This window comes from Opisthocomus hoazin, chromosome Z (genome assembly GCF_030867145.1).
Source record: "Opisthocomus hoazin isolate bOpiHoa1 chromosome Z, bOpiHoa1.hap1, whole genome shotgun sequence".
NCBI lineage: Eukaryota > Metazoa > Chordata > Aves > Opisthocomiformes > Opisthocomidae > Opisthocomus > Opisthocomus hoazin.
The window spans coordinates 2973716-3117894 of NC_134454.1; positions in this window are offsets into that span (position 1 = coordinate 2973716).

Genomic DNA, 144179 nt, shown 5'->3' on the forward strand with positions numbered 1-144179 from the left:
TACTATGATATATTTTTTTTTGATAACAGTGAAAGAAATAAGTGCTTGTCTTCCAATAAATGGCATAAATTGGGGTATTTCAGTGGAATTTCACACGGTGACAAGACACCAATTTATTTCATATTTTGCCATCACAGATAATCTTTGCATCTGAATTGTTTATGCTCAAATAATTTAAAAAGTGAAATCAGTTTACAGACTTCTTCCTTGCTAGTAACAAAAATACTCCTGTGGGCTCGCATTTTCTAATACACATATGATGTTATGATACATGCATTTTAATGCAGTATTAAGTTAATGAAAACAAGAAGAGGAAGAATCCACTTCATGTGTAGCTTGTAAGCATCAGAGAAAGCAGGTTTGCCCGGTAAAAAAGTTGATTCTTCCATATTTCAAAGTGGATGTTTCTACAGACTTCAAGAAATACAGTCCTACAGTGCTGCAACCTAAAGAAGAGTAATGATAAACTGGCACAATTTCATACATAAAAGAAAACCAATCTCACGATGACAAAATAGAAAGTAGAAATTACAAAATCTTGTGCAAGAAATGCTGATGACAGTGTAGGATCGCGTTAAGCATAGGATTATTAAATCAGGTAATGACCAGTGCAGGTGTACCACTCAAACTCTGAGGACGTCTTGCTGTGAATCCAGGGTCATGAGGCCAAGTGGTTCTTCAGACACACATGAAAACACTGGATATCCCTGGTAAACCTTGCTGAAAAGGGATTTCTTAAGCCCGAGGATGGACAAATCAGAGGCAGGTAGACCTTATGTTAAGTACTTCTGGATTTCTTTGCATACAGTGTCAGAGAAAGGTATTAGTATGCCTTCACCACACCCGTCCCACTACGTCAGAGAGATCTGGGAAGCAAAGACAGAGGGAAAGGATAAATAATAATAATAATTTAAAAAATCATGTGGAACAAAGCATCAGAATTTCTGCTTTCTTCATACTATTATGTCATGGAGATAACTTTCACTCACAGCAAATCAGTTCTCTGGATGCACCTGGCAAAAAATTGGTGTAACTACCCTTTTCTGGGTCTGACCAAACCTCTACCTAGCCCAGCATTCCTGTTTCTGTCAAAGCAACAGTAGATGCTTACAGAAAAATACACAAATACACACAGAAAATAGAAAAATGCATAATAATCATCTAACAAGCCTTAGCCTGAACTTGCAACCTTTATTTATGTGAATAAAGTCTCCTTGAAATCAGGGGATTAGTGTCCTGGCAGTATTGTTCTGTTCCACTTTTTAACAGAAATAGCGTCATGAGCTTTCCAAATGGATATTGATCCTCTAAACCCTCTTATGAAAAGCCCCAGTAGAGTTTCCTAAGAGAAGCAAGGGTTTACAGAACAGTCAGGGTATAATTTCAGCTAAACCTGAAATGTGCAAGTGTCTATATAATTTGTTTCATAATTGCTGCATACTGCACCTAACCTCCCATTGACTCCTCTTGTGTGTTTAAAAGCCTATAAGTATGATTTTAGTATTGAAGCTTTTAAGTATGGTTTCAGTGTTGTTCCTGAAATCCTCTTCTCTGGAAAATTATTAAAAAGAAAACATGTTTCTTATGTTTTCATGACTCTGGCAGAGGTGAAATGTTTTGTCATGAGTTACTTAGTGTCTCACTTTGAATATACTTTTTAGAAAAAGTTACTCTCATGTGCCATAGTTAGAGTTCAAAAAACCAACCACATAAAACAAAACCATAACATCCTATCACTTAGCTATCAGAGGAAAAATGTTAGGTAAAAATCGTGTTACAGCGATTTTACAGTGATCTCTCTTGGATTCTGATGAAATGCACTTTCTACCTTGTCAACAGAAAACTTGGGAAGCTTGGATATCATAAAATGATTGTGACATTTATCGGCATCAGAAAGCGGTAAGGGTTCTATAGTGTTCCTGGTGTTTAGAGGTAGCCATCAACCATGCATTTACATGCATCACACTGCATCATACAGCTAAGCCGGTATTTTACACATAACTAATCTCTAAGTACTTAAAGTGCTGCATGTAATATTACCGAAACAACAATCTAGCTTTTAAAAAAATGCTTTCTGGTAACTATTTAGTTAGAAAAAGAATCAATATTCCTTCAGTATTCACAACCCACTCAATAGCTTAACTGATATGTTGTTCAGGAAAGGTTAAAAAGAGAGACCGAGAGAAAGAATGAAGGCACAGAAAGAAGCAGGAAAGGAAAGGAAAAAAAATTATGCCGCCTAGCTACAAGCTGCAGAGGGAAATTAATATTCAAAAGGTTAAGGTGTCTGTGAAATGTATGTAATGAGTAACACTCATAGTTTGTTACTATAGGTTCATTGCCTCTAATGTTGAGGACGGCACATGGATAATTTACGATTCCCATTGTCCCCTCTGCAGGGATTAATTCTGAATTATTTATGTACCTATATACGCACAGAACTGAAACATTTTAGTTAAAGTCAGCCACTCACTCATAGTCTTGAAATTATGCAGCCCTTGTTGCTAAAAATGATGTTAGCCTCTTGTGATTTAAGTCATAACATTTTATTTTCAGTCCCACTGAGAGAGAAAGCATACAGGAGGAAAAAAAAGATATATTTTCCTGAAGAAATCTCTGAATACATTTTTTAAAGATTTAAATAGATAATAGTAATTTGTTGAGTCGAATTATTGTTGTAGCGTGCATGTAAATAAACCTTTATTTTATTCATGATTAGAGATAATTTTTCTATTGCTCTGTGAGATTATTTTTTTTTGAGATGGCTATCTTTAAATACAAAAGCTTTGTATTTCAATAAAGGGAATCCCATCTACTTATTAATTAAATAAAGAATGGAATTTCATTTTGGGAAATTGGTCTCAACTGTTACAAATTCCCACTGAATCGCTGCTTTTGGTACAAATGAAATCTTCACTGCTGTTTCCATTTGAACTCCAATGGTTCCTTGCTGCTCTAAATGGCTCTTCTGGATACATCAAAATTCTTTAATCGTGGAAAAAATGCAGACATTAAACATTTCTTAATAAAATATTAGATTAGGGAGTGTCTTGAGATCTAGACTGAGGATAGTGTTTGATAAGATCTAACCCAGTCAGCATGAACAGGTCACAAGCATTTTGTCTAAGCTAGGTATCAATTTAGCATGTTGCGTCTGCTTTTAACCATTTTTACTTCAGCTGCAGGAGGAGCTTTTCCTTTCCCTTGATTTGTACTTCAAACAAATTTCAACATGACATAGTTGCACTGTGAAATTTCAAGTTTATTGGTATACAGATGCCAATATGCAAAGGGCAATTAATAAAAAAGATAAGAGAAAACAAACCATACTTGAGCAACCCCAAACCTTTGGGGTTTCAGATGAACCGGTCAGCTTTGCCTTCAGGAATTGTACTCATAATGATGACTGTTCATCGCAAGCAGACAGCATAGTCTGTGAGCAGAGTATTTAACACCGAGTGGATAAAGATGTAAAAGTATCTGACACGGAGAAGGAAAAAAAAAATTAAAAAAGATCAATCCTTCTTTTTCCCCCTTCAGTACAATTCAACAATTGCTAATGAATTAGGAGGAGGGGCATATTGATGTACTGCTTGACTGTAACACAAAGAAGTGTAGTTAGCAAAAAGCTGCAGTGGGTAATGAACAGTATTTTAACTCAGCAGTTTAACCTCCGTGTCTGTCAGCAATGACCTTTTACCAACCCCAATGAGAGCCTGATTTCTCACTTTTGCTACTCACTGCTGGATGAGTGAATGTAGAATTTGACAGCGAGAGGTTTTACATGAAAAGGGAAGGTACTTAAAAAGCATGTTTTGTGATGATAGGCTACATTTATTCACTGTTCATTACGCTGGGTGCAGCGGCAGCGTTGGTGGATTGATTGGGTGTGAGCAGCTTGTCTTCTGGGGCAGCGAGGAGGCGTTATTGACCTGCATGGGAGCCGAGGTGGCCTCCAGATGACCCCCCTTTCACCTGGAATTGACCTTGAAAACAACCTAGGGTTCACCCCGCTTTGAATAAATAGAAAAGTGTCTTAACAGCATGTGGATTATTAGAATTGACATATTGCACATTTCTCCTTTTTCAACTTTTATAGAGGTGCGTGTGTAGGGGGTGGAGGGAGAGTGTTGCCTTTTAAATTTCCAGATCCAGCAGCTGCACGGCTTGGTATTTGTACAGATTTATGGCGGGAGGCAACTAGACTTTCTCCTGCTTGATGCTAAATTTTACCATTCATCATTATTGATTAGAGCCTACTCTTTATGACAGAGCCCAAACCTTACTATGACAATTGCTATTTCAGTTGTTATGGGCCATAATGGGCCATAGGGATGATTTAAAAGAGCACAATAGCTATCTGTAATTACACATGAATAATCCATGAATTCTCTAGCACAGTGCTTATAATCAGACCCTAACAGCCAAGGCCGAGACATTTGTACTTGTTTCCCCTTCAGCAACTAGACCAGAAGGCACCTCTACATGTAAACTCAGCCACAACAGGCCAAAAGCAATTGTCTCCTTCTGTGTCCTATCTTGACTTTTCTTCCTGTGCTTAAAATAAATGAGCTAAAGCAGAGGGTAATGGAGTATTGCATCACTGCTGAGGGTGCAGCCCCCTAATGAACTTGACTTGGCATGGAGAGCTGCCGGGAAATAGCCTTCTCAGAGGTTGTTTCCTTCAGTTTTGTTTTGTTTTATCAAACACAAAGAGTTATTTTTCAGAATCTCTAAACCTTAACGATAGTTTGCTTCTATGACAACCCTTTTTTGTGCGGAAAGACAAAGAAGAGAAACAGATACAGCAGCTAGCTTAAAAGTCGGTGTTTAATTTTATGTTGGCTTACTCCACGCTGAACACTTTCTGAAATGGTGCCCGACTTTAACCGCCTCAGCTTTTGAAATATTAAGAGCATTGATCACAAAAGTATCTTTACTGTTGGTTAGATGCAGCTCTTTCAGAGGGCTGTATTGGTGACAATAGCTTGGGTTGGTGACATCACGTAAGTGGCAATGCATAAGAAAGAAAGCCAGGCTAACCAGATTTTTCCTCAAACAAGACTTCTTCTCTCACAGAGACATCATTCTGAGCTAAGTGGACAAAATCCGGGTGGCCAACAGGCTACAAAATCTACACAGTCGCCATTTTCTGCAAAGTTTGTGACCTCTGTCCGGTGGCTGTCCTAGACTTCCCTTTTGGCCCTAGCTGCAGAGAGCACATTATCTGTGTTGGCCAGCGAGCTTCGTGTATTTTTCATTTTCAGGGACACCTGTCTGGGTACCCGTCACGTTTAGGGGTCTGCAAACAGTATTTGCTATCTAATGCAGAGCTGCAGAAGGGTTTTCATTCTTTAGGAATCACTATTTTTCTTCCCTCCAAGTTCTAACACTGAAGCATGGTTTGAACATGCTGTTAAACGGGCCTTGTTGCAAAATTAAAGCATAACGTACCCTAAAAAAACAGCTGTTGCCAAATGAAATAAGAGCCTGCACAATTTTATTCTGGGTCATGCAAATGATTTTTTCAAATATTACTTCCTCCTAACTGCTGACATTTATCTGTACATCAAGCACACACAAATCAGGGATGTGTTTTCTTTAACAGCTGAGTCTGTACAGAACACACACACAAAAAAGAGTGACTTATAATTGGTATGACATTACAGATCCATGTAGTAGCACAGTCAGCTTCCATCTCATCTTTGTTCCTACCTCTCTAAAAAGGATAAGGCAGTTTTGCCCAGAGGAAGAAATAAAAGGGAATCCTCGTTAAAAGGTACATTAACGAAAAAAAGAACAGCTTTATTGGGTACATGTGCAGAAAGGGATGTTTGAGTAGCAAATGATAATTTACTTTTGAGGTATATTAAAAAGGTTTAATCTTACTGATCATGAGTTAAATTGGATGTTTTAATCAGTTAGTGAGTGCCAAAAATAATTATGCCGGAGTGCTTAGTCTGCAGAATGTGTACACAAAGCATATAAATCCTTTCCTTCCCCAGGGATTCCTCAGAATAACACACAACTAAAAGACAAAAGCGATATCAAACTCATATAAATTAACATTGCAAATGATCTGAAAAATACAATAAATAACATGATTCTATCACTCCAAATATGCTATACAGGGAAGAGGGTCCAACACAAATACAGCCATTAATCTCATATCCTCACTAAACTTTTTCAGAAAACTTTCCTGCCATTTACTTTCCACAGTTCAATCGAAGGTCATCCTATGCACAGCGAAAGTGGGCTGATGTCCACATACAGAAATCTGTCATCTTTTCTGAAATAAATGTTCAAAACTGAATTAATTTCACTGATTTCTTCTTAGGAGGAAGAAAAGTATTTGTCAGTATTTAGTACCCACTCTGAAAGCCGAAACAATGCACCCCGACAGATTCTTTTATTCAGTTTTCCAGCTTCCCATAGAAGCGTGTAAAGATTTCACTTACAAGGGATCTTTTCTCAATCTAGTATGGTAGATAGTTACAGCGTATGTGTGTGTGCATGTGTGTGTTCATAATTACTGTAGATTGGATGCAAATTTAATTGAGATGGCAGCTGCATAGGTGAAATGATCTTTAATCTTTGCAGCTTTTGCAAAATATTTTTAGAGCTAAATTATTTGTATAATCCTTTTACTTGGAAAATATAAGAACATGCCCATCACATGTTATACGTATGTGAAGGCTTTTTTGGAAGCACACAAGCTATTATTTGTGAAATATGAAAAATACTTTGAGGCTGTGAGGTTTTAATGTTTTAATTTCTGAAGTTCTTATTTTCACCCTTTCAATGCATTCTCCCTTTCTTAAATAAGGAAATCTCACAGGATAATCCCACCACCTGGGACTAGCCAGAAGATTTTAAAATTAGCCCATGCAGTTTCACTCCCTCCAGACACGAAACTGGAAAGGAAAACTGATAGAAAAAAGCCATGGACATTATGCTGAAATGGTGAGTTGGTCACTATGACACAATCTTACCCCTCTTCTGGCATGGCTGTGTTTGGCATAGAGTTTTTATTTACTGTAGAAGGCCATATACAGGATGGATTTTCCACTACTCCCATTTGTTCCTCAGGGGTTAAGTCTACTGACGGCAACAGAGCTAGGATTGCAAGGTAAATCAGATTATGCTTCCCTGACTCTGCTACTATTTACATACCTCACTATACATTCATAAGTATCCTACACGTCTTGAATGAATGTCTTCTTAATAGCTTTTTTGCAAGACAGGTGCTTAAGGTACTTAAAGTACTGAAAAATAAAAATTGAACCCATGCATATTGCAAACTGTGGGCCGTTGGCCTTGCATGAAGTTAATGCTGGCTCACAGAAGACCATTTTCAACTTGATTTATTTATTTCAGTTGTAAAATAATTACAAAATAACATTTTAAATTTGGATTACTGTTGTTTTCCTAATGTCTTACACAAAATTATATGCTATCTTTGACTGCATCCCAGCTTTTGGCCACTTTTTAACTGTGTGCAGCAAAATTAAAAAAATAAAAATGTAGAAAAACCTGTGCTATAATTCTCATCCAGAGACCACCTTAAAGTTTTAGTTGCCAATTAAAAGCTGACTTGTTGTACCGAAATAATAAAATCTATTATTTTGTACACCTCATTTATTGAAATGCCTGCATATAATTAGGTGAGTTAGAATGTTAGTCCTAAGTATGAATGTTCTGTTTTTTGTTGTTTAAAGTAACACTTTAATTGACAAAACTCTGCTCATGAAATTTTGTTCATAAGCTCAGTAATTACAACAAAGAAGCATCACAGAAAACACTTCATTTATCCGTTTGAGAAAAACGTGCTGCTGTGGATTTGCCGCTAGTTTTACTAGTAGGACTCTATGGGATATTTCAAGTAGTGGTGTCAGAGGCTTTCAAATTCCTGTTTCTCTGAACTTTCAGATTCTAGACTGATCTGATGAGGTAGTTATTATATTTTATGTAAAATAAATTTCCTGCAATCTCCTACAGTCAAAGATCTTTGTCTCTTAGAGAAAAATTTAATACTTGTGATTTTGTCCATTTACACATTTGTTGTTCATCCATTAAAAATTGTTCAATATTGTCTTTAATGTTTGGTAAACCAGAAAAACTAGAAGATTAATTTAGTTTAGATATGCATAAAATCTCAATTGTTATCTGAGATTATCCGTTGTTTCCTCGGGGCAACCAATTTTTTCTTTTCTGCCATTCTTAATTTCCCTAAGGATAAAGCAGAAAAAAACCCCACATTTAAAATACACTTATGAAAAAAGTTAATATTTAGTTCCTGATCATTTTATCCATGCTGTTGTTGACTGTAAGCTCTGCTTTGCTCCACAAGAGCTCACCCACTCCATAACAATTTAAGTTTGCCTTTTTTTTTAAAGACACTTTATCTTTCTTCCATTTTAAGTTGGGGTTTTGCAAACAGAGGGCTGAGATTTCTTCCCTGGTGTGTTTGGAGTCCATGAAAATGGCTAAGAGACAAGACTTCCTCTGAAAAAAAGAAGAAAAAGATATTTAAAATCGAGAGACAAATGAAAAGGGCAGAAACTCACAAAAAAGAAAAAAGGTTTCAAAGCAGGACGAAAAAGAATGAAACCTTAAAATCTCTCTGTATCACCCACATACTGAGCTACTTTAATTTTGTCTCTGGCCCTCCTTTCGTATTTGCATGTAGTCTTACACTATCTTTGCCTCTCGAAGGATGTTCTCTGCTGTAAGGCATTAAAAATGCATATTTCTTATACAGCATCCTGCAGGAGGGGAGGAGAAAACTTGGAGAGTTAAGTATTCAGAGGGTAAAATAAAAATTAGAAGAAGCAAGAGCGTAGAGCTGTTGTCTTGGGAAATGGTGTGAGATATAAGAAAAGAAACTAATAGAAAAAAATGGAAGGGAACTGGGTGATGGAAAGTGTTAAAGAGGTGGAAAAGCAACAGAAAATAAGAAGGAAGGCAGAAGTGTAGAAATACAGAAAATGTTTGAAATTAATATAGGCATAAGAAGGAAAGAAGAGATAAGGAAGGAAAGAAAAGTTAAATTGTTTCTAAATGTTTTGTTCATTTTTAACACTTGCTTGAAAGTAGGAAGGGAGCCCAAATACAGAACTCTCGTTTGAGGTATATCTTGACAGAGCGGGGAAAAATAACAGTATCTGCCTCTGTATCCATGTCTGGCTGCAAGTTCTTAAGGCCAGTTGTAGTTTAAAGGTGTTGGAGAGAGGGAATAATGCTCTTCCTGATTCGGTCATGGGAGCGTTTGGTTCTGAACTGATTGCAAGGGGTCTGAGCCAAATCCCACTGAAAAAAGCAAGGGACCAATTCGTAAAAGCTTGAACTTGCACAGTGCGGTTACGCCAAGATATTTAAAACAAACAGGGCTGTGCATCTCATGGATATACAAGTGAGAGAAGGAGGAAGAGGCAATTATAGTATATAAACATTCACATCACTCTTTATACAGCTGAGCATCAAAGAAACATATTTTAATAAAAAACTTAATTATTTCAGTCTCTTTTTTTTTGCCAGTCCCACATCCCATGTCAGTTACTTGCACCCAAAGCAATATCTTGTTTCCAAGGACACAGAATTGTCTTTGTTCTTTGCTGGGAATTTCTGCATTGGAGGGATTTCTGATAGAAGGTATGAGTTTCCTTCTTATTAAAATGTGGAGGCTTGCAGACACGGTGGGCATGACTTCAGCATCAAAAGGAAACTCCTGGTATTCCAGAGCATGTTAAAAAAAATTAATTTACTTGCTAGTGCTTTTCTGTCAACTCTGCTGTTATCAAAGTGGTTTTCTTGGGATAAAATCTCTCTCTTCTTTTTTCAGAACTCATCCTGCAGTGGAATCACAAGCCCAAGTGCCTGACATTGGACTGCTGCTGTGGAAGTGGGTGAGATCACAAATAAAAATTGTTGACCTCACTGCAGGATGACATGGGACAGGCTAATGGAACTGTTTGCGTTGTGTAGTCAGATGTAATACAACATGCTTGTATGGTATGATTAATTATGTATATTGTACTGCAGATTAAGGCATTAGATGTGTAGAGAAAGGCTGTCAAAGATTTTCCATGATGTGATTGTCTTCTCCTGAGCAGGGGCAATACTGCTTTAAAAAGAGTTTGATATCAAAAAGACAAAATCCTTGTTTCGACACAATATCTTATTTTTTATTCCCTCCCATTTTATTCAGTGCCTTTTTCTTACATCAGAATTTTCTTGCTTCTAGTGTCATAGCTGTTTTATTTATGTGAGGAACTGATATAGACTCATCTGGCCTTAACTACTATGTGTAATTGAGCACATACATCTGCATACATTAAATATTCCCATTTTAATTTTTTCTACTCTTTTTTACATGTTTCTTTTCTCCTACAGCTTATAAAGACAAATCAAATCGTACTTCGGCTTCAAACTGTTCTCGTTATCAGAGTTTTGTTTTTAACTATGGTATTCATAAAATTCCTAGTGCCCAAGGTCTTTTTTATTAATTTGTCTCAGCTTTGAATGTGACTAAAAATCACATGTCCTGTTTCCATGCTAGCTCCCAGGTGAAATCAGGAGTCCTGCTTTGCTTTGACATTGGCTCCACACGGGTCCAGTTCATGTGGAAGACATGGTCAATTCTCAAAGTCAATGTGTGACTCCTGACACTGGGTGCCGATGTTACCGGTAGGTCTCTTCTACCTTCATAAAACCATTAAATGGATGCCCCATTCAATTCAGACTCCTTGCATGGAGAATATTGCTCTCATGATGCATTTATGCTGAACTGAGCTGTTAAGTAGATGGTGCGCAGCAGCTTATACCTTTTGAACTTTTATAGTAACTAATTTTATTTCTGCATATAACGGGTTGCAATAAGTAGTAGAATATAAGTATAGGTATCTTCAGGATCAGGCAGGTGCCAAGTAAAGTGAAGCATGATCTTTTTAGTTAATGGCAGATAGAAGTAGACTTTCTGTCCACAGTATTTTGAGTATCTATTACTTTTAGGAGTTCAGAGTACATGTGGCGTTCTTTTCAAAATTCACTTCCCACCCGGTTTTCTTTGGTCCTTCAAGTAATTCTGCGTTTCCTGATTTTGGCTCACCCATGGGAAATATCAATTCAACTTGACAAGAGTATTGAGTTGATGGTCACGTAAGTTCTCACTACATTTCAGCCCCCTCATTCTCTTTTTTAGGAGATAAATAGCATGAAGAAAAAGTGTGGGTAAGAGGTGAAGGATCTCCGTGCAACGTAAGAGATCCTTCACGACGTCATATCTGATGGATCATAAACTCAGCCTCCCAGAGGACAGTGATCACACATTCCTGTGGAGTCCGGTAGTGTTGGGGATCAAAGGACAGCAGCAGCTGACAGCTGGCATTGCAGAGCATTTCTTTCAGCTTCTTTGCTGAACAAGGAGGAAGTATGCCAGATAGACAGGAATTTGTGTGGTAATTAACTATGTAAAATTACAGTTTTTAGACTTGAAGTGACTATGGGATTTCCAAGGTGACTTCATAATGAAACCTTACTTACTCCTTTCTTACATGGTAATTTGCAGAAAAGTACAGTACAGTGAGAGTACAAAATATAACTTTTATTAAAAGGACAAACATTTTTGCCATTTTATAATTCCGTGAAGAAAGCAAGAGCAAAGTGTGTATCTGGGAGGTTTATTTTGGAAGAAATGGTCTTCTAGACAATGCCGTTACATCACCCAATAACAGAAAATTAAAAAGATGAGTTATGGAGAGTTGCTTGCTTAGCTGTAAATTAAGCTACAATATTGCAATAACAGTTGCAAGTTTTATTAATGCTTTGGTATTGACCACCAACCTTATCTCCTTATTGATTGGGATAGGAGAGGTCTCCGGCATAGCTAGGATAAAAAGTCTGTTTCTGAGAGTATTTCTGTGAAAAAACTTGTTTTCCAGTTTTTCAATGAGGGAGAATTAGAACAAACAGAAAATAAACAGCCTCCCTGAAGGCCCCCCTTCTAAAGCCTGAGCTCACTGATAAACTGTTGACAGTTCCCTATATAAAAGCGCCACAAATGCCAGACTTCTGAAGTGCTGGGAAATTGCAAGATTAGGTATTATGCCTAAGGAAACAGGAGTAGGAAAAACAAAGTAATCACTGGTAATTTCTTTAAAGTAATAAATACTTTTTTTTTGTTAGTGGATCTTCACCACAATGCAGAAAATATATTATTTTTCCAGTTGATTTCTTCCTTTCCAGTCATTCTTTGATTGTTTGACAGCTTTTAAGAGATGATATAAATGCTGCTGTAGAAATATCAGGCAGTGATGTGAATTGCATTGGACAGTGGGTGTATGTTTTGGGAAGGATTATTTAAGACTTAAATTTGTATTTTAAAAGAATCTGATGGATATCTCCTGCTGTTTTACAAGTACGCACTACACGTGATGCGGTGCTGAGAGTAAAAACGGGATTTTGGCAGCACTAGTAATTGGTACTTTACAAGTGACAATAGATGCTAACTGTGGATTTCTAAGGCTGATATCAAAGCAGTTTTGAGTAAACCCTCTACATTGTTTCTGGAGTATATTAGACGTATGTTAGCAACCAATGTCATATATTAAAAAGGCAGTTTCATTCAGGTGGATATTACAGTTGATTTGACTTTTTTTTCTGATTCCTCCTCAGATGTCTTACCCTAGATACTCTTGTCAACACCTCAGCCCCAGTCTTCAATGCATCCTTTATTTTCAATACAAGCATGACTGAATGCTGTTTGCCGAAGGTGAGACACCAGGTGTTGAACTGACTGGTAAATGACACTGAAGTAGTGGGATAATGGGCAAGTTCTAACTCCCCATTGAAGATGTGCCTCTTAAAGGTGGAACCCCCTCCCAAAATTATACCAAATTAATGTGATAGAGAGTCTTAATGGAGAATTTCAATGACTTCTAACAACTTTTTAGGTGACTGCATATGGTCCTGAGAGAAGCAAAGACCGTGCTTCCTTCCAGCTGCAGGAGGTGGTACTCAGCACGGGAAGAAACCAAAGCTCACTTTAACTCGAGTGCGGAGCAAATGCTATTTCCAAGTAATTCCCCAAAATTAAGCCACCAATGCCCAGTGCCTCTGTATAACGCAGAGGGATTTTGTGGGTATGAACAAGTAGGGGAAGGCTGCAGAACAGACGGTAAAGCTCTGCTAAATTTTACTCACTGGTGCATTCAAAATCAATGTCATAACTCAACAAAAAAAAAATTAAAGGATAAGGAGAGGCATGCTAAATATGCACTAAATAGAGACATATTTCAGTCTCTTTACATTAATATCTTGTGTGTTGCATTGTTTTCCTGTACAGAAACAGGAAACTACAGTAAAACAGTTTGAACAGCAATCTTTCTTCCTTAACCAATGCCATTAATCACTGAAGGTCTCATCACAACTCTGAGCCGTTCTTCAGAGGTGCAGAGGGGCTGCCGCTGACCTAAAGTCCCAGACGCAGCACTGACTCCTGCAAGGAGACCACCCAGCCCTCCCCTCACCTCATTCCACCCATGAAAGTTTTGGGAAGGGCAGGTCAACCCCCTGCGCAGGTTATGGCTTGGCCCTGGGTAGATTTACAAGTAGACGGAGGGCTGGGGTTGGAAATAGGCTGTATCCTCTTTTTCCCTCCACTGAGTCATTCTTCAGACAGGAGGGTTTCTGTTTCTCTGCAGAGTAGTTGGTCTGTTTTAGCGCCTTTCCCAGCAGCTCTCACTTCTTCTTAGAGCGTTCTTTTTCAATTCCCTCATAAACAGGGATATTTCAGTCCTGCTAATTTGGCTGGGCTCACTAATTTTAAAATAGGTCTCAGGATGTGCTTCCGAAACCTCCTGAATGTACAGCTATCCTTGTTTTGAAACAATTTCTTTGACCAGGACCCGAGCAAATTTCTAATTACCTTCTTGTTGTGCTTCTACCTGCTCACCAGGGTTGGAGAGGGGAAAGCGACTCCAACCGCTGAACATGAGGAAGAACATGTTCCGTCTGAACATGAGGAAGAACTTCTTCCCTCTGAGGGTGATGGAGCACTGGAACAGGCTGCCCAGGGACGTTGTGGAGTCTCCTTCTCTGGAGATATTCAAGACCCGCCTGGACAAGGTCCTGTGCAGCCTGCTGTAGGTGACCCTGCTTTGGCAGGGGGGTTGGACTAGATGACCCACAGAGGTCCCTTCCAACCCCTACTATTCTGTGACTTTGCTGTCCTGCCGTAATACATTTCCCACAGCTGTTTATGACCTGTCATCTTCTTAATGAAGCCATTATTGCTGGAGTTACACATACTAGTTTTCACTGCAGTCCTGTTTTCATGTTTTACCCACAAGAAATTGGTTGGGTGACTCTTTCTGCAACAACTTTCTGTATTCAACTGTAGTGAAACATAGTCATACCTCTGCTTTATTTTCTTGAGTAGCTGTGCGTTCATTCTTCATTGTGGTCCTCTGTTTGAAAGAGTGCTCTGAAATGCTCTCATATAACCAAAATTCCAGTGCTTTGAATCTTATTTTACATCTGATCAGAAATTCCATGTCTTCGAGAGGATAATTTTAAGAGGGTTGCTATGTTCTGCCGAAGAGTTACCAGTTCATACTTGTGCCGTGCTGCAGGGGTCAAAACTTGCAGCACGACCACCATTTCAGCATCACATTGGCAATATGTCTCTCTACATGAAGCATAGGAAGGATATTTTTGGTTCTTCATTTTGAATGATTTGATAGCGAGGTGTCTTTCACGAATGTGACACTTTTGCACAGAAGCACATCCCCCACAACGGTTAAACTATCAAAACAGGCCAATAATGGAGAACTCAAAATTATGACTTTTCTCTTTGCCTCTGGCTAGCCCTCAAGTATGATACTTTTGAATACTTGTTCTGCGTCTTTACAAGTTTTTTATATCAGTTTCCAAATTTGTCAGAAAGATGGGAAAAAATTCAGTAACATGTGCACTTATGGTCTGTATCGTGATCCACATTATTTTCTACTGTGGTAAATGTGACTTAAGTAGTTTAACTACCATCTTTCAGCATATGGCTTAAATTAAAATAGTGTTTCCATTATCTTAATACCCATATTTGTTTTTTAATGGTTGCTGTAATCACATATTTCAAGGAATGTTTTCTAAAATTCTGTACTCAGCAAAGAAAGCATTTTAAATTATTTACTTCTCTTACACAGACAAAATCTTTCATGCTGAAAGTTACACATATTTTCTAACCCAGGCTTCTTTGTTTCACCACATGAAGATCACTAAATAAATGCAAACTTCTTGTTCCATCCCAACTAATGAATAATTCCTACAGGATAAAGAACATCCAAAGAGGCATCCATGGAATATTATGGGGTATGGAGGGAAATGTGTGTTTTACAATGACCCAGATAAAGGAAAGATCTCTTCGGGTGTTTTGCTTTAAACTCTACCTTAGCTGTGGTCAGTATAAATTCCACCTGAAATATCCGATAGTCTTTCGTATAATTATATGTCAAACATTACTGACTCTGCTTTAACACAATTGGATACTACTCTGGATTACGGTAACATAATAAAAAGTTTTTATGAAGGTTGTACTGGAAGAAAACATCCCCATAGAAATACTTTCCCAGGCTTCTTCTTTTGGCATAGTTCTCAAGTTGGGTGTGGATGGGGAGAAGGTTTCAGAGTGAGTCATTACTCTGAAATAATCTGGGTAAATGTCCTGCACTAAACCCATACCCAATTTGTCCTTTGAGTCAGACTGATTATTATTTGAATTCAGAGCGTAATTACCTGATCCTTTTTGTGGTTTTAGTATGTCATATACCTCTTTTCTCCACTGAAATTACTGTGGACATTAACCAAAATAATTCAGGAGGCTTTTTTTCGTGCATGACTGTGAAATTTCCTGCAGAATTTTTCTCAATTCTGGGCACTACACCTTTCACCTTTCATAGCATGTTTGCCACAGCATGGAGTTTCCCTGTTTTTTCCACAGATGCTAAGCGAACAGAAAAACGTGACTGGAACTAGGGCCACTTCAGTATTTTTTCAAAATCAGTACCCTTGAGCCTCACAAAGACTTGTTCTCAGGACTTCTTCTTTCTTTCCTTTTTTTTTTTTTTCATCCTCCAGTTTGCCCTTTTTATAAAATTTGAGTCTGCTTTAAATTTATTCTAAAGTCTCTGGATTAGGTTTAATGTTGTTGTAAGATTTCCTTTAAGCTTAAGAGTATTTCTTTTGGGTTTATTTTCTGTTTGTTTGGATTCCCCGTTTGATTTTATTGTACAGCTTAATGTTTTTTAAAGTTTTGCTATTTATTTAGCAAGAGCTCTGCTAGTCAGAAAGCTAATTTAAAGGAAATATTGCACATAGAAAGGAAGTGAAAAAATTATGAAAGGAAAGGCCTTCACTTTAAAAAAAAATTTATACTGAAATGATTCCAGCTCATCCTACTTCATTCAAACAATTTTCCCATTACAAGAGTTGTTTAGCCCCCTCCTTGATATTCAGTTCTTAATCTTCCCATCTTCACAACTGCTTGTAGAAAGTAACTGCCTAAAAAATGAAATTAAAAGGTGTGAACCAACCCTCCATCCACTTAGGGCACTGTCTGACAACAAACCGAAAAGCAGTAATAAACTTTGCAGCTTTCTTCCATTGTTCAAGTGCTAAAAAGAAGTGCCATTACAAAACAATTGTGTATTTATTTTATTTGTAGTTAATTACTGCTGATTTTTTTTAAAGACTTAACATAATGACATGCTCCCCTCCTTGTTCCTACAAGTTTACTAAAACCTTAAAAAACAAATTAGCAAATAGTACACACAATTTCCAGTCAACTGATGTTCCTTCAGGGCTCTGCAGCACAGGTTTCCTACAGAACTTGTGGTCCTACAGTTATTTCAATCCTGTAAATAAGGGGGTTTGGCCAAAAGTTGTTATTAGATCTGTTTCTGCAGAGAGAAACATTTAATAGAAGAATAAGCCTCACCTGGCTTATACAGAAACCAAACAGCAGCAATAAATAAGAAAAAAATAAATTTAAATTATATGTATGATAGAAAAAGCAGAGTTAAGAAGCGAGAAGCTCACTGAAATCAGTCAAACGCCTTGGTACGTTTTGGTTCAGTCCCTTGACACTGTAGAGAAAGCTCAGCTTGTGCTCCAAAACCACAGTTGCTGATGTTTTCTAAAGACAGAGGATAATTATCTCCCCTGCTCTGAGTCTGTGATCCCATTTTCCCATTTTTCTGCACTTGAAGGCATTTCCCTCCGTGTTGCCATGATGCCCATTTTTGAATATGTGCTGCTTATAGGAGAAATAGGAACTGCCGGCCGGAGCTCAGACCAGATGTTGTTCCTCCCCAAAACCACCTTAACAACATTTCTCCAACCACTGAGCACCTTTCTGCACTGTTGCTATCTCCTATGCCGATAGACATACAAGCTTCTTCTTGAAGAGTGAGCGCACCCTGCTTTCATCAGCCATTCACAGCTTTATCTGGGTTTTACGGCTTCTATAAGGTAGATTTAGAACCAGTCCTGCAAGGGAGATATCAGGGCATTAGTGTGCATGGATTGCCTTGCTAACTAACCAGACACAGCCTCATCTAAGTGGAAGACCCAGTTTGGAGCACTGACAATATCGCACAGCTCTGGCGACCTCACAGCCTCATTCTGCAGGACAAGACTGGCTCTAGAAGAAGATTCCCATATGCTTTCCTTCTTTCTCCGGTACACCCAGGCAGAATCTATTGAGTATTAAGAGCAAGTGTCATAGACAAGGTGGAAAAATGTCGAGATGGAAGTTCTTGAAGCGCAGAAAAGTTCTTACTGTAACTGTTTTTTTGTATTCTGGAAAGAACAGCGAACAAACCAGGACAAACCTTTGATATAACCTGCTTGAGCCAGCTCCTAGCTACTCCAAGGGCCACTCTGTCCCATTATGCAGTTCCCTGATGTCCTTTTCAACAGAGAACAATATTACAGGTGAGTGAACTCTGAAGAGCTCCAAAGGTATGAAATATTGTGTTTGATTATCCCTTGCTCTGTTTTCTTTTTAATCTGCTTTTTTTCCTCAGGGTTTATTTTCCCCCAGAACTCTTCCAACAAAATTATTATCCAGATTTCTTTGGAGATATTTTTCTTTCTGTCAAACAAACTCTGTTTCAAAGATTCATTTTACAAAAATGTACAAACAGATACAGGCATTGTGCAATTTTTGTAGAGATGTGTTTTCTTTAATCAGTGCTTTTACATTCATTGGAAATAAAAAATCTGTTTACTACGCTGGGGGAATTAAGCTCCAAAGAGATTGTTTTAGTTCTCTTTGTTTATGATGATTTGTTAGCTCTTGACTGCAGAAATAATTTTGTTGTTTACATTAATCTATGGTGGCAGTATTAACTTCACATCATACATAAATATAATTATTGATCATTACCAGCTGTAATTCAGTGTTAGAATTACAGATTTACATAATTGTGCTATTAAGTGTAAACTTGAACTTCATATCTGGGGTCACAAATAACTGGAGGCAGTAGAAACAGAAAATTCTGATTATATGTCATTCATATTTTAATATATGCTGTTGCAATTTTGATCAGTGTTAATGTAAATATTTTTATGTACTATGCAGCAATGAGATGCTAATGGCTAGAAATTACAGCAATATTGATCTAGCTAATAAAATGGAATGCATTAGTAAGAAAGGATATTTATTATCTGCTTACTATACATCATCTGCCCAAGGAAAATTTCCTCCATCAAAGTTTGAGATGGCATTCTTGCTGGAAATGGTGTGAAGCTCTTCTCAAGTGAAAATCAAACACAGTCACAGGCTATCTTGTTTTTGCTGCCTGCAGCTTTTCTACTGATAAATCTTCAAGAGGGGAACAAGCTGTATAAAGGGACTCACTTCTGTAATACGTTCTCTTCTCCTCCTCGTGTAATCTGCACATAAAAAGATACTCCAGAAAGATCAGTAAGTACAACAGGCCTCCTCGATAAACAGTTCTACAGGTATTAGGGGGATGTGCATGCATATCTGCACAGGTCTGTGTCTTACTAATTGCCTCAAGGAAAGCCTGCAAACGCAGTTTTGCTCTTGGGCACCAAGGGACCAGAGGTCTTGCAGGACACAGGGCTGCACCAGCTCTTCTGCTGGACATGACAGATACACAGCAATATAGAACCACACACCCAAACCAGCCGGACTGCTACATATTACAAGAATTATCTGATTAAGGAGAAAGAATGTCATAAAATAAGTATTTGTGCATGGCTGGACCAGGTTGTCCAAACTCAAAGACCTTCACAGCTTCCTAGATTTTATGTTTTGGGAAACAAGACACATGCAAGAAATTTAGTGTTCTAAGCAACTGGAACAAGTTCTGGTCTTCCACAGGGAGTGGTTAACTTGCCATCATTTGCAGTGCTTCTGCTAAAGAGAATATAAATAGAAGTTATTCTGAAGTGAACACTCCTTGCTGGCAAAGATGGATGAAATCCACTGAAATGAGCATGTTTTTCCATCTGGTAGTGCTACAAATTTGGGGTCAAACAAGCAGATTTTAATCCAAACTGCATCATTAATATACAATATAGAAAATGGAAGACGCTTTAGTGAAGCCAACGCACTGAACAATCAGCTGACTTCTCTCGGAAAGAGAATATGTCAAACATATCAAACCAGTCCTCCCTCAGTACTGTATATAAGGCTTTGTTTAAAATACGTAAATAAAATACTACAAACTGGAATAGCTTATCCATTTTTCTCTGCAATTATCAGCTCTAACCCATCTGTTTATTAGTTTGAATTTATCCTGGTCAGTGCATTGAGAGTTATGACAGCACTAGCAATAATCAGACTCTATGTTATTTGTTTGTTTAAACTGAACAGTATCACCAGGATATGCATGAGTTTAGAAAACATCGTTGTGGTAGAGCTCTGAGAAAATCCTGGGTTTGATTTCGAAAGAGACAGATGATCTTTATGGGTGAAGTCCTCGCCGTTACAGCCCTTCAGGAAATAACACCACAGTTTTAATAATCATGAGTGCTTCTAACAGTGATTGATACTAAAAGTACCCTAAACACTTTGAGTGTATGAACTTGTTACTAATTTCAGTATCAAGGTGAGTATGAAATATTTTCCCCATTAAACATTAAGAAAATAGTATTTTACTACTTTTCAGATAAAGCTCTCAGATTACGTAATCCCTTTTTTCTGCTCCATTCAATAGAAGGATCATTAGTCTTGTGTATATCCTTGTTTTCTGATCCATAGGAATCTATAAGGGCTATTATACTTTTTCTCCTATGTTCGTATATAATACCAATAATAGCTTACTTTAGCCTTTAATTACTCTGAATCTTCTCGAGGCATAATAGAAACTACCCCATGCAATTTTACATTGTCTGAAACAAGTGGCTTAAAACATGAAGTCATTCAATTCTCTGAAAACATCTTTTAACTCCACAAAAGCACTTAAAGGATACTAAGACAAGCAGAAAAGTTATGCTTACCTGATACTATCATTCTTCAGCTAATTTTTGAGCTTAGGTGTAAGATAGAAGGATGACATATACTATAGAAATAGATTATTTCTGCATAAAATTTCTTCTTGTGTTACTTCAAGCAATGCCAGAAGCAAATTGTGAATGCCCACAGTAGTTCTGAATAGACACCTAATTGTTCTGGAACCTGAAAAACACGATTATAAGGAGAACAGGGATAGTACAAGCATTGCAAAACCTGTCTGTCTCCTCGTGAAAGTTGTTTTTCGAAGATGTATGGTAGAGATCATTTCAGAATCAAATCCAGCTGCAAGAATTGGCAGGAAAAGTAGAAGAATAGCAACCCAAAGCCTATGAAATAGATGGAAGGGGTGATTATTTCAATGGAAATACTATCGTTTATAGCGGAATATCTATGAATGCTAAAAGATTTGTACAAAGAAGCATGCTGGAAGATGGAGTAGGGAAGATAGAGTCCTCAGACACTGAGTTGTCTTGTTCGTCACTAGAGATTTTAAACTGTATATAAAATTAAGGAATGGGTGTATATTTCACTTAAAAATTGTTTTAGAATTTATGCATGCTTTTAGATAAAATACAATTTCGAAAGATCTGATGTTGTGAGGAAGACTGAGAGCACATCTGCTTGCCTTACATGTCCCTCTGTAGAATATTATTTTGTAAAATCTGTCTCTTTGTCACCAAAAAGTCAATCTCAATTAATTTTCTGTAAAAAAAAAATATTTTACAGAATTTCCGGCAGCACAAGCAGAAGAGTGGTTTATGCGAGGCTTCCTATGGTGTCTTAGGAGGCAAAAAGAGTGCATTCAAACATATAAATAATACATATTTTAAGATTTTACTAAAAGCATGTCCTAGCATTGCCAGGTTTGTGGTCTGCACAGGCTGAAAAAGATCTGTCAGATGTGCCATGCCCGAAAGACATCAAAGAAATTAAAAACACAAAAACGTGAGTCTTAAATGCTTGATGATGACCCATGCTTTTAATTGGGATCTGCTTCCTTCAATTTTAAAGATATTTTGTGATTAAGTAATTTAATTTGGTCAAGGCAGATTCAGGTTAGTGAATGACCAACTCCAAAAGACAAAATTTTCTCTCTCTTACTTACAAATCACTGTATATATTTATGATGCTTCATAAATTTAACCAAATACCTGGCTAGAAAAACAGCATTTTGTTGCAGAAGGTTAAGAAAGCTTTTCTGCTTACACATTCCTAGGTTTTTTTCATTGTCTCACATAAGATAATCTCCTTCTACTGCTGGTTAGGTGTTTTTTTCTATCTAGAAACTGGACTGTGAAGAGAATGCTCTTTCAAAGAAACCTGTGAGAAGTGGTGTTCCACAAAGCACAGTCAAGACTCTAACTGCCATCCTAAAAGGAGCAGCTCCATGTGTCATTGCAAAGTTCAGTGCATCCCCGTGTGAGTGCAACATCTGAATTTACACTTTTAGAAAAAGGAGCATCCTTGAAATAAGGTAAGTACCATCAAATACCAGGAAAAATAAGAAGCCCGTTCTAAGTCTTGGCAGGACTGATCTTCATATGATCTATTTAAAATATGGACAACTTTGGTTACAAAAAAAAGTCTGGAAATTTAGTTTAATGCACCTTCCCCTTCTGAGCTGAAATACTCTAAGCTGAGCAGCTCTTTCTTGGCAGAATCTGTGGCTCATGCAAAATTGCATAGAACAGTAACTTAATCAAAAAGTACAAATATTTTTAGGGGAGTCAGTGGAAATTGAACAAGACTGGGGTTTCCTCTTTGAAATGCTATTAAATATATACAAATCCTTGAATATATGATTAGTGTTCTATATACATGTATATATGCACTTAATTAAAATCGTCTTCAAAGGTCAGAGACCATTTAACAAAACGTGGTTTAAAACCATGACTTCACCAGCCAGTTAAATATTATACATGAAGCATAATTTGTGCATAAGTTACTATTAAGTGTAAAAAGTTTTAATTAACATGTGTTACACAGTGTAGCTTTCCTTCTACATGGGTATCTTAGCCTGTGTCTTCCATTCTGATCGCAGTATCCGGGCTTCTTTGTATAAAAACTTTATCCTTTACCAGTTTCCTGTTTGCAGTCTTGTATACTTCGAAATCATATCTAGTTTTATTTTATTGAACATGTAACTCTGCAGAAAATATAAAAGGAATGCTGTATTTAAATTATTGTTTCCTGTAGCAATCTTTTCAAGATGTTTCCACTGAAGTCATGAGAACGGTGTAGCCTGACGCATTTCCCTTCTTCATGGGTTCGCCGTGGATTCACACATATGTCAAACAGCTATCTGCATTTGTGTCTTGTGGCTCCTATTCCCTCCATACCACAAAGGTGCCTGAGCTCCAACAACCACCTCGTTTCCCCTCCATTACTTGCCCACAAAAAACAACGTCGCTGCATTCTCTGCACTACATTTGCTTCCTGCTTACCCACATGTTTTGGTAATGCTTCATGCAGAGAATTCCTTTGGTTCTCCCTTGTCAATTTATTTTGGAAAGAGAGTATTTTAAGATTAACATGGAAGGAGTATCCAAATAAGAACTAGCCAGAGGCACAAATACCACCACAGGAATACCAGTTCAACTTTAAATGTGAAAGATCAGATATGTGACAATATCTTTTATCCTGAAAAAAAGGAGAGAGAGAAAAAATCTTTGCTAAAAATTCTCCGCAGTGTCCTTTTGTCCATTTGAGATTAACATGCTCTTTGTGTTTTTCTCGTACTAAGACATCGCAGAGACTGGTGGAAGTTCAGGTATATTGATTCCACAAACAGCAATATGCTTCCACAGTACTAACTTAAACTGTGACTTTTCTCTAGAAAGACAGCCTCAGGAACTCTGTTGCCTTGTATTGATAGTTTCCACCTGGCACCTGTTGATTAATGGACTAATCTAAGCAAGACAATTATTAAAAAAATGCAAATATGTTGTACACTCGTGATAGAATAGTAATTCGTATAAGATGCTAAATGTTTTCCAGATTTTTGTTCAAAATGATGTCTGAATACTAATGTTTGATATTTTCCTGTTACACGAAGATAGAAGGTTCACCTAACTTCTTGTTTCCCCTCTGGTATTTTTGCTTGTCAAACTTTGGATAGTTCAGCTTAAAAACTTTAAAAACCAGGAGGCCTGAACATTTGTTCTTGACATTAATTCTGATGTTAGGTCAGTATTTTACACAGCTGTTCACACTTTATAAAAGCAAAAGTTCTGTTCTGGTAGGAACACTGCATTTTAAGCATACATTTTGCTGGAGATTTAGATGTGTGAATCAGTGCTTGGAAGATTTAAAGACATGAAATGTAACACAATAGCTCAAGTGAAAGGTGAAAGGTCACACAAAGCTTAAACTGTAGAAAAACAGAATTAAAATTTAGAAATAGTCTCCTAGAAATGAGATAAATAGAAATTAGTATGAAGAGAAAAACAATGGAAAATAGTTAATATGGAAATGTAATTTATACAGTGCAGATTTTGGATCCAGGAAGTGATTAGACTATGACTAATTTCTTCTTATGTATTAGTCCTATCCCTCTGCATCTAATGGCGTGCTTATCCTCATGACACTAGAGCACAGAAAGTCTGTCTGTTAGTTTTTCCTTTTATTTTTTTTTTCTATAAAACAGATAGATCCACTAAATGTGATAGCAGTATTTTTAGACTTTGAAATTAGTCTTTTCTACTTGAGTAGCTGAGGATTTTTTTATACACAACAGCACAGTAAAAAAAGAATGTTTGAACTAAAAGAGAAGAGTCCAATAGACAAAACTGAAATTTTGCAATATAGAGAACATTTTTCTCTTTTTTTTTTTGCTATAATTGCATTTTTTCTTTCTAAAATTTGAAAGGGCATTTAAATATCTTTTAAAATACCACTGCATATTTTCCAGCCTCAAAAGTGGTAGTATTCATTGGAAAAATTACAAGAAAACCCTGAAGGGGATGAAACAAATTTTTAATATTTCTTCACCCATTTAATTTCCAGGATTTCTGAATTAAAATTTTATAGAATTGTGCTTATATTTCTTTCTCCTATTCTGTAACTTTCTTTTCTGATTATTCATCAGATTATTCTTCTGATTTCAAGTTAGTAATGCCACCTGATAGCAGGAATAGTGTGAACATTCACACGTTAATATTTAAAATATTCTTTATTTCTTTGAGGAAATTGTAAATGTGAATAAAAAGGCTGTTTAGTTTTCTGGTTTTGGCTAGATGATCACGGTAGCCATCCCAACGTAGCTGGGTCAGAGTGGATGACACTGCGGTTACATCACAAAGATAACAAAAATGCAGCCTGCAGAAATGCACTCTACGTGCAGCTACAACTGCATTTAACCATAGAACAGGGAAAAATTGATGCCAAGAGTGGCAACAGGTCTTGCATGGGAATCTGAGTGAGGTAATTTTACAGACTACTGTGGCTTGAGAAATAACAAAACTAAGGAAAGTGAACCACAATAAAATTGTAGTCGTACCTGGGTGCTAATGCGAAATAAAGAAATTCTTAAGGTGTGCTACATTTGACACAACAGCAGGGTTTTCTTGCAAAACTGCAGTGCTCTGAACTGTCAGATACCCTGTTGACTTCAGCAGACAACACGGCATATAATTTGGACCTTACACAAGTAAATTAAAACCACATTTCTTTTGTTTTCCACAGTCACTTTTGTTTTCTCCTCATTAGTTTTGCCTCTATTTTCAATCTGATGGAAATGGCTTTAATCACAGGAGGCCAGATCCTCACCCGTATCAGATTTGTGCTTAGCACAGCTGAAGATAACGAGTTCGGAAAAGTGGCTTTAATTTCTTTCAGCTCCCCACCCCCCTACCCTGAATGAGCCCAGGGTATGAGCAGTTAGATCAGTGCCGGGGCTTGGGATCGTCTTCTGGCTGGCCAAAAATCTGGGTCCTGTGTCCTTGGCATGCTCCTGGGCAAGGATGCTCTGTTAAGGGTCGTCTTTTGGGGCATGACCCAGCACTCACTGTAGGACGATCTTAATCCAACAGTGTGTGCAGTAAATCTGAGCAGTTATTCAACTGAGGAGCCTTCAATAGGTTTGTACATGTTTGTGGGTCCCATCTGCTGGGATTTTGGCCATCTCTTGTATGCTTTTGTGAGCCGAAGATCTTTTGCCAATGACAGTGGCAAAGAACAAGTTTCTAGCTAGAACAAATCATGAAGATACAGGCAAGGAATTTATGCGGTATGTCAATGCATAGAGCTGTGTTATGCACAATAGTGATACGCACTAAAAATACTAACTACTGTACCAAATTAAACCATCTACTTGGTCAGAAGCAAGCTCCTTGATAAAGCAGTTACTTTAAAAAGAACAACCAAAGCTCTTCGAAAGCAGTTTTTCTCCAGATATTTTTGTTGCTGTAGCAAAGCAAAATTTTAATAATACTGTTGGGGTTTAATGGAAGATAATTTGAAACTAGAAGGCAATTTTGAATGGAAAACTGTTTTGTGTTTTTTTCTCTTTACCTTTTTATGTGCAATAAAGAATGGTCAATCTGACAGGGAGAAGGAAACAGTACACAATTTCTTCTTTCCAGAGAGGAGGGATTGAAGCCTCTCAAGTGTTTTTGTGGGGTATATTAAACCACATTTTTGGTGTGGCTACATGGCTGGTTTTTCCCTGAGAATATACAAAAATGTGTACTGCGTAGGAAAGCACACACCCAAATACTGCATTTGGGATGCCTTTCAAACTCAGCCTTCCCTTTTGAATAGAGGAACGACCAGGCATTCATGAGAGGTTCCAACGTTGTGCTTTGTTGGGCAGCACAGCGGGGCTCCCCGTCTCTCCCTCGTCAAAGACTGGCCTCTTGTTCCCTGGAGACTTCTTTCTCCCTTCTCCTGCTCCATCCCTTCCTCTCCCTCACTGCATCTTTCCACACGCATTTTTTGCATGTCCTCCCTCTTTATAGGTAAAAGGTAAGCACAATTTACCTGTGATCTATTTTTAGTTTCAGAGGTGTTACGCACTACAGCATGGTTCTGTTTTTCCAAGGCAAGGAGTAAGATTTAGGGGATGACTTTGTAAACTCTTGAGATTCTGCCTTTGGGTCTTTCCCTGGGTCATTTTCTGCAAATACATAATATGATTCAGGAACACCAGTTTGAAAGCCAGCATAGTGAAAAGAAGTTTCACAAAAACAAAAATAATTAGACATAAAAATGCAATGAGAGTAGAGAAAAGAAACAAAAAGAAAATAGCAAGATGGAGGAACTGTATAATAACTCATTACAGGAAAAAAAAAAGAATGTCACTGTTCAGAGCGGATATTTTTCTTCCACTCTCTCTCTCTGAAAACCAGCTCTGCGGGATTTCCCAGACACTGCACCCCTTTGTGGAGCAACAACTTCTGATTCCAGATATCCTTAAACCAAGATACCGGTTCACTTCACTCGTAGCAAATGGTGACCAATCCAGTTGGTTCCAACTAGATGCAAATAACTTGCAAAACCTAAAAATTATTGTACCTATATGTGAATGCAGTCTCTGAAGATAGGTTTTCCAAAGCAAAATAGCGTGTACATTTAAGAGCAAGACAAGTGCACAGCAAGAAAGAATTTTCTAGATGACAGATAGTCCCTGTGCTGCATAAAGATCGGCGAGCTCTGGCTTGCTCCTGTGGCTTCACCCATCCCTGTAATCTTCGAGTCTGTCAGACAACTGTCCAGCAACTGATGTTTTTTCATCCACTTCAAAATTCCTTGCTTCAGCATCCCTGTCTGTAAGCCTCTCGAGGATACAAGTCACAGCTATATCCCTGTGAAGACAGCCACACAATAACCCTCCACCGGATGAGCAACAAACTGGAAAGGAATGATAGCGGAATTGGTATGTTAGATCTCAGTGAGTGAAGATGTACCTAAGCTGTTGTTCAATTTCCAGTCCACCAGTGGGCTAGTCTGCTCCTCTTGGAATTAACCACAAGTCAACATTAAGCAGACAACGCAAAAGAAAATGGACGGAATGTGTAGTGGGTGTAAATACTGCAAATATTTTATGTCTCTTGCAAGATGCAAACTTGCAGTGAACTGGGATATCCACTTGCTAGTTGCCTGTACCGCCTCAGATCTATGACTGTTACTCTAAGATAACTTACCTATGTTTTTCTTCTAGTCTAACTTTAAAAAACACAGTGCAATAGTTAATTTCCAGTCACCTGGTTAACTGAACATTAGAAGATTTGCATAGTCTCATCTGATAGATAGTTAAACTTGTACTTGAAATATTCTGAAATAAACTGTCATCTAGCAAGGATAATTAAGATATTTATGAGCGCTTCATACTCTAACAGTTTCTCTGCAGTTTGGTGTGAGTTTCTTGTATGATGTAGCTTAAGCCCTCTCTCAAGAAAGTAAAATAAAACCCTCAAAAGCACATGGTCTACCAAAATCAAAGTATGAACATAGGTTTATATCATTATAACTCTATCTTCATAAATTCTTAAGTAAAAGAACTTTCCTGTACAGACAAATCTATTGTGCAAAAATTCAAACTTAAACTTTCTGTCTTACGTCATAAAACACAACTTTTTTCTTTAAGACTTGTCTTGTTTCTCAAAGAAATTGTAAGTTAGGCAAGTAATTCTTCCAGGTTTTCTGTTTTACATACAGCTTTGGGGTTATTATTACAACATGTGTTGATAGGTCATCCCTTTGGTCAGTTGAGTAATACAGTGAAGCAGCCAGCACTAAAGACACTCAGTGATTTTCTAAAAGCAAAGGATGAAAACCTAAAATTCACTAATAAAAACAGTCAGCAAAGTGCCTACCTTAAGGTCTCAGGTCTTAGACTGAAATGGCATAGCAGAAAACAGACTTGGTATGGTGGCTACACAACACTTTTGTGGAGTAAGATTGTTAAACGTGTAAAATACATCTGCCCAGCTTCTTCTTATGTGACATCTGGGCCTGAAATGAGGATCAATCTCTAGGATGAGCGCAAAATCTCTTAAACAGTATATGTAGAGCCTTGGTGTTGCAAACACGTTCCATATGTGTTCAAGTGTCTTCTTTAGGAATCATTCACACCATCATTCACAATGCCATCGACTCCAGAATTGGCTGTTCACATTCATCATGTAAATTGAGAGCGGTTCTAAATGGGGATGAATGGGAGCTACCCATAGCCAGTAAATATCATACCACCTCGAGATTCTTCTCTGCATTAATGGAAAATGCACAAATTTCTATTCTTATGTGGGAACACTTCACTTTTCAGCAGATGGCACTATATGGTACATCCTACTGTGCTTTGCACTTTGCTTAAAATACCCTTTTGCCAACTTGACTTGGAAAACATGTTAAGTGACACAGAAAATCTCTGGATGATCTGCAAAAACAGGAAACATTCTGACCGTGCTGAGGAAGAATAGCATGAGGTTCCCATCTCACCAGAGGCAGGAAATTCCAATCCACAAGAAGTATTTATTCCTCCATAAAAATACACTTTATGAATTTTTAGTGCACTGACTCTTTACAGAAGCTCTTGCTGTTGGCTAGAGTTGGACATAAGTAGGCAAGAATCACTTATTTGAATCCTCACTTGAAAAAAAAGGGGTTTCTTGAAAAAAGTTTACTCTTTCAGCCTTCGAATGAGATATTGCCACTTAAAACCAGCCATGGGTATTGGAGACTGGGATTTTGGAGACTAGCAAACCACTACCTGGAAGATAACTGTACACTGCCAAAGGGCATTTCTCAGCCAGTGTCAAGATCCTGGTTTGTGCTCTAGTTGAGTTCCGGATCTCACACACTGATATTTAAATAGTCAGTGGAAAACTTTCCCAACATGTACATAATTGCTTAGAATAGCAGCTGTGTAATAAAGGAGGTTAATTCCAGTAAAGGGACTTTGGATGCTACTCAGTGTGAGGAACTTGGCACAAGTTGTTAGAAAATCTCTAATTTATTCAAACACTCTTCGGGGCCATGAAGCAGCCTCCAATCTGAAGGAAGCAATGCCAGTAGAGGAACAATACTTCTGAGTCACCCCATGCTTTCTTCTCAGTTGTGCTTCTAGAAGGTGCATGGATGACAGGGACGTCCTCAGATGTGGTCCTCAAATGTTTTTCAAGTCACCACACCAAGCCTTGCCCTTGGTAGCTAAAACTGACTGTGAACCTAGATATGAAAAGACTAAACCTTAGTAATGTATTTGGGGGGTGGAAGAATGTTTCAGGTTTTTATCGTTCAGAGGGAACAGGAATGGTAAAAGGTGTTCAGAATTCTGGTTGTAAGTAAAAGATTGTCAAAACAGTTTTTGTTTAACTCCCATCCACTAAAATAACACCAAGCTTATATCTATTTGTTGTTCTTTCTCCGTTTGCCCCTCACTCTTTTACTATTAAAGAACTGGTGTTAATAAAACACATTTGTCACAGCTTTTGCCATTTCTTAAGTCCCTCGACCTCTTGGCTGAATAGTTGCAAACAGATTTGAGAAGAAAAGTAATAGCACCGTAATTTTGCCAGAAGTTATAGCTCCTATCGTGACTCTGAACCTGTGAAATTTTTGAAAGGGAAAGAATGTGTGCTGGCAATAACACTTCGTCTGTGTTTCAAGAGCAGAGTTGAAACCAGCCCCCTCCAAGGGCTGCAGGCAGAGATCATGAAAAGGATGGTCTCCATAAGCAAAACTCTGCAGTCCTTCTTGTCGCCTCCTTCCTATCTGAACGTACAGAAGTGGATTTCAAAATTAGATTCTGCATAAGTAACTTACAGAGCTCTCATCTAATCTGCTGGCTTGTACACTTCACAACAGCTTAGGGTCTGGCCTCTACTTTTGTGCAGTCTTTTTTTTTTTTTTTTTGAAGTGACTTCTGCCTTCCTGAAAGCGTGAAAAAGTATTTATACATGTACATTTTACTTTTATATATATACACACATAGCATACGTATATAAAGAATCCTTCTCCCTGCTTATACCCACAGTACACACAATTGTACACCAGAGCAGGTGTTGCAGTATTATTTTGATAGTAAATGTAACACATACAAATGTCATTATTCCATTTGGTATTTCTGGAGGAACAGGATGCGCATTTTCCCAGGGACAGGCAAAAAGTGCTGGATGAACATGGTAAAACTTTCAGCTGTTCTTCAGTAACTGCGCTTTCATTTCTCAGAAAGTACATCTCAGCTGACAGGGATCTAGCAGTATCCCTTGTTGTTCTGTATATAAAGGCCTTAAGCTTACCATAATTTTTTTTATTCCTTCTGGAGGAAAAATACAGGTTAGATTCATTCTGCTCCTGTAACACCAGTGAGATCCGTAGGTGCACTCTCACCATCACAGCACTGGCATGCCTGGGGCCAGGGCTCTTCAGAGCGCAGGCTCTCCAGCTTGGACAACAAAGCATAACCCACACAAGTTTCCCAGTACGTGTTGATCAGCAAGGGACTCACAGAATTGGACAGCAGTCAAATCTCAGACTATGCAAATACAGAAAAGGAAACCCAAGTGCTCACTGCAGTAACCTGGACTGAAATTGTCAGAATACCACAAACTAGGACTTTAATTCAATTTTTATCAGTCCCAATCCAATCCCAGAAAGATGAGATAAATTACTATTTTTGCAGCTCTATGGTCATTAAACCCAAATGATGTAGAATGAAGGGTTATAAATACTGTACATGAGCTAATTCATTGGTAATCTGCTCTCTTTTAGCCCAGTTCTGTATCGTTGAAGCATCATTCTCCACGGTGTTACTACTGTTACAGATAATGTAAACAAAAAAGACTGTTCTTCAAAGGCGTTGCTGTTATACAGTGAATGACATGTACTTCTGCACTGTGTACACTGCCTGTCAGTGCTCTGCAGAGCAGCAGGTACGGTGTGCACTATGGCATTTTGAAACGAGTGCCTTCTTTTGGCCAATATTGTCAATTATATATGAATGGCACAGATCTATGAGTAATTAAACATCTGTTTGTATAAACATAGTGAAAGTAAATTTAATGCAGCACAAAGGTCTATCTGCAAAATACATAAGCCTTTGCGTGAAGGTACATATGCTGGGATTGTCTGTGACCTATTTACAGATGTAGTTGCTTGCTTTTGCAATGGCACTAATTTCCCCTTTATATAATACAGTGAGTGAGCACAATTCTAAGGCACGTCTTTGTACTCGTATTTGAAAACATAGTCTAAAATACCAGTGTGTGAGCTTTACATTAAAATGCACATTTACAAGCATTAAAGTAAATGAAACAGTGTTCACAAAATACTGATTTATTTTAATCGTTAATAGTTAAAATTCCCTTCCTCTTTCTCATGATCCTCTGTTCACTTGTAAGTAATATAAGATACTTATTTTAAAGAAACCAAATCTATGCTTGTTGACTAATATAATTTGATTCTTCCTGATCCTGTAAAATTTTTTTCTAATAATCACTTTTTGCATATTTTCTAAAACTAACTTTACATTTTAACTAGACATGGGTTTAATCCTCGGGAAGGCTCCATGTGGTGTATGCTACCAAGCTGTGCTCTATTGAATTTCTGTGAGCATGGCAACTTCCATGGAGAGATTTATCTGACAACCCTGTAAAAATATGCTGAGCTCTTGTTGACTGGACTTTTTTCAAATAGCCATAGGGACATTCTCTACTGTTTCTTGAGCAGCTACTGTTCAATGCAGGATAAGAAATTAAATTAGTTTCATATTAGATAAGCCATGTATAGACAAATAAGACAAGTTTTATTAAAAGTTACAAAGCAGCCGATAAAAAACTAATGGTATGACAATTTTTTATGCCACTGAAACCACTACAGGAATCTTTCATTTCATTTTTAATCACTATTTGATAGGCCTATGTAACTTGTAGAACCCATAGAGAGACCGCACCTACCTGCTAGTCTGTAAAGCAGGGCCAATCTGTAGCAATATTGCATTTAACTGGGACATTTAATCCCAGCACTCTGGATTTTAATGATGGACCTCCCTGTAGAAAACAGCTTTGCTTTGTTCATCAACCCTTCAAGCAGGCACTCAGTCTGGTTACTGTGGTGTGGGTGCCCTCTCAACCAAGTCCTGAGATGTGGGAGCAGTGAGGAGTAATCCAGCAATACCCTGGAGCACTCACAGGGTGAAATAAATTAATTTTCACTATGCCACCAAATCTCATTTTTTATCAAGTCAAAGAGGAAACACGTCTGGTTATTTAACTCAATGCTCAACGTTGCTGGACAAGCAGGAAGACAAAGATTACTCTGAGCAAGTGTGCACTACAGCCACAATTAACCCATACAGGAACAGTATTACTGCAATTAGACTTCTAATATTACCTCAAGCCAGTTTGCCAATTTGAGTATCTCTAGATTATGCTGCAAACACTTCTAACTACAATGTGGACATGTCCCTAGAGCTACCGTGTATTAATGTATCCCTCTGCACAGCAACGGACTTCACAGCCTCTCTCCAAGTCATTTAGACTATAACTAGAGGTTATTTATTCAGATTAGTTACCAATGACCTTAATTTAACCCTTATTTTAAACATATTTACCATTAAACATCAACAATTCAATTAACTAAGAATTCCAAAGCAACTGTAAGATGAACAAATCCAGGAGAGCTCTGAAGCTCTTTCACTACCACTATCCATTGCCTCAAAGAAAAAAATATGCAAATAAAGGCCACAATTGGTCTGCTACAAAGATAAGCAAGCAACAAAGGTATTGTTTCTAACCACCGAGGAAAACGACCTGTTTGCTTTCTTAGTTTCATTTTCCCTGTGTAACTTTCCTAGTAGTTGTGTTGCCTCATGACTTAATTTCTACAGGCACAGACACTTTTACTGAAGGATTACAAATTAACCTTGTGCAGAAAGCACTATTTTCCTGTATTTAAATCACTTACTAACCAACAACGACACAGAATTAAAATTTCTGTTTTAAACATCTGTGTTTTCAGGCTTTGTGGGGATAAGGACAACCTTCCAACCCAAACAGAAAGTGAAGAAAAAAATGGCCTTCACTACCAACAGTTACATAGAGAGAACCTGAAATCCTGTCTATGAAAAGGCTGCTAACTCTGAAGCTTAAAGATGAATATTTAAATACCAAGATTAACCATTTTAGCTGAAATACTCAACTACGTTCTTCTCCACTGATGCTGAATTTAATAGGAGCCGGAAATTTAATTAGTGCCTGCTGTAGCTACATCAATTGATGAAAGCGATTATATGGTTTGTTTACTTGTGACAAGATGGAACTGGGACTGGTGATTGAGGAGGTCCCGTCTACTTCTGTGTTCCTTAATATCAACAAATGTGTATGTTTATATGGTGGCTGTAATGTACTGAGACACCAGTAATAGGATGGTGTTTCTAACATGCATATGATACATGCGAGACACGAGAGAAGGTGGTTGCTGACAAAGTGAGAAAATAATGTCCCCAAATGTTATGTTTGTTCTACATACTCCTATGCAGCCACCGAAAGATGATAGTGTAGCTCTACGCTGGAGCTGAAGGCATCAGTCATCTCAGTTTTAAATCCCAAACTCTCTTGTCTCTTTTCAGTCAGCAGAAGTCTCAACTTTCTCCCACACTGCTGTGACATTTCTGAATCTTCACCCCTAGCAACTCCTATTTTGTAGCCTCACAAGTCTCTGTTGCATAATTCTTTCACTCATTGTCACTTTTCCGTTAATGAAAATTTTAGAAACCTTAATTCATTTGAATTTGCTACAGAATTTAAAGCTAGCGTGACTCAGAAAGCTGTGGGCATTGCTGCACTATTTAAATCCTACATACAGTGAAGTACACGGTGTTTTGGTTACAAGAAAGCAGCCCGATATTGACTCCTGTATAGCTTAATTTCATGTTTAGCTCTCTTGCTGACGATACACAGAAAGTCCCTAGCCTGTCATCACATTGCTGGCTTTGAGTCCACGTAACAGGAGCTCCGAAATGATGGTCAACATGTAGTTTATGAGATGCCAGCCACTTCAACTCACTAGATGGCCTGACAGGACATCATTCTGTCATTGGTGACATTCATGCTGGCAGCCTGAGTATCACCATTTCCCTGGTAGGAAAAAAATGAAAGAGAAAAAAAGTAGAGGAAAAAACATAGAGGAAAAAAAAAGGAATCTCTTTCATTTACTTTCTGCTTCCAGTGTATTGCAAAATAGGCTGAAGACACTGTTGAAGCTCTGGTGGAGGAGCAGACTTTAACATAACTCTGAACCACACAGTTTCCACGCAGAGTATGGATTTTATTAGCTCTGTTCTCGTTGCTCTTTAGAGTTCGAGGCTGACCGATGCTAAACAAGCAAAAGCAAGCTAAAGGACGATTTTTTTTCTGAAGCCAGCAGATGATGTTGCATGTGTTTCAAGATGATATATTACTAGATGCTTTTAAAAATGCAGCTGTCTCCATTCACACAACTATGGCTCTATTATATCCGGAAGTTCTAAAGAAATATGAGGTATGATAATAAAAATAAAATAATTGTGCTAAAAAAATTTATATATAAGTGATTTCCTTACAACCTCTCTTCTACAGTTTTTAAATTTCCTCCTGGTTTTCTTTCTCCCCCAGGTCTTTTTTTTTGGCATGTTTTCATATCAAGAATATTTAAATAATTCAAGGAAAAAATCTAAATGTCTCAATGAAATTAGCTCTGCTGAATTCAGATCAATACTAAAAAAACTCACCACCAACTGGGAAGACATCAGGTCTAGGGAATTTGAACTGATACATTTCAGTGAAACCCATGACTAAAAAGATGTCTGTTCTTAGCAGTATCCCCCTTTTTAGATTCAATCATTCAAAACAAATTTTACATACTTTTCATGTGTATTTCAGTGGCTTCCATAGACAGAAATAGATAATGGATGAAACCACCGTCTGATGAATATTGTCCATAGATTATCACAAGAAACTGACTTGAATTAAAATGATGTTTGTACATGAAGACTTTTTCATTTCAGAGCATATTCTGTGTGATAAAAAGAATCTGTGTATTTAGTGCTGAGGCTCAGAGACAAGAAAGCCCAGCATGAACAGAGTGTTGAAAGTTCGTGGGCCTTGAGTTTCTTGCCCTGTATAAAAGCCTAAAGCACATTGATTCTGCCCAAAATTGCCACGTCCTCTGACTGCTTTCTCCATTTGGAACCACTCCAACCAGTACGTCTATGAGGATCTATTCCTCCCTCAAATAATCGAACTTCATTTTTGCACAGCCCAAGAAGTAAGGTGCGACACCCAGAGCCAGCTCAAGGGATCAGGCAAATTGGTCATGTCAGGCGTATCACGTTTGGGTAGAAGCAAGCTGGAAAGGTCAGTCTTCAGGTTCGTGGGCGAGCAAGGGTGGAGGAAAGGGGGTCAGGGGAGCTCTTGGTCAAGGCCCATAGGGTGCAGTGTCTGCTTGCACAGACTTCAGCAAACTTTCTTTGAAAAGGTGAGGTAGGTTTGGGGAAGGTAAGTAGGAGAACCCCCCAGGGTGGGAACCAAAGGACAGCCGAAGAGCCGTAGAGGCTCTCCTTCCGAAGTCACTGACAAACAGAGATGCCTCCTAGTCTACAGCCCTTGAGGCAGGGTTTTTCTCCAGCTATGTGGTATTTGCTCCCTGGAGACCAGAGTTTGTGGTTCTTATCTCTACTGTCAACTGAAAAGTGGCTGCCCTCACTCTCAGCATAACCCAAGCAAGTTTGTTTGGAATCAGCTCTTTCTGGATGAAGCATCTAGGCACGGCACAGAAAAATATAGAAATATGATAGGAAAATTATGTTGAATTAAGTCATCCTCTACTGTCCCTGAAGCTGGCATTTAGTCACCTCATTTGCTCTCCTGGGAGAATGTAAAGATACAATTTTCATAATTAAAAAGTCAATATTTGACTAGAGCTAGCCGATACCTGGATTCTATGTGCTTTCCCTCTGAGTAAGTTATTTGCTGCCAGAATCATAAAAAGATTAAGTAAGATTAAGTAAGACACATATAAAATTCTTAATTTCATGTGCTCTTTGTGAAATAAATGCACATGGCAAGTATGAGACTAAATTTGGTTTTCAGACAGAGCACCAGTTTCTGAAGCCCAACAAAAATTCATATCCACTGTTCTTTTGTGGCAAACACTGAGGATGAGAATTTCAGTTTTTATCCTTTCAATTTTTTTTAATTGGTCAGTATAAAACTTTTTATTCATTAAGATATTTGTTTCAGGCTGGCTTTGTTTTTCAGAGTTTAAGTGGTTTGGCTGTTGCCAAGAATACAGATTGAAAAAGTGTCTGGGTTTCATCACGTCATATCAAAAAATGTACATAGCCATTTTTGTTTGAAGGGTGACTTGAAGTTTGGCAATTATCAGGGATGTGGTTTTAGGAATGCTCATGAAAGCCCATGCATATTTGCCTAAATTAAGATAACTTTAAAATTGTATTAAAACATAATGAAAAGAACAAAAATTAGTTGTGGTGTATGTTCAGTACAGATCTAGCAAGTTGGCACATAAATTCCCTGAATATTTTATCCAGAACAGGTATGTTCTATAACAAAGAGATATTTTATTTTGATGAGAATGTACATCCTACTACTTTACAAAGAGTCTGAGTACAGCCACCCGAAAATTATAGAGGATAGTTCATTTTTGTATGGCTTATAAAACCTGTATCTGTATAATTTTATTGTATATTGTGAAAATACATACATTAATATCTGAGATTCACTCAGAAGCTACACTAAGAAATGTTCCAGAGGACATTAACAAATTAATAACTTTATAATCAGCACAGGTTTTCTGTCCTTTGCAATAAATAAGGACTGAGGCAAATAATGGAATGAGAAAAATAAATTGAATATTGAGTAGTTACCCATCCTTTGAACACCGTTCATTTGATTGACTCAGTGAGGAGAAAGGCTTGGGGAAGATGCAACACATAAACTTGACAGATCTGGAGCTGTGTTTAGGAAGTTTCTGAAAAATGCCTCTTCACAAAGCTTTTGTTGCTTGTGCATACAGAGAAGGGTTAATTTGCTAGGTGATTCTAGGAGGCAAGCACTCAGGATGCAGTACAGAGACTCTCCTCTTCTTCTCCTAGCCAGCCAAGGCTCTTAGCATGCTGGGCTCTGCAAGCACCTTGACGAAGAGATGTTTAGCCCAGAGAAGAAGGGAGGATGAAAGAATTGGGACATGCACACTGTCTCAGGAAAATAGTGGGTGGGGAAGGAGAAAGAAGTGACTCACTCAGATGCCCACAGTTTAACATATTCTAACAAGACCCTGCCTGTCTCTCCATTCAGAAGAGAAAGGATGAATGTAACTTTCAGTATACTTCATTCCACACAAAAAAAATACATAAAACAGTACAATAAAACACCAGAAAAAAAATCCAAACAAAACAAGACTGAAATGGAGGGATGGAGCCCAGATGAGGACTACACTGGCCTTCTGTGATGGGATGTCCCAGAGAAGAACTGGTACACAGGGCAGCCTATCCCAGACTCTCATCCTCGCCTGAAAAAACTCTCACCATGTAGAAGGCAGAGGATTTTTGCACCTCTGGGACCAATGTCTGAGAAACCACAGGAGAGGTCAGATGTAGAGATAACACGGTGATTAAATCTATCATCACATGTTGTCAGAAGCAAGGTTGCCTGGGCAGTCTGAATTCTGGCATTTACCACATTTTGAATGTTTGACTTTGCAAGCTTAGCATTCTTTCACTCTTTTTAATGTCATTTTAGTCTCTTTGGCAAGATGCTGAATAGATGTGTGCATATTTGTAGTTAGGATGCAGTTTTAGAGGACACAGTTTCCATGGAGTGTGTAAATAAATCCTATTTTCGGAACAGTATAAACCAAAAGGCTTTCCCATTCATTTCCTTGACAAATAAGCTTGCGGTTTTACTGAGGCTTGGGGTTTTAATATGTTTGTTAGAATCGTACAGAGTAGTACTATAAGAAATACCCACATTTTTTCTCATTCTTAAACAATCATATGCCCACAGAATTACTTTTTGAATACTGCAGAAATGTACGTAAATTAGACTCTAAGCTCATATAGTTTTCCCATGTGCAAATGACATCCAAGAGAGCTAAATTCTGCACAATTTCTTTTTAAGTTACAGTTATATTCTTGTCCAATTTCTCCAACTACACATTGCAAAAGGGAAAATAATTTGCGAAAGTGGAGAAATGGAAAAACATTCAAGTTTTTTTTCTTATTCTCCTATGATTTAAACAGGGAGATATCTATTGCTTAAATTAAGCATACAAGTTCTCTAAAAGCACAAACATATTCAAGGGAAGTAATATCCCACAAGAGGTAAGTGGCATGGGGGAATCTGTCTAGACCCTGCTAAACAGGGTTGAAGTGTAAGTACAAATGGAGATATCTAAAGGGGTCAAGAAGCTTCAAATGCCTAATTCTTATCTTCTTATTAATATTTAATAGAGTATTTGAACTCCCGAAGCCCACTCTTAATTCGTATGCGTGAGATGTTGTTTTGGCATAGAGGTCTTTATGTCTAGTGGTGAAGTCATCATAGGAAATCAGTGGCAAGAAACAGACAAGGCAGATTTTTTCAGTTTCTTCTTTTTAAGAGCAGAATTCACTTGGAAATCATAAATACATCCGGCACAACTAGAACCTGCATAACTATTGTAATTTTCCTCTTGACCTCAGTCATTACTTAAACTGTATTTCCACCTACAGTATTTATTAAACAATAACTGCTAACGTGTATTACAGAGGCTTGTTGTCTGTAGTCTGTTATTCTCCACACTTAAAATGCTAAGAATTAATCTCTGATCCAGTCAAACTACATGTCTGACTCCCTGTTTGGTCCAAACAAGAAAGCCAAGATATAAGTGCAAACAAGAAAACTGAGAATACAACAGTGACTGTGTCAGCCCCTGGAAGAGGGGAAAGGTGAAAGGATGGTGAAAGGGATTGTTTTTAGGTGCTGTAAGAATCAGCCCGTGCCCAGGAGGAAGACCTAATCCAATGCACAAGGCTGGGTAACCAGTATGAGGGTAGGTTATACCATTATTAAGTTGTATAGCAGCCATGATACAAGATGAGCACAGTTTAAAAAAGGGGGGAGGGCAGAGTAGGATGGCAAAACCCTTGCACAGGCCCTACTCTTAGCCTTATGTCCGAACCCAGGACACCTTATCAATGTAAACGTTGATAATTCAGTGCTCTAGAACTGGTCCATGAACTTGGCCACAACATAGCTGAAAAAATTCATCAGGCTGCGAAACTCTGACTCAGAAAATCACTGACTTTTCAGTGGCTTTAGCAAAGAGGATGTTTCACTTGGACAATGTAAGATGTGCATGAAAATAGCTTTTCTGTAACATGTATTCTAACTTCTTGGCCCACTATATAACATCATTTTAGTCAACATAACTTCACCCGATAAAACTTGGTTGCCGTCTTCAAAAAGTATTGTAGCAGGTAAACATAAAAACTCCTCCCAGATATCACTCATCACAATGGTCCTCCTCTTTTAAGAATCCATCAGTTAACAATAATTATCAAAACTTCAACTTTCTTGTGAAGTACAGCACCCTTTTTTATATTTGGCATAACTGAACTGAGAGGAATTGTCATGTCTGTACCACCTATAGATGTGAAAACTTGTGTGTGTGCATATGAACCTATGTGTGCATCTGTGCAGCATGCTGAGCAGCAGAGAATACGGCCAAATGCTACAGCTGATATTGGTGCATTTATTCTTTTGTTGTCTTATATTTATCAGCTACTGCGTGCATTTATTTCAAAGTATAAAATGTTGATTCAGGCTGTATACGCAGAGGAGCTTTTTATAGGTCATTTCGACCAAGAAAATACCGCCTTTTTCTCATGTCTCATAGCACTATATCTTGCATGTCGTTCAGTTCTGGAAATCTACGTTTTGATCTGTTTGAGGATACTGGTAGTAATATACTTTTGGAAATAGTTCTCAAGATTACGTGACTATCACTATCCATTTTGTCACCTGTCACATCTAAAGATCCACAATACCACAGTAAAATATGCTACAAGTCTGAATTGATGTACTTTGTTTAAGCCTGTTGACATACAATACTTTCTTCTAGCTACTGCTGAATGTGTTAGCTATTTATAGGCATTGAAATTCACCATGAATCTGTGTTTAGGGCAAACCATGTAGAAAGAAAAAGAATGTACGATTATTTTATGTTTTAGGTAAATATATGTGATACCAACCTTAGGTGTACATTCAAGGGAAAAATGAAAATTCAGATCAACTCTACGGCAGCCCTGTCTACTCCACTACCATTTTGAGCTCCCTGCCAGCTACCTTCACTGCTCTGAAATGCCTCTGAGTCTTTCAGAACAGTGCAGAGATTACCATGTTGTCTACACAACAGAGATGAAGATGGAAACTATTGCTGTTGCAAATATAACCCTAAAAATCAACCTGAAAACAAGTTCCCATTTCCAACTGATTTTCAAAGGGCAGAGTGGACGATAGCAGTGGCAATGCAGATGTACAGAACTTGTAATTATCTAGCCACTGGGTGATGAACAGCCACAGGGGGAACAGTAGCCACAACAATACAGATAAGGAGAATATACAAAACAAAACAGCAAATTGCAGAGAGTGACTCTTACTGCACGGTGCCCCGTGCACTCCCGAGACGCGACTCCTTTCCCCCAGCCCAGCTCCCCCCCACCGGACCCCAGCATGGCGGCACACGGTATTGAATACCCTGCTCTGTTTGGCCAGGTTGGCTCAGCCCACCCAGCTGTGTCCCCTCCCGACTCCTGGTGAAAACTAACCCTGTCCTGGCCAAACCCAGGACATTAGCAAAACTAAATCTTACTGTCAGTCGTAGTCATAACTAGTAGCATTTAAGTGCTGGATTTATGAGATGCAGCAATCCATCTCCATTACATGCCAGATGCTTTACTTCAGGTGGGTTAGAGGGGATCCCAGTTTTTCTCCCAGGCGAATTTGCCTTGTCTGAACCCTATGCACAGCAGCTCTTCCTCTTGGTGTGCCTCTTTTCAGTACCTTCTCCATTCCCACACAGCAATCATATGAAATTGAGTCAAGCTCTACACAAGCTATAGCTGTAGTGTTTTAAATATTTGAATAGTACCTTTTATATCTGTGTACAATTTGGTGACGTTAATTAGAAATGTTTTAAGATATTACCACTAAAGGACTCTTTCCTCTTAGGCAATTTGTGAGGCTAACACCTAGCCTTAGGAAGGAGGTACTTTACACTTACCAGCTCTTCAAACCATGGGCATTTCAATCCCAACATCTTGCTTCTACTAAATTAATGCATATTCCAAATGCCAGAGTTAGCCAGTTCTGTAACATCGCAATAAGTTTGGAGAAAGATCAGTAAACCTGTACCTTGCAAAGTAGATGCAGTTGTAACCATCCCCATTTAAAACGGCGAACATATCTACGGGTTTTTATTCCTCTGCACAAAGTTCCTGAGTTCATTTAATGACATTATCAGTTTCCTGTTTGCATTCATGAAAAGATACTGTCTTTGTACTGAAAAAAACAAAAAGATGTATGGATTTTAATACTTCTGACTGCTGAAACATCTCAGGCTGGAAATTCAGGAGACTTCCTGAGTTCCCTCGTATGGGCTTTGTCAGCACATGGATGGGAAACATGCATGAAATATCCTCAAATGCTGCAGAAAATTATGTCCCAGGATAATTTATTAGTTTCCAGTGTTTCTTTGAGCACAATACAGAATAAATGTCCCACAATGTTGCAGAAAGTTTTAATGACTATTGCCCTCTATAACAAAGTGAGATGGCTGCAAAAGAAAAGAAACATTCCTAGTGCAAACACCAGGTGAGAAGTGGCAAATTTCAGCAGTAAGTGCAGTGACTATCCTATATTCACGAGATTAGTGAAGCACTGCAGAATGAGAACTTCTGCACAAACTTCTCAAATGTAATCCATTGTGCTATTTACAAATGTATAAATGGAATCCTTAATTCAAAACCTGAAAGAGCTGAGTACTACATATTTGCTTGCATGTTTCTATAGAACAGTTACTAAATTTTTGCTACACAATGTTTTCCTAAGCAAATATTCCTTGATCTATCAGAAGCATTAGAACTAATCACTGCAGTTTTCCTTCAACAGGGCATTTTTACATGACACCCACTCCCAGGATTACAATTTAGTTTTGACACACACAATAATATTTAGCTACTGGATGGAATGAGATTATCACCGCAAATGCTTCAGCATGAATGTATATCAGAAACTTTAATATTTTCCCATCCTTTATGGACAAGCCCAAGAAGATCTCTGAAGTCCTGTCACTGATGGTGGTAGATAATTTAGTAAAGCTGTGATTTCAGATATGGACCTTTATCCTGAAAAATACTTGGGCTTATGGTTAATTTTAAGTGTACTGACTCCCACAGGGCCATTCATGTACCTCAGTTCTTTGCTGGTCTGGGTCTAATTGGCAAAACATGCTGTAATCAAGTTAAAGGCTAGGTTGCCACCTCAGGCACAGCCTTCAGCAAGAGGTGATGTTTAAGCAGCCCCACCTCACAATCTCTCCTGGAAATATTTCTATTCACAGAGGTATACAGACCTTTTAAATTACAACCACTGGCACTGGCACAGTTATTCAACTGAAAAAAAATAACCCTTACACAAGAGATCTCACAGCTCTAATTCCTCTATAGCTTCTGTTTTATGAGGGAAAGGTTGACATTTGTGTTGGATAAAAGTGTTGTTGGATGTTTCTTTCCCTGTTACTCACACCTTTGCTCCCACGTAGGGGAGGGAGGGAACGCTTTACTGCAAGAAGTTCAAGCAGTATTCATTCCCTTCCTCACACACTTGCTATGACCCCAAGATGAGGATACCTCTGTAATGCTGGCCTAGGAATGGTGGAGCCTCTCTTTACAAGGGCATACATATGCAGATGGCCACGGTGGACTAGCCACAATAGCTTAAGAAGAACACAGCCATATATTTTTACCTCCCTACAGTATTGTGCTCTCCTGTGACTATCAAAGTCTGAATCCTACTACAGCCCAGGTCCCACTATTCATCCCTGCTGGAGCAATTTGAATACAAATATTATTCAATGGTGCCTTTTACCAGTTATTTTCAGCCACTTCTTGTCTCTGTCCAAGAGTGGAGAGCTCAGTTACTACAATCAGGAAGAAGTGGATATACAGGTACTTTCAGAGGAATTCAGCTGTAGCTTTAATGCCCTGAAATACCAGGTTTTCAAGATATTCTTGCTGAAAGTCATGGGATGTGACCAGTATAAAAGCAGATATTAAAAAAAAAAAATTCAAAAGCTACAATAGAAAATTCAGTGACTTTTCCCTCGATACCTGCTTCTGTACCTATCTACAACTCCATAGTTGTAGGACAGCATGTTTCCCTATTATCCAAAAGTGATGTAAAATTCTTTTGAAGAGATGTTTTTGTTGGCTCTTTTATACCGTTGCTGTCTCCCTTCTGACATGTCTCTGTAGCTTGTGTGAGTTAGCTTGTGAACTAATTTAAACCGAGAAAGACAAATGTATTTTAAAAAATTGTCCCACACTGACAAGCAGACTGATCATTTTGCATTCTAGCTTTTGTGGGGGGGATAAAATTGGTATATAACATTTTAGATTAAAAAAAGAAATATTCAGCATTAAATATTTAACATTAAAGTTCCTTGAATTTAAAAATAAATCTACAGCCTTTCTTCTAAAAATGCTGCTGTCAAGTACTGCTGATTCTCATTCAGGAAACATGCTATGTAAGAATACTGTATTTATCAAGCTAAAGCAGAAAATGCTTTGAAAAATTAGTGACCTTTATTATAGCTTATAAGAGCTTTTTTTATTGAGCAAAGGGAATGGCGTCCATTTGTGGACAGTCCCACATTTCTCCATTTCAAGGAACTGTGATGCTGCCGTCTGTCAGTGACATCCCCAAAAATGTTTGACTTCAGAGACATAGTGCTGTTAAAACTCTCTCTCAGGAACTTTTTCCTCGTGGCCAACGAGCCTGTAAAAGTATGCAAGATTAGCTGCATACATGACTTACATGGTCAAGTCATCGTACCACTAGAAGGAGGATAATCAGTTGACTTTCCATCATAGAAACACAGCTGGTAAGGTCTTTTGCCATCTCTTGTTAGTCCTTAATCGGTTTCTCATGCTGAAGACTTCCCTTAACCTTAGTTAGTTCATTTCTGGAAATTTTAACGTGGTGAAGAACAAATGATGAGAACAAAGGGTTGCACATATGATAATTAATATTGTCTACGTGCCTGAGGGGAAGGTGGGAAATGGAAATCATCTTCACCGCTCTGTCTTCTTACAGCAGATCAGTGTGGACCACAGGGTGCTGGCCTTACTCCAACGCTTATTGATTACCCTGCCTTCAGGGAGAGCAAAGGTTCTGCCAGTGCAACTGTGGTGATGTGCTGGGACACAACTAGGACACAACCAGGGTTGAATCTCACAGTGGGCTACACATAGCATGAAAACACGAAGTTTTGGGTAGTAGCTTTATATAATATTCATCCCCAATGTGTTCAGATAATAAATGTAATAGTACTCACAAGGTGTGACACTTAATGATTATTAATATTTAAGTAATGATGACAAGAGGAAGAATATTTTCTCTGGAGATTAAAGAGCTAAAATTTGTTTGTTCTGCAGCTGGATAAACTGAAGTTTATTCCTTCTAGCAAGCTTGCCAGTAGCCTTCAGCCACTGTATAATCCTGGCGGTTTTCAAAAGATCCTAAACGACCTTCTCATTTCTGTGGTTCTGAGTGCTGAGCCCTCCTGATTCAGACTTCAGTTCCAACATCTGATCTGAGAGATGACATATCACAGCACCTCGTGAGAGCTAACATCACACCCCCGATCTTCTCCTGGCTAGCAAGAAGAAATACTTATGGTTACAGGTGACTGCGGAGTCTGATATCAGCAGCCTCTGGAAAGAAGGTGAAATATAAATCATCCTGCAGAGGAACAAAATCAGCAAGTTTTTTCACAAAGAAATAATCAAACCCATGTATTATTGAATCAAAGCAACTGATAACTGCACAGTTATTAAAAACACGATGAGCTACATTTTATCAATATATTCAACTGCTATGAAACCAGTTAAAGGACATTTCGTCTCAAGACCAGTGGTCACAATTCCATGCAAGTCAGTAGCAATCAGAAGTTATTAAATAACATGTGCTCAGTTGCTTACACAAAATTAGATCATTGCTTCATGTCCTTCTTACTAAAACAATTAGTAACTGGCAGTAGATGCAGACATTTTAATCAAATGACTCTGAGTTAAACAGATGCAGAGATCGAACAATTCAGTAGCGACTTTTCAGGGCAATGCATAGAAAGAGAGGGGCGATTTTCTCTGGGGCTGTTCATGTTGTATTTTGTGGGAAATGCCGAACTTAGCAAGGAGTGAAGTGCAGCGTGTCGTTGGAGACATTCACATCACACAACTGCAGCTTTCTACACGTGAGGCACAGAGTCTACCCAGTCTTTTCCAGTAGTTAAGGAGGAGAGTGAGGTACTGTTATGAAAACGTCCATCCCCATTGAAATCGTAGGTTTAAAACCAGGTTTTGTGGCCAGCAGGTCAACGGAGGTTCTCCTTCCCCTCTACTCTGCCCTGGTGAGGCCCCATCTGCAGTACTGGGTCCAGTGTTGGGCTCCTCAGTTTTAGAAAGATGAGGAGCTACTGGAGAGAGTCCAGCGGAGGGCTATGAGGATGATGAGGGGACTGGAACATCTCTCCCATGAGGAAAGGCTGAGGGAGCTGGGCTTGTTCAGCTGGAGAAGGCTGAGAGAGGACCTTAGAAATGCCTCTAAATATCTTAAGGGTGGGTGTCAGGAGGACGGGGCCAGACTCTTTCCAGTGGTGCTCAGTGACAGAACAAGGGGCAACGGGCACAAACTGAAGCAGAGAAGTTCCAGCTGAACATGAGGAAGAACTTCTTCCCTCTGAGGGTGACGGAGCCCTGGCCCAGGCTGCCCAGGGAGGTTGTGGAGTCTCCTTCTCTGGAGATATTCAAGCCCCGCCTGGACAAGGTCCTGTGCAGCCTGCTCTGGGTGACCCTGCTTTGGCAGGGGGTTGGACTAGATGACCCACAGAGGTCCCTTCCAACCCCTACCATTCTGTGATTCTGTGATTCTGTAAAACAGTATTTAGGAGGAATCTCCTAAATGTGCTGAGTGGGCATTGACTCCTGTAGGGTAAAGCCAAGTGAGAAAAACAGAAATGCATTTTTTTACTTAACTTTTCAAAGCTGTTTTCTTCCTCCTAGCCCTTCAGGAACATGATTTACTGTGTCCATGCACGCTCAAAACATTCATCCACCTGCAAGTAGCTCACACATTCCTGCATCTGTGCTTGTGTGGGCAAGTGAAAAATGAACGTGCTCTTTGATGGACATATGCATAACCTTTCATTGTTATGAAGATTGCTTTGAAAGTCTTCTGCAGGAAAGACCCTTCATCGCCAGCTACAGTGAATCTTTCACATTTGCTGCAGCTTGAAAAAGCCTTTTTTGGGTGTGGAAGATGAAATGAGACCAGAAGTGAGATAAAAGTTTGGTTTTCCTGGGTATAATATGGAGGCAAGAATGTCATTTTCATAGAAATCCTATTTACTTTTCTCTTGAGCAAATGACATGATTAAATATTTATCTTCATAATTGTAGTCAGATGTTGAATATAGAAAGAAGTACACATAAAAAGGTGATTTGGTAAGCCTGCCTCAAAAAATGCTGATGCTGTGGATTTAAGCAATAAATGCATTAAAGCCTCTGCAGATCCTACAACATATTCAGTGCATGAAGTTACTCAGCAAATTTATTTGATGAGTTAAGTGAGAGTATACCTTCTAATTTGTTTTCATCCTTAATTATCCATTTATTCTTTTGATTCATACACGGTAATTTCATACCGTTGATTCCCTCTTGACCTTGTGCTTGTAACTGAATCCTGAGATCTGGCTTGTGGCCCAGGAATATGTAGAAAATTGTTTATATTAGCAGCAAGCTGCCTTGAGCTGCAGTGCTTTGATTTAACGTTATAACTGTACTAAAAGTAGCATAGCTTTCCCATGTACTCTCTATTCTGCTCAAATCCCTTGTCATTATAACAGATGTTTGGATTATTGTTCTGTAAACTATGTCAGAATTTCAATCTCTAGTATCTGTTTATTATTCTCCAAGGGTGATATTACAAATGTTCTCATGCACAGTTAATACTTATAATACTGCCTGTCTTTTTTCCCATAAAAGCTCTAAGCAGAAAGTTTTTGTTAATCAGAGTAAATATGACTAATTTTAGACACAAAAATTTTTGTTTCAAGTGTGTTTTGAGAAAGTGTTTTCAAATGGAGGTGGTAGATACCGCTCCTTTTCCTGGTACACAGCAAAGGAGTGGGGGATATTATTTGGGTTACGTATTCTAATAAGATGATACGAAGAAACCAAATTAAAAGTTTTAGGTACTTGTATAAACAATTAAAATTGAAATACAGTCATTTAATTATTTTGTCCTGAAGCCATAATAGCCCTTCTGTAATTTTACATTAATAATCTAATTGCACGCCAAGTTATGAAAGGCATGTTTGCTGGAAGGACACATTTAACCTTGCTGCTACAGACTGCGAAATAATAATACTATAAGCTGATTATTAGAATGAGAGAGCAGAAGAGAGTGAGATTTTTGTAAAGATTTTAAAGATTTAGAGGGAAGCAGCTACTCCTGTTCTAAGCAATATGAACTTTTGTACAAATCCTCATTAGCTCCAAAAATAATATCCATTATTATGGAAAAAGGGGTTTTAATAATGTTTTTTAAATATTGAAATATTACTTTCCATCTGCTTTTTGAATACTTATGGTAGATCTCTCACAGGCCTGGATTATGACTGCTGCAGTGGCTTGATCCAGTGTGAGGTTGCTTGGCAAAGAATTCCGTTATGCTTTCTGTTCTCTCTCTGTTAATACACACACATGTACACGGAATGCACGTGTACACACACGTCACACCTACATATACATTTATGGTCTTAAAAAAAAGAAAAATCAGCGTGAAAAAGACAACTAAATATTTTCTGTGTTTGTTAAGAGAGCAGTCTACTGTTCACACTTCTAGTTCTGTAAAAGCAAGCTAAAGACCTCGAGAGCAATTCTTCATTCATACAGATAGGGGTTCTCTATGAACATAATTTATCCAACTTGGCATGCTTTCTTCTCTTTTTTTTTCTTTTTTTAATTATTTTTTTTTTCTATTCTGCCTATCAAGCCGTGTTCTCATTGTTTGTTATGAGGTACTTTCCTAAGGATGGTGTGCATCTGTAGATACCGATCTCCTCTGAAAATACTGTAGGGATCTCTTTTCCTGGGATGAAAACTGCCTCAGACCTAGAGGACAGTCTTCACTCTTACAGGAAAAAACACAGAGATGCAAATTTGAGGGTGCTGGGGCAATTACAGAAAAAACTGACCCCACAGAAACAAGGTGCTGGTGCTGCTCTTCATTATTTTTGCCTAAAAAAGGGAATTTAGCTACAGTCTACTTCAAAGATTTTGTTGGAATCCCTACACATATTATGTTTGCATTTGGGATGAAAAAAACAAGGTCAGCTTCGGAAATGATGAATGCCTTTTTGCTGAAAGCTGTACTGAACGTCCTTGAGTTTAATCAAAACTATTTGTTTTTAGTCAGCTTTGCTGTTGTCTCTTTTACTCTTGTCCACTGATAGCTTGACATTAATGACATCATAAATCATGTGAAGTGGCGGCTAGGGTTTGGTAGCATTTCAAGTGTTTGTTGAGATGTCCTGGGCTATCTGAGGAGCTGGTGTGAGGAGGGATATCAGGCTGGTCTAAACCTTCAGTCTGCCACATTGTTCTACTGTTAAAAACAAGCAATATGCGCATTAAAAGCTTGAGTTTTTACCAAAGGGCAACCTGTGTATTCTTTCTTAAATGCTCAGTTGGTAGAAAATTACTCTGTGATTATTTCAGATGCTTTCTGTCACCATGTCAGTGCCTCAGAAACCTCGTGAAATAAATGCATATATTACACAAAGATATCTATCACTTAGGTTTGTAAATTCCTTAGTCACTCCCTTTACAGTAAGGCGTGAGAGTAAGCCTGTGCTCTTCCCATTTCCACCTGATGCAGTCGAATAGGCACAGAGGAATAAACCTGGTTTGCACAAATATGTCATTTAGAGGGTCTGCTGTTTTGTGGTAAGTTTTTTCTTTTCTTTAAATAGCAAAACAGAAAACACGAGCACTTTGAAAATGCTTTCTTTGAAAAATGTATAGGTGTTATCAGTTATGTGTTTCAGAAAGATTTCGCCAGATCATTGTATGTTTTATAGCTTGTTATCTGCATGGCTATATTCTTAGAACATGCTTTCCATTATCTTTGTGCTGCACTGCGAGGAGAATGGAGAGCTCGTCCTTTGAATGTTATTTATTCAGCTGGACTCTCTTACATTACAACATGTAATTTGCAGACTGCTGTGAAGAGCATTTGTTCTGTTATCGTCCCTAACCCTCACAAAGTTTATTCATTGCAAATATGTCCCTTCTTTGTGCAAAGGGGCCTCCAAAAAGTTGGGAGGTGTCTTTTGTTCAGTCACTTAGAAGAATATGTGATTGGAAATAACACCTAGTGTGTGCTACAGGGAGGAGAGAAGCCACAGACAAGCCACGGCATACAACATATCATTTGGGTTTCAATTCAAAGGTTCATCCTTCTTTAACAAGTCTGTTAAAGAACATGTGTGGCTCCCACTAACTTAAACATAAGCTTAAGGTTAAGCACTTACTTCAGCTGCTTTGTTTAAAGCCATCTGGGTGAAAAAAAAATGGTGGTGGTAAGGTGGCTGGGATAACGACACGAAGCTTCTGAGATGAAAAGATGGACATCGATTCTGCCTCTCATGGTAAGTTCATTAAAAATCAAACTGGAGAAAATGTACATCGCACGTAATTTTGGAGAAAGCAGTCACTGTGTCTGCATCACTGAGTATGTGCCTTTCTTGGTGACTGGGGAGCATCGCTGACACATTGATGAGACTTCTCACCCCAGGAAAGGAGAAGGACCTCTTTTTACACAATCGTACTTCCGTGTCATTTTAAGAGACCTGGAAGTGGAAAAAAAGCCTTTCATGTAATTACCCACATTATTTGAGCCAGTGTGGAGGTCACCTGTGGGTCTCAGCTGAAGGGACATCTTCCCATCACCCGCCAAATTTCCTCTCCTGTCCCATGACTGTCACCAGGAGCTGCGGGAGGAACATTAAGTGCTTCTAGCCCTACGCCAGTACGAGCCGCACTGCAGATCCTGTATGTACAGTGAATGATGGTAATTACAGTGAAGGGTCTAGGGTATTATTTGTTTCTCACTTGCAGACAGCACCTGACAGTCTTTGTATATCAAGTTGTTATTAAAATCCTATGTCTGGATGTTAAGCTGACTTATTTTATAACTAATCTTCTTTTACAACTAATCATGAACTATGTATAAAGTTTGGTAAGTAAATTCATCTAATTTGACAGGAGAGATATTAAAATGAAATAATTTATGTCATAAAATAAACCATAGTATCTTGTTTTTTTGATTGCCAAATGCAGTTTCATTACTACATTGGTGTAAACATCTTTTCAGTAATTTCAATCTTGTATTAAGACTGGATTTGCATGATAACACATCATTTTACTGCTTATAGAATGCATTTTCTGAGGGTTTTATGTATAAATCTCTTATGAATTATCATGCCATATTGAGGTTAGGGACATACAGAAATCTCTACTGATGACTCCCATCCAGGGAGCATGTCACGCACCCTTTTGCTCTGTGCTGTGATCCTGAAAACGGGTAGAGCTCAAGCTGAGCTAGAAGAGAGATCTGCTCCAGTTTCCTTCCCTGAACTGTGCTTGTTTTCCGACTTGTGTTTTGGGAAAACTGTGATTTCCTGCAGTACAGCTGTTGATACAGGACACCTGGTGACACAGCCTATAGTGAAAACAATGTGAGCAGAACTTCACGAACACAAAGACCACTCTAGTCTCATTTGATTTTAGGGTTGGGTTTTATCTAATTGGATAAACACAAAGCAAGAGAGAAAACCTAGGAGGGAGGCCCACGTTGAAAAACAGACTACCTAGAAACTGTTAGACACGGTGCTCAAATCTCAACATAACAGCGGCAACCAAAGTTCTCCAGAATGTTTTGGCACACTTCAGCATTTGTAGGGACCCAATATATCAAGGAAACAAGAAAACTTTGGGGTGGCAACTTTCTCCTTTAGATGTCTTCTGATCTTAATTTAAATGCTTGTACAGGACATAACAGTACTCCTTCTCTTTCCCCTCCCCATTCTCCTATCAGTCAAAAAGAAACCCCACTCTGCAGGCCACAGAAAATTTTTGATCACAGAATATGGATTTTGGCAGGAACTCTTGTCTAAGCAGTTTTCACAAGCGTGTATGTCACTTCCAAAGAAGCAGTGCAAGCTGCTCATTGAATCTTTCTGTAACATCACTGGTCTGTCTGTAATTTTTTTTAATGGTTTGTCACTCTCTAACTTCCCAGCCCCGCTCTTTACACAGCAGGTTCACTGGGAAGAAACTGGAAACTTACACAAGGTGTGAAATTAGGTCATAAATCACCAAACTGGCTAAGTAGTAATTTGTTTAGGGTATTTAGCATATTTACAGCATCACAGAAAAGCTTCTTATGAATTCTTTTTTATTACTGAGACTGTTTACTCGTATGTAATTACAAGTATGTTAAATAGGAAAAAGGAGAAGATTTCCTTAACCATGTAGTAAAAAGCAGCAACACATCTTTGGCTGTTTTGTTAACACTGGCTATTTGAAGAAATATTTGAAGTAACTGAAATAAAATAAACCCTTATGAAACACCAGATCCTATTTAAAAATATGAGTTTTGAACTATAAATGGCTATTATAGCCATGCTTAGCGTAAAGAGCACTGACCAGTGTAAGGAAATCACAGGAGGTATAAGATGTATACACTCTACAGTAGCATTTTACTATAAAAGCATGGACCCCTGCTGGCATATGTAATTTAATGTGCAGCATGCCTCTCCTAATTCAATCAGGTCTCTACATCCCTTCTTTTATATTCCAATTGGATTCCATGTGCTAAAGCCATCAAGATTTTCAGGATGAAATGAATGCTTGTATTAATCCAGCAATTTCCATTTAAAACACAGCATCGATTTGATTAATAAGGTTTGATGCTGAATAATTATACGGCATATATGTAGGATATAGAGAAACCACAGATGTGACCACCAGCAAAAGCCTTGTGGGAGAAGGGGGTCAAAGGGAAGCAATGGCCATGACTGAGGTGATGAATTCTTGGCTTTCCTCTTATGCAATTAACAAGCAATGCTTCTATTAATTTGCCACCCCCAGAGTCTTCACTGGTCAGATGTGTCAGGGTCAAGGGGCACAGGGGCAGAGCAGGGGTCAGCATCACAGCAGCCCTGAAAAGAAATAGGAAAATGAAAGAAATCCAAATTAAATGGTAGAGTGTACTTTTAGCAGTGTAGGAGGGAGGGGGGGCGGGGGGGGGGGTGGCAGGGGCATCTCTTTAATGTTAAGACTGCTGTTTTAGAATAATAAAAATGTTCTCTGCACATTTAATTCAAAGTAATCAATCTGAGGTGCAGTGCTTGAGCATCCAATAAAAGAAAATCAATGTGGTCTCTACAAGAGAAGACAAACAATGCCAGATTTTACTAAAGGGATTATAGGTTAACATTTATTCAGTGTATTGTAATCTGATGTCAAGTGGTATAAAATCAAGCCAACAATCCATTACCACCCGTTATAGGCTAGGTGCTGATCTCATGCAAATTGACTTTTCATAGAACTTATTAAATCATTTCTGTGTTCTAGCTATGGAACATTTTTATACAGCTGCTGAACTTCAATAAATTCTATTTCATACTTGTACTGAGGAATATCAAAAAGACAAATATTTGTCATTTCAAAGCACAGTTTAAATCTTTCCTTGGCTTCCTTTTGCTTCCCATCATTAATTAAACAAATAGAATGTAGTTTGTCTTAGATTAGTAAGAGGCAAAAAAAAGGTTTAATTTGAGAACCAGCATAAAGCAGTAGTTCTCTGACTCTCCAGTTTGGTCCTGCAAACCTCCCATGAGTGTTCTCAGTTTTTAAGTATTAAGTATAATAAACTGACAAAAAAGAATGTTTTTTAAAAGATGCCTATGCTGCTTAGGGATAATCACAGTAATCTGTAATGAAATGCTTTGCAGGGAAGAAGGATTCCATGCAAATATCGGCTCTCAAAAGAAAGGTTTGACAATGAAAGGCCCAATCCTGTTCCCAAGAAAAATCAATAGGAATTTGCCACTGATGTTGGTCAGGGTGAAACAGAGCTCTTAAGTCTGCCTTTAATAAGCCACAGTAAAAGGAGTAAAGCCTTCTGAATGATGTATCGTAAAAAAGGATTTGTATCCATCACATGCATTTTCGAGGTGTTAATTCACAGTAATATAGGGTGTTTGGGCATGTGGCTCAAAACCTCAATTTGTCCTGTTGGTTGCTGGCACTAGTAATAGTCATCTATTCATATCAACTGGGATGAGGATAAGCACAGGGCTCTTTTCAAGTCTCAGAAAGAGTCAGTGATCTTGAGTTTAACATAATATAAAATAGCTATACGACTTGTCAAAGTTAACATTATTTCTGAAACAGTCTGGTTCCTTGTTAGGGTTGGGTCACTTTTATGTGTGTGGAAAAACATTACCACATGTTTGAAAATATTGCTGATATTCTGCAGATTGTATTGCAGTGCAGCTCTCTGCTACTTCAAAACACTTCATAGTTAGATGGAGGTAGGAAGGGAAATTGGATGTGACACTATTTTTATTATAAAAGCTAAGTTTGGTTTTGCCACCCTTGACACCACGGAGCACTTCAGCCAAGAAGTTGTCTTTTTTTTTTCCTTGTTTTTTCATACATAATATTGTAGTTCCAAAAGGAAATCAAAGCCCTGAAGTTCTCAATGGTGTCACTCCTCTAGCAGGCCAAAGACTGAAGGCAGTGTAAACTTTGATTATCTGAGTAACGGAAGATAAGAGAGAACAATGATTTGGCAAAGAGAGAAAATGAAAGCAGTGTTACTCTTTCTTTTTCTCTGCTAATTCTTGGGTCATTCTACATGTCGGTGCACAGGCTTCTGCCTTAGTTTCACCTTTCTAAAACGTGAAAACTTCCTTTTTTATTGCAACATCATTTCTGCTTTCTGCATGGGCAAACCTAGATGACTCCTACAGGGAGAAGAGCCTTTTTAGGGACTGATGCTAAAAGGCTGCTTGAGCCTCAGAATTATTCTGCATGTTGGGAAGGACAAAAATTTGATCTACAAATTTTTTCCTGTCAAGTTTAGTTTAAAATAAGTGGGTAAATCCTGTTAGGATTTCCTACTAGCCTTCTCCCACCAAGGTGGGCCAAACCATATACTTGAACCCCTTCCCTTGTCTGGGTATTTTTAGACATGGGACTTCTTCTCAAGTCTCTCTGCTGTTTTCCTTTGTTGCCCTCACTCTCCACAGGCAAAACTTTGCTTTCCCTGCCCATGGTTGCCTAGCTAGAAGGCATTTTCTGTGGCATCCAAAGCACCAGCACCAAAAAGAAACCTGTCCTGCAGAATTGATAGCTCACTCCCTTCAACGCACACTTTCGCAGTGTCACAAGCTTCCCTATGGAAGCTGCCCAGAAGTTAACAGGCTGGAGATTAGAATTTAAAATTAAAATGTCAGAGTAAAGTAGATAGATAGTTTATATCCTCTGCACCCACAATGAAGTGAGGGTCTTCTGCTTTTCCCCTTTCTGAAAAGCAAATCGTGATGCAGGAGATCCAAAGTGCATGAAAACAGTGCGAAAACAAGAAGACAGTCAGACACAAGAGGATGATATTAGGGTAAAAGACCCTCCAGCTGGAAAACGCTGTTTTACAGTTTCTGAATGGCGTATGTTATGCTTTCAACAAAAAAGGGAAACAGTTTGGCTTGGAGATAGGACTTCATAGAGCCTATGGCTCTGAAAGGCATCCTGCCTTTGGATTTTTGAGCTGAGGGCCACAAAAGATCTACGGTGATGTTCTGTATAACTATAGTTGACGGTGGGGTATAGATAGATGCACCCAGTTAAAGGTGATTGAATACGAAAGGCTGGGCAGCTCTTATTATGTCTGCTGTTGCGCGACTTCAATTCATTAGCACGAATTCAGAACGAAACAACAGAGCGGCTGTGCAGGATGTGGTTGTAGTATTGATTGTGTTTCTCAAAAGTCTTCTCTTAGGATGCAAAGTGCAGTCAAACATGCACAAACATCATTCAGTTCCCCTGATTCTGTCATGTGTTCCCTGTACCTCAAACTAAAGCAGCCTCAAGACACAGGAAAATGCCTCTTTAGTTGAAGGCAGACAGGGCTCTAAGCCTGACTCGAGGGGGTTATGCAGATCTGGTGACCTTTCTTCCAGAGACCAGATTTTACACTCAAATTGCCATTAAAGCTCTGCGTTCCCTCGAGGCCCACAGTCAACTTGTGTGTTTTCTCCATCAGGGTTAAAAGTCAGCGTGGCACCATGCCCACGCTGCATACTAAATGGAGTGGAGCATAAATAAATGGCAGACTGTCCCTCTGTCCAAGGGAAATCGCATGCTTTCTTTCATTTTTTTTATAAGGCAGACTATTTGCTATGGTGATAAATGCAATATCTAACCAGGCAAGGGGGAGATGCCCTGCTGCAAACAGCAAATATACAGGAAATGCCGTACTTTTCTCACTCTTTAAATTTAAAGTATAAAATTAAGCACTCACAAAAGCAGCCTCTACCTGCACCCAATGCCAGCAAAAGCACTTTCGCAGAGCTGAGCTGGAAATCAAGTGGTTTACTCTTCCTTTAGGGTAGGCTAAACAGAGCATTTCCTCGAGCAACTTGCAGGTTCAGCTGGGTGCCAGCCAGCCAACTTTTTTCACGAGATGCAGCATCTCTTGCAGTCCTTCCACGTGAACTTCTGGACCTTAGTAGGAGCTATGCTACTAACTTCAATGAAAACGTGATTTAATCTGCGATTATTTTCAATTATGGATCTAGTCATTCCACCCTAACTCTTCCTCATCACTGTGGGCATGCACGCTTGTAAACACGCATTCGAAATTTCACTTCTTAGAGCAACCTGTCAGCAGCGGGTGCAGAAAATACAACGGCTCTGGGGAGAGGGGATGTTTGCAAAATTCTGATCCCCTTTAAAACAAGGCCAGAGTCACCTTCCTATGCTCCCGAATGGCTCTCACGCTTTCCGCAGACCTGGCACGGCAAAACTGGACTTTGTAGAGCAGGCATATGTGGGAGCTCGGTCTTGCTCCGCAAGGCATGAACACCCGTCAGTCTTTAAAAGGAGCAGACAATTTGGTCTATTTCAAAAGCGGCATCGGAGTAAAGAAAGAAAAAGCTGTACACTTCAGGGGATTAAACTTCAACAGTATGTTTCCATATGTTAAACTACATTCCTACAGCTGCAGGTGGTAATGACCACATTTTTTTTCTCAAAAATTGTTTGACGAAGACTTAAAATGTTTTCTTTGACATATGACTAATCGTGAAGGCCTAACGACATATCAGGCAAAAGCTGTATCCCTGCAATTTTGTGGGGATTTCTGAAAACTCATATGATGAGACATATTCCTTGACAGAGGTTTTGGATAGAACATTAATCAAGATGTTGAGAGAAATCAGGTGTCTTTACCCATAAGTTGAGCATGTTTATAAACTACTCAGAAACCATTTCCTAGTGCTAAAGTAAATTTGCTATATAGGCAGTATAGAAAATTGGAAATATGGCTGCCAGGAGCAGGTGATTCACAGTGTTTACCTTTAAAAAGAAATATCATTTTTAAAGGAAGGCAACAATTTCCAGTTGAGTAGAGGAATCTTCTGCCTCTGTTGCCCCCAGATTATTACCTTTTTTCAGTTATGTAGAGCATCAGAAGACAAATCCAAGTTATTAAGGCATCTACTGTAACATTAAATTCAAGAAATACGCAGAGCCCCATCCCAGCTCAACAGCATCAGCAATCTGTAGCTTGTGTCACAGGTCTTTCATATGGTTACTGAACACCGCACTAAATAGAAGCCTTAAAAGAAAAAGAAAAATAGCTGCCTTGAATGCCACCATGGCTGCTGGTTAACAGAATTGGGTGGGCAAGGACTTCAATTGGAAGATATACCTGTGAGGGAAATATCCTGTATGTACTCACAGCTGGAAGTTGAGTTAATTAAAGTATGAATGTTATCTACTCTAACCCCCTCATAAGCCTGTATTACAAGCTGCTATTTGATATAAGGCTGCTTGATCTTGTCTCAAAGCTAAAATAATCTCCGTTTTAATATTTCCTGTAACATTTGAAATGTTTGGGCCTCAAGGAAGATGTTCGGTTAAAAAAAATTCAATGTCAGATGTCAGCGTTTTTTTCCTGCATTTCCCCAAAACACCCACAAAGCAACAGTACAGAAGATAATAGTAGAATTTCATACATGTTTTAATCAACACAGTTCCAGGATGGACCTGGTTATTAGACAGGACTGAAAAAACAGTAGGTCTCTTGGAAACGACACATAGTCCACAAATAATTTCGTTATATGTGTGTTGGATATATTTGCTTTCCTTTATAATGAGGTAGAAATGCATTTCAGATGCAAGTAGCCAGCTTTTTTGAACTTGATCATCCTCTTTCTCCAAGAGGCTTTGTACACAGCAGACTACCTCCTTGACCAGGCAAAACCTAACACACATTGTATTTTGCAGGCCTTTGAGAAAAATAAACGTTTTCTGTATGTCACCACATTTGCAATCCTACTATGAATTGTCAGTGGAGTGACAGGCTCTGAAAAAACACCTTCAGATCTGCCAGAGCAAGAGAAGTGTTTCCTCTAGATGCACATGTGCAGAAGTCTTTTCTCCTTTCTCTGCTGACCCTGAAATCTGCTGTCTCCAAGTCCTGCACAATTAGAAGAAAAGATGCTTCAGTCATTCTGGAAGGTATTTTCTCCCTTTTGGTTTATTATACATCTCAGTGATATCTTTTTCCAGTCATTCTTCAAGCCATTGCCATGACATTTTAGTGCAACTTCATTTATTCATCACAAGAGTATCTCGGTGGGATTTTCTTGCAAGCAAGAACTATTAATAATAGGTTTCCTGTCACGTTAAAAAGTCAGTAGGCTATGACTTCATACGGGAACGGAATGTCAAATTTTATGTCAACTTTCTTGTGTCCATCTGTTTGTTTCCTAAGATCAAGGTCTTCAGCTATAGTAGTGTGATTTTTTAAAAAAGAAGATTCACTTAGTTTGCATGAGAAACTCCCAATCTGCAAAAAAAGAAAAATTTTGGCTACCATTTATCTGTCTGAAAATAAACCATAGAATAATGGACCCAGAGTGTTCTTTAGAAAATAAAAAATATTTATTAAACTATCTAGCATGGCTTTGAAAAATTGTTTATTTGATAAATAGTAGAATAGAGCTGAAGAACCTAGTCTGCCCTACTAGGCAGGTAGTGTAGGTATTTATTTGTCCATTCTGGCTTATTAAAGTAATAGAGTGGCATGAACCAAGGTCTTTCAAGATGCAGGAAGCTATCTACATTTTCGTAGCCATGTCTTTTGACTTGATGTGAACCTTTGGATAATTAGCCAAATTTGACAGAGTATCCTGTTGTCCCAGCAAAGACCAGAAATTTTACTGCAATTTTGTGGCCAAACACTGGATGAAATCAGCTGTGCTGGTAGAAGGTAATGGTATATGTTCCTGACCAACCCGGGGAGGCCAAGGCTTTTAGTCTTCTAATTCCCAGATTATACTACAGGATACGCAGGTTTTCATAGATATATTCACCATAAGTTAAAAGTGAAGTTCAGCTTTATAACACTGGAAATATTATTCTGAAGTTGGTAAACAGCTGAATAAAGAAGAATAAAACACCACTGGGTGTTACAGATGAGATTTCAGCCCTCCATACCGTTGAAGCAACTGCAAATCTATCTTTATTCCTCGAAGAGCTGTTTCACGAGCTAAAAGGGAGATAGGTAAAAACAATAATGGCCCTGCTCCTTCTGTCATCGCCTCGATATGGCAGATGGCACCCCAAAAATGCTTTGGTAGGACTATCCACCTAAGGCAACGCTCCACAACCAACATAAGCGCTGCTCCCAGCTCCCTTCTCCCCCTCAGCCCCACTCAAGCAGGGTTATCATGTGATCTTGTGGGTTCCTGTGGGGTCCTGTAATTCACTGAGTAAAAAGCAGAATTATAACATGAGAACAGAATCATCTAGAGATGATGGAAACGCACATTTCATTTTAATTAATAGGATTAAGTACTTCATGGTTTCTCATCCTGAGTGTTAAAACCTATCATGTAAATTTCTTTTTAGTTTCATATTGATCCACCTTACGATAATGAATATTGTTATATCCATATAAAAAGCTATATTAAAAATTACTACAAAGGTGTCCCAATAATCTCAGAACACTTAATACTCAACAATTTTAAAAAGAAAATGAAAGAGGGTACCAAAAGGGTATGAATCTCAAGGGAGCAGAACAGTCATGTTCTGTTTCATAACAGGGTGTATTTTTTGTTTGTTAGATGTAAAGGGTGCAAAAGTTTCCTTCCTTATCCTGCATAACCTGAAAACAGCCAGTTTGATTTTAATACATTAATATAATAAAATAAACTGAAGGCACTCTGTGCCAGGCTTCTAGAATGTACCATTACAGCTGCATTAAATGCTTGCAAGGACAAGGGTCTTACATGTTGCAAAAGTTCTAGCCTACCCTAGATGTGCCATTATAACAGATAAAGGTAGCATCAAAAAAAAAAAAAAGAAAAAAAAATACAGATTATGAAGAGAGTTTTGTATGCTGGCTAACTTTTTATCCACATCAGATATCCAGAGATGAAGCGTCTGAGTTACACAACATTTTATGGTAGTATTACAATTAAGGATTTGTAAGCAGGGATATGTGTCCCTGGAGATGAAATAACAACCTTTAACCCATGTGAGCAGGGCTCAGAAAATAGCATTGACACCATTTATACCTGGAACACATTATGCCTATTCCTGCCATGTGGCTTTTAGGACTAGCAGGTTGATTTTGGCAACCTTAAATCCGTAAGAAATACTAGTTTTATTATACCTTTTACAAACATTAAACTTCAGCTATCAGAGCTTTGAAAGCTTATTTATAACGGCCCCACCTACAGCCACTAACACTCGTTCCTTACCTAGGACATAATTAAACTTCTCCAGATCCCCATTAACCTGCTCCTTTGATCTCCGCAGTGATGATATGCAAAGCCATCCTATAAGGCCTCATCTCTTGCTATTGGTCAGGATTTTTGATAACTGTATGCAGAGTTCTGAGGAAGCAAAGTCTATTGAAGATTTTCTCAAGCTATGGACAAATCCAGCTCAAAAGACCAATTTAAAAAAATCCACATATCGAGTGAAGTGTCTTCATTAGGGTGTAAGGCCTAAAAGAAAATACCAGTCCAGGGAAATGCTGAAGGTCTGTGACTGACCTTTCTTTGGTTTTAATCACTGAAACTCCCGACAGCTTAATAAGTTGAAGGTGCTGGATCACAGTCTAACTTAATAAGGCCCACAGCAGAGCCTTGGCCACCTTTGATTGCTCCCATAAGTCTTAGCACATCTGGTACTCTGTCCTTGGGTGAGAAATGTTTTCCATAACTTTCCTCATGTTCACTACCCTGCATATAAATTGTTTTTATTAAACCAAGAACGATACAGCACTGTATATTTGTGTGAGCTTTTGCAGTTTTCAGCCATCATCCTACTGAGAGAAATGATTGTTTTCTCCAAAATGGAATTAAACACGGTTTATCACAAGAACCTCCTTAGCCTTTTTTCCCCCCACCACTTGTTTTACTGAGAATCACATGGGCCAACCTAACCTTCAGCTGTGACACAAGATTAAAGAACTGGAGATTGCAACAAGTCGGGTAGGAATCATCTCCAATCTGCTGCATTTGTTCTTTTTCAAAAAATACAGTGCAGAAGGGCAAGAACAGATGTAGCCAGGAAGCTTGATTTAAGAAAACAGAAAGCCCAAACCCATGCTAGCTGAACTTGGAAAGGTATTTATTTTTTATATGCATAGTTTAGCCGTAATGTAAATTAATAAAACATGTGAGCTCATAAAACGTGGCACAAATGAGAAAAATGTCAACATTTTATGATGACTGCTTCGTACAAATGTTTGCCTGTACTATGCACACACGTATACACACACAAGTATGCACACACCTATAGGGGAATAACAATGTTCACAAAAAATCAGAAACTGCTTTGCCTAAATCTGTTGCTCCTGCCAGATCTGATTTTACACAACCTTTCAACATTTTATGTTTGTTTCTTTGTTTGCTTTCCATTTTGCTCAGATTCTTTTCTGTTCACAGCAGTAGTATAGCTGAGCATCTTCAGTCAGTGCTGAAAAAAAACAATTTGAGCAGTGTCAGTGACACATTTTGTCTCCCATCCTGCTCCTGGAAGTAAGCGTGCCAGGTAGGTTTTGCTTTTCACAGGGTTTGGATTGCTGTTGTTCTTAAATACAGAAGGCAATTCTTATCTGGGAGAATCAAGATGATGAGGTGCATCTTGCCCTTGAAGCACAGGCTGGTGACATCTGCGAAGGTCCTCAGATTTGTTTTGCAGGATTTGGTTCCACAGTTTTCCAACAATCCTTGAGAAAGTTTTATTTTGTGCACAGGTAAACTTTAAAAGTTAGTTTTGTGGATTTGTATGCACACAAGCCAAAAGTATATTCATCTGAAGGGACAGAAAATTAGTAAAGGCATATAACTTTTTGATCCTTTGCTATAATACCATGTCTCAAAACTCGATTGCCAAGACTTAAGGAAATGTGCAGGTCTATCTAGGGAACTGTAGGCAAGGTTGGTGTTTCTGAGCTTTTTTGGAAAAGGAATACTCTGAATTCAGGTTCTATGTGGAGTTCATAGTGCTTTCTGTAAGGCATAGCTGGTTAAATAATTGTGATTAGTCTTTCATTACATTTTTCAATTATTGTCAGAAAAATATATTTCACAAATGATAAAGTAATGTATTCACAAACACTTGATCTAAAAATAGGGGAACGTATTATTCAGAGGTTTTTCTTTACTTCTAAATGTTTTTAACTGATTACGTAGTCGCCTTCATAGAGTCCATGAGTGCTGTTTTAGTATAATCCTTTCCTGCAAATTGTTTGGAGAGACCAACTAAAGCGCCTTCTCACCAAAGTTTGCCTCATACCCTCAAAACCCTAAATTGTTTGTCATTAGATATGTGTTTATGTGAGTAGCCACATCCTTCTAAAGGAGGACTTCTCACTGATTATCAACATCCCCATAAGATGAAGATGCTGTTGTAACAACGACAGGAGTTTCATGGTCCTACTGAATCTGATCAATGGTCACTGCCCATTTAGCAGCAACCATAAGGGATGTCTAGGGGAGAGAAAGAGAATGCAAGTACATGTGTTAGTTCCCTTAGCACTCTCTCAGCTTTCACGTACTTTCAGCTCAGAGACTTCCTGAGTTGAAAAGTATTTTTATGCAAATGCTATGTAAATTCTACATAATCCTCAATAGAGTCTTCCTCTATGAAATTGCTCAGTCTCACTTGAGCCCATCTAAACTTACGGCTTTCCCAGTGTTCTCTGGCAAGAAGAGGCCTTTTTCCAGCCGTAACTTCTTCTGTTTTCTCTGACTTTTCCTTCTTTGATACCTCCATTTCCATGTTAGTGTTGTTCAGCCTCTCCATGTCACTCATGGCCTGGAGAACTCTACCAAATCTCTCCCACCTCACGTCCTCTCTTTTCCGGACTTTTAGTTAGTCATACTTCATATGGAAGCTGTTCTGTACTACTGATCATCCTTTTGGCCCTTATAAGCACCTTTTGCAATTCCACTATGTATTTTGGAGAGAAAGAGACCAGAACTGCAAACACTATTCAAAAGGTGAGTGAGCGCAGTGATAGTGTGAGGTGTTTTTCTCCATTTCCTAGAATTTGCTTTGCTTTTCTGATGGCCACCAAGCTCTAAGTTCACATTTTCATGGAAATATCTCAGTAGTGCATCCCAAAGATATCACTCCTGTATGCTAACATTGAGGTCAAAGCCCGACAGTTCATAAGTAAAACTGGGATGGTTTTTTAGTGTGCATCAATTAAAATTTTTCTCCATTTAGTTTCATAAACTATTTTATTGCTCACTCACACAATCTTACAAGAATCTTCTGTAGTCCCTTAGTCAACTATCATGCTTGCTGCACTGGATAATTTCAAATCATCATCTACTTCTGTAAGCTCAGCTTTTCCCCTGTGTAATAGTAATTAGATGCATACAATCTTTTGCACCATCATAGAAACACAGGTTAGGAGGAACCTTGGCAAGTCATCTGTTACATCCTTTGGCTCTAAGCAGGGTCAACAGTGAACTCAGACTAGATCTCCCAGGGCTTTGTTCAATCAACTGCTGAAAACCTCTGGTGATGGAGGTTCCATAGCCTCTCCAGGAAATCCAGCCCAGAGCTCCAGGCTTAGTTACACCTGTAGTGAAATTCTTCTACTTATATACAGTGTCCGTCTGTTGTTTAAATTTATGACTGTTGTCCCAGTTTATGACCCTTGTCCCTCATTGTCCCACTATGCCCGTCAGAAAGGAGACTAACTTTATCCTCTTGGTAGCCTCATAGACTCATCAGCCTGTACTTACTTGGAACAAACCTCTTCCCCCTCTAAAGATAGGTGCAACTTTGCCTTTCTAACACCTTTCAAAACCCTCCCCCAATCTCCATTACCCTTCAAAGATAGCAGAGAGTGTCCTCACAATGCTGTCAGCTCTCTCAACACCCTTGAACACACCCCATCTGCTCCCACAGGCCTGTGTGGGCTGAGATTCTCAGGAGATCCCTGACTCCAGGAGTCGAGAACTTCTGTTAACGCCTGTTCCTCTCACCTTGAAACTTGTCTCTAGGCACAAAGGCCTGGGAGGTACAGATCACGACAAAGAAGACACTGAGTACCTCAGCCTTCTCTATGATGTCAACTGTCACTAAATTACCCCATTCAGCAGCCTGGATTTCCTGATAATATATCCACAGGGGCTTTTCTTCTTGCCCTTGACATCCCTTGTTAGCTTCAAGTCCAGTGAAGCATCAGCTTTCCCCTGCTTCCACCTCCTGTATATGTCCTCTCTGTATTGGAGTTCAGCTGTGAGTTCCCTGTTTAGCCATGACAGTCTCCTGATCAACCTATGTATTTTCCTGAGTATTGGGATACATAATTTTTCTCTTTGGAGGAGGTCGACCTGCCAGCCCTCCTGAGCTCCTTCACCCTTCAGTGTTGCGTGTCACAGGTTCCCACACACCAGTTCCCTGAGCAAGCTGAAGCCCACTGAAGTCCATACTCTCATTCTTGTCCGTACCAACCCCTCCCAGGATCATGCACCCTGCTACAACATGGTGCTTACAAAGTTGCCATTGGTTAGTACGTCCCCACCCAGTTCTTTCTTGCTTGCGAACAGCAGATCCAGGCAGCAACACCCTGGCTGGTCCAAGGCAGCATCTGCACGAATCTGTTATTCTGGATAACGCCTGCAATGCATGGTGTTGCTTTTTCAGCAGATGATTGTCTCAGGCTTGGGAAGTTCTGCAGCACTTTGCAGACTCAGCACACATTTCTCCGCCAGCTGCTGTAAAGTTTTTTCTAAAACTTAGACAACCTTGTCGATGAAACTGTGGCACTGCAGCTGACTGAGGCTGACTGGGGCACCTTCTGCCCCATCAGGAGACACGTGGCCTCCTGCCCCTCAAGTTTTTGATCCCCATTCCAGTTTGCTATTAACTTAACTACCACCTGACTGAAGTGGTTAGCTGGTCAGCCTAAGGTCAACTAGCTCTACTCCATAATCATTTTCAAAGGGGAACCTCTTCCTCTTACTGAACACTGCAATCTTGTCTCTGTAACAACCTGCATTTAGGGGTAAGGATAACAGGCAGTTTTCATCAGTCTCTGGGAAAAGTATTCCACGAGTTTCGAGGTTTCAAAGATCTTTTTGCAGTGTCCAGACATCAGACAATTACAGGTACACTCTTCTTTGGCTGACCCAGCAGCTCTTGCAGGAAGAAAAAACTGAGATCACTGTCTTTCATGTTATTGGACAACATGCTGCAAGACACAAACCTTCTACAAGCGCTTTTTCTCACCAGTTCAGTGTCACTAATAACATCAATGGTATTATTTTCAATGCAAGTTTTATATTTTCACATCCCACTGCAAATGAGCAAGGCAAAAACCCATTGGATGTAATTCCTGATAGCTTATTTTATCATTGATACCTTACAGAGCAATTATTCATATAGATCGCTGACTGATTTTCTTTCTGTTCTCTCTATGGATGCCTGTCACCGTTAGAAAATTAAAATATCTCCTCCAAACTGAAGTTTCTGAGTTCTGTAATAAAGACAAGAGCATTTAAAAAAAAAAATCAAACCAAAATTGCTTCCATATTAGTTTCACTAAATATTTCCTGAGGCTTCTTTAAGTGAAGCCTGTGTAATTCAGCAGCAGACTTTGAAGGGATATGTGAAGAATAATGTTATCTGTAATCAAGGAATGGACTAGGACTGGCTCCCGGCCACATGCTCTGCCTCATGTTCGTTGGACAGTCTTTTCGTTTCCTTGGTCCGATTTATCCCAGCCTAACTTCAGGGATAGAACAGAGGCATCTAATTAAGATTGTAATTGCTTTAGGTTCTCTTGCTCATCAGTGGAGAGAGAGGGACCTCTGAAATGAAATTCAGATTTAAAATGTAGGTTTATTTGCCCTTTGATGTGCCTGTCTTTCTCCAGTGACTAGCTGGGAAGATGAGGACAACTGCAATTCTAATTAAGTGGCTCTGTTACATACCTAAAATTAGCTAAGATGAATCTGGATTTCTGTGCCTTAATTTCCTTTTGTAAAACAAATATAAATTTTACTTGTCCTTCTGTGTGTCTATGTAGCACCAGGCATCACTATGATATGAATTTTAGTGATCAACATAATGGCAATTACTGTCAACAGCAGATTCACTTAATATAAAGTTATCTTTCCTCAAAAAAGCTGAGTCACTAAGAACTGAAAAAGCTTTAATGGTATTTTTTTAAATGTTTTGTTGATCGTGCCTAGTCAGGAAGCAAACCTGTCCAAGGATTTGAGGACATCTCCCGTCTTGAAGCCCCTTCAAAATACCCAAAATTGCGTGACTCGCAGCTGAATTTTGAAGAACCGTGAAGGTTGTATTAAGCGCTTATCTACTCCAACCTCTTCCATTGCAACGCCTACCCAGACCACAGTACCCTCCCCACCAAAAAAGCGTCAGTTTTTTTCACAATTATAACGCTACTGCTATTGCTCAGGGCCACCACCCATGGCCACGACAGCTCTGCTACTCAAACGTACCGAGTCCTGCTGCTGCTGCATACCCCCTACACTTCGCTGGACTCTGTTACTGTGGTGGTCTTGCCAGGACTCATTGTGGTGGCATGAAAATACGAGCACCTACAGTCAGGAGAAGGCTCAAGCTAATTCCTCCTACGTCCTACACTACTTAGTTCAGCAGAACTCTCCCTCCCTCCTTCTCTCTCCTTTTGCTCTCTATTAGCAGCTGCAAGATTAATACTTTTTTTCAAGTCAGGGGAGTTGGGTTGGAGGATCTCCCCCATGCAGCTGCAGATATGAGACAGGTTTTAGCGGCTGAAGTACAAAGGAGGGGAAAAAGCTGTTTAAAAAAATATCACCTGGCTTCCTGCCACACAAGAACTTTCCTTCTTTTGTTGGAGGGTTCAAGGCTCTCTTCCTTTTGTTCTTTTGGGTTTAATAAAACCTTTTGTACCCTTTCCACTCCCTTTCCCCCGGGGTGGTCTACACGCTGCTGATTGAGGTCAGCTGCAAGAGATGTAACGTCCCGAGTACAGTGCAGCAGCCTTAATCCTGATGTTAGAGTTACGGCACTCGAGAGGCTGGAGACGTTATTGTTTTCCTGGCTGGCTGACCTCAGCCAACAGTTGTTCTGGTCACCCAGAGCGAGCCCACCTACCAAAGGCATTAGAGGAATGCTCTGCACATGCTTTCCGAGAAGAAACAGCTCTGCTTGTGTGAAGGAGAGGGGGGCATTTGCAGCCGGGGTGCTGCTGGTAGGCAGGGGAAGATCACCAGCCTCCTGCAAGGCTCGGGGTGGGTCTTTGGTCTCCCAAACAGATGCCGGCTCTGGGGTCTGGAGAGCTTCTGCGAGCAGCAGGGCTACTGTGGTGCTGGTCCCTGAGGTACCTGAAGGGGACAAGAAAGGATACTGCAGCTCTGAAGCAGCAGATTTATTTTTTTTCTTCCCCCCCCCAAAGAAATAATTTTGTCCTTGAGCACATGTACTGACATCCAGCCTGCTGCAGATACAGCTCTCCTGTTTCCATTTGTTTAACTCACAAAATGGGGAAGGGGATGATCTATTTGCAAATCTAATCAGCCATTTACAAATCCACTTTTCTCTTTTATTGATTAAGAGCCAGATTAGGGAATTAAAAAGCCTGCCTTCCTTTCAGGTTCTCACTGGTCCCTGGAACCAAAAACACCACAATGTTTCTCGGTGTGGACTCTGGATAACTACCCTGCTTGAGGCACACCCTTCCAGCAGTTGGTGGGCAGGGACTAGATGACGGATGGCTCCACAGCGCAGTTCAGCTTCCCCTCAAGCACCTCTCAGCTAACAATGAGAACGTCAAGCCATGCAACCACTTTAGTCTGATGAGAACAAAGCACAGAGGTGTGTGTCAGCTGCATCATAGTGACACCAAAGCCGCACTACCTTGAGAATGTGTGGTGATAAGTGGGAAATCAATATGATCCACACCCATCTTGTCATATCCATGAAATATGTAGTATCTAATAGAAAGGAAAAAAAGAAATCATAGGTTGGACTGTTTTGGAGATGTAGCAAGGATTTACCATGCTGGATCTCACCTGGGTCAATTAGCTGGGCAGATACCCATGGTGGAAGTTTGGGGTTTCTTCTTTCTTTCAGCCACAGGCAAGGTGTAGGATTCAAAGAGAAATTTAACCTCACACAACCTGACATCATCATAAAGAGACAAAGAAATCAACAGCTCAGACAGGGAGAAACATTTCTGTTGTGTTTTTCACAGCTGCTTTTGGGTTTTGCCAACATTGTGGCCTAAATCGTAGAATCATAGAATGGTTTGGGTTGGAAGGGACCTTAAAGATCACCTGGTTTCAATCCCCCTGCCATCAGCAGGGACATCTTCCACCAGACCAGGTTGCTCAGAGCTCCATCCAACCTGGCCTTGAGCACTGCCAGGGAGGGGGCAGCCACAACTTCTCTGGGCAGCCTGGGCCAGTGTTTCACCACCCTCATGGTGAAGAATTTCTTCCTAATATCTAATCTAAATCTACCCTCTTTGAGTTTACAGCCTTTCCCCCTTGTCCTATCACTACACCCCCTTGTGAAAAGTCCTTCTCCATCCTTCCTGTTGCCCCTTCAGGTACTGAAAGGCTGTTTTAAGGTCACCCCGGAGCCTTCTCTTCTCCAGGCTGAACAGCCCCAAATCCCTCAGCCTGTCCTCGTACAAAGTCACAGATTTATTGTGGGGGGACCGGAGAGAGAGGGGAAAGGAAAAGTGCTTCTCTGTTGTATGTCTGACTATGGGAAGAATACAGAAATTTCCTTTTCTTGTTGCCCTGCTGCAGACACATGACTTGGTAGACATCGTTACTCTCCTTGACAGACCTTTCCCCCCTCAGAAAGCACTGCCATGCTTCCTATGAGCTGTCACATGTTTGGACTGTACATGCACATTTCACACTACTTTTGCTTTTCAAGGCTAGATTTAAAAATAGACTTAGAAGAGAGACAAAAGTGGTCCAGCTCCCATCCTGGAGGTGCTTTCCCCAATAAAGCACCTTCTACATCCACAACACAGTTTACCAACTGGTTTATAACATGCAGATCACCAGAACCACTTTTTATTCCCCTATGCAGTGTCTACCCAAGCCACCCGTGGGACTACCAAGATGCAAGAGAGCAAGACTGCAATCATGATGTCATCCATCTGGTAGGTGAATTGCCCCTTCTCTCAGCTGCTTGTTGATAAGATTTTTTTGAACATGTATTTCCCTTACGCAGCAGCTGCTTCCTTCTCCCCCTATGAATACGGACAAGAATTTCCTGCTGCTGAGAAGCACCTTCCAGTTCACTTCAGCTCCTACCGAGGACTCATTAACATTCCTCATTACTAAGACAGGAAAGCCACAAAATGCCTTCCAACTTGGAGTCACAGATTTAAATGTTTTTTAAAGCCAGTGATTTAATTGGAGTGTTAACCTCGGAGCTGGACTAGTTCAATGTTTTTTCCCCCTTCGCTTCGATGTGCCAGGAAATTCAGCATATGATAAATATACATAGCTCTGAGGTCACTGTTGCTCAGATTCTGATGTGTCTGCTGTTCAGTTTTTGACTCCAAATAGATCAAATTCTGATATTTAATAAGCACTGCTGCTGATTTAACTAGGGGTCATCTAATGTAGTTTGGGGGATTGAGAGCCCTACAATGTTTAAGCAGTTAGGCAACACAGCTACTTGCATCAGTAGTAAACACTGTGCATTTTTGGCAGGGATGGGAAGGGTCCAGATTTGCACGGCATGCTTGACGTTTTGAGTGCAACATCTGGGAACGCTGCAAAGGTGACGGAGCATTTATGGGTGCTAGGCTGTGAGAAAAAGCAGAGGTGTTTATGGGGAGAAAGCTCGCGATGAAATGTCCCCTCAAGAGTCCTTAGTTCTTAATTAGTGCTCTGTATTGTTCCTGTTCTGACACCTTCCCAACTGACCCAGCAAGCTCATTGACATGCATGTGGCAAGCATGCAGCGAGAGGAAAAACTGACCTGCTCTCAGATGAGAGGAGTCCCAGCACTGCTGTTACAAAATCAGTGGATATTTGTTATTTAACATGTCCTCTTATTCTCTGCCTGGGAAACCAGGTGAAGTGCGGCCCTCAGTGACCAGCATTTCCACAGCTATAGTCCCAGCTCTGAAAATTACTCCTCCTGTGGCCTTTAGACAAATTACTTTTCCTCTCCACCTTGGTTTCAATAATTTTTTAGAAGTGCTAGTAATACCTACTTGGCATAGACATCTGTTTGGAAGCTGGAAAGTGCTTTTCACACAGTATTTTTGTTCTTCTATTTCTCCAGTAACCTGCTTCTCTAAAAAATTTCGCTAAGTACTGAATTCTAGGCAGTGTTACTGAAAAACTTGAAGATTGACATCAATACAAGACTGAATCTCCACACCATCCATACACAAGGGTATTTAGGGTGGGGATCAGCATGGTGAAAGGATGTCACTGAGCTGTGTTATCTGCTGTTGATGTGTGGATAACACCCAAAAGCTCCAGTCAAAAGTGAACTCACTATTTGACTTGATCCTATCTATAACAAAAAAAAAAAAAAAAAAGAAAACAAAAAAACCAACAACACAGCTACAAAGATCATTCAGTCTAAGAACACTTCAGAAAGCACTGCAATATAAGCATTTTTTGGAATATCATATTTCCTAGGCTTATGTCTATTTTCAGATACAGGAGCTTCAGGGAGTTTAGCCTGTGAATCTGCATTAATATTTGTTCTGTCCCAAGAGTTCACTAATCGTAAAAAGAAATACCTTCTGTGCAGACTTCAGCAGTGGGATACAGCCAACCTCTTGTCAGAACTGTGCAGAAGAGTTTGGTCCATGTGTGGCACAGTATGAGGAAAGACAGAAGACGATTTGAATACTGAATTTGTTCTTGAGTAGGGAAAAATCGAAACCACTGTGTTGTGTTTTCAAAGGAAATCTTTGAAGCCCAGCTTTCAATCTTGTGGTGTTTTGAGTGCAAACATGTGGCATATTTATACTTGCCCACTCAGTCAAGTGTTTTGTAAGACATATTTCTTTGACTTTTCTACTGCTGGCATTGAACTTTGCTGCAGAGGCCTTGACAACTCTGAAATAATTTTGCAGCTGTATCATAATCAATATTAATTAGCTGTTTAATAGTAAATGAGTAAATAAACAAATAATAATGTTTGGAGCTGTTTCATGATTCATTCTGAGTAGACGTCCTGTGAGATCCTGCTTCAGATGAAGGAACAGGTGGTGGTCATCTGCTATACAGACATCTGCAAAGCCCAGGTATGTGTTTTTTGAGGGTAATGATTGACATAATCTTTTATAACTCCTGTAGGAAAATATTTCCCTAACTCATTGTTGTCCAGCATAGTCTTGCTCATTTCCCACTAAAAACTGTCTTGTAAGGTTTTACATAATTTTTATGCAATAAGATCATTCTGAAAATCTCTGTGTATGAAACTTTAGATGAGATAGATAACAGTCAACAAGCAGAGGGAAAGAAAATTGAGAAACCGTGAAGACATACACACTCACTCTGTCAGTGATGTTTAAACTCTCCATCACTTTCAGTGGGGTTTCCCCCATTCTGAAGTACTAATTTCTCTTTTGCAGCAGGATTTTTTTTCTCTTTGCACTCATAATGGAGCTGTTCTTCTTTCCCTAGATATTCTTCTGGAATTTATTTTTGAAGTAACCCTCCCTTGTTGGCTCTAAATGTCATTTAACTTGTCTGTACGTACTCCTTCTGCAAGAGAACTTCTGCAGTGTCCCACAGATGCTCCTGCTATCTCATTGACTTCCTTCAGCTGAGAGGATTTGCTACTCCTGTATGAGAACATGTGAGAGCTTGTTTCTGTTAGAAGCAGGCAAAAATGAGCATCTGCCTGACAACATCACATAAGCAAGAAACCAGTTTAAAAACTGCAGTGTGTGCCACCTAGCAGTTTAGGGAAAAATATTCTTTCACTTTTGTAGATGTACCTGTGATTAAATTCACTGGTGCTATGTTATATCATCTTAGAGTTCAGTACTGCCTCCTGAGAATCTCCAGAGTTCATATCTCTGCGACTCTAAGACAGAGGTATGTTCTGTATAGCATTATGATATTAGTTGTGCAGCCTGAGCCAAGAGCGACCTTCTTCTGAGACAGAGACTACTTTTGATAGTAGTAATGTATATCTTCATTACTGTTAGAAACTGCCACTGTAGAAATGGTATTGAACTGGGATATCAATATTTACAAAAGTTAAACAAATAGACCATGAGCAAAACACGGAGAAAGTTCTACTCTGCTAAATTACGAGCCAAGCAAACACCCACAAAGCAAACTGCAATAAATAAGATTTCCTAAGACTTTTTTTAGGAGATTGACAGCCTAGGCCTTATTTATAAGTCACAGAATCACAGGTCATCTGGTCCAACGGCCCGGCTCAAGCAGGGGTACCTGGAGCCTGTTGCCCAGGAAGATTTCCAGTCAGGCTTTGGATGTCTTCAAGGATGGAGACTCCACAGCTTCTCTGGGCAACTTGGTCTAGGGTGTGACCACCTCTCCACAGTGCAAAAGTGATTTCTTGGTTTCAGGTGCAACTTCATGTCCTTAATTTTTTTGCACATTGCCTCTTGTTCTGGTCATCCTAGTTTTTTGAGAAGGCTTATTTTACTGGAAGTGTTTATCATTTGCTTACATAGCCTTTTTCCGAGAAGAGAATACTTTGTAAATAATTGATGCAAAATGTTTAATTTTGAAAAATTCTGTTAGCAAATATCTGCTATTGTTAAACAAAACAAAGAAAAAGTAACTTTGGCCAGCTAAATATATGCCAGGTCTCTCTGTTTTACCAGTATAATTCACATGCTACTTTCCTTGTTGTTCTTCCAGATAGATGGACAAGAGAAAGCCAAAGTTTATTTTCTATCAGTTTGTATGTTACAGAGGAACCAAAGTTTAAACTGTTTGCAGGAGATCACAACTGGAGTTTACATAATTATAACAAGGGAAAATATTTCTCAAATAGTATGTTGATATTAGAATTAAACACATTGATGTCAAGTACAAGCAAATCTCGTCATTTATGTTTGAATTGTCACCTAAATATCTCATCATCTTGACATTCTTCTTATGAATTTCAAAGGTACTCAGGTCATGAGGTCTGATTCTTCTCTTTGGAATGCCCTTCATATCTTAATTTATCTCTGATGTATAGTGGGTTTTGCTGGCAGAAAATACACCTGTTTATATGGAAACTCTGTATGCCTCACTCAAACCGGACGTTTTGGAGCATGATGAGAAAGAAAAGTAGAAACAGGAGATGATGTAAAAAAGGCCAAAGGGCAAAATAAGCAAGTGAGTTAGAGTTTGACAGAGAAAATGGAAGTGTAATTGCAAAGGAAATGCAAAAATAATCAACTTTCAAAATTGAAGCTATAATGTTGTCTTAGGCTTATGGTAGGATATAAATTAATTCATACCTTCTTGTGATTTATGATGTCACAGTTAAACCCTTAAATAGCATTAAATCCATGCAATTCCATGTTGCACAGCATTTTTGTCTGCGTACTCTGGGTAACAACTCTGTAGATATCCCTCTGTTCCATGCACAGTCACAAATGTGATTTTAAGATAAACATTGCATCGCAGTGGCCACTTACTGAGCAAGTAAAAAGCAAAAATACATGATCTGAATGGAAATCAGGTGAGGATCAAACACCTCTACAGTATTCTGTAAGTATTAGCTTTGTCAAGAGACATTATCTAACAGCAAGGTGCATCTGCAGAAAATACAATGTTCCTAACTATTCTAGCGATTTATTTTTAGGTATTGAAGGACAAAGTATTTTTAGGGTCAGCCAGAAGTCAGCATTGACGGGAAATATGTGAGATCACACAGAGATTAAGGAGGAAATACATTCAATTCATCCAAACATTACAATAATAGGATTAGAAAATAATAGGATTATAAATACTAAACCTTTGAGGATGAATTCTACTGTTGAAGAGATCAGTGACTGGATCTCTTGATTGTCTGCAGATCTCTTTACACCAGTAGAGGAAGAGAAATCACTTGGCATACTTCCTGACTTAATTTTGGTGGTGTTTTGAACATCTGATATTTTTTTGGACCAACTCTGATATATGATGCAGCCTCTCCAAAGCCCTTTCCAGGCATTTTTTTCTATAATTCTATAATATCTTAAGTGTGAAATATTATTGTAAGGAGCTTTATTCATCATGCCACACACACAAAGAGGAGTGGCATAAAATAAAAACTGCTACTTAACTTCTTTTTATCAACAAAGACCAGGGTCACAATACAAAAATAATTGTTTCATGATGGATTATCTCAGACAAAGGGTGTAATTCTCCACTATTTTTCACTCTTAGACAAAGCTGTATTCTGTATATGATTCTGTTTTACACTGATGTTGAACAAATATTTCCACTTCTTATAGAGCCAGCTATAGTCAGGCTTCATTTTTTCAAAAATGCCAGATGTAAGATTATACCTCTGCCATTTACAATAGGATAGGTTCCAAATTTCCCCTCCCATCAGGGCAGACTGCACAAGAAGAGCATGCTATGGACTACAGTCACAGGTTAGATACTTAAATCATACTTGTTTTACTCTCTTGCTCAATGCCAAACTGGTACAAGTTGCACTTCTTAGCCATATATATTTATTCTGAGATCAATTTTAAGCAGAAGTCAGGTGTATTTCATGGAAATTCTCTGCTGAATTTGATCTATGCATTCCAATTACACTGATTTATTCTGAGCTGAAATCCACACAAAGTTTAAAGAACAAAGATTAAAGATTTACTTTGGGGCACTAGATTACTTTATGAAGTAGTTCATCCATTTCTCTCGACATGCACAGTTTGAGTTCTTGCTTTGTATCAGCTATTCTTCTAAAATGATGAGAAGTTAAACTATATATATCAGAGGAGGATAACCAAAACTTGAGGAAAAGTGAACTAACATGGAACAGTAAGGAAGTGTCCAGGGGACAATGTCATTCTGAGAGCTCTCACGCTTCCCTTATGAATGCAGCAAGATGGGAGATGGATCCTGCACATGTACTGGAGGGCACACACCAAAGGAAAAACAGTGGTGTTTAGAAGTCCACACACAGCTGCACAGCTATTTTATTCGCATTACAGACATATGGTAAGATAGCTCACGCAACTGGAAAGTAGCAATGGATGGAAACAGACCACAAAAATTAAGATAATACTTTCTTTACACAGCTGCAGGAAACAATTGTAAGGCATGGAAATCAAGGGGGATTTTAATGACCTTGATATTTTCTGGAAGGGCAGTGTAGCAGAGTATGAGCAATACAAGAGATTTCTGGAGTGGGTTGATGACAAGATCTTGATGCAAGTGATAATAAGCCAGTTAAGGCAGAATCATTACTGGACCAGTAACTCACAAATACGGAAGAAATAATGGACAAAGTGAAGAAAATGTGCAGTCTTGGCCATAATAACCATGTGATCGTAGTGTTGAACATCCTCAGATAAATGAGTAGGATAAAGAAGAAAATTACAACCCTGGACTTCCAAGAGAGCAGAGCCCTTGGCTTACTCAGGAACCCACTTGGCAGCATCCACTGGCACTGAGGCAGCCTGGTTAATCTTTAAGGCTCACCTCCTCAAAGCGCAAGTATGGTCTGTTCTAACGTGCAGGAAGTTGAGCGAGCACGGCAGAAGGCCAGCACAGATGGCCATGGAGGTCCTGAGTGAAACTGAATGCCAAAAGGAAGGTAGATGAGCAGCTGGGTGACCCACATGTATAGAAGAATTGCCCAGGCATGGAGGGATGCAGATAGGGAGAGGGAGGAGATTATTCAGCTGGAGATTAAGATAATGACTACTGCAAGAGGCAACAAGAAGGACTTCTAGCTATTAACGTTAGAAAAAGGAAGGATGAGGAAAATGGAGGAAGAGATCTGGTGACAAGTGACTTGGAAAAAGCCACGGTACTCAGCAACATTTTTTCCTCCATTTCTTCTGGTAAGGTCTGCCTCGTCCTCCACGGAGACAGCTGTATCTCAGCAGCTTGTGCTCAGTGGCTTCTGAAAGCAGTATATTCTCACTTACCATTATAACAAAGGGCTATCTCCACGCTAACATGATTTTCATTGTATGATCTCTTCAAAGAGGAAGCCCATGAGAAAAAAATTATATTAAAAACTGCAGAGCCAGAGAGTTATCCATTCTGGTAATAGCTGTGCACTGGGATCTTGTATCACAGGGGACTATACAGCAGTTCGGATGCGGGATGCATTTGTCTCTAACTGGAAAGATACCAATCCTGACGTACGGGAGAAAGGAGAGATCATTCTGAGAGGTGTGAGTGATTAACAACGACTGTGCATTGTTGTTGTTCTGGTTTGGGGTTTCTCTCTGCAGCGGTGTGAATAAAATATAACATTTGTATTAAGTGCATTCGTATATCTGGTAGAAAGTTGCATACTGTGCTGTAAAGCGAGAGAAAGAGAAGCCAGGGATTTCCTAGACCTGTCAAGAGATTATCATGTAAGAAAAAAGTAAATCCATACAAAGCATGTACCTTTTTAGGCAATGTTTTCAGAAAAATGGAAGAAATTAACAAATTTAGAGGGAGGAAGACCTTTTTTATTTGTCACTCAGCATCAGGGAGTAAGAAACGTATTGGTCATGCTTGCAGAGGTATTCTAGATGATCCTTGTGCAAGAGCTCTCAGTAGTAAAGTTATGCTCCTGTTTGTAGTGGATTGAAGAAAATATCTATATTTTTTAATAATGTCAAGCAGAATTTTGTGACATCTTATATTTACAGATCACTTTGAACAAAATTTATAAAATTTTGGGAGAGGGAAAGCAATTGTATTAGAATGGGGAAATTATTTTTACCGGTATTTCCAAGGTGAAAGATTTTGGTTTGACCTGCTCGATTCACAAAGAGCCTTACCTACCAACAGCAAAACTAGGGAGACTGGAGATGTACTAATTGTCCTTCACCTCCCCGTGTACTGTGATCTGACATGTAGGGAACATCAGTAGGAAACAGGAGGTCTCAACCCACATCCATGAAGTGAGGTGTATGAACTGGGCCGTGAATCCAGACGTTGGCTTCTTACCTTGTGTGAAAAAAATAAGTCTGTGGACTGCAGGACAGTCCTGGGTTTGTCATTCTCAGTTTTTCTTGTGCATAAAAAGGTCATTTACTATTCCAACTAATAATCACTACTATATGCAAATTAGTATATATAGATCCTAAAATATCTTATACCCCAGGGTTTGAGGCAGTCCCTGAGAGCCTCCAGACTTGGGTTAAACCTCTGTTAGATACAAAGGAAACCCATGTCTCATTTTTAGCAGATAATCACTAGGCTATAGGCAAACAGAAAGCAACATTTGTCTCCTTCTTCTCCTCAGTTTTATAAATGACATCTAAACTCCCCTTTATTAATGTTGCCCATCATTTCAACTTCTTCTTTTCATTATAAATGCCTGAATTTGTATGATTAGTTTATCTTCATTGCACCCCAAATATTCTGTTTTGTTACTTAAGAATTTTTAATTATTTTAAATTTTTTACTTTACCATAGAATGTTAACTATTCTCATATGTCTGATTAATATGCAATCCAGAGGAAGAAATCTTATATTGCATTAATTGTCTAATGTACCAGAGACAGAATACATATCAAAAATAATGCTCCAAGTGTTTTAATAAGTTGTCTTGCACCAGTGAAAACATAGAAGGCCTAAAAAAGTATGAATGTTAATTCATACGCCTTTCCCCATTTTTGATCAGCTATTGGTTCTTGGGCTACAGATGCACATATTTTATCTTACAGGTATTATCTTTCAGCATCTACCATTATCACGTCTATCTGTTCTATACGCACCTTACAAGGGATGGAGAAAATTGCTCTCCCTCCATGTGAGGAGTGATGCACATCACATCTCTCTCTGCACATCCCCTTTTGTGCTGCTTAATTCGATATACATGAGGAATACCGGAGCAGAGAACAGCTTGCTCTCTGACAATGAGACGCCCACTACACTTCTTCTCCATCCACCGCATGGCAGAGAGCTGATCACAGAATCACAGAATCACAGAGTCACAGAACCACAGAATCACAGAATCACAGAATCACAGCATGGTTGGGGTTGGAAGGGACCTCTGTGGGTCACCCAGTCCAACCCCCCTGCCGAAGCAGGGTCACCCAGAGCAGGCTGCACAGGACCTTGTCCAGGCGGGGCTGGAATATCTCCAGAGAAGGAGACTCCACAACCTCCCTGGGCAGCCTGTGCCCTGATGCAGCTTTAGTTGTGCCACAGAGCATTTTTCCTTTTCTCCTCATCTGCAGCGACAGATGATAGCAGGGAGGACTGCAGAGAGCATCAGTGACCCATGGGGCGGATACCAAAGGAGGAGCTGGAAAACAGAAACACACATCGTTTTTAGCTGTGGGTGAATCTAAGTAAGCACGCAGACTGAAAAAGGAAAAGGCTTCAGCTAGGTCTGCTCCAATAATTTCTATCTGGAGGAAGAAATATATAGTTGTGGTTATCCTATGTTTTCTTATCTGGCGGTGTTGTTGCAAATTCACAGCTGAAACTAAATTGACAACAAAGTCCGTATGTTTGCCATGTAAACTCAGAAGGTATCATTTAGCCACTACTACCATACAGAGTCCCAAAGCGGGGTGGTGGGAATCCTGGCTACATATGAGGTGAGCCCTCAGCTTCCCAGGGATAGGGACAAGGGTGACAGTAGCACTGTTACCTGCACTCCTTAGGATGAAAGACCTTTGTGAAGGAGAAACAGGATCCAGATTGGGGTAATGGAATTGCAGAAATTCAGGCGACAATGGAAAATGGCCTACGATCTACTTTCTTCACATAGCCGTGAATATATGAAGTCAATCTTCCATCTATTGGCTTTACACTTCCGCATCATTCATCTCCATTTTTAAGGTATGTTAAAATAAAATCAATATTCCTGACAATATGCCCCACTCATCCATCTCTGGAACCTTTTGCAAAGTGGGAAATAATGCTGGGCTAAGCGTAAAACTGGGTGTAAAACAATTCCTGCACCTCAGTACAGTTAAAAACGTCTATTGAGCCAGACAGCTAGAGGCAAGCTCAGTATTAGAGTACATTCTGCTTTTTTCCAGCATGGAGACATTAGGCATTCACAGTGCAATGCTCTCCTTTGCATCCCGCAGCAGAAGTAAGCAGAGTGCTGTACAAATGGGAGCCAGAGCATGGGTGGACCGAGATCTTTTGCTGTCGTGTTTGACCTGAGCCATTCTTAAAAGCTCCAGGAGGTTGTAAGAGATGCCAGCAAGAAGGATTTAGTCCAAGGAAAGGAACTGTGTGAACGGCTAGAGAAAATCTAGCTGCTTTTTCGTTAACACTTCCAGAAATGAACCTTAATTTTTTTAAATTTCAGAAATGTTTATTTTATGTTGCACTTTATTGCTCATAACTTTTTTGCGCTGTGTTACTGTGTTGTGACTAAAATCAGAAACACAAAAAATAGAGACCCCAGAAAGAAACTGATCCTTTGTTACTTTAAGTCTAGTCAGAAATTGAAAGGCAATAATAAAAGAATTCAGGAAAAATTAGTTTCTTCTACAGGGTACTAATTTTTTTTTTTCCCCCCACTGCTTCATGTACATGAAATGAGGTCCTGGATTTCCAAACAGAGACTTTGTCAAGTGTATATCTTTTTAGATTTGATGCAGGTCTTTGATTCTTTGCATTAGTGCAGTCACTGGTTCTAAAGAAGTATTTCTTACTATTCATACACATCATAGCCAAGTGTTAGATCTTCCAAAGCATATTCATCCTTCTACTGCTTAGCCTGTAGTATCGTGTGTGGTCAGACAGATAATGAGTTATTCAAAGACAGAGCAAAGATAAAGTGAATCTTTCAAACAAACACATACTTTAGCTTGTACAACATACATATTTTGGAGAATATTTGTTTTTTTAATAATGAAGTGATTGTCTGAAGGTACTGAGAATAACTTCTTCTTATTCATAGATGAAAACAAACATTCTTCATACCATCTTTCCTTGGGAAAATATGAAGCGTAAGGAAAACTTTGATTCCCTGAGTGGGAGGTTCCAGAAATAGGAATGTTTTGGAATTTATATGATTCAGACTCCCAGTATAAATTAAAGGATTTTTAAATTCAAACCGTCTAGAGAACACTTCTGAAATGATCTAGAAGTTCTTCCAGGAAGAAAAAAAATTGTCAGTGCTGGTTGACAATGAACTATAGAATACTTTCACACTTTTACAGCAAATTGAAGAGATCCAGTACTTTAAGGGACATCGTGTATTCCACTTTAAACAGGAGATAAAATAAATCTTTGAAATGTTTTTGTAATGTAGGCTTTGCTAAACATCTGCCCTTTCGAGACTTTGTTAAAGGGAGCTTGTTTACAAAGTCTGAAGCTGATGAGAAGCAGAAGAAAATTAAGAAATGTTATCTAGGTGAGTCAGTATGAACAGTCAGCTGGTCTCCTTCAGACATTTACAGAGGGCTCAGATAAATGGACAGAATGTTTAAAATTGGACTGCACTTAATGAAAGTGCCTTGTTATAAGTATTAAACACCCAAAGACAACACAAAGCTCTTCAGACAAGTACTGAAGTCTGAATAGCAGCTCTGCATTGAAAAGCTAGGATTGTAAACCAGCAGGGAACCAGAGCAGCATTTCATATGACTTACTCAGCGCCCCAGCCAGGGCAGTTTTTTATGCATGTGCACTGATGTTAAATTGAAAGGAAAGGAATGTATAGGTAAATATCTATTTAACTTTGTCATTACCACTGTTTTGAATTTAGTTTCTTTCTTGTATAGCTTATTTTCCACATTTGACCCAATAATGTAAATATCTTCCTAGTTATTCATTTTTAGATCTATATAAGAATAAGAATATACATATGAACATCAAAGTAAGCATGCATGTGTGCATGTTTATGTGTAATTGTAGAAGGAGGACAATGCTGAAACGCCATAATTTATCTGGGACTGAACACATTGCAAAGTAGTTTATTGTTATGATGGTTTACATAGAAGCATCAAGACACATTAATTTTTCTTTGTGAGTTCAAAAAAGCCTATCCATCTTTACTTAACCTTTGACACAGAACATAAAATATAGGTTTAAAAAGACCTTTTAAAATGATAAATAGCTAATGAAATATTTGGCCACTTCCTGAGAAATACTACATATTATCTAAAGAGAATTCAAGCCATTCATTTCCAATAGTAGTGAGGAAGATCAGTACTGTCATGCCACTATCATGTCAGAAACTTAACAAAAGAAAACGATGGGCTTTTTCTCAAGAAAGCAAAATGGTTCAGGTTTTGCAATGTCCATTTCTAGAACATGAGATTTTGCATGTGATGTTCCAAACAGTCCAAGCAATGAATTTATTCCCTGCCTTTCTCTTATGCTGTTCTTAAATAAAACAAGTTTTCTGCATTTTTCAGCAGGCAAGTCCTTAAAAGCTAATTATTTTTTGTGCTTTTGCAGGTTCTTTATTCCAGCAGAGAACTCCACAGGTTTTTGGAGTAGATGACAGCCAAGATACATAAACTTTATTGTTGTTATTGCCCATTTGATGAGCCTGTGTCCCTAATGGCTGCCTACTGGCTATTCAAATAGAAAACAAAAAACTGGCAAATTATACCAAAATATGAAATAAGACTCCTAAGGAGAAAACTCCTGCTTATTTCTTTCTCTCACTCAAAACATCAACCGTTTGTGAACTGAGCATGTCCCATTGTTCAAATGCTTATCACCGAAGACCATGTTGGACTGTCAACATGTCTTCTCTGCATTGCTCACTGATTGCCATACACATAATCATCATACCAGGGGCAACAAGTTTCTTCATATTTTCAGACTTATTTTTACCTTTATTGGTTACTTCAGGAACAAAACAGTGACCAAGAGGGCACTGAAAACACATTTCTTAAAATTGACCTGATGGGAAGCAAAACTGCAGGTGTGGATGATGCAAGGGTTTGATGACAAGAATGAGTATCTTTCACAGCTAGCCTCCATTTCTAATCTGGTCTGGAGTCTGTTGCTACCACCCAACTGCTGTTTAGTAACCACAGAAAATGAGTTTGATGGTTTTAGTCTGCTCCAGTAGATGAGATGTTGACAAGCAATACTTGCTAGTAACGAAATTGTAAGTTGATTTCCAGGCCATAGATTCTGTTTACAAATAAAAAACATTAACTTTGTGCCAAAACTGGAAAAACTTTCAGCAGTAAATGTCAAAAATATTTACTTCTTGTTGATGTTTTTACTCCAGTTATCCACATTTTGCGGATCCACTGCCTAAGATTGCTGCCAAAGTGGTCCTCCCATTTAATTTCACAAAACACTTTCACTATTTCTCACTGAGTACAAACACACCTCCCTGGAAAAGGTTGGCTTGGTGTTTTGCATTAAAATATAGCCATAAGGAATGACTGTGGTCATTGATTAAAACTTGCCCTTAATTTAGTCCCCATACTTGGGTAAACATAACCAATTTTTTCAATGATATCATAATCCAAAAATTAAAAGTCTGGAAACAAAAGGATAACCGAAACTTACCAATTGTAAATCAATCATTGGTCCTTCGGAGCCTTCTCTCTGTACAGAAGAGGGAAAAGAAAATAATCCATTTTCTTTCATGTTTTTTATTCTACCATTGAGATTAATTTTATGGATAATCTCCATTTTCCTCTAGCTGACTATCTGCTTCCACTTGCTGGACTTCTGTTCCTTGCTGCACAGCCCATTTCAAGGTGTATTTTCAGAGCAGTCCGACTTACTCAGCAAGTACCAAAGCAGAGAAAGAGTTTTTATACATTTTGTTAACAAATCTTAGTCCAACCACTCTTACCTGGTGATCTCCCATTTTAATAGAAAAGGGTAGAAAAATTCCTACCTGGTAAAAGGTTTCATCTAACAGGTCTGTTGTACAGGTTTCACTGATTAAAACAAAACAAAACAAAAAAAAAACAAACAGCCTCTTGACATGTTCCTTGTTACCTCTATGCAAAAGAGGTAATTGTGGATCTTGCTGTCAAACTGGAATGTAAGCATAGGACTCCATCAGTTTAATAGAGCTATGTTATCATTATTTTCAGCCAAGACACTAGGTGCTGTATAAGATACTCAACACATGTTTATATTTTGTTGGAAGCACAGACTGAAAGAAGAATTTAAGTGCGGTGCTCTCATAGCAAAACTAGCCTTCTCCTTTGATGATACCTTTGAACTGTATTAGCACGTGTTTTACAATCAGGAATTAATTTTATAAAAGTGTATTCAAAACTTGTGGTTTTCTTTATCTAGATTTCTCATTAGATAGTTAAAATAGTAATGATTTGCCGTAGTATTTTGTCACTTGCTTATCCTTGTATGGGCCGTTAAAACACAAAAGCTCCCAAATCATTTTGCCCCAAACAAACAAACTGAAACCATATTAAAAAGCTTAGTTTTTCAGAAGTGGTCTAAAGAGCTATGTATTCACCAGTTCCATCTGTATCTGTGTTCTTTTTCTGGAGCCTGTTCATGAGTTGGTACTCAGAGAACTTACACTTTTATCAGGGCCATATTCCCATGCTGGGCTGATCCTGTGAGATCTTGAATTGCTTGTGAGATACATGGACTTTATTCCACTCCAGTAGTGGCTGATGAAAAAGGGTGAATTCTGCAGAACTTGACAGTCCATGCATACTCTAGTCCAAAAGGATATCTATAGCACTTCTGTGTCCAGAAATAGCTTGCTCCTTTTGACATCCAAAGGTCCAAGGTCTTTTTATTGTTTTGACCTTTGGTGTTCCTTTGGTCACTCTACATAGATGCAAGCATGGGAGTAACCTACCAAATGCTGAAAGGCATTTAGGGAATGCAACGTCATCCACTTGAGGAAGCAGGGATGATATATAACACAATTACTAATAGAACTTGCTCCACAAATGTATTTGGGAGCCTAGCTCCCACTGATTGCGCGTCTGTCTCTTGGGAAGCTGAGTTTTTATAGACAGGAGAGATCAGTCTAGTCTTAGAGATGTAAGACTATGTACACGCGCTCCATATATCCCGGAAACAGATGTTTCAAAGATTGACTGAACGTTTCTTCCACTCTCCTGAGATTAAGAATAACTTGTAAAATACCCTGATCAGCAGAAGTAAGTTAAAGCTTTTTGTAGCCTGGGAAGCTCTAATCCTGTTCTGAAAGTTATTAGACAGTAAGTTTTGAAGAAATGGAGGGAACTGCTTTGGCATGGGTGATGAATGTGCCTACAGCAATCAGGAAGCTCCGCCAAAACAGGAAATACATCTTGATTACCAGTCATATTCTCAGGGCAAAGGCAAAGAAGATAAGCCTACTTACATCTAGAGATTTTTCTCAGGCTTTCTCTATGGACAGGGTCTCAGGAGATCTATCTGTTTTCTATTTCTTAGAATAATATATTCTCAAATTTCTCTTTTGTGCCTTATGTCAGCTTGCAGAGTGACAGGATGCATTCTCATTCCTACATTCTCGTTTCACTGGTGAAACAGTCAACTTCTGGAGCTGCTAATATCCTTCTAATGCACCAAAAAGTGCAGACAAAAGTTGTGAAGTGTGAGGTAAAGCCTAATGAGGTAAGTGTCCGCATTGGCTCTACAACTGGGATTTCATTCTCATTTCCCATACATCTCCCATCACTCCTGGAAAAACAAAAAAAAAACAAACCAGCACACCCAAACAACGCAACTGAAGAAATCCCACAGGTTAAGCTACTCCTGCAGAAATCTCTTGTGATTGCATGTTTATCATCAGGGTACCCATGTAAAAGGAGAAAAATTTCAGGAACATACACTACACTCTGTCTATCAAAATTGAAAATATTATGTATAGTTCCATACCTGTGGTTGTAAGAACATTGATATGAAAGCAAGCAAAACCAGTCAAACACCTTCAGGGTTTGGGTCCCCAGTAAATTCTTCACAAATGGAGAAACAATAGAAAATACACCCTACCACTAAGCTCTATGGTCTCCATCTCCCTTCTTAGGTTTAAAACAAAAGTTCCACTGTCTGGCAAGTTTATCAGCCCTAACTACCTGGGAGTCAAAACCTGGTTCATTTTATTTTATAGGCTGCAGGTCCATGTTGCTTTAGAGACTGGTGGCCACTTTTCTGACTTCCTTGAAACTGCCCAGAGATATAAAAATTTTCTTGAGGTTAGAGAGAGCAATGGTGAATGGGTGTACCTGTTGTGTGTGAGATGAGTAATATGCTGGCATTAACTGCTCTACAAAGTATGTTTTTCTATGTCTGTGTATCGAGTCTCTGCTACCACAGATATGCAAATCCTCACAAAAATTTACCGAAGCCCCATGCCTCCAAGGATTTTCAGGAACACTGCTTCATCTCTTCAGAAGTTGAACAAAGTCTCTGTTGAGGAAGGGAGGACTACAGGCTCTTTGCTCTATGGGAAACACCAGCAGCAACACCATCCTGAGGTCCCCTTGACTCAAAGATTTTGGAAGAACAAGCAACCTTAAATACCTAGCAGAAACTTACGTCATCCCGTTTTATCCCTGAACATGGGCAGGAAATTCAGTCTGTAACTTCCATATTTCTACGTGTAAGTTAAATTCACTCTTCAGTCAAAGGGGGCAGAGATTCTGTTGCAAAAGGACATCTAAAATTGAAATAGTTAGCTTAGCTACTGGGAAAGCCTATCTAACAACCGGAGAGGGAGACAGGGGATTCTGGACAGCTAGTTTAGCTAACCAAGTTTCATGCTTAAGTTTGAAAGGATTGTAATCAGGCAAAATACCAAATTATTTGTCATTCTGTAAATGCCAAGACTAGAGTAGGAGAGGCAGAGCTTCTTTTGTCTTCACAGGACTTGTAGCAGGGTTATTAATTTTATTCCTTTCCATGTGGTTATTCACATAGGGTTGAAGCCAGTTTACATTTACGTTTTCTTTTTCTATTAATTTCTCATAGATTTCTTTCTCCTGCAACCCACAGTGGTTTTTACATTTAGCAGGCATTCCGCTATTTCAAAATCATTAGAATAGTAAGAAAAATCCTAAAAATTTAAGTCTGCAGCAACAGTTCTTACCTTAGATGGTACCAGAATGTTATTAAAGGATCAGGAAAAAGTAACGTGTCTTTTAGTGGAAACTGAAAGTTCTTAAAATTCACAAATAAGATTCCTCTTTTTCCCCTTGGATATCTTTGTCCGTTTCCTTCTTCTTTCTCCAGAAACTTCTTACGTGACATCTGGAGAGTGCATCTTATGACTAAGAGTCCTCCTGGGCTGTCAGAACCTGTTCATGAACAATTCGTGTAACTTCACAATGCTGCCTTAGAAAAGCCCCTTCTCCATGTCTTTCGTGCAACAAAGCCTTCAAAAAGTCTTTGCAAATCATTGCACCTAGCCAGCAAGATTGGGCACATCCATTATAAAAAAGGTTGTGTTTTGTTGCAGCTGGTAGTTTTTTTATAATATTCATATTCTTCATAGCAGGGTAGCATTTATACATTTATACACTTGACATTTATACACACACAGATCAGCAGATGCTGGTGTCAGCACAGACAGAAGAATAGCTGCAAAGTTCAGCTGCAGGTCCATGCTCTGTGGAGCAAAGGAGCAAGGGTTTTGTGCAATTTTTGTCCCCTACCCTGAAAACACGGTCTTTTTTTCCAGAGAAGAGACAGATCATGGAAACAGACAAATAACTTTCTCTACAACCCTATCTACAAACATCCTCTGTTTGTAGGTGTTTATTTTACTGGCTTTATGCAAAGTCTGAAACTTCTAAATACCATCTCTGTCAGCTACAGAAATCTCTCTCTTCTAGCTGGGAAAAAAAAATGAAATCTGCAAATTAACTTCCTCCTGTTTTTCTTGTTGCATTTCAATGACACTCCCTCCCGCATTTCTTCATTTCTCTCTAAAGATTCATAACATACAGTAACACCTGCTGGGGTGGTAACCACAGTTTGAGCACTCCCATAACGGTGCTCTGCTAACGTGTAGAGTGATACAGATCAGCGTCTCGGTCCCTCTCACCGCCCACTTCTCGGTTACGTCCTTCTTCTCAGGGATGACCACACTTCAGAGCAGCCCTTGTGCCTAGTGGGGCAAGACCTAGGCACTTGGTCCTATTTGCGGTTGTTATGGACCCTGACAGACCCGTGGAGCTGAGGATAAAATCAATGCCTCTCTAGTACAGATGGTCAACAGGCTTAAGTGAGCTAATGCTTTGAGTACAGGCCAGATCTATTTTAATTACCAAAAACCCTGTCATTCCAGGGTCTCTCTGTCACGAGCTGTCGCTCTGCTCAGGTAGTTCTTTTCAGCACATAAACCATGCAGTTAAATATCTGCCAACTTAAAACGCATTATTTAAATAACCTTAAAATCTTCCCTGCTTTAGCTTTTTCAACCTTTCCCAAGAAAACCTGTGCATCATTTGTATGGATTTATGGAGATGTAAAAGCCTAAAGTAATGTTTCAGCACTAACAAATGTGGGTAGAAGTGACTTAAAAACAAGCTGATCACGCATCGGAACAACAAAGACTGGAGGATTAAGGCAGTCAGTGAAGATGAAAGTGTAGGCAAATCTGCAGGAAAAAAATAAGCTTGCAAAGAGATCCTAAACAAGTTGAACATGCAGGAAATGTTTAAAGATTGGCCTTCATGGGTGTGGGTTTTTGTAAATAACCAACAGGTAGACAACTGTGTCATGAATGCATAAGTTGTCTCAGCTTTGGGTATGCCTGGCCTGATTTCCTTAAAGGAATACAGTTTTCTGACCCCTGTTGTCTTAAGGCATCACCTAATGCCAGTGTGCTTGGGAGAAGTTTTTAATGAGTTCATTTGGGAAGATTTCACAGAGCGATATACTCGTAAGGGAAAAATCCGTGTAGAACTGCAGCTTTCTCGGCTGTTTGCAGCCGGTCTGAGCACAGCCCCTCACAAAGTGCTCCTGCGATATTTCCTCGTTAAGCACGCACGCTTTTTTCCTATTTGAACAATGCCAAAAAGTGATAACTCAGACTCTGAGAATTGTGCTGACAGTCAGCTGTCACTCATTGTCCTTTATTCTGACAACCTCAGGCATTCAGCCATGGATTCATGAGTTTTCTCTTTTCTCTTTATTTTTAAAGGAGATGGGGGATGGGTGAGTATATCAGAGGATTCAGCCCTGAATAGACTTTTGTTTTGCTCTTTCATTTGCCTCCTGACTGTGTCAAATGCAGTGTGTCTCTCATGCAGTTTCACTCTTTAGAGAGCCTTGACTGGGCTGGCTAGTTAGTATTCAGAAACAAGCCAAAGAGGATAAAATTCTTCTCTCTGGCTTGCTGAGACTGCAAATAAGCAATTAGACTAAAAGCTCAGTATTGGAAAAAAAGCAGACTTTTGCAGCCTTTGCTGTTGGCTGGATCCTGCCAATATACTTTATAACTGAGAATTGCATAAGAGACAAAAATTCTAGGCGCTGTTAGGGATATGTGCCGGTTAACACACTTGTACTGTATTTTCCTAACGACAGCTCAGCAGTGTACCCTACTCTGCGAACTGTAGGATTTGCCATTTAAGGTTGTTTACTTACTGTAATGAGAAAGAAGTGGAAAAGGTTAGCAGCAGCAATGGAAAATTCATTTTTTCCTCGTAAGTAATTGAGATGTTTCAAAGACAGATGTATATGGCAGAATACAGATTCCCATCCCCGTCTCAGTCTGTGCTCCGCACAGTTTCCTTCACTGCCAAACCCTTTTCCACGAGATCCGTACCCAGCCCTCTTGTCAACACTGATATGTCTCTGCCCGTTTTTCACCCCTGAATGTTTCATCCTCCACTCTTCTAGGAAATGTCTTTATGCCATACCCAATCCTTCACACAGAGTGCCCTCCTCCATCTGACAGATAGGACTGCAAAGCTATCCTTCCCCAAATTCCTTTCTGAGCCCCACAAAAACTGGTGGAGATTGTCTGAGTGCATGAGGGGCATAAGTGATGAATCTATGCATTTAATAATAGAATGTGTAAAATTATTCTGTAACTAATAAACCAGAAAAGAGGGAGTATCCAAACATATCACCTCATCTCTACGCACTGTTAAAGTGTATATGTACATTTTTATACGTACATATATGTGTGTGTGTGTGTACACGAACAACCAGAAACAGGGGCTAGACTAAGTTCAGTGCCTCATCTTTCACTGCCTTGATTAAAAAAAAAAAAAAAAAAAAAGACCACAACAAATAATAAACAACAATTTTCCAGTAAGAAAAGGATCCAATAAGGCGTCGCAACTGAAGCCTGATTCCCAGCCTTGCAAACATGGATGGATTTCTCCTGCCTCTTCCGTCTCAAGCTTCAGTCTTGCCTCCAGCTTCTGTCCTTGCTGTTTCAGTTTTCTTTTTGAATTATTGAAAAGTTTTTGCTGACTTTCAAGGGTCAATATTTCCTTGGCACAGTTGTCCCTAGGGACATGACTTTCACTTCTGTCTTGCCATGGTCTGTTAGGTCTCATTGCCCTGCGTGACTTCTGGAGTTCCAACCAGTCCCCTTGCTTCTTGTTTTTTCAGATTCCTTTCTGGCAGTAGGCTGCATGTTTAGCTCTTGACTGTGTGTTTTTACTCTTCATATGGCCTGTAGCCAGCTGCCAAGAAGGAGAAAGAAAGCTGTCTTCATGCTCTGTCATTCTGCTTGGTCTCAGCGTCCTTTCTTGGTGATAGCTCCTGCAGTCAAGGTGTTTGGTGGTTGGTCCAACAGGACACTGGGACACCTGTGAGGGTAGGCTGTACCCACAGACGTGTGCTGCCCAGCAGCACTTATAAAACAAGGATGCTGCTGTGGATAGCTCATCTGGCTCAGGACTCTGGGGCTTATACCTGACACCAACAGTATCACTATGACATAGGGGGACAGGGGGTCAGCATAGTTTGTGTCTGTGCTGCAAGCAGAAGCATTCGTGCAGCAAAGCTTGAAGGTCACTATGCCACGTATCTACAAGACCCTCTTCAGCAATAGTGTCGAGATGTCGGCTCTGAGTCAAGAAAGCTAGTCCTGGGTGGGGGACATGCTGGTGCACACGAGGGTGCAGGCACCTATCCTGTCTGCTGGACTGCTCCATCTATCTTCTCACCTTGTCACACCCCATGACTGACACTGTCCCTAAAGACCAATATCTTCTCCAAAAAGGTCTTGATGTTGACAGCTTTGGAGAGGGACTATCTGGTCATCCTGAACTGCACCCTTTCTGAATTATTATACGACGCATCAGACAGTATAGCTGTTCCCGTACACCGACACCTAAGCCATACTCAGATACTTAACCTCTAGTGATCTATGATGCCTAATGTAAGTCTTCATTAAAAACCTGACTGAAGTTCTAGTGCCTGATTTAAATAATCGTGGACCTGAAGTGGACAGGAGTATGAGGTGGACTTTAGGGATGAGCATTTGTGCTAAACTCTGGCAATCTCCCAGTGCCCACTTTTCCTAAGACAAGACAAGGCTTCTAGGTAGAACAAATACAATGTAGTGGACTAATCAGTAAATCTGTAAAAATTAAACAAGTTTCAGGGCTTTCCAATCCTTGTTCAGGTCTGCAGCAGCTGCAGTTCTCAAAGCTGAATATGACCTGAGAGTGATTGCTCGGAGACCAGACAGGTATACACCAATTGGACTGCTTTTGAATGAAAAGAGGGTTAACATCTGTGGTGTAGAGGTGACATCAGGGAGGCTGAGAAGAAAGTCTTCTCTTGGACAAGAGAAACAGAAATCCTTAAACACGTGGAGGGAGGTTATAGTATAGTAGTATCCAGTAAGTGTTGAGTCCATGTTTTCTTGACCTCCAATACAGTTGTGAATTTTAGTTCCTTGGCTTATCTTTATAGAGGACAAAGTTGTAGGCAGGGAAATATATTTCCCTAGACCAAGTGAATTCCTGTAGGTTTCCTACAAAATATCTACAGCTTTACATGTCAAAAGATGTTGCCATCACCTAGGAGTCTGTCCTGTTCATGTTCTTAGACCCTCACAACCACAGCAAACTGCTACAGCAGTTTACCTAAAGTGGTGCAAATTCCTATATCTAGGAAAAATGCTGATTTTCACTCTCCACAACCATGTTGCAGACTACTGGAATAGAACAACTGTTATTAAAGGTCTTGGAATTGTAAATAAATACTATCAGAAACATATAGAAGCAGTATATGCCTGGATCTCTCTTGCTTTTTATGCTCTGTGGGAACAGGAATTAAGATAGCGGAAGACTTGCTAATCATCATTGTTGCACAGAAAACAATTTATCTGCAGATAGTAAACTGATAAACACCCTCCAACTGCTTAAATGAAAAACTCCTTTACTGCAACACTTACTTATGACTCTCCATTATATATTACATTTTTATATATGCAGTATTACTTTTTACTATAAAGAATCATTGCAACTTTGGTGGCAGCTGAGGCGCTCTGAACTGTCTCCTAGGAGCAAGAAGACATTGCAGTATAACAACTTTAAAAAAAAATTGCATTGCAAATCAGAATTTAAGATTGTCAGAAATATCCAGGCAAGTCATCTTTCAAGACTATTTTAAGCCAGACAGGACTTTTTTTTAAAAAACTCTCTTGAAGCACAGACATATGTTACTCTATTCAGGTGAATACATCTAATGTTTCTTTCTCTAGTACTAATAAAAATCCACACTTCTTAGGAATTCATCAATAAAATAAAAGGATATATTTTGAAGAACATGTAGTGTTGAAATGTTATCGTTATGTTTAATTGCTTACTGTCATACGGAATTAAATGCATGCATCTGTATTTATATCTTTCTTTGTGTCTCTCCTGTATACATACTTGGTTTTCCAAACATTTAGGAATATTCATCTATTTACAAGATAGAGATGTAATCTACAAAATGTATAAAAACATATTAGTATTCACATTGTTTAAATATGTATAAGAATATCTGATTGAGAAAATTGTTCCAGTGTCTTGCCTGATTTTACAGTGTGATTGGCACAGATAAGGTTCTTCACATATGTGAAAGCCAATTGACTTCAACAATATTTTGCAGAGGCCCAGCAGATTTACTTGCACGGTAAGATCTAGGCCTTAATGATCAATTGAAATAAACAATGTAGGCACATAAGCTTATGAAAATCAAAACAGAAAGCAGCAGTTGCTGCCTCAATTTTATATTACTTTTAAGTGCTATATCTGGGGACAAACATTTTAGCAGGGCCTGTTGCGACAGGACAAGGAGTAACGGTTTTACACTAAAAGAGGGTAGATTTAGACTGGATATAAGGAAGAAATTTTTATACAATGAGGTTGGTGAAACCCTGGCAAGAGTTGCCCAGAGAGTTGGGAGATGCCCCTTCCCTGCAAACATCCCAGGCCAGGCTTGACAGGGCTCTGAGCACCCTGATCCAGCTGAAGATGTCCCTGCTTGCTGCAGGGCGGTTGGGCTGGATGTCTTCTGAAGGTCCCTTCCAACCCAAACCGTCCTGTAGTTCTATGGTATCTTAAAATATACTTAAAAAAAATAGAAACGATGGGAAGTTTTGCAGACAGAGAAATATATAAACACAAGCAGAGGGAAGGTCCAGCCATTGTAGGTTCTACAATTTGTGACCTCTCATCTATATTGCTTAAGAAAGAAGAAATCATAATAAATCTAGTCTCATAAATGAAAAGAGGAAAAAATATGATTTACTCGTCAGAATGAAATCCAAAGCATACATAGGCACTGAAGGTCTGTGCTAGTCGTAACAGCTGTTTAAACAGGGTACGTGGATGTCATTTCCATAGGTGCAAACCTTCAGAAGTAATGCGTATAAGGAAAATAGCTGCATGCTTATCTGTAGTTCACTTTACAAGCCAACTTTATTAGTTTGTTTTTATCAGAGGATTTGCAGAATTTTCATACTGTACTAAAATCCATATATATGGATTGGATTTCTGTTTTTATCTGATTAGATATTGTCCATGTAACTTTTGCATTATATAAACGTTTTCTAACATATTGCTGCTATTTCTTTAAACACAATCTACATTTTTCTTGGTCCTGAATGGCAGTACAAAACCCATGTAATCAAACTGCAGCAGTAAATATCTTTTTTTTTTTCCTTCATGAGTACATTCTACAGTAGGCGGTGAAGTATTTCAGCCATTCCAGAATCATCTAAACTATCCTAAATATGCACTGGGAAGCAGAAGAAGAGGCTGTAATTCATTAATTTTTGCAATGAAGTGACATGAAAGACTACTTTTTAAAGGATCCAGTGACTTCATTTTCTTTGCTCACTGAATATCTTTGGTTCCATACCAGGAATATTTTGACTAGTTAATGTAGAATGAATTCTTTGACAAACAATAGGTTGATTTTTGGTCAAAAAGAAAACCGGGCTTTGGGAAAGTTTTTTTTCTGGTCTGTCTTTTTCTGATAGTAAGCTGTAGTGGGTTTCAGCTGTTCTGTTATAAAATCTTTTGGGTTTTATGAATAGCTCCTAAAGACTCACTAGAGTTTACTGTTGTAATTTCTCGAAAGAGGAGTACTGAAGTAATTAGGAAAAATATCTTACTCCCAAGACACTTCAATGTTCACAAAGTCATAGAATCATAGAATCATAGAATGGTAAAGGTTGGAAGGGACCTCAAAGACCATCTGGTTCCAACCCCCCTGCCATGAGCAGGGACATCTTCCACTTGACCAGGTTGCTCAGAGCTCCATCCAACCTGGCCTTGAACCCTGCCAGGGAGGGGGCAGCCACAGCTTCTCTGGGCAACCTTTGCCAGCCTGTCCTCGTAGGAGAGGTGCTCCAGCCCTCGGATCATCTTCATGGCCCTCCTCTGGCCCCGCTCCAACACAGCCATGTCCTTCTTAGAGCTGGACGCAGGACTCCAGGTGGGGTCTGACGAGAGCGCAGTAAAGGGGCAGAATCCCCTCCCTCACCCTGCTGGCCACGCTGCTCTGGATGCAGCCCAGGACACGGTTGGCTTTCTGGGCTGCAAGCGCACATTGCTGGCTCGTGTTGAGCTTCCCATCCACCGGTACCCCCAAGTCCTTCTCCTCAGGGCTGCTCTCAAGCCACTCTCCGCCCAGCCTGTACCTGTGTTTGGGATTACCCCGACCCACATGCAGGACCTTGCACTTGCCCATGCACCTCACGTAGGCGTACCTCACCTCTCCTCGTGTGGATTAATATGTAAAGCCCTGGTTCTTCAAGGCATACATGTAAGTACGTGAAGCTAAGCCCGAGCAGTAGTCCCATTGAGTTCGATGGGTTTACACATGTGCTTAAAGTTATGCCTGCATTTAGGTGCCTTGTTGCCTGGAGACATAAAATGCCACTTCAGGTAAAGGAAAGTGGCGTCACGCGGTCCACTGATACACAGAATTCAGCCCAGAATTTCAAACTTTAATCTAACCTTATTTCAAAATCAGATTCTAGAGCTGCAAAGGAATCAGGAGCTGAATGGAGCGATGGGTGGGAGTGGTGTGAGCAGTACTGCTCCTGCTGTTGACTGCCCCTGCCTTGGTGTAAGACCATAGCAAATATAATACCTTGCAGTTGCCAGATAATCTATCAACGTGTAATTTTTGCTTTTCTTTTCAGAGCGGTGTTGCTTATCATAGCAGGGTACAAGATTCTTTCTTTTTTGCATGGTGTATCCGTGACGTTTTTGCCATTCAGAAACAATGCTGACACACGCAGGAAATGACAGATAGCATTAGTGAAATAAAAGAGTTAAATCAAAACCAAAGCACAGATGTATTTCTAGTTGTTTTGAAAGCACTGACCTAAGCACCTCTGCAGGATTTTATTAGTAAAGTCTAAAAATATTTGGAGGTGAGCAGTGCTCTCTTGTAATAGCCTAAAAGAGCTGACTTGTCATCAAGTGTGTTTGAGATGCCTTTATCTGGAGCTAGTTTCATGCCTGTTTGTGAAAGAGGAATTTTCTTAGGCCTTTGTCCATGACTGCTGAGAGGTTACTGAATGTCAGGTGTCAGGGCTCAGACCAGCCCCACCATAGGTGCAAAACAGTGTGGGGGGAAGGAGAGGAAAAGAAAGGAGGAAAGAAAGAAAAGAAAGAGAAAGAGCTAAAGAGTAACAAAGAAAAAGCTGTACATGGAGAAGCTTTTAAGCAGGCCTTCTGTCCCATACCTGAAGGTCAGCTCGTCACTGGACTAGTGCAGGCTGTGTGGTCACTGCCTGCAAGTCTTTCTGCATTACGTTAAGATGAAAAATAATGAAAAGAACCATCTGTAGAATCATATTCAGATTCAAGCACGAGTTTTGATCCTCGATTAGATTCTAACATGAATTTGATTCTGCTGATTAAGCGGCTTTCATGTTCGTCATTTACTTTTATGAACCAAAAGGCATACAGGGTACCATCACTGAGCAAACCGCCTCTGCCCTGCAGGTCTTGCAATCTTCACGCCTGTGATCTCCAATTCCTGCAGTTTGTCGATGTATTCCCATCACAAAGGGCAGAGCTGAGGAAGCTATGTATATAGTAACCAAAAGGACCATAAATAAAGAGGTTTTGCACTTTTTTTTCTTGCTCCTCGGAACAGAATAGAAAATTTCCAGCTTTTTTTGTTGCTGAGGAGAAGCTGGCATGTTGCTTTCTTTCCTAACATCTACTCCTACACTCTCTACCACCTCTCACCTCAGGGTGAAGTGGATGTTTTTCACATCAAGCAATAAGAAAACCCCAACTGAATATCCCCAAATCATGCTACATTACAAAGATTTTCAGACCACATGCAAATGGGCTGAGAACTGTTCAGTTAGGGGCTGCAGTTACTGTTCGTGAGGGCTGTTATGGGATAATCGAAAACATGTGTTGTCTGTGCACCACCGCCGAGACCGCAGCGGTAGAAAGGGAGATGTCCTTTTGCTGTTGATTAGGGCTGATCCTCCCAGAACCGAGTAGCAGCAGGGCTCAGGGGGGGTCTTGATTTCTGTCCATCTTAATTGCTCTTGAAAGTCTGCACTGTGGTCTACTTCGGACATTATTCTGTGTTTTTTCAATATATTTGGCTGTACCTAATTAATAATTGTCCTACAGTACATTGCCCTCTTCCACCAGCTGCAGCCTGAATTCATTGATATCATCTCCTTAAAAGTTTGAAACCCCCCAGTGACAGGAATATTAATGTGCCAACACTGTCATATCTATTTCAGCTCATACATATGCAATGTCTTTGTTTTCAAAGATTTATGTCAGACTTTGCTGAAGTGAGGTATTCTACCATTTTAGATAATAGCATGCCAAAGTGATGTTATCAGGCACATTCAGCATTCACTCAAGCAAACGGGAAGGAGCACCCATTCCTTCATAGCTTAAACACAGAGAAACTGTTATTTATCCTTATTTGATGAAGAAATCTTTCAGGGGGAAATGGTGTATTTTTAGAAGAAGATTATGGTCATCCTGTGGATTATCTTTTAATTAAGAATGGATGATTTGTGCCCACTCTGCTGTAGCAAACGTCTTGCTGCTAATGAAGTTTAAACAGACTTACTTTATTTAATTACAGCTAATCACTAGGGTAAAATGTGGAATTGTCTTTGATCCGCGTGTAGAGTGGTAATCCTTGTGGCAGATAGCATCTCTTATTCCCTCAAACTCTTTTCAGTTTCTCCAGGAGGTCCCAGCTTAACTAAGGGTTAATTGAGATAGCTGGACTGGTGTGATTGATGTATTTTTGCTGAGGGATGCCATCCTGCTTTTCCAAGGACTTTCTTCCCCTCCCTCGCCCTCCCTTTCCCTGCGCAGTCACCTTCAGGCCGTGTAACACGGTAGATGCCTGCTTGTTTGACATGAGGGACCTGAGGGGGCCAAGGTCCTGCTGGATCAGTGAGAGGGAGAGCAGAAACTGCTGGAGGGAGAGCAGGGGTTAGGAGAGGGCAGCAGAGACCGGTGTAAAGCAGAAGAGGGCACTAGTAAACTGACCTATTTCAGCCACGGCTCTCACTCCCAGCTGGTTATGGAACAAAACAATCGATAGAATATTGAAGGCAATCATACCGTCTGGCGAGGGAACAGCACCAAAGGTATTTGACTTCACTGTGCTGTTTTGGGTTATTGGTTTATTTTAATATTTTAAATTTTTATTTATTTATTTTATGCATTAAATAAGTGATCCTCACATCCAAGAATGTCACTCGAACCTGCGACTTCCAGCTTTTTAGAAGGCGGCAAGCACAGCCTGTCGAAGTGAAAATTCAGCCACAACAACAAAAAAAAAAATTAAAAAAAAGCTAATTCTTACTCTCTATAGAGATCTTGTGGTCTCGCAGTTTTGCCTCGTGCTCCCAACCCCTCCATCACAATTTTACTTGCTTCCCGGGAATCAGAAATTTCTGAGGCTGAAGAATGTGCAAAGAGCCATCCAGAGAAGTCATGCTCAGTAGATAAAATCACTCACAAGGGCTAAAGTTTGTACAACTGCTTTCTTGCTGTGCTTCACGCTTCACAGCTAATGTTGATTTAAAATTACCGGACTTCGCATTTATCTTCTAAACTCGTTTTCCCACTTTGTCTTTCTATTTTGTTCTTCTTCCTGATCTACATTGTAAAAATATGTCTGCATTGTCTGAACGTAATCTGATTTCTTGTTACTTCTGTGTTAAAACAGAATAGCATTGTTTATTTCATTCTTTGAATGCAGGATGTCTGGGCTTTTCTTTTTGTTTGTTTGTTTGTTTCAAAGAGTAATTTTAAATGGAAACTTTTATCTATCAGCCTGCTCAGAAATATTAACAGCTTTAATTAGCTCGGTGAAAAAGTTGTTTACTTTTATTTACAGAAACTGTTTGCTTGCACTCCGGCAATAGAGGCAGAAGACATAGAATATCTCTTTTGTGTAAAATTTAAATAATTAAAATAGAATGGTTTGCAGTTAGTTTCCACGATAATGCGTTAAACATCTGCAGTTTTGTCTCTCCATCGGGATGCATAGCTGTGCTGAAGTCACATCCTGATAACATCTGCACGTTAGTGATAGCTTGCGCTTCCGCCTTTATGGCCTGCTGATGAGAGATTCTTCCACGGCCCCTCCGTCATCAGAGCCACTCTTCGGGATTCTGCTTGTGGCATCCTGGCGGAGGCCTGATTCGCATCTGCCGAGTGCCATAATGGAGGAAGATGCTCTCGGTTAAACAGGGTTTAGTATCCTGGCCCTTTTTCACTTCCCCGCTTCGGAGTTCCTTCCCCCACCCCTCTTTTTCTCATGAAGCCGGTTTTCACTTTTTCCAAAGACCGTGGATCGAAACAAAGTTTTCAGCGGCGAGATTAGCTCCAAGTTACTTGAACACCACGGATGAAGAGAAAAACATCAAAAAAAAAAGAAAGTTTGCGAGGAGGAACCGCACCTTCATTCCTGCTTGCATGGCAACAACAGCTGCATTCACATGAAAAGGCCAGCTTGTTAAACACCATGTAACACTGAATGTACTGAATATTTTAAAGGTCAGGTATTGACAGGCACTGAGCTGCTTATGTTTCCCTAATGACCCCAATTACATCCAAGCTGAGTAAGTAGTCAATAAACAATGGCATTAACATATGTGGAAAAAGTGTTTATTTTACATTTCCAAGACAATTGGCAATCTCCTGCTTGTCACCCAAATGCAGAAGCTGGATCATTGGGCTCTTTGATGAGCCAGGAGAACAAGGGAGAGGTTGTGGCTCTTAGAGACCTCGGGCCTGTCTGAGAAATTTCAGGTAGGCTGTCTCACACACAGACACAAAGTGTCTCCGTGGTTTTGCATAAGACAAGAATCTCGGGGAGAAAAGATAAATACTTTTACTTATAATGCCCCTTGTGCAACCTAACGGTGCAGCCTGCTACTTATGTAGCCAAAATATATTCAAAAGATCTTTTAAGGATTCACTTAAGCCTTAAATTGAAGTAAAACACTGACAATTTGTATGGCTGACATACTCTCAGTGCTGCTGCGGAAATTAATCATCCTTCTCACTTGTGAGCACTTTTCCTCACTCAGTGAACAAAAGTTCTAACCATGCTTGGAAAAGTACAGCAACTTCACAATCCATTGTTTGAAGCATGCGTAGACCTGTCAAATTACAAATGCGGCAGTGGGAGTCCCCATGCAACACAGCATAAAGGCGAAAAAAAGACATTTACCGGAAGAAATTGTAAAATATGAACAAATAAGACAAAAGATTGCAGATCCGTACGTTTTCCTGCCCAAGCTGCAGGCCAAAGCATTAGTGTCGGTGCTTTTGTCTGCCAGCAATCACCACTGGCTGCTGAAGGAGCGGCTTGACTCCTCTCCCAGCTAGCAGCTAGAAAAGGTGGGACTGCAGCCACGCGAGAGCGGGGCATTCCAACCACAAGGACGCAAGCGAGGAGAAGCCGGTAAACGCCCCTTCTTCCCCTCCCCATGAAGGCTCCGTGCAAATGAGATTTTCATAGTGGTGTGTCGCTTCCAGAAGAAGAGAAAAATCTTACTCATTGACTGTCGTTACTCTGCAGCTTGGTAATTTTTACAGACTCCAGCTGACATCAGTCAGTTTTGGTGTTGCACAGATCAGAAGAAGATACAGTTTTTGCACCAGAAGTTTTTCTGTTAAAAAAAGCTATGGCAGAATGTAAGTATTATCCCCATTTTACAGCTGGAGAAATGAACTCAGACAGACTAAATCTCCTGTTCAACAAAGACTTAGGTCTGTGCTTAACTTTCATGGGACTACTCCAGGGTTTTAAATTAAACACCAATTTAAGTGCATTGCTGGATCACAACCAAAATCACAAAATAAGTCTACAGCAGATCCAGGGCTTGAAATGTGAGTCTCTGAGTCCCAGTCCAATGCTTTAACTCACAGCAACATCCTTCTTCAATTTGGATCTTTATCTGATGAATTTTCAGTAAGAAAGAAACTTTCAAAAGGTTTAGAAATTCACAGAGACCAATGACATATCTGAAGCCTTTCTGAACCTGTAAGAAGTTCATTGTTTTTAGAATTCAGGGGAAAAGTGAGCTATCATTTTACATTGCATGTCACTTTCTCTGCAGGGTCTAAAAAATTAAAAAAGAGAGGACTGCTGATTAATTCTCATCCACTTTCAATGGCTGGAAAAGCTTGTCCTAGGTCCAAATATATTCTCATTTTGTTCAATTTGTTTTTCCAACAAGTTGAGAAGCAGGATAACTTGACTTAGTGGTGCTTATTCAACATCAGTTTATGTGAAGACAGTCACAAAGTGTTTCAAGATAAGAGAATGGTGTTTCAGCCTGGTTCACTGAGCAGAATAAAGACCAACACCTTCCCTTGTGCTACCAACACAGTGTAGTATTCACTGATGGGTGGTTTCTGGTCAAGAATCTCTTCAGTCTGTTAGGAACCTGGACACAGCAGTCAGCTGCTGGAGGGTTTTGAGTTGTCTGTCCCTTACTCAAGAAACAAGTTGGAATTATCATGGCTTTTTTTATCTCCTGGCTTCTGCAAAGCTGTAGACATAGTTTGTGTTTGTAGCATTAGCTGTGAGAACTATCATTGTGCTCTGTTAAATCACCTTATTTCACTTCTAGGACACTTGCTCGATCAGTGCATCCTCAGAGATTCAGATGCTGCAGTATCAAGGCAGTCTTAGGGACATTGGCTTCGTTCAGGCACGAGTGGAGATCACTGTGGGGCGGACATGAGTAGATAGTAAACAGCAAAGCAATTGGCTACCTCTGATTATTGGCTGGTTTTGAATGAATGGCAAATTGATTCAAGGCCAGAAAGGAAGGAGTGGGCACAATAGAGAGCTGAATGTTGCAGCAAGGTCAAAGTAGGAAATCCAGACTCTTGGGGTGTTTCGCCATAATATGCCTTTTCAAGTGCTACTTCTAACAGCAAGCACGAAGCCAGCTCTGAAACAGCTAATGCCCAATGAATCAGTCACCTTTTATTTAGTTTTATTGTAAACCAAGTAATTGTCCTAGTTTGGGGATTGATGCCACGAAGAATAATGAAGCTGGTCATTTTGAAAGTTCACAATTTTCATTACCATAATTGCCTTTCAATTTTGCTGCCAGTGATACATATCCCCACATTATTGTATGAGTGTGCTCTTCCATTGTTGTTTCTAGTGTTCTGGGAACAGATGGCCTTTTACAGTTGATACATTATGAACACCAGAAGAAGAAATGACTCTCCTAAAGAACATTTAGTCTAATACTAAAATAATTACAGGACCAATATAGGGAAGAAGTTTTAGATAGATATTATTCTACATAGACTTTAGGGTATTATCCAAGAGGTAAAGCTTGGACAGTGATCCAAAAAACAAAGGAGTGATGTAAAGCAGATACAGGCTGATATCTTGCAATAAGCACAAGTGGCAGCATGAAACAGCAAACAAAATGAGGAGGAATTATCAATTTGGAAGAAGGACTTTGCCAGAAGCGTGGCAGGAAACAAACTCGGGAAGGAGAGAATAGTGGTATGAGAGTCAAGACAAGGAGGGATAAGAAGTCTTGCATTTGTGCAGAAGAACAAGGAAACAAGAGTTGAACTGGTAAGAAATGTAATTTGAACAATAGGAAAAGAGGATATTGTTCCATTTGTTTTTCAGTGTAGTCTGTCCTCTCCTACCCTGCTCTTGGGCTTTTCTTTTGATTTCTGATCTGATGCAGGATACTTCTATTTCCGTTTCTGTCTGGACAGCCTCAAGCTATCCCATGAACTTGAGGACCTGCACCTCAAGACAGTGCTCAAGGTATTGCTGAACATCAGTTACCTGGTCTTTCTACTGTTACCCCCTTCCATCTACACGCAATTTTTGGCTTGCAGTTAGAATTGGGTACATCTGAGTACATTAGATGTAGAAGCTGGGAGATATAAACAAACTCCTGGTGGACCCAGGAGTGGTGTTTCTGGTAAACCTTGAGCTTCATCAAACGTGCTTCCACTGAAAGCCTAGCTCAAATTTGCATTACTCTTTTCGGGTCGGGTCGGGGTTTTCTTCTATAACATTCCCGGTACCTTCCTTTGCGATGGCCGTTTTAATTTCCGGTGTCAGTTCGATAGTGTCTAGCACTTTGTTTTCTCTGAAACTTTACCCATCAGCACCATTTTGGAAAGAGGTGTCATACAGGGCTCAGGCTAATAGCTCTGGTTCGCGTTTCTAACCATGATGGTGGAGGGCTGTGTGTGCAGCTGCAATTTGTGAAAGTATGTAAGAGGAGGCAAATTTAGCCATCACACTGCCCATATGGCTGCCACAGGAGCACCAGGGTATGAAGGTCATGAGCGAAGTCACGCTCTGCCGTGCCTTTGTTTATAAAACTCCCTGGGCTTACAATACATGACCGTGCAACTGCTGAGGTGCTGCAGCCCGGGGTGTCAGGGAAATACCAGTTTCATTAAGACTCTTGAACCCTATCATGTTACACTTCAGAAGTAGTGACCAGCTTATTTAAAACAAAGAAGCTTTGACCTTTCTCCCCTTTTGAAACCAAAAACATATGAAGCTAAAGTGACTCATTTCCGGCTTTAAACAAGCTCTAAGAAGTATTTTTTTCCCAAGTACAGTTTGTGCACTTTCTCTTCTTCCTCTCTTGGCCTTCGCTACCCCCGTCCCTGCCTTTTGCATAAATATCTCATTCCCTTCTTGTCAAGGTCAATGTATTTATTACTTACATTCACTGTGTAGTTCTTTTCTACTTCTAGCTTTCTCTCTTTTTTTCCTTCCTTTCTTTCTTTTTATCTGTGTTGTTTATAACCATGACCCTTGATCCTCCAAGTCTTAAAACAGCTTGGCTTTCAGCAGCTAAATCTGACAAGGTCAGCATTTTTCTGTTTATTCTGAGAATACTATTTACCCTCTGGGGTTTTTAAAAGCGATTCTATAAAACATCACTTGGAAAAAGTTTGTAGCATTCAAAGACTTCCAGAAACCAAGTGCCCAGCAAAGAGTAACTTTTAATTCTGATTGCAAAACTCAGAAAAATTAAGCTTGGTTTTTCCCCCTCCCTTGCAAAAGATGCCTACACAAATGCATTTTCCAAGAATATTGTGAAGTATTTCTCCCTAAACTCACTAGCAAACTACCAGTAGTTAGCATAACCTTTTTCGGCAGTGTCAGATTTAATGAAAGCAGACGTACTGCATGATCAATTAGTTCCTAGAATAACTTTATTGTTACATATCTATAACAGAGCTATATTTATTTCTTTTTCATTGGAAATAACTGTATGTTGTGTCAGCTTTCTGTCAAAATAGCAAACAATCCTGTAATCTTTAGAAAGTCGGAGAATGACAGAAGAAAAAATACAAAAGCAAGGTGTCCTTGGGCTAATACTCAGACTCTTCGTAAGTGATGTTAAATTTATATCCATTTAAAACAAGCCAATTTAAACAACCTGACTGTCTCAGAAGATTTTCAAGAAAGTGATTGCTCAAACGCAAATGTCCCCAAGTGCCCCCCAAAAAATGACACTGCGGTTAGTGCCTGTTGGGAATTGCAGAAAATTAGAGAGTTTCCCTCTGCAACTTCCTTGCCTTTTTCCTTGCCTTTCCCTTCCTTTCCTCTTTCCTCCAGATCATTGAAAACTGATGGGAATGGAGCTCTGAAGTATAAGCAGAAACCAGGGATGCAAAGAATGGCAGAAAAACATCTGCAGCAAAACTGAAGGACTTTGGAGTGAGTGAAAAATGCTGCTGTTTGAGAGCTTGCTTTATGGGCCTCCTGCAAGCTGCTTAAGAGGACACAGTAGAGAAATCTGCCAGCAGCAGCCAGGTCACCAGGCAGCAAACCATACCTTCTCAGAGCAGCCTGCGAGAAATGGAGGTGAATGGACAGACAGACAGAGGGACGGGCTTACAAGTTCAGAAAGTATCTTCCCAAAATCTCTGGGTACAGACAAGGTGCAAACTTCAAAATCCATGGCCTCTGGAGGAAATTGTTGCAGAAATATTTTCTCAGTGAATTTGGGAGTTTTACCCAGTTTGGTACTAGTCTGTTCCTCCACTGTGAACGTTTCTCAGGAGACTGAGATCTCCTCCACTGTGAGAGCACAGTGCTCATCTATCTTTCATTTGCCCCTCTGTGCTTTCTACGGGGAGGTGAGATCAGTCAGAGTAAACATCTGAAGAACTGCCCTGAGTTTTCCATGCTTGTTCTCAGCCAGAAGGTGAATTCTTCTGGAAAGTTTGGTAAGATTCTCCTTGGCTGCTTATGAATTAGCCATGCACATAATAAATTTTTTTTTTCATATTTTAAGATGTTTTGCAGGATGCTGTATTTTTTGGCTTAGATAATGTCAAAACTGGCTTATTTTAGAAAATACTGTTTTCTGGAAGGGATGTATGCTTTGTTCAGTTTGAAGAAGAGGTGAAAAACTGGTGGAGAATAGAGAAAGGTAGCTGAAACCAAGTGAAAGTTGCACAGAAAATATTAAGAACATGTCATTTTCCTTGCTGAGGAACTGAATTTTGGCTTGCACAGAACTTGCATGTGATTAAGTATTTAAAACATGTTGAAGCAAATGAGGAGATCAAGGTTATGTTTCACAAGTATCCTTCTACCATGGTTTGCTACGAGTTCTTGAGAAGTCACTACTGTTCTCAGGTTCCTACTCCATGTCTGTAGAATGGCATTAGGGTGCTCACTTCCTTTTCCACGGTGCTGGAAGAAACCTTTAGGTGTCTATTCAAGACGCTTTCCAATTCCATTTAGTTGCCGTCATCACGATCCATGGTATAAAAGAAAACAGTTACATGTTTAGCTGCCAACTAATATGAAATCAAAGAATCGCACAAGCAAAGAAATTCCGCTCAGTAACAAGGGCTGACCCAAAGCCAGTTTGGGTGACCCAGCACGATTTGAGGATCTTTGAGTGAATGGCTTAGTGTGACACACTGCACGCCAGCAAAATCTGGTGTCACCGTAATGAGGCCACGCGCACGTGCCTGCACAGAACCTCCACGCTGGTGCAGAAAAACTTCGAGCAATACACAAGAAAATGTTGTATGCAAGGTGGAGGACTGGAGTGTAATTGTTGTAAAAGCCACGAATTTGACTTTAAAAGAAACCAAGTTTTCTGGATGAAAATTTTACATCTGGACTGTTGCAATAACAAGGCTTTAATCATTATTTCTCCATGGTCTTGAAAAGAACACATTCCACTCTTTTAGCATTTTATACAAAAACATGGTCTAGACATGTACATGTACCAGTGGAATGAAATCATCAATAATCACTATCTAAAATGAATTACATTCCAAAAGCACAGGCTAATGATTTATCTTTTTTTCATGGGACCGATCTCTATCAGATTGATTTATGTAGCAGCCAATCATGTTTCAGTAAACTCCAGCATGCACATGCATCTTTAAGTGATGATAAGCTGTGACTGTCGTTTTATTTGTACACCAGAAGCAAAAAAAAAAAAAAAAAACCAACCTGCAACAGCAGTAGTATGCTTCCCCAACAGAAAAGCATGCAGAACAGCTAACTTCTGTTATTGTTCCTTACCTTCCTTCTCAGATACATGGACAAATTATAGTAATGAAATACAAAAAGACATATCCTGAGGGGGGAGGGTTAAAAAATGTATCCTTTCCTATGACAGATGATAAACAAGCTTATTTTTTACTTGTGTGTTTACATTATTTGCTTTGATAGAATGTATTTTTTGTACATTTACATTATTTGCTTTGATACTAGATGCTTTTGTTGGTAGTTGGAGTGATTGGCAGCTTCAAGCTGTTCTGTTTAATTGCCTTTCCGCTATGCCAAATTCGATGTTTAGAAGACACTGTTTCACAAATAAATCAAGTGTGTAGATGTGTGTGTGTGTGTGTGTACAAGAGAGAGCTGGGGAAGAAGAGAGAATTTCTTCAATTGGATTCACTACCTGTTCTGTTATGTATTTATCTGTATTTCCTTTGACTGTGTGTTGGTCAATTGCTATCTCTTAGTACCTCTCCAAAGAAGCAATATGGTGTTGGTTTGGATCAGGACTATCAGTAGCATCCTGTTCATTTCACAGGAAGCAGGGGATATGATGGAGTCTATGAAGAAAAAAAAACCAGAACAGGCTAAAATACATCCAAAGTTCATCATTTGTTTTTGCACAAAAAGAAAACAAAAGATACACTTTGAGGGAAAAATATGTTGTTTGCATTGTATTCTTTGTTTCTGTGTGCTTTATCCTTTGGACTAGTTCTTAGAGGATATTTTTCAGATTTTATTTTGAGTCCTAATTAAATTAATTGTTTTACATCCCTCTTACTTCAGACCAGAGGATATGGAGTGTTTGGAGTTTTTATTTTTTTTTCGGTTTTACTAGAAAAGGTAAGTGAATACTATTTTATTGATTTGCAAGAGTTTGGAAGCAAGAGGGACAACGTCTACAGCACATGAGCAACTTCTGCCTGAGTCTAGAAAGAGCTGCTGCAAACAAGTAGCTTGAAAACCTAATGTTTGGTGACCTCTTGAAGTTACAGATTAGCCAAGACAGTATTGAGTTTACTATTCATTTTATTTTCTGAAATTATAAAGAGATGTTCAAAAGGTGTTTATTTCAGTAATGACTTAGGGGTTTTTTGATTAGCAAACCTGAACAGTTTAAAGAATTTCATGAACAGTTTTAGGGATACCATGAAGCAATAAGCAGATGTTTCAAAAGTAACATTTCTAAAAATTCTGTAAAAGAAAGTATTTTTCCTTACACAGAAGTACAGAAGTTCTGTGCAATGAGGTATATATGTTATGTTATTCTGTGTTGTGAAATGTAATAAAAAGCATTGAGTAGTAGAGGTCCAAGACCTTTAAGCAATCAAGGATTTCAGAAAATGTTGTTTCCCCATTTCAGGCTAAATCATACAGGATATTAATCATTCAGGCTAATAGTCAGCAGCTCCCTTTCTTTTTAACATCTTAAAAGCTGTCACATTTTTTTCAAGTAAAGTCTTTTCCTTTAATTTTTCCATGGAAAAAAAGGAGTAAAACAGGATAAGGAAACTTACAGGAATATCATTCATCAAATTGCATGAATAAGATCCAGAAAAGACAGGGTATTTTTGTTTAAAGTCTTGCCTTGATTTGGGAAAATGCACATGGTACTGCGTGGGTGCTAACAATACCACAGTGGGTAGGATAGCGTGCTCTTTAGTTGCACAGGGCTGTGCGGTGTATTCCTTCTGTAGTTGTTTTATCTCACTTTGAAAGTACATTAATAAAGCATATAGAGGATAGATGGAATACGAAATAACTATGCAAACAAAAATCAGAAATGGAAAAAGTAGATCACGGTACTTACAGTATTTTTTTTCCTGAGACTGTTCGTGTCTCTCTTCAATAGAACTTGCTTAATAACATGTTATTGATACTGTCTGTGGAAAAATAATACAGCGAAGGCTGATCAATGCAATTGTGCACATTTAAGGAATCTAACATGTGCCAGTTCAGAAACCTACCTGAAAAAGCATCGCACAGCAATGAGTACTCATTTTTTCAAAACGTATCAACACGTCTAAGTAATTCTGACAGATTTAGGGTATTTCCCCTCTCATCACCCCTCAACCACCTTCCAGACTCAATAGACAAATGAGGCGAGGTGAAAGCCAATGACATAAGAGAACAGAGATAGCATGCATAATATATTGCATTAGTGTCCTCTGCATGACATTGGAAAGCTGTAGATGTCTATTGGACAGAGAATTAAACAACAAACGTGTTTTTTCCCCCACACTGAAACAGCAAACTGCTTGCACAAACATTATCATCACTGCAGCCACTTCTTGCCATCCAGCTAGATAGCTGAAAATATTTTGATCTGTATGACTTCTGTGGCCTCGATCCAAAGCTTATTGAAGCCAATTAGGAATCTCCACCACCTTTAGTGAAATTGGACCCAGCCCATTAAGAGATTTTGCCCTAGGAGAGTAAATGTAGGGTTTTTAAGGGCCACCCTTGCACGTCACTTCAATTTATCACAAAGGAAAAATACTTCTCTTCATTAACACTGTGTAAGTTAGCTTCCTTTTCCAGTAACTCTGCTCTGTTTGTCAAACTCTTTCCCTTAGCTCTCTGCTGATTCCTTATACCAAAGATGACTGCAAATATAATCTAATATTACTTCTCATAACAGTTCTTAGGAAGTCACTGTTTCCAGAAGTCATTCATGTAATTTTTCCCTGCCGCAATACTCATGTGGGTAGTTTATGAATGACAACAGCTAAATTAAAAGCTATCCTATCTGAATGGTCTAAAAGACTGGCAAAACTCGGGAAACTATAAGCTAAACAGAAGTGACAGTTATAGTCCCCTTTCACATAAAAAAATTGTGAACTATTTCCTGTTGTGTCCCATTTCTCAGCTGGAATGTACTGCAAGGAGCAGGAGTGGATTAGGGAGCTAAAACCGTTCTTCATTTTTTTCATGGATGTACAAACATAACGTTGAGCATGGAATTTTGCCAGAGACTAATTTGGCCTAGTAAATTCTGAATTGAATATAGTTACCTAAGCAGTAAAACTCAACAGAAATATGCATTCCAAAGACAAGATCTTTCTTTAGACGTGATTTTAAAAAGCACTACCTATGTGCAATTCTGCATATATATCCTTGTGGATGTGTTTCCCTTGTTTTATCTGATTGCATGCAAAAGAGCTATTCCAGATAAGCTTGCTATTGGTGTGAATTAGGAATGAAAGTAGGCATCAAGCCAGTTTTTGTTTCTTGCAATGATCTGCATTGCCGCTATGTCTGATGTTGTCTCTTCTGACCTGGGTGGTAACAACCAGGAGTTGACAGGAATCCCTGATCCATATGACGCAGCAGCTGCAGGCTCCAGATGGTGCAGATGAGTCCCTGGGAGGGATTACAGATTCATCTCAATGCACCTACACCCTTCCAAAAAACACACTTTCAAGAACACTTTTGACATCCTAACACTTTTGACATGCTGGTAGGCACCCTTCTTATAAAACAACCCTGAAAATCTTTCCCCAGAGGGTGCATTGTGGAATAGGAAGCCAAATATTAATCCTATTAATCCCACCCTATGTCCTAGAGCACCTTTCAGTCCACTGGAGGTGTCACCGTCCCACCCAGAGGACCTGCAGAACAAAGAGTTGTGCGAGGACATCCCTGCCTCACCCTGCACCTTGGCACAGTGGACATTGCCTCTCTGCACAGCACATAGGTAAAAGTTTTGGTAAAACCACACAGGAAGAGAGATGCCCCTTTTTCAACAAAGTGCAAAACTGTTCCAAAATATCATGGAATCATAAGATGCTTTGGCCTGGAAGGGACTGCTGAGGGCCATCTAGCCCAACCCCCCTGCAATGAGCAGGGACACCTTCAATCAGATCAGTGTGCTCAGAGCCCCGTCCAACCTGGCCTTGAATGTCTCCAGGCATGAGGTATCGACCACCTCTCTGGGCAACCTGTGCCAGGGTTTCAACACCCTCATTGTAAGAAGTTTCTTCCTTACATCCAGTCTAATAGAATTTCCTATAGGAATTTCCTGTAGGTATTATAAGATTTCCTAGAATTTCCCATAGGAAAGATCGGGACAGTCTTTTTAGCAAAGCCCATTGTGACAGAACACGGAGTAAAGGTTTTCAACTAAGGGAGGGTAGATATAGATTGGATACAAGGAATAAATTTTTATACAATGAGGGTGGTGAAACCCTGGCACTGGTTGCCCAGAGAGGTGACTGATGCCCCATCCCTGGAAACTTTCCAGGTCAGGTTGCATGGGGCTCTGAGCACCCTGACCCAGTTGCAGATGTCCCTGCTCACTGCAGGGGGTTTGGGCTAGAAGGCCTCTGAAGGTCCCTTCCGACCCACAGCATTCTATGATTCTACAGTCCTCAATCTACCCTCCTTTAGTTTAAAACCATGACCCCATGTCCTATAACAACAGACTCTGCTAAAAAGTTTGTCCCAATCTTTCTTTTAAGCCTCCTGTAAGCACTGGCAGGCTGCAATAAGGTCCCCCCAGAGCCTTCTCTTCTCCAGGCTGAACAGCACCAACGCTCCCAGCCTTTCCTCATAGGAGAGGTCTTCCAGCCGCCGGATCATTTTTGTCTAAGTAGTATATTACTGAAGCTTTGTTTGTTTGAAATAAAAGCCTATCACTGTATTTTTATAACATTTCAGGAAAGCATATTTTAGTCACATCCCTTGATTTTGGGGAGTTACTGCAGTCAGTGGAATGCAGCAGTTAAATAAATTTAGAAAACAATTAAATAGAATTATGACTGTCTTTTAAAGAATAAACATGTGAAGTGTCAAAAAACATTCTAGGTCTACTGTGCTTCTGTTTGAGTCAAAATACCATTTGTTCCTCTTCAATGAATATTCGAGGAAATAAAATGACACACCTGTTAAATTAACACATTTAATGTGCACCAAAGCTGTTCATTTGTACAGTAAATAAGTTAAAAACTTGATTCTCATATAATCCACTATTCAACCTGACTGACTGTTGAACCTCCCTAATCAAATACATCTACATGATATTGTAAGCTACATTACAGTACATTATTAGCTTGTAAAATGAAATTGCTGCGACATTATGTACTGTATATTTGAAGCAGTAACAAATTTACCAGTGATAGATGTGCTAATGGATATGTTGTATTGCAATAAATATAAATTCAGAATAGCAATTGGAAAACATTAACATTTTTATATATGAGTTTAGGCATTTATGAGGCTGATCCAGCTAGCAGTAAAAACTGAAGAGGTGTTCTTGCTAGCTGCCATTTCTTTTTTGGACTGTCACGAGTAAAAGATGAGTGGTCTTTCTCTGCAGCCAGGCTTTTAAACCCAACATAAGAGACTTACAACTGACAGAGTTTTGGTAAGTAGCTATCACTCCTTTCTCTAAGAAAAAATACTCCATATACCTGATCTGCAGGTCAAACCCAGACAGCACTTACCAGTAATTTTCTGTGGCCTTACCATCAGTGCTTCTTCTTCTTCCCAACACCCCCTCGAACCTTTCTCTCCTGTTTTCCCCTTGAGCTGTTAATGTCACCAATAACTATCCACCAATTGCCATTTTAAAAGAAACAAAGCCATTTCAGGAGAAGAATCAAAAATAAAGTGAAAAAAGTGGAAAACAGCAGCCAGCAGAAAACGCTGGGAGGAAGGCCGGTGATGCCACACCTCTCTCCTCGAGTCTGGGCATCTCACAGAAATTTCTGAGAGAATGGGTCCCCTGCAATCCTGCTGCTGGTACTCCTGCACAGGGTTTGGGTGCTCTGCAGGTGATCCCCCGTGTCAAGGCAAACCACCATAAAGCTTATAAATGCTTTATAAATATCATATACATCTTAAATGTAAATATCTTAAGGGTGGGGGTCAGGAGGACGGGGCCAGTTTCTTTTCAGTGGTGCCCAGCAACAGGACAAGGGGCAATGGACACACACTGAAGCATAAGAGGTTCCATCTGAACATGAAAAAGAAATTCTCTATTATGAGGGTCACTGAGCTCTGGCACCGGCTTCCCAGGAGGGGTGTGGAATCTGCTTCTCTGGAGATGTTCAAACCCTGCCTGGATGCGGTCCTGTGCAGCCTGCTCTGGGTGACCCTGCTTGGGCAGGGGGTTGGACTGGGTGACCTCCAGAGGTCCTTTCCAAATGCTACAATTCTGTGATTCTGTGATTCTGTGTGATTCCGTGGTCCCCACCAAAATGCAGGACAATCGCAGCGTCATCGGCCAGACTTCAAGTATTGTCCGTGGTGGCAGCCAGAGGAAAGAAAGGTGGGGTTGAAGTTATGTGGTGCAGGAAGAAAAGGGGCAAGCCAGAAGGCAAAGGATTTGACTTTGTGCAAAGGGCTGTGGTGTGGGGAGGAGGTTGTAAACTGTGATATGGAGACGTGAAGTTGGTTAAGAACCATCAGGGTCTTCGCATGTTCAAGACCCCGTCTTGGAGGCTGGTTGTTCTTGTGGCATTTTGCAGATGCATGTGTTTTATTGCGCAGTAATGCTTTACCCAGTGATATTTACCTGGCGTTTACAGCCAATATTTTCTCCATGCGCTATGGTATTATTCCAATTTAGCAAAATGAGGGGTGTGTTTCAGACTCAGATGCCACATTGCATTTATGACATCAGCAGAAGCGCATAAGAATGTGGGTGCAATTATAGAGTTACTGGACCTGGCAGAAATACAATAAAGTGTTTGGGTATTATAATTCAGCTTAATGTGAAGTGCTGTTAGTTTGCTTGTCACTGAATATCCTTGTAATTAAGGATACTTGACATCAAAACATGATGCATTTAGGTAGATACCAAAGATATATGCTACCATTATTCTAATCTCATAATGATGATTACAGTAGACAGTCACCTACCTTGTTAGAAGAAGTAAAGAGAAGAGGCTGGTGAATTAATCAAAAATCTGTAATCTTACTCACTAAAAAAGCTGTAATATGCTATTTCTGAGAAAATAGACAGATTTTCTTTCCAATATGAGAGTGGAGGGGAGCATAGAGGGATCTGTGAGGGAAGATCTACCTTGAATTTTTTCTAGTCTGCTTATAATGTAAATTACTTCACTTCAGTGGACTGGGTACACAGTGGATACCCAGTTATTCATAGGTAATATAGCCTTTTCCACAGACAAACAAATCAGTGAAAATGGCTACTAGCTAAGACTTTTTCCAGCCTGCACCACTAAGAATTGTTGTACAAGGAAGACTAGAGCAATTTAGAGAAGTCAAAAAAAATATTGGACACTTCCTTTGATGAGCAGCTTATAAATCTGCCTTTTGTCTATTTTTAAGATCTATTACTGTAGCATATGTGAGCCTTACAAGTGCTTGAGAATGCATTCCAACACACTGGCAATTCAGGAAAATATCATGACTGAGACCTGAGACACGAGGTAAGTCCACACGAGGGGAGCCATGAGTGCCTCCCAGCTCTGGCAGCATGTGGCCATGTGTGAGCTCACACGATGGTAGGATTCAGGTGAACACCCTCCTCCTGGCAGCCACCATATACACACACATTCAGGCTTCCACATGAAACTTGGATGTGCAGAGCAGAAGGGAGCAGTGGTGTGCTGATTTGGGTCAGAAAACCAGACCAAGATGCAGAAGGTAACCACCTGACAACACAGGCACAGCCAGAGATTTCAAGCTGTAGACCAAAGTCGTCCTCTATGTTGCAAACTTGGGAGCTCATTAGTGTAATCACACGCACACACACACACAAACTTGCTGGATGATATTTTGTTGTATTTGGAAAGGTAAAATAAATAAGGCCAGGCTTTAAAATTATTATTTTTTTAGTATCCCAATGCAACCCCTCCAAAGACAGTGGTTCAAGGCTTAATGTTGCCCTGATCTGGTTTCACATTGGTTAAAACATATCTGCTGTATCCCTCTGTTCTTCAAGTAGCCTTCTGCCAGGGGAAAGGAGGATAACTCCGTCGCGTAGGAGCAGAGTCCTGCTCCTCAGCTTCCAGTGATGAAAACTGCTGAAGTGTCTGAGCTTTCATCTTTTGTCCTAACGTTAAGATGCCTGTTTTTGCATATCATCAGGTCCCATTGGCGAACTCCCAAAAATGATACCTCTTTAGTAGTCTCCTGATAGATGGTTTCCTGGCAAGAACTGTAAACTGTATGATGCCTTTTATTTTTCAACACTTCCTTGTTAGAGTAATTTTTTATTCTTCTACAATTGTCTGTTTCCTTATTCTTAGGTGCAGTGACTGGAGCCTCTTGTATCTTTCTATGCTTCCTTCTCCTTCTGTGTTCTGACACCATCCAAAGTTGCAAGACTACTTGCACGGAATTTTTGTTTAAATAAAAAAAACATCTCCTAATAATGCAGATTTGCATAGACACTGGAAACAGTAAGTCTTTTGCAGGAAAAGAATATCCTGTCACCAGGTCCAATTGTAGGAGAAATAAACATTCAGTCTGATTTTTTAATTTGTTTCTGTCCTAACATATCTTGAAAAGAGCCTTTGGAAAACTGGAGCTTAAACACGTCTTGAAACATTATATGGACCAGCCAAATAGACGTTATTAGTAGGAAGCATCCTCAAAATAATCTGTGAAAATTTGTGTTGAAAAGCAAAAAATACGGTGGTTTTTTTTTTGCTCTTGAAATATACCATTAAATCTTAGAAAAGCAGAGTGTAAAGTCTTTTCTTTTTGAAAAATCCCTGCTTTGACCACATCAGAAAGGAGAGATGTTGTTTAGCTTTTTCAAACCCATTTTTCTACTGACTCATCCTGTCCACATAAGCTATGAGGTACAGAAGCAAACAGAAACATACAGATAAAATGCCTTGCTTTATCTGGTTCAATTTTAATACATTTCTCATTTGGATTTTAGGCAAATGTTCAAGTTAGTTAATTTTTAAAAATTAATTTTCTTCTCACAATTAGTACATTTCACAGTCTTGACTTTGGATTACGTTAGTTTTTTGAGACATCTCTTTGCTGGCTGTGAAGAATTAATTCTTCAAACTATTTAGTAAACAAATAGTCTGTGGCTTAGACCAGCCAACTCATTTTCACTTGTGGATCTGAACTCGCAGGCCAGATTCATCAATGCTATAATGAGACATTTTCTGTATTTCAATTTTTAACAATTCTTATATCCATATTCATTAAACTTTAACAATGATAAATAATGGATGGTTCTAGTGACGTCTGTTAAATAAATTCCATAGGAAGAGAAAACAAGGGCTTCATAAATGTTGAATTGCACTATTGTTTACATTTATAATGGGTTTCCTTAAACAGATAAATTAGATCATTATTACCAAAACTATTCATTATTTATTAGTATTTGCATCTTACAGAATAGAAACAGTCACTTTTTGTTGAAAAATTGAAAGATTTGTAGTAGTTATTTCTTGTGATCAGCCCAGTTCTGTCTCCCTACAGGTAAAATGAAAATGCAACAAATTTCACTTTCTTGACTGTAAATACCCTGCGTATATTTCTGTGGCCAGAGAATTCAGTGCCATGTTTCATTTATTGTTTCACGATATTCACATGGCTCTGCATGTTAGGGAATACCAGGTAGTCCTACCTCTTCCTGCTTCCTGGATTTGACACATAAATTACCTAAATTTGGAATTCTTTAGCTAGTTTCTTTCTCTATACTTCGTCTTAATATGTTGTCTATCACATCCATAACTCTGGTATGCTGCTACACACAGGAAATTAAAGATTCAGAGGAAGTAAGTTACACAAGTAAGTAGACAAGGACAGCACTGCTCAGCAGTCATTCATTCCAGTTTGCATGTCAGAAACTCATACTCTGCTTTTGTCTCCCTGTTGGTTCAAGTGGTTGGTCCAGTCTTAAATAGCTAAGGCCTCTGCAGCATCTTACCCTCAGTAGCAGAAGTGTGCCGAATGAGTAAGTGACACCAATGAGCTGGAGTAATGGTTGCAATAACATGATGTGGTGGTTCAGTTTTTTTCCTGCCTCTTCAGAAGCTACTTCACTTCTATCTGCATTGTCAAGAGCATATGCATACCCAATGCAGGATGTCGCACATAAAAGAGTAAAAGCAATGTACGCCAGCAGTAAGCCCTGAAAGCCAAAACAGTGAGAGATCTACAGGATTTCTGAGGAAACCTGTGTGGCCTGAGGCTCAAGAGTCCCTGTCCATCCTGAGTCATCTAAGTGAAGAACATGCAGCTAATCATGCCATATGCCACAGCTGTCATAAGCAAGGTCAGCACCTGTATGTGTGGAGCTCAAGGAACAAGGTGAAATCCTTGTTAACACAAACTCAAAGCCAAAGCACGTGGACCGTAAATGCTGTGTTCTGAGAAACATCTGACACCTTTGATTTGACACAGGGATCAATGCTAGATCTGAAGCTCTCCTGCTTTCTCTTGCTTCCTTGAAAAAGTCCTTGCATACCATCAAAATGCAGAAGGAGCTGGATCCTGTGCATAGCATAGAGACGTTTTAGTAGAAAACGACTTTGAAGCCTGATGTTAATCTGTAAGACGAGTGAAGAAATAAACCAATTTTAAGTCTTAGATGAGATCAGATTAACTTAGTTCAAGTATTCTCAAGACTGTTCAACAGACTAAGAAAACAGAAAGAATCCTGTTTAATTAGGCTGAAGAAAGGTGCTCAGATCTTTGTATTCACTGTGTTTCAAACTTCCTCTAATGATAGACACTGAAACAAGTTTCACAGAGAAGTTAGCAACTCAGCTGATAAGCCTGTCACTGGAGCCTCCTGGACACATGACACATTTCCATTTGTATCTAACTGCTGGAGCTCCATGAGTCTGCGAACTGAGTATTTCCCCATGCCAAGGGTCAAGAAAACAGAACAAGATGATGAAGTAATGCCTAGTTTTGTTTTGGGAGGCACCACATCTTCAGGTATCATGTACACAACCATGCTTATTACTCCATTTGAGAGAAAAGTATTCAAAAGCTTCCTCTTTTAGATACCTCAGCTATTTCAGAAGAGAAGATCATCCACATTTTGTTGGGCCTGGAACAGTTAGTCCATCACAAGAGGACGGTGAAATAGTCCATGACTGAACAGTGTACAGTCAAGACCCGTGACGATAGTCTTCTCAAAGCTTTACAAATATCTGAAGTGTTAAGATCCAGTTCTAACATGAGAAAAAGTGTTAGAAAATATGGCAATGTTTTTCAATCCAATTGCTCTGACTTGTGATTCATCTTCAAGGAAGCAGTTTGTTCTGTGCTCAGCATAGGGCAGAAGAGGTGACATGCGGCACGGAGCCTGACCATGGTCCAGCACAGAGGTACTCACAAATACAAAATCCTGCTCTGATTGAGGCATTTGGATGTTTTCACTATTTCTTCAGAGGGCTCACAACACCTTTTGAGGCCAATCGTAAAGCTGTCTTCCCACTGAAACATATCAACAGCTCTAAGCGCGTGTGCAATAAATGGCTTACGTTTTGAGGCACTCCTTCTCCGTCTTCCATATCCAGAGGAGATCTTCCTTGAAACAAGTGCTCTGTCAAGATATCCCATTTAAAGAAGACTGATGACACATGTGAGGCATTATTGGCATACAGCACTACAGCGCCTGCGAAGAATTTCAGCCTGGCTCAGCTACTCAAGGGCAGGGATCCCTACCCCAGTACCTGTGAGTCTGCTGTGTTGTAAACCACACACCTCTGCCCTCTTCAAGAAAAATAATTTAAAAACACAGAAAAGGGAAAAAAATATTTTCGGTGATCCCAAGGAGCTTCTGGTGTCCTAGCCAGGGGGAGGTCAGTCAGTCTGGGTACCCAGAGCCAAGCTAGACCGAGGCAGCATGTATCTCCCCAAGATTATACACTGTTAATTCACCACATAGGCTGCTCCAGAGAAGCCATATGTTCTCTTGCTCTCCCACGAGCAGTGAGAAGACAGTACAGAACATCACACACGATTTCAGTGGTAAGCTGACATCAACTGCCTATCACACTCTTGACCTAGCTGCTCCACAGCCTTTGCAGCAGTGATACCAGCTCCTGCGTTATTTTATTGTGAGCTGAACCGTAAGCAATTATTTTGGTTAGAGCTTACCCAACCCTGGATTCTAACGCCACATTCAATTTTCTTTGCAACTGATTTAATATTGCTTTTCAAAAAGATGAGATGAGCGTTGAGTACATGCTTGCTCCCTCCAGAAAGCAGCGAAACATCTCATTTGGATCACTCAACACTGAGAGAGCCTGAAGATCATGCACTTCTTTTTGCTGGTGTGGCTCTCTAAATGCAAAGTAAACATAGCCAATACAGAATGCGGAATAACGCAGGAAATCACAGTCCAAATAGATGATTAAAATGAGCCGTTAGAAATGGATGCTCTGAGTCAAGTATATTATTTAGTGTAAATCTGTTTATTCACAAAACATATGAGTGGTATGGTTGATACACCAGAAGGACGGGATGCCATCCAGAGGGACCTGGACAAGCTGGAGAGGTGGGCCTGTCTGAACCTCATGAGGTTCAACAAGGCCAAGTGCAAGGTCCTACTCCTGGGTTGGGGTAATCCCCGCTATCAATACAGGCTGGGGGATGAAAGGATCTAGAGCAGCTCTGCTGAGAGGGACTTGGGGGTACTGATGGACAAAAGGCTGGACATGAGCCAGCAATGTGCGCTGGCAGCCCAGAGGGCCAACCGTGTCCTGGGCTGCATCAGGAGAAGCGTGGCCAGCAGGGCAAGAGAGGTGATTCTGCCCCTCTACTCTGCTCTGGTGAGACCTCACCTGGAGTCCTGCGTTCAGCTCTGGAGCCCTCAGCGCAAGAAGGACATGGAACTGTTGGAGCGGGTCCAAAGGAGGGCTACAAAAATGATCCGAGGGCTGGAGCACCTCTCCTATGAGGACAGGCTGAGAGAGTTGGGCTTGTTCAGCCTGGAGAAGAGAAGGCTGTGGGGAGACCTGATTGCAGCCTTTCAGTACTTAAAGGGAGCCGATAGGAAAGATGGGGGCAATCTGTTTAGTAGAGACAGCAGTGACAGGACGAGGGGTAAGGGTTTTAAACTAAAACAGGGTAAGTTTAGACTGGATATAAGGAAGAAATTCTTTACAATGAGGGTGGTGAAACACTGGAATGGGTTGCCCAGAGAGGTAGTACAGGCTCCATCCCTGGAAACATTCCAGGCCAGGTTGGACAGGGCTCTGAGCACCCTGATCCAGTTGCAGATGTCCCTGCTCACTGCACGGGGTTGGGCTAGATGGCCTCTGAAGGTCCTTTCCAACCCAAAGCATTCTATGACTCTAGAACTCTATGATATTGTGCTTCTATATGCAGGGGCTTTATTTCTTTAGAGACTGAGAACGTTTTAGGGGGATCCCCTGACCTAAATAAAAATAAAGTATTTTTTGCATATTTGAAACTCACTTAAGGACAGCCATTAATGCCATCACTAAAAGAGTGCTGTTACACATCATGGTTTCAGTACATTTCTGGCCCATCAAGGAACAGAAAGTTTTCATGAAATTTGATGCTGGTGAAGAACCATTTTTAAGGCATATGCCATGTTACGATTTCAGTCTAAGATAGAAGTCTATAAAAATTGTCTTGCTAGATAACCCAAGAGCATGAACATTTGCACTTCCTATGTCCTTTCATAACAAAATGCCGGAGGTGAGTAAGTTCACCACACTTGTTTGAGACTCTGCAATACCCTTTTAGAAATGGAATTGCTTTCACCACAGGGCTCATACATTGCTTTGCCCCTCTTTTAATTCATGAAACCAGTGATACCATCAACAGTCTTCACTTTTGCAAATGACTATGCCTGGAAAACAAAGGGCTGACTCTGTTCTGCTACCGAAGCTCTTCCACCGCCAAAACCATCAGTGCAGGAGCGGACATTTGGCAAAGCCTCCTCACAGACTTTCAAACCACATTTCAGTTCAGTTCCTTTCGTGTTGGCCCAGGAGCTCAATGCACTGGGCTGGGTTATGGCCATTGATTTCTGTGAGCTCCAGATCATGCTCTTGGTGAATGGAGCTAGAGACATGGGTCAAAATGGACAGTGGAATGATAACCAGAGGTGTGAACCCTGATGTCACTTGTGCATAATTAACTCCTCTGTGTACTGTTTCCTTTTGTATGAGTAATCTAGCGAATACATGAGCATTGATTACGGAGTCAGGATGAATCAAAGTAGTTTTCCGTAGTATTCAAGTATATTAAAAATGCATTGACTAATCCTGGATTCTTTAACCAGCTTTATGCAGCTCTTTCTGGGCTGAACTCTTACTGAACTCTATTCCAGTTTTGCTGGAGTAAGAATGGAGCACGAGTGTGAGAACATCTCTAGGTACACATTTATGAGTTCTAAATGTCAACTATTTTGACCCCAGAATTTAATGTAAAAATGAGACAGACTGATCTATTTTTTATTAGTAAAATCTACAAGACACTGAATGTTTGATCTGATTATTTTTATTTTATTTTAGGGACTAAATAAATAAATGGTGACTATAGGCAAAACAGAGATTTACATATGCAGTTCTCATTACTGCTAGTGGGAATCACAATCCCAAAAACTCTTCATGCATTCATAAGAAAGCAAAAGCTCTGCCTTATTTTGCTAGCAAATGTACCATATACTGTCAATATTTAAAACAGAGATACATAGCTTTTCAGAAGTCAAAGAGGAGTTAAAATAATATGTGAACCTTGAGATGAAAAAAAAGTGAAAAAGCAACAGAAAAAAGGAAGAATCTGACAGTTGAACTGAGTCAACTGCGTAGATTAGATAGGGAGAGGAAATTAGAACTAGCACAAAATGCTAACAAGCACAGAACAAATAAATGGATAACAGGAAGGGAACTGAACCAATATAAACAGCTGCAAAGGGTATTGTTGGCAGTATTTCAGGCCCAACAGTTTGAAGAGGACAGAAACATTGCATTGTTGAGCAGTATTTTTTAAAAGATGTTTTACCTCAACAGAATTTTATTTGAAAAATATTTTCAGAATAACAAGCTTCCTGTAACCATGGGGCTGCTGAATTAACCTGGACTTTCTTTGGCTCTTCCCTCTCTTTTCCCTCCACTGTGAAAGCAAAAAGGAGCTGTATTTGTCTTGCCCTCAAACATCAGACTGCAAGGAGACCCTAATGGTACCGATACTTTCCCCTGTCTCTTGAACACGTCTCTCCCCAGTTCGTGGTGTTTCCACTCTTTGTGGCTTTCTCACAGGGCCCAGTCCCGAAGACCTTCAAGTCTATCATAGAGGGCAGGTCCATCAACTAGATACCACAGCTGGAAGAGGTATTATTGCGTTTTTTAAAGAAGTCTTCTCTGTTCTGGGTAAGAATAATTTGTTTCCTAGTCACTCCAATGTTGGAAGTGACTTTGGGTTCCCTTTACAGGTGTCCAGCTACTGATGGTTTTTCACAACACAGAGCAGCAAACTTTATGAGAGAAAAGACAGCACAAATGGCAGTTTCCAAACAACAGAAACAGAAATCCTGAGGAGCTCCTTCCTCTGGTCTGAGCCTGAGGTGAGGCTACATTCCTCCAGCCAAGCAAAGGGCACTGGCTCCTTTTGGAAGACAACTAAGGGGTTGCTGACGTAAACCAGTATGAATGACTAGTTAATGACTGTCACCAGCAAGTCAACATGGGTGTCTATTCTGCCAGAATATTTAGATAATACCATGGTAACAGGCTGTGCAAGATTTCTGCTGAAGCAAGGAAAGCGTGCTTAAAGCTATTACTCTTTACCACAGACTTTGGGGTAGCCCTGATGAACACTTGTGCACACTAGTGGAGCAGCAGTTTTCTAGACAGCAAATTTACAAATTACTTTTTGTAAGATATCTAATTAGTAGCTAGACATGTAAACAAGCCATATGTTTAACACGTTTGCTCAAAGCTTTCTCATTTGTTCCTTTTTCAATTATTTTTTTTCCCTCAACTCTTTTTTACAGGGTGAGTGATTTCTGGGAAGACAGCCCTTTCCAGATGCTCTAGGCTGCTTATTCAAACTCGTAATCATTTCTGGATTATAATCTTATTTTAGTACATATATTAACTTCATTAATCAACAATCTTATTAAAATGCTTTTGATTTCTACTACTAAGCCTTTTTCTTCATTATGCATCCTCCTGTTAATATCACTCCCTCAAATATGTTTTAGAGGTGAACTTCCCCCGCATTTTATTTTAGAGGTTTGGTCTTATCCCAGAAGGGATTGTCTTGTAACTTCTTACTGAATGTGTTCAGATTCTGAGTCATGTATTTCCTTCTGTATTTTGTTTTCAATCCAGGTAAGACTGTATATAATATCCTTAAAGGTCTTAAGAGTATGAATGTCCTTAGCTGGCCTTTAGCTGCTCTCCACTTCTTTGGGTGGTTAAAGTAATTTTAAAAATCTGGACTCAGTGCCTTCTCCACAAAGCCTATCAACAGTTAAATGTAAAGGAGAATGGTAAGCGTGCAGTCTTCTAACAGGTTCACAAAGGATACGTGTATGATACTCAAAGTTTTAAAACTGTTCTGCTTCTATTTGTCTTGTGGGCCGGAGGATGCATAAGGAAACTTGCTCCACAGCTCTTACATGATTGTCTTCAATTTTTTTCATAGTCATCAGGGAACTCTCCTTCAGGTTTTCCTTCTTTAAGCGTGTTCTAGGAACCAGAGTGATTTAAGGTAGGGCTCTTCTACCACAAAACAAACAGATGAAAAGTTTAGAATTTGAGGAAACATAGTAGAACTGACTTTCGTTTTTCTGTTGATTCTACAGGAATGATACTGGTGATGTTTTAAGGCACTAAGCAGTCACCTTGACTTAAAAGAATAATAAAAAATGAGCAACCTGACATGCATATTAGGAAGTCTGAAATGCTTTGAAATATGAAGATGACGAGACTGCCTCTGCAAATCCATATTGTAATGAAATGAGCATAGGAATGAGAATCCAGAATTACTGAATTCTAGTTCAATTTCTACTCCCCATATGTTTGAAATGTACCTCATGCTTATGCAGCACAACATTTACATACTTAATTTTTAAAAACCACAGCATTCTAGCAAAGCTTGACTCTCGCGTATTGCTCATATATATATTTGAAACTTGTTTATACTTTAACAAAGATCGTTGGAATCACAGTACTTGACACGACAGTGAAAGATATTCTGTGTACACAGGCCCACGCACTGCTGTTAGAAAATAATCTTATTACAGGGCAGCGCCGGTGTCTGATTGTTATGCTACAAGGGTGATACTGGAAAAACTGAATAAATGATTGTGGAAAAGAAGGCTGCTTACTCCTGCAGGCTTGTGTGTTCACTGGTGTATTTTTAGTCATATTTCATCTGCATTGTAGCCAAAACTAGCTCGTGACAGTCCAACCAGTTCTTTAGGAAAAGATCACTTTTTAAGTTTAATGGAGGGGTATCATTCTCTGCCTGTCCACAGTGCAACAGGAACTTTATTGTGGCATTAGAAAACTCACTTTTAAAGAAATAATTGAGTCCCACTTAAACAAAGGTAAATACAGAGGCCAAAGCTTGGGACTGATAACTTGTTGTTTTTTAAGAAGGATGATGAAGGTCTAGTAGTGAGGTAGTAACTCCCCGATTCACCCAGAGATCTGCTGCTCATTAATGCATTTATCTTGGGCTGTTTCTGGCTGAAAAGGGAACCTAAAGGGCATTATCAGGTCTGAAAAACTGCAGCCAGTTCAGAGTTACCGGCATGGTACAACACCAACAGCCACAAAGGCAGTTAGAAAGAGTTCTAACTGCCGCAGCATTTTCGCAGAGACTCTGTCCTCCAGCTGGCTCATTTGAGGCACTCAGTAACAGAATCTGGTACAAAAGGAATATTTAGGGGAAAAAAAACCTCTTTGGTAACTCTGGGCTTTGTTTCAGCCTGTAACTAACTCCAGTTACAGGAAGTATACAGTGAAAGATCAAAGTAAGAGACACTAAGTGAGCCTGTTGAAATGAAGTGTTACAGGCATATGTTCCTCATCTCACAGCTCTGTCGACTGGGTGCTGTAACAGCTGGGATATAAGAAAAATGTTTCAGGCGGATTCAGCAGAAGAGCCTGTACTTCATTTGGCCAGCTTGGAGCTTGCATCTCTCTGAAGGACTGCAGCAGCTCAATGGAGGGATGCTTTTTTGCAGGACATGGGCTACAAGGAATTTATCCTGCTAAATGTGTGCCCTTGTTGCCAAGAAGGCCAATGGGATCCTGGGGTGCATCAAGAGGAGTGTGGGCAGCAGGGCGAGGGAGGTTCTCCTCCCCCTCTACACTGCCCTGGTGAGGCCCCATCTGGAGTACTGTGTCCAGTTCTGGGCTCCCCCGTCCAAGAAAGATGAGGAGCTACTGGACAGAGTCCAGTGGAGGGCTATGAGGATGAGGAGAGGATTGGAGCATCTCTCCTATGAGGAAAGGCTGAGGGAGCTGAGAGGGGATCTTATAAATGCTTATAAATATCTGAAGGGTGGGTGACAGAAGGACTGAGTCAGACTCTTTCCAGTGATGTCGAGCGACAGGACAAGGGGCAATGGGCACAAACTGAGGCACAGGAAGTTCCAGCTGAACATAAGGAAGAAGTTCTTCACTCTGAGGGTGGCAGAGCCCTGGCCCAGGCTGCCCAGAGGAGCTGTGGAGTCTCCTTCTTTGGAGATATTCCAGCCCCGCCTGGATGAGGTCGTTGTGCAACCTGCTCTAGGTGACCCTATTTTGGCAGGAGGATTGGACTTGGTGATCCCCAGGGGTCCCTTCCAACCCCTGCCATGCTGGGATTCTGTGATTCTGCAACTGCTTTCATGTAAACCAGCGCAAACCTCACTGGATGGCAAGTAGCCAGTGTGACAAAGAAGTCAATGGCCTTGGGATGCACACGCTGCTCCCTGCTCCTGGCACCAAAAGCAGCATGACCGTGGGTCCACACGATACAAGTCCTACATTGCCCTCCAGCCTCCCAAAGCTGGAATGAGGTTTGTCCTTGGCTCCCCTGCCATCATCTTTACAACCACTACCCGTTGCTCCTCCACTTTTGCTCAAGAGCCAGTGAGAGTCTGGACACACGACCAGGCGTGCGATGCACCCCGGAGCACGCAGTCAGCACCGCTGCTGGTGAAGTCGCAGCAAATTAGGGTGATCTGTGCACCACCCGGATTTGCCAGTTAACTCCCTTCACCATCAAGAGCGGCACGGTCAAGCAGATAAGCCTGGGAGCAGGGAGAAGGAGTTCTCTGGCTAATTCAGCCACTGACCCTTTGCGTGCCCTAAGGTAAAGGGAACTTCTCCCTCTGCCCTTCCCACATTGGGTCTGCCCCGTGTGCAGAGGGCAAGTATCTGGCACGGGGACCACCGCCAGCCAAGGCCTCCCTATACACAGCAGTTCCACTGGTTTCACCAGATTTTTGGAGTTTAATTAAATTATTACATCTTTTTCCTGAGGGAACTTTGTAGCTGCATAAGCATCTGTTTTGTAAGGATATACTATACAGGATATTAAAGATATTGTAGCACACATAGTGTAATCTGCCTGAAAAGCCATCAGTCATCATACTAATACAGCTAATTGTTATTATTGTTGCTGTATTTGTTGTTACTCCTCTTATTAATAACCTCTAGTGTCTAGTAACATTCGGATTTTAAAAATCAAGTGTGCACATGCATATGTCTACATGTCTATGCTAGAATATCTACATGTTTGCATTGGTATTTCTGTCTGGACCTTCCTATCTTGGAAATGCACTGCAGTGGCAGGAAGGATTTTAAAGTGCAAATGCGTGTACTCGAGGTGGTTGATTTCTGTACAGTATGAAATCTTCGGTGTTAGAAGCCATACTCCTGATTGGGGCTTTAATATAAACTTACAGGTGAACATAAAGAAGGTTAGATAAGACAGAAATTGTGGAAGCAAATATAGTCCAGGTATTTAGAAGATCAGAGAGTAGCTCATGCTGTGTTGTAATATCTCTCCGACTTTTTGCGGATCCTCCAGACTATTACGTGACAGCTTAACTTCTCACCAAGTAATATTAATCACTTCTTAATCAAGGTATATTGGTTTTCAGCTTAAGATTTAAGAGAACTATTTAGCAATATAGCTTTTTAATAAATGGTTGAATAATTCTCTGGCAGGGGTGGGAAGGGTGAATTTTTATTTATCTAAAGAATTAATATGTTTTCTAGAAGCAAGGAGTATTTTTTACCCCAAAATCCAACCCTGCCTGGCTGCCTGAAATTAAAATCTAATCACAGAGACTCAGCACACTAAGTACTTTCTTTCCAGGCAGAGTGCTTTGTAACATGTAAATTTGAGGCAAGTTTTATTTAAATGAACCCGAATCCTGGTTTAAAAACAATTCTGTTACCATAGCTAATTGCTGCATGTGACTAGCACTGTTAGTTCTTCTTTATGCCTCTTGGTTCAGCCTTACACTGTACAGTAAGTGATTTGGCAGTACAGTACCTGCAGCACTGCCAAGAAATCAGCAACATTTACTTCTTGATTTCTGAAGAGAATCTGTATTTAGTGTATTTTTTGGAAGAAATCTGATCATTTTTCATGTGCCTAATGATGATATTGGCAACAAGGGTTGTATGAAAACCTTTTGTACCTACAAAACCACTTAATTCTATAACTCCCAAATTATAGAAGGGCTGATGGCTTCATTTTTACAGGGTTATGAAGCAGGTTTTATATGTTTGCTTACAGACATTTGCAACATTAACATACAAGGTGTTAGCCTTGGCCCTCAACTAATGCAGTCACCGCACAAAACAGAGGGATTTTTTGGCTTGCATGCAGATGCAAAAAGGGAGATTGCCGTCACCAGGCTATCAAGACACTGTCTAAGTTTCCCAGTATAAACATACCAATTATTTCAACCTTTGAGGGAGCTCTTCTTCTTAAAATCAATGGTATTTTACATTCCTCGATATGACTTAGTTTTGAATCTCTTCCGCAGAGGCTGACAGCTTTTGCCAAAGTGTAATGAATTGCTTACCAGTGATTTCCTGTTTTCTCAACTGATATGAACAACACACGGAAAGTTTAACACTATGCAAAAATAGTATTTTTGCAGCCTTCATTTTAAAGTCAGCTTACAAAGGACATATTTTCTGTGTAAATACTATTTTAAAGTTTCTAGGTTTCATTGACGGTAAATTATTTTTTCCTTTTGTTCTTACTATTCTAAGTGTCGAGAGGTTTCTGAAGTGTAACAGCTGCAAATGAACTTAGTTTTATACCAATACAGCATGTCAATTTTATCTCAAAATAACAACGTGTATCAAAAATACAGACGTATGAAAGAGTGAGTTTTGCCTCATGGTAACGACAAGGTGTATTTCAAGCCACCTATGTCCCAAGAGGATGTTTATAGGTGTAGACAACACATACTTTTAACTTAATCTCTGTTTACAAACTGCTAGGTGAAAGGGCAGACTCTGTTTATTCTGTTTCATGTCTCATGACAACTTGAAGCTTTCTGTTAATGGTATCTATCAGTGATGAGGGCAGGAGGGAAAGACAGGAAAAGCTCTTGGCAGAGCAGAGCGAAATGCTTTAGCTGAGAGCCTGAAAAGTTATCATCAAGGTGCACGACTTCTAGACTTTAGAACAGCTGAGAAGATTGACCTTGAAAAAAAAATTAGCTGTAAATTTTAAAATGTGCCCAAAGCATGCTGGCACAGCAGTTTGGGGGATTATTCAAAACCACATAGATACCCATGCTATGGAGACACTCAATAAAGCTACTAGCTGTGTACCTTGATATCAGTTCCCAGCACTTTGATTCAAGGAGAAGCCGGTAATGAGGGACAGAGAACAACTTTCCAGGTTGATTAGTTTGGTTTCTGTGACTTTATGGGAAAGACCTATTGAGTTTTCTGTTCCAGGACATTGCTTCTTGACAAAGGTAACCGTAAAACATCAGTAAACAACCTAAATGGTAGTGACAGGCATAATCACGAAGGCAATTCACAGACAAAATGTACTGAAGCAATGCACTAACAACCCCCAAAAAAATGCCTTACCCCCATTCTTGCAGATATTGACCTTTATTTTTTTGTGTAGCCTCTAGAACCACCTCCTAAAATCATCTCCTTTCATTCGGTCAGAGCTGGAGATTTTAACACAATACTTAAAAGCTTAAACTGTGGTAAATAAAGCATTTGGTGGAGCACTTTCAGAGAATGGACTACTTTAAATGCACATAGATATTCTGATTAGTTTACCATCCCTCCCTTTCCTCAAAATATCACTAGTGTATCAGGATATTATTTCTCAAGGTACTTAATTTGTGACCATATTACAGCTGAAACAACATTGATTTTAGGACTTCTTGAGTCTGACTTCAGGAAACAGTTAATTAGATGTTTTAAGCTTCAAAAAAACCCCTGAATTCATGAAATTTTTTAAATTTCTGTTTTTCATTAAAAAGCAATCCTGCCCACAACCCTATGGGCATTGACAGTCCTGGATGCAGTCAACCCATGCAGAAGAGAAAGCAGCTGCTGGGAAGCTGCTATGGGAAGCGCATCTCCAGTGTGGGGACACACCAGGGTGGGTTTGGGTGTAAGCCATGGGAAGCCAGGGACCAGCGGAGAGATCCAGGGCCATCCAGGGATGCCAGCTTTCCCTCGATTGCCATGCGGAAATTGTTCTGTTTAGCTTGAGCTGACATGCACTCTGAATGCTAATGATGGTTATTTAAGTACAGACAACACCACCTGTTTCACTGGGATTGTTTTAGCAGAAATTCAGGTTATAAAGCACTCAGTTTGCTGGAGCAGAGACTGAGCTAGTCAACCTTCCCCCCTTAACTAGGTTCAGAGTTACCCCCCCACCCCCCGTTCTTGCCTATGGGTGGGAAAAGACATGTACAGCTCTTATGCATCAACTCCCTGTGCTCCGTGCACGTTTTAAAACACAACAGCTTTAGCATGCTTTCCTTGGTCACAAAACCAGGAAGTCTACATTACCCAGTCGATCACATGAGCATATAGACACACCCCTAACACATTTGGTTTAATTCTGCAATTTAAAAATAAAGAATAAACCAGACTTTTTCACTATTATTATTATTATTATTATTATTATTATTATTATTATCTTCATTATCTTTACTATCTTTAGTATCTTTAGCATCTTTAGTATCTTTATTATTTACTGATTATTATATGAAGAATTTCAGAATACAAGTTTATCTTTTTTTAGATTGTAACCAGTGAACAGATTAAAGGGGAAAGCAGAGTTGTGGGAAGGTTTCAGTGGCATAAATTTAATTTTGCGTGCCACATAGGATGTGAGAACCTAACTATATTTGATGGTATTATACGTTGAAGGCTGTATGACACACAGTTGATATGTCATCTAACTCATCTGAGATCAGCGGTCTCCTTTGATGCAGGTTTAGAAGTGTATCTCCTTATGCACTTCTAAACTGTAAAAAGTATAAAAGTAATTTTAAAAGAAACCCACCCTGTGAGTAATCATTAGATTTCTCTCTCTCGTGTGTGAGGCCCTGGTGCCTTTGTGTGTTTTAAAATTACCAGTGCCTGTTGCAGTTGAACATATGTAGATCTATACACCAGCTAGGGAATTAGAGATTGTTGTAATGTGATTATTTAAATCAGGCCAGTTCCAAACTTTGAAATAACTCATTATCGGAATGATATTCATTAATATTACACATCGCTGCATTGACTTTGATAGTCTTCAGTGGTTAAGGGCAAGGCGGTTGGTCACGACATCGCTATGAAGGAGAAAGTCAGAACCAAAGTGGGTTGCTTTATTCCCCATCCTTCCTCATTCATTGTTGATGGGGGTCTTTTGTGCTTGTCCTCTCCCTGCTCCCCAGAAAGAAAAGAAGATTCACTTAATTTGCCCTTCACATACTATTTTTAAGATTTTTCCAGCTTCATTTATTCTGCCACACTACTCTGCAGAATTACCCTTCATGCCTGTTTTGCAGGACTATTTTGCTTTACCAGACATCTTAACTGCCTGCTCATTCCTCTCACAGATTTTACTTTTTGCACATGTTTTCCTATGCCCCATTTGGGCAACTAAACCATGAGTCTCAGTGTGTCTTGCTGCAGTTGTGGCTATTTCTTGTACACCTAAGATGAGCTGTGTCACAAAATGTTATCAGTATTAAAGGTGCTACAGAATGCCTGTATAGTCACTGCTTACATTGTTTTGGCGCACTTATTTCTGGTTTCCAAGGCAAGAAAATAGTAAGTTTAATATTCTACTTTTTGGACGCAACAGGGTTCTTCTTGGTCTGTAGTGGTGGACACAGCCCTGATGGAAACAATATGAGGAAGAAAGAGGTATCAGCCCACCTGCAGTGTATAACACAGAAGGAACGGCTAAACTGGCCAGTGCTAACGGAATCAGTTGTGCCAATGCAGATGCCATTTCATACACTTGGTATATCAACTCCTAGCTGCATCCTTGTTTTCATCAGCTCACGGTGCCATTCAGCTACTCCAACCAAGATGAGAGCCCTACTCTGCTGAGTCCCAATAGGCATGGAAGAAACCACCTCTGCCTCGAGAAATCAAAGTCTAAAGAGATTAGATGATCTCATAGCTCAGCAGCATCACAAAGATGCCATTCGATTTTCCCAGCATCAGCCAAGAAGGTTCCTGCAGAGCTAGATATTAACCTAGTTCTTCCACTTCTAATGAACCATAGCTTTCTCTAGACATACATGTATACATATTCTGCCTTTTGAGAGCAAGTCTGTGCACATACTCGAATTAAGAAAAAAAGTGGTTTGCATCCACACTGTACAGGAAGAACTGCCCTCAGGTTTTGTTAGGGAAAACTAAGAAAAAACTCTGATTTCTCCACTCCTTAGCACGGACCTCTCCATAGCTGCCTGCTCTACGAGTGGAGGGATACTCTCATGTGGCTGGTACTGCAAATCCCATCTGCACACAGAATGGAGATATCCAGCACTGTGGGATTAGGGGTGGACATCATCAGTAGGCAGCCGGAGGCTGTACCAGACTGGGGAGCAAGCAGAGGTCCTCAGTTTAGATACAGGGACTTCTGGCCAGACCTTCAGGACCGTGCCACTCGAGACCAGAGCACCAACTTCTCTGGAACAAGCCTGAGTTTTAATTTAATTGTTACTTATATATATGCATCTCATACTTAGAGATACATCAGCTGAAAAATAAAATTCATACTCTTTTCTGTTGGGATAACATAATTACTTTATGCCATGTTAGGTGAAATAAATTCACGCTGCCAAGTGCTATAATTAAGACAGTGCTAGCCAGCCCGTTTTTAAAACCCTCTCTTCAGTCATGAGTTTCTGAAAAATTTATCTTGTCTAGCAAACTATACGACATATATCCATGTCAGCGGATGGGAATAATTACTCCAAGTATAATTAATGCAATCTGAAGGGCTTCAATAGTCATGGAGTTATTATGTAACTGCACAATAATTAAATGATCAAGCAACTACTCAGTAATTTCATGGTGATTTGTGCTATATACGATATTTGCCTTGCACAGACAAACAATGCTGTCATACAGTTCGGAATGGATGTGAATATCTGCATGTCGGCAATAAAATACTTGCCAGATTTTTATCATGCCTTGTTCCCGCAACAGTCACTGCTTCTATGCATATTTTCTGTAAACATGAAGATCAAGAGGCATGTCTATTTTTAATGAAAGTGTATAGCTGTATGAACATAAGCACTTCCACAGACAATGGTGGAACTCTGTCATATTTAAGACTTGAAAATATTTGAGACACAAAACATAACGATGTGCATCTGGGCCCTAAGATCAGGACCTCAGCCCTGGAGAAGTTTCTTCACAAACCTGATCTATATGTGGGGTGGAGTCCATTGTATTTTAGTGTTCATGGTTGCAAACCGCATACTGAGAGCTCACTTAGAACCACAAAGTGCACAGACGTTTGGGAGTAGATCCTGGAAGTTCCACAAAACTGTGGAAACTCAGAAGACGCTAGCAAAAGGCCTAACTGTCTTTCTTTGAAAGATAAGGATGTAAAAGTGCCACGACCGCATTTCATCTCTGGGAGACCAGATTGGGACACTCCAGATTCAGAGGGGGAGGGTAGTGTCCTTTTCGGTGTGCAGGAGCGGTTCTTGCTGGTTTCCCTTCTACATGAAAATTAGCTTGTAAGATCAAGTGAAACAACAATATAGCACTAGGAAATACAGTTTGTCATTGAAAAGCTTATCTTTTTTGTTGCAATTAAATCACTACTCTAGTGACACGGGTATTACCATCTCACTTTCTGTATTACCTTAATAAAATGCCTGTCTCTCACCTTCTCTGGGCACACACCCTCAGTAAACAGAAAGAGTCCTGGGCCATACTCAAAACAGCTACACAAATCCAAACCAGAATATATTGATCCTACTTAAATAATTGCATGTGTTTTTAGTATTTATTTATACCTATGTAGAATAATATCTGTGAGAAGCCTTATGGCTTCCTTTACCTCTGATAAATGCCCCAAAAATCTCTTAATTTTTCCAAGTAATCACCCAACAGCCTTAGGAGATTGGCTTTAACTTTTCCGACTCTGCTGTTACTTTGTCCAAAGGGTCCAGAAAGAAGCTAAACCAACCATTCCCAGGATCCCGACAGATCATTTTTTGGGTTTTTCGATCCTGATTGCAAGTCACAGAAGTACCACAGACGGGCACAGCATGGCCATGGGGATGGCATATTTGCTGGTGGATCCGGCGAGAGGCACACACCTTGCCCAAAGCTGTAATAAGCATTAAAGTTATGCCCAGCAGACCACAAATAATTCACATACTTTGTAAGCTGAGACAAAAATGTGTGAAAGGTATCAGAGGAAGGAGGTCCTGTCCGTTCAAGTAGTCTGTAGATAAGAAATATTTTCAGAAGTTAATCTTGGCAATGCTTTGTGTCATCTCCACTCTTGCTTTCGCAACCATTTTTCATAAGGTTCTACTTAGTCCTTGCTGGCTGCAAGGATCAGCACGGAATTCGGTGATCCGAAAACGTTACCAAACTCCATTCTTAGGCTCTGTGCCATAGCCTCTTTGGCTACAAAGAAAAGAACATAAAAGAAAAGGAGTGGGAAAGAGAGTAAGAGAAAAACAGAGATCACAAGAGGGAGAGGAGGCAAGATCGTGGGACAAGGATACTTACCCGAAGCAGGCTAAAGACCCAGAAGCACACCAGCTACTGCTTCTTTATGACCTGTCTCCAAAAGAAGGAATGATGAAGAAAAGAAGGTAAAAAACAACAAACAGAAGAAGTGGGAGTACTGAAAGGGGGAAGGGAACAAACACTGTGGTGTGAAAATTGCATTAAATCAGTATTTCATCGATCTTTGTCGATAGTGATTATTTACCTTTTCTAAATTAAGGCAGTGTATGTAGCATCTATTTTTTCATTCATTGTAGGGACAAAGGTCAGCATCTGTTATTTAGCTGTTCCCTTTTTACACTACGGGTGGTTAATTTTCATTTTTATATTATGTTCTTGATTATATTTCACAAATTTCCTTATGTACAGAATATGTGAAAAAAAAATCCTCTAAAAATTAGAATAACCTTCAGTTATTGTTCAGGGAATAAAAATGTAGGAAGGTGGTTTGAGAGATTTTTGGTGATTTCAATTTATTCTGGTGTAACAAATCCTAATGCATTGGAGAGATATTCTTCCCTTTACGGACACGTGGACTTGAGTACGGTTAATGACATCATTAATAACATTTATCAAAATGTTTTTTTCTGTAATAAAAAATGTTCACAAATTACATTTTCTTCCACACCAACATAAAATACTCACAATGAAATGTAAAGCTATTTCAAAGAATTAATCCTAATTATTTGTTAGCTTCCACATTTCATTTCCCAACTTGCAAACATCTAACTTTTGCTCAAAGTGACAACGCAAATGATAAGCCTGACTAATACTGAAGATGTCCATGGAAGCTCCCCCGTGGTAACATACACTGAAAACCTCCCAATAACCCCAGCCATCTGATGGGATCTCACCCAGGCCTAAATCCATGACCAAACCCTAACCTCTACCTCTTCTGAGCAAGCAAGGTAAACTTAAGGAACATACACACTACAATTAATAAGGGGAAAGGGCAATGCATAGCTAAATAAACCAAAGCCACCTGGACTAAAGTATGTCTACATATAGCTTTAATCTCTGCATCCTCATTTCCACTGCACAACAGAACTGCAGCTGGCGTGCTCTAAGTGCCACGAAGGGGAAGACAGAGTGTGGGGACCATGCTGTGCTGGTCTCAGCAAGGTCGTGGCATGCAATTTATTCCTGGAGGCTTTTAATCTGGTGGGGAAGCTTTTAACTTGGGGGAGAAACCACCACTCTAAGCCTATTCCATCTCTTGATTTTTAGAAGAAAGATTTTCGGAGACTGCTCATGCAAATGACAGGAAAGCTGAATTAATACCTCCATGCTTATCTCAAGCCCAGAGAGTTGTGGCAAATGGAGTTAAATCCAGCTGGCAGCTGGTCAAGAGCGGTGCTCCCCAGGGCTCAATTTTGGGGCAAGTCTAGTTTGATATCTTTATCAATGATCTGGCTGAGGGGATAAAGTGCTCCGTCAGTAAGTTTGCAATGACACCGTATTGGGTGAGAGTGTTGATCTGCTCGAGGGTAGGAAGGCTCTGCAGAGGGATCTGGACAGGCTGAATCGATGAGTTGAGGTGAATTGTATGAGGTTTAATAACGCCAAATGCCAGCTTCTGCGCTTGGGTCACAACAACCCTATGCAACACTACAGGCTTGGGGAGGAGTGGCTGGAGAGCTGCCTGGTGTAAAATCACCTTGGGGTGGTGGCCAACAGCCAGCTGAACATGAGCCAGCAGTGTGCTCAGGTGTCCAAGCAGGCCAACGGCATCCTGGTTTGGATCAGGAATGGTGTGGCCAGCAGGAGTACGGAGGGGACTGTGCCCCTGTACTCGGCGCTGGTGGGGCCGCAACTCGGGTGCAGTGTTCAGTTTTGGGCCCCTCACTATAAGAAGTACATTGAGGGGCTGGAGCATGTCCAGAGAAGGGCAGCAAGGCTGGGGAGGGGTCTGGAGAACAAGTTCTACAAGGAGCGGCTGAAGGAACTGGGGCTGTTTACTCCGGAGAAGAGGAGGCTGAGGGGGGACCTTATTGCTTTCCACAACTACCTGGAAGGAGGTTGTAGTGAGGTGGGTATTGGTCTCTTCTCCCAGGTAATCAGCAATAGGACAAGAGGAAATGGCCTCAGATGAGTCAGGGGAGGTTTAAATCAGGTATTAGGAAAAAATTATTTACTGAAAGTGTTGTAAAGCACTGGAACAGGCTGTCCAGGGAAGTGGTGGCATCTCCATACCTGAAGGTGTTTAAAAAATGTGTAGACATGACACTTAGGGATACAGCTAAGTAGGCATGGTGGACTTGGGGTTGACGGTTGGACGTGGTGATCTTAGAAGTCTTTTCCAACCTTAATGATTCTACGATTCATGTGTTTGCAGTGTTCCTGAAACTGTCTGCCAGCGGCAGCCCAGACAGCTCCTGAAACTGGAAGCCCTGACCAAAGAGGAATGTACTTTCAGTCCTGAACACTGCTAAGAAAAAGGCTACAGACTTGAGGTCAATGCCATACAGAGGTCCCAGGGGATTTGTGATAGTAATGAGAAAGTCATCTGTACTACTTCATGAGCCAAAACTTCTGAATTACTGTGTCCTTTGCTTGTAGGAGGAGATAACTTCTCACTACCGTCATCTACTCAACATTAAGAGTGGCACAGCCGCAGAGGAAGAATGCAAAGGGAAGCCTGGCTGTGCATGTTGCACCAGTGAGGAGTAAGTTTCAATTATACCATCTGCTCCGTCTTTAATTTTTTGCTTTTTCTCTTGAATTAAAATATGTGGGAAAAGTGATCAGAGAGAAAAAGAAAGGGAAAAAAAAATAATAAAAGAATGGGAAAAATGGAGAACAGCTTCTTTCCATGGAAGTCCCAAATGGAGGCTGACTTTATGAAAACATCCTCAGGAGCAATAAACTACTAGGTGAGAACTCAGTGGATTTGAATTCAAGAGAACAAACATCTTACCTAATTCAGGACTGAGATCCTGTTTTGGAGGAATGTTTCTGATAAAGCCAGATCAGCTGTCTGTCCAGGTGAAGGAATTAGCACATGCAAATAATTGTCTACTTCCTGCAGAAGCAGTACTGTCGTGCTTTATCTCTGCACTGAATCTGATCCTTTGCTTCTTTCTTTGATCTTGCACCCCTGTACTCTATTCCTAGCCACTGATGCCACAACACCACACGTTTATCCCAACATACACACATAGATTAATGATGCAAAGCCTCACAGTGTCCTTTCTGGGGGGGAAGTACTGAGTTACAGGTGTGCTGTGTGAAGGCAGTGCACCCTGTTTGCCCACTCTGCCATTTTACTGATCTATCTCCCTCTTGAAATGCTTAAGTCTGACCATTCTGTTAAACAGACAAAAATTCCCTGTATACAAAGTAAAGCATAAGTAAAAAAAAAAAAAATCCCTCTTGAATATCTAAACGTTGCATCAGCTTGGGTTTGTTCCAGCTGGGGTTTGTTCATTTATCTAGGAGTTATGCTGATTAAGACAGAAACAGATGTCTACACATCTTAACAGTTGTGATGACAAAATGCTCCACCAGTGGTTCACCAGTTTTTGCAAGAAAGAATTGGGAAAGTATTTTTGCAGACGCTTGTATCAGGAACACTTGTCCTCAGAAGGGAGACAGCTGATTCATTTTGCATATCTGGATTCAAAATTAAGTCACTATTAAGTTCCTAAACACTTAAAATTCTTAAAGCTTCAACATACACCCAGGTGGTGTAGCTGGTGAAACAGAGTACCAATCTTTCTTCAAGTCAGGTTTATGGAAGCTGTTGTTGCAGGCAGACAAGGCTGAAAAAATACTGTGTTATCATTCCCTTTTGTCTGAGTCTTCAGAAGAGGATAAAGTAATAATGGATATAAGACAAGGTAAAAGGACACAGGAATGAAGGAGTGTGACCAGCAAGGTGAAATCCTAGCATGAGATTATCAACATGTGGCATGGGTACAATCTATTTGGAAGTGGTATGTGATCTACCAAACAGCCAGGTGTTTCCTTTTGCTTGGTGGCAAAATATTTGTGGGTTTATGAACTAAATTAGTAGAAATTGAATGAAATTTAATAGTTCAAAGTGCACATCTAGGCACATAAATAGCAAGAATTTGTGGGTATACAGAGGCTGAAAGTAGGAAACAGCCAAGGAAGAAGAGCTCACTGACATAGCTCTGAAAAATGCAGATATGCCAGAAGATCTCTAGGAAAGAAGAGTGTTATTTTTCCATCCAGAACATCAGTGAAAATACCTAGACCACTCTAATATATTGGTTGTATATCTCTGAAGAAGAGAAAAACAAACTACAGGGAAGGAGTATTAAGTTAGTCAGGAAAATAGTTAGGATGGGAACGGAGACTGAGGGGTCCGGACAGTTTAATGGCTCTTACGTCTTTGCAAAGTGGACACCAAGCGTGTCTGGAGGTGTTCCCTGTAAATAACTGCATGTGTAAAGAGCAGGGGGAGAGAAAAACTGCTTAAGCCAAAAAGTCGAAAGAGAAACACATTTCTTACCACTGTACATGAGGGCTTTTACAGAAGAAATCAGAAGTTTCTAACCATCAAAGCAGCAAGCTCCCAGAACAGAAACACAATTCAGGGGAAAAGACTTGAAGCAGCAAAATTACTTTTAAGCAGGACTTGTTTACTTTTAAGAAGGCATTGCACGATGCAAGTGGCAGCGATATTTGGAGGCTGGACTCTCCGGTCTTTGGGTCAGAAATCCTTATGTCACCCACTATGTCCATTTCAAAGGTTGTTGGAGTATTTTTTTCCCCAGGATGCCTTTCAGATTCCTGCCCATTGAGCTGCCATTTTGTTTTGCCTTCACTTTGCCCTCACGTCCCTGCCATGAGTCTCCTTTTTGCCCGTATTCTCTTTTCTTGTTATAGCTCTGGGCCATGGAGGTACATGTTCATTTCAGGATACCTAAATAAGTCAGATGCCAATTTTACACCTTTTCTCTTTGCAAAATCTGTTCAAATTTTCATGTATGACACAGCGGTTTCAGCAATCATGTTATCAAAACCTGTGCTGTGGTGCTGCAGTAAAATTAATTAGTTCAAAATGATGAAAATACCATCTCAAGGAAGAACAGTCATCTTGTGAACTACTGCATGGCTTTCTTATATGAGTTGTAAGTAAGTCTTGGGTTTATTCTGGACATGCATTTTAGAGCTGTACAGAACAATGTCTGAATTCACTATACCTTGCAAATTAGGGACAGAAGCATTTGCCGCACAAGCATTTAAATTTATACGTTAAGGACTGACTGTCTTTCTGTACTTGCTGAGGGACAGATAAGGAGGAGCAGCAAAATGAAACTTTACTAATCTGCAGGGCAGTTTCCTTCCTTCAGGTCTTTTCTTTTCAAGAAACCTGATTAACTGCAACATGTTCTCTCTTCTTACTGCGATGCAGGTCAACGAATAACTGTTGTGTCAGTAATCAACGTTAAGAAATGTTTTATTTGATAGCAATACTAATCACACAGTCTGGAGAACACATCAGCATTTTGTGGCTTGAGTGTAATTAACCACCTTTTGTTGTGCAGAAAGTAGTATTTGAGGAATTTAGATCCAAACACCATATTTCATCTTAAACTGAAATGGAGAACTGTTTACACAGGAGCTTTAGCTTCAGAGCAGCACAGGAAAGCTAATACTTTGCAGAAAGGTGTCTGGAGACTTAAAGAAATTTTTCAAGTGTCCGGCAAAACGCGCCCTCCGGACTGCCAGGGAGGCGATGATCGGATTCTCACTACAAGCAGCTAAATCTTTAAAGTCCAGCAGATAAAAGCAGTGGTCAAGCCTCAGAGACTAGATATTCCCGCATGAAACATAATACGGCATGAAATGGAGAGAAAGGAGATCCTGTGCTTTTAACCAACAGCTCTTTGACAATGAAGCTGAGTGTAAGCAGATGTTGTTGCTGCATAAACAACCAAGTCCTTTGTCCATATCGGCCTTAAGAGCTTAGCTTCTAATGGAGGGGTGGATGGCCTTGATTTACACAGTTCAGCAATAAGGCTGGAAATACCTTTTTATAGCCCTAAAGATAGCTATCTTCTTAATGCCAGGCATTTTGTGACCACTTTATAACCCTTAAAGACAGCACATTTACTGCGCAACAAAGCAAATGTTTAAGGGATTTTGCTAACGAGGTTTTCCACCGTTGTCAGTGGCCAGGTCTTGAGAGCCAACTTTGGAGTTTAAAGTGAAAGCTCCAGACCTCGAAGCAATTTGTTTGAAGCACTATGAACTTTAGAGACCAGTAGGTGAAATTCGGAGAAGTACTTCAGAGTCCCTTTTCTTTTTTTACCATTCTCGCTCGCTTTGCACATCCATTCTGGTTTTTCTAACATGGTACACAGGTCAGATGGCCCCATCATGGGCTACCACAGCTTCCATGTATGTGTTAACACAGGTCAGAGGTCCAAGCAAAGCTTCTGAGGTCCAAATTCTGGGTGAGAACCATACTGGAGAGAGATATAAGGGTAGGATCCTGCCTGTCATTGTTCATCAAAGGGACCTATTCACCAACCGCCCTTCATCTTGGCTTCCTGATCCATCTCTGCATAGCGATACAGAGAGACATCATCCTGCACTGGGAGTTATCTCCATTACTCTCAAAGCTGGTGTAAAATCATACAATGTGCATGGACGTGCTGGGTTCTGGCTGAACATCCTTCTATGCAGGCAAAGGAAGGCATTTTGTCCATTTTATAGCTCATAAATTTTATACTCTGAGCAGACCAAGGCAGGCGAGGCAGTTACACTTTTTCCTGTTGCTCCAGAGCACGCGTTAGCTGTTCTTTGTTTGTCATGGTATTGCATGTTTAGACTCCAAGACCATAAGTTTGAATAAGAGAGCTGCTCCCTTTTCCTAACAAATGCAGCTTGTTTATAAAAACAAACCACCGAGGCAATAGAAACAGAATGGAGGGAAGTTTTCCGAGAAAAGCAGCAATATTGTCATGATTAATCTTTCCGAATGTTGTGACAGATTCCAAGGCTTGTTTCCCTGCAATTCATTGTGATTTACTGGTGATAAATGCACTTTTCTGACCAGAACACAGATTGAAAATCATTGTGAAAAGGCACTGATAAAATATTATGCAAATAACAAATAACTGGTAAGTCCAGGTAAAATCACCATTTCTGAATTTTTATTACTGCAGACATTAGAAATATATTTTATCGGTTTAAGTGTTGCACATTCTCTTTCTCAAATGTGACATAAAAGCACATTTCTGATCACAACACAGAGTGCAAATTATTGTGAAAAAACATTGATTCAATATTATGCAAATAACTCGTAACTGATAACTACAGGTAAAATCAATACCTGCAATATTTATTACTGCATATATTAGGAATATACTTTACAATGGTAAATGTTATATGTTTTGTTTTTCTTATCTGACAGGATGACAAAATATTTACCTGCTAATAATACTGAAAAGTTTGGGGTTTTTTTTTATACGGAAGAAATTGCAATAAGTTGCTTAACGTGTAGGTTCCTGCTTGTGTCATTGCCACTTTAATATGAGATAACAAGGTTTGAATAAAAGAAGTTGTGGTATTATCATAAGCAAAATGGGCTTTAAATGACTCTTCAGTTTGGATTTCAGTTTTCTTTTCCCACTCTTTATCTCATATTCCTTTCTTAATTACAGCAACTTTTCAGTAATGGATTAAGTAATGCCCTTAACTTAATATATTTGCCAATTTAAAGAAGTCATGCATAAATCAGACAATGAGGATGTAAATTCTGAGTCATCTGAGTCATATTTCACCGCCATTTTTCATGAAGAAATGCATTAGTTGTTTATTTTAAATCCTTTTACTAAGTTTTCAGACAAAACAAGGTCAAATCACATATAATACCAGATCAACGATGAGCAAAGGTCAATGGTTCGTAATGCTGGCTTTTAAAGGTGGTAGGTCGACCAGCAAAGCTGTAGGAGTTTTGAAAATAAAGAAACACATCTTGTGTTGAGGATACAGCAAAAGAGAGGTCCTGTTTTAAAGCACTGACTTTAAAAGACAAATACCTCCCTAACAAGCAGTCCTTGATGTCTCTGACACAAGAGACATGCAAAAGTCATTAAGGCTGTCCCAGCGGAGCTCCTACAGTTGCTTCACTTTAGGGTGGGTGTGAGTATGCTTAAAATTAAATTACTTTAAAATAAAGTTAGAGCACTAAGCAATATCCTGCTTTTGACTCAGCAGGGTTTCCCGTGAGAAAAGAAAGTGGGCAAAGAGAGCTTAGAAAGACAGACAAACATATTTACCCCTAGGTGGAAGGTACAAATTAAATTAGCTTGCCACAAAAGGGAGATGTTTTCTCCTTCTGTTCAGATGTCATGGTAGTGAGGAAACATCGTCTGAGGCCAAGAAAAATGGCACAAATGCATTCATCTAAGCTACTATTCATCCCGTTCCAAGGTCTAAACAGAGCACATAAAAGAAAAGCGCTGCTGAAGTACTTCCTCTCCTTAGTTACCAAATGGGGACTTGCAGAGGAACATGGGAGCGGAGGGTGGGGTTATTTCCAGCATGGATTTCGCTATTGTGGTGGGATTGATGGAGGATGTCATGGACCTGATGAGGCTGGATGTGAAACAGCACTGCCACAATCCGATTCCCTCTTTGCCCCAGGGGGAAGTTTCTCTTAGCTCTTGGTGCAGTACACTGAAAGGTGCACCGCAAACTTTTCCTCTCTCCCTCTCTAAAGCTAGAAAACAATAGAGGCACTTCCTGAGAGTCAAGTATATCTTTTATTGTGCCTCATTAATATGCATGGTTTTGGCACTCACTAGGGTTCAGCTGGTACGCTTTCCAGTATCTCATTCTTTATTTATATGAGACTGGGAGGTGTGACCTATGGAGCCAGTTGGCTGTCATGAATTGGAATATTCATTAAGCTTTGTGAATTATGCATTGGACTGCTTATAACACCGAGATCCACAGTTGGTCCAGCCAGGACTCTTAACTGCTTCCCATTAGGTGGAACGATCCACAGATTGGTAAAAACATACATGTGTGTTGTACGCTTCGGAAATCACTATGCCAGTAATCCAGGGAAGTGCTTAGGGATTTTGTGACTCAACAAAGACTCAACAAAGTCAGTCTAATCATTGTTTTTGTATTTATTTGAAGAGTTTTAGAGTTGAATTTCTGCTCGTGCAAGTCACATTCACAATGTGTTCCTCTAGATTTTGAGCTTTCTTTCCAATCATTCAGCAGCCTGCACAACAAATTGTTTTCTTGTCAGGCTTAGAGGTCTACACCTGCCAAAAAAACCTCTTTATATAGATATCAAGTGCTACTTTATGTGGGGAATTCAGTGTTGAGAAAGAACTCTCAAGAATACAAATATTGACAAAAGGAAAACTCTTGCTTGCCTGCAAGGTCATTTCTTATTTTACTTGGTCAGCTTAAATATCATATAGAGGCTAGATTTGATTTTCAACTATTGGTTCTGAGTTTTGTATGTGTGTTAAGATTATTTTTGTCTCAATGCTTATGAACTTAAGTTGCATACAGAGATTTCTATCCTCTAAAGCCGTGGTCAGTATCTTATCTGTATTTTGAGTAACACCAATCATATAGTGTTCTTAAACTCTGTTGTTTACCTAGAGAAGACTTAAGAAGGAGGCAAGCTGTTAAAATAAATTAAATAAAAATTCTGGGAAACTTGACATGTCAGGATTAATGAAGGATTTTAAAAGCCTTGGTCACTTTAATAGTATCAACAGATCTCAGGGCAGAAAAGTTTTCTTGTCACCTTATGACCTTTTAGCTAGAGATTTGTAGTTGTAGTATGACCCATCCAAGTCAAAACTGTAAAAGAAACAACTAAACCCCAAAATACTTCCACTGAAAAGTCTCCAAGTGGATTTTCCATTTGCCATGAGGGATTATGCACTAGATTTAAGTGATAGCCTTTCTGTCGAAGCCTACCTGCCGAAGCAAGCAGCAATTCTACGCGAAGCAGCTGGGAGAAGTAAAGATCTTCTTGCACAATCTGAATTCGCCACATTGTTTGTGATAAGTTCTGTGGCCTGGCCTGAAAGTGGGTAGCCTGATCTATGAAAAGGTCACGGGTGAGCCCTGTGTAAAATGGCATTGTTTACATTTTTTTTAGTGAAGAGATTAGCTGTCATTTATTTCCACATACCTTAACTGAAGAGCTTTAAAGGTTCCCAGCAAGAGCATGTTCTTTTCTCTTTCTCAGCCTGTCACATACTTGTCAGATTCAATAAAATTCCTTACCTGAATTATGCAGATGAGGTTTTGTTGTGTCCAGCACCCATCATTGTTCATCTCCACTACAGCTGAAACTTCTAGCAGCCCTCTTGCTTATACTGCCTGATTTCAGCACTCCTTAGGTCAAGACCTTTCAACCTCAGGGCTTGACTTATGCCACAACCATTTGACAAATCGCCCAGGCCTTCACAAAAGCTGGTTGAGCTCCAAAGTGACTGCTCTCTATACACCACTGTTTCACTGTTTTGACATTTCCTTCTCACTTTTCCCCTCAGTAATTAGACAAAAGAAGAAAAAGACATTTGTGTCCAAGGAATGCTTTCATTTAGGGTTGTGATAAATGGCTACCCTTTCCAAGACACTACGGTCCCACTGTAGGAGAAAGTTACTTAACAAGGATGCTGAGCAAGGACAACTACCCACTTTTTGCCTCGAGGGGCAAGAGGGTGTGTGAGACTCACAACATCTTCCACTGTAAAACCTCCATAGTGCATCTTTTTATCGTATATAGCATTTTCATCCAGGCAAAGTAGTGGAGTTGAACGAGTTGTCCAGAATCCATGTTCATCCGTTGTTCAGAAGTT